Here is a 111,885-nt window from a genome sequence, read left to right as displayed (position 1 = left end):
TCCTTTGCCTGCTATGTTTGCTTCCTGGCTGTTGAGCTCTGTTTCTGCTAAGTTCCGTTCCTGTTGTGTGTTTGAGTCAGGTTCTGCCCCTACTATATGTCTGAGCTAGTTTCTGTCCCTGCTCTCTGTCAAGTCATGTCCCTTTCAGTATCCTGTTCCCTGTTAAGCCAAGTCCCTTTCAGACTCCTGTTCCAGTGAAGCCAAGTCCCGTTCCAGAATCTGGTTCCAGCCAAGCCAAGCCCGTTCCAGAATCTGGTTCCAACCAAGCCAAGCCCGTTCCAGAATCTGGTTCCAGGCAAGCCTGCTTGAGAATCCTGAATCCTGTTTGAGAATCCTGAATCCTGTTCCAGCCAAGCCTGCTTGAGAATCTTGAATCCTGTTTCAGAATCCTGAATCCTGTTCCAGCCAAGCCTGCTTGAGAATCCTGAATCCTGTTTGAGAATCCTGTTCCAGCCAAGCCTGTTCGAGAATCCTGAATCCTGTCCCTGCCTTGTTTATTGTCTTGCTTCTGTTATTCTTGTTGCCTAGCTCCTACCCTGTCTTGCCTGTCTAGCTGAGCTTTGTCTTGTCTCTTTCAGTCTAGTCCTGTCCAAATCCAGTCCTTGCCTTGTCTTTTTCTGGACCCAGTTTTAATCTACTTCCGTGTTTTGCTTTGTCTTGTATTTCTGGGTCCCAGTCCCAATTTTTATCCAGTTCCAAGTCTTGTCTTGTCCTGTTTGGGTTCCAGTTCTGGCCCTTGCATTCTTTTCCTTGCCTCGTCTGGACCCGGTTCTTGTGTTGTCCATTGTGTTTAGTTACCGCTGTCCTGCCTTGTTGAGTCTGTTAGTTTATCCTAGTCCAGTCTGTTCTGATTCCTGCCTGTGCCAGCCCAGGTGATTTGTCTGCCAAAGCTCCAGCTTTGGTCCAAGGGCTCACCATTCCTGACAGTTGTGATACTAATCCTGGCAGTTTGTGTTCTCAGTCTGTGGGTGTTTTCTGGGAACTGTGGTACCCCTAGGATTGTGGTCCCAGTGCTCCTAGAAACCCCTGGGGGAATAACGCAGGTGGGAGAGCTTGTCCAAAGGCAAGTGGGACTCAGCAGGCAGGTGGAGGGTATGCCAGGCCACAGGATTAACCCCAGGTGGGTGCTAGGGATAGCACTAAAACATTATGTGACACTTACCTTAGCTTGTGCGTTTCTAAATACAGCTTCTCCTGGAAAACAAAATGAGCACAAAGAATCATTTTCTTCATAAAAGAGTGAGGCATTATATGTTTGTAAAATTTTAGAACAAGAATACTTAAAATACTTATCTGACATGAAACTTGTTTAGCTTTGTAAACTGCATCCAGTCAGGCTAAGAGGAAAAAATATTTTAAAATGTTTTAGTTTGCTTTGACAAACTTTTTTTTTTTTTACTACTACTACTACTTAACATTTCTAGAGCGCTACTAGGGTTACGCAGCGCTGTACAATTTAATAAAGAAGGACAGCTTATATAAATATACAGTTTGTCAGTTCTACTATATATGAATGCAGAGAATTCAGTATTCCATCCAATTTCATTCTCTAATTAGTTTTAGTTAATTTTCCTCCAAGTGGATTTATTACTACTTGGACATGGTCAGTGTTTTGTTAATCCTTGCCCCTGGTAAAAATGATTTCACGTGAGTTAAAGCCCAGACTACTAGAAGAATAAAAGGTCAATAGCAGAGTGAAATTGTCTTTCCAGAGTGACATGGATTACATTAGGGACTTCAAACAACCTCTCCAGGTCATCACATGGAAGGGGATAAAGCTGGTTCATCAATTTCATCCCTTGACAACTAGGTCTGAGGCTTCTCACTCTGCCACCTTCAACCTTGCCAGAGCCTTATGGAGGGAAAAAAAGCATCCAGAAGCCTCTTCAGGCCCTCAAAGAATAGGGGAGCCCTCTAGGGCAGACTCTGCCAATGCCAACGGAATCACAATGACCACCACCATCTGTCTATGAGGGAGGACCACTCTCAACAAAAAAAAGCACAATACCAGGGTGGCAGAGTTCTCATCAGGAGAGATCTCTCCAGACCAGACTCAAAGAGGCCCTAGAGGGAAACACATTCTGAGGAGGAAAAAAAAAACCAACAACAACACAACTCTTAAGCCCCCCCCCCCCCCCCCACACACACACACATCCCCCACCAAGGAGGGAGAATCCTGGATGGGCTAGTAGCTCCTACAACCTCCGGGGACTGTGGTCACTTTGCAGAATAGAGGTTCCTGGGGAACCCTGGAAAAGCTCCCTATTAGCTCTGCCCTTGAGAGTGCCTACCTAAGACACTTGGAAGAGCCAAAAGCTGGAGCAAGTTTGGCCCATGACCCCAATTTCAGCAGACAGGAAGGCCTCCCAGCTGACACCCCCAGGTAGAGTCCTGAGCATTCACTGCAGCTTCCCACCATCCCTGTCAATCACAGGGAAAAAGGAACCAGCTACCGTGCTTTTGTGCATGTCAGGACCTATAGACCTCACAGCACATGCTGGTTGGCATGACAGAAGCTCCAGCCGGCAAAACTGCAGAAGCAGAACCAGCTGCTCCATTTGCAACTACAACAGACTTGCCACCTATCTGAGCATAGATGGGCAAGACTACTGTGCCTCAGTCTTCCACTGTGCCCTTTTCCTGCCTTTTTTTGTTTTAATTTATTATTATTATTAGCATTTGTATAGCGCTACCAGATGTACGCAGCGCTGAACACCTGATACAAAGAGACAGTCCCTGCTCAAAAGAGCTTACAATCTAAATAATACAGAAGGACAAGACAGTTACGGGTGAGGGAAGTAATGGGAGCTAAACAGCAGTGAAAAGGTGGGTTTTCAGCATAGATTTGAAAACAGATAGAGATGGAGCTAGACGTATAGGTCCAGGAAGACGATTCCAGGCATAAGGTGCTAAGGTGCCGTGAGAGAAAAGGAACGAAGCCTGGAGTTAGCAGTGGAGGAGAAGGGGGACGACAAGAGAGATTTGTCCAGTGAGCGGAGTTCACGGGGAGGAATGTAGGGAGAGATGAGAGTGGAGAGGTAATGGGGGGCTGCAGAGTGGATGCATTTAAAGGTCAGTAAGAGAAGTATGCGGAAGCGGACAGGGAGCCAGTGAAGTGACTTGAGGAGTGGGCTAGTGTGGGTATAACGATTCTGGCGGAAAATAAGTCGTGCAGCAGAATTTTGGACAGATTGGAGAGGAGAGAGACGGCTGAGCGGAAGACCAGAAACAACGCTAGCCCACAATGTTTTTATCTGAAGCCTGAGGTGGGGGGGGGGGGTGCCCTTGCTGCATGGCTCCTTGGGCCCCAGTGCAGCATGGCACACAGAGCAGCTTGTAAATCAAAGGTTCTGGGTGGGCCACCGAGGAGAGCTAAACAGCCCTCTTATATCACAACCAGGGGTCTGGTCACAGCACAAATCCAAGGAGGGAGTCACCAACAAGACTTCAACTATAAAGCCAAGAACCACAGCCCTAGGCTGACCCAAAAGGTGAGAAAAAGCAACTAAAAAGAGAACCTGCTAGACCAGTCCACCTGCACCATCTACTGGAGGCAGAGAAATACTGAAATGTTCCTAGCTACAGCACTCATTATACCGATATCATCGGAATCTTCAAGTCTCTGCCTCCATCTGCTTATAAGGGGGACTTAACCATAGGTCTGGACTGGTCTAGTAAGCAAGGACGCTAGACAGAAGGCTGGAGTGGAATCCGACACTGCTGACACTGGCAGTTGAAGCACATGAGAAGAATTTCAGAGTCCTACATTTGAAAGACACATACTTTTTCTTTGGTGCCATTTTAAGAATACAATATACTTATCTATGACACTAAGAAAACATCCTGCCCTAACATACATAAAAAAAACTTCAAACACGGTAACCAAATTTGGGTCAGAAATAAACTCAGTACAGACTGCCTGCGTGTGGAGAAAAGATTTGTGAGAGGATGTAGTAAAGACTCTTTCAAACTGTATTAAAGATGAAGTCAGAAAAGAACAGCAGCCCCCAGACCACAACTGTACAGCAAGGATACTGGTTTAAAATGAGAGACTTCAGTTTTCCCCAGAGCATCTGGAATCGCTGGGAACAGGTCACGAAGGAGGTATGAATTCTATGTCTATTAAGGAAAGCTCACATTCTCTTTTTAAATTTAGCAGTTTCAAAACAAAGACACCCTTGTACCAACAGGACTAGCCTTGGTCTCCCCATTGTGTGAAATAAAATTAGGAATTTACCATGATAGCTATGTTCACGGTTATGCTTGACTGGGGGGGAGGGGAAGGGGGAAGAGCCAGCCACACCTCAAGCATGCTTAACTCGATAGAGGTATATAAAATAATGAGTGGAGTGGAACAGGTGGACGTGAAGCGTCTGTTCAAGCTTTCCAAAAATACTAGGACTAGGGGGCATACGATGAAACTAGTGTAGTAAATTTAAAACAAATTGGAGAAAAGTTTTCTTCACCCAATGCATAATTAAACTCTGTAATTCGTTGCCGGAGAGCGTGGTGAAGGCGGTTAGCTTGGCAGAGTTTAAAAAGGGGTTAGACGGTTTCCTAAAGGACAAGTCCATAAACCACTACTAAATGGACTTATGAATCCTAGTATGCATGTATACCATTCTAGAGCTATTATTTCTTCAAGACATAGATCCAAGTCTCCATTTTAATTTTTTTTCCCAAACAACCTCTTTATTTTGATCAATCTGGAGAAATTGTTTAACAAACAGAACTTTCACTGGCTTACACTATACATATGATCATTTCTATGGCCTAGAATACATCTTGCAAAAAACAATAACTATTTTCTGCCCCCCCCCCCCCCCCCCCCCAACATAAAGTCAGCAGAAGCAATAAGATTCCTTATATCACCTCTAGGGGCAGCAGAAAACCTCTGTGGTTGGTGGTGAAAGCGCTAGGGCTTCCACACCAGGAGCAGCGCTTCGCCGTTTCTGGTGGCGTCAACATGAGGTTCTCACTGAGGGCTAACCCTGATCCCCCCCACCTCCACCTCGCGCTGTACTCATAAGTACATAAGTGTTGCTTGCCATACAGGGACAAACCGAAGGTTCATCAAGCCCAGAATTATGTTTCTCCAACAGTAGCTAATCCAGGTTAAAAGAACCTGGAAACATTCCAAAACATTTTATGCTGCTTATTTGCAGTGGATTTTCTCCAAGTCCATCTTAATAATGGCTTATGGACTTTTTCTTTTAGGAAGCTCAACCACAGCCAAGTGCTCCTCTGTTTGCTCTTAGTTTTTATTTTTAATCTTCAAATCGCTCAACAGCTACTTTTTTTTTTTTTTTTTGCAATTGAGGCAGGAGAGAAAACCAAGACAGAGCAGCCCAGAGAGATTTGGGGGGGGGGGGGGGGGTAGAGAGAGGGACATGGTGCCACCAGATGTATCCCAAGAATTCCCACGCAGGGAAGCTTCAACTCCAAAACAGGCTCTACAGTACCCAGGGGCCGGGATAGGAGCCAGATCACTTCACTGCTGCACGGGTATAACCCTCCACCTGTTAGATAGTTTCGCAAATCTTTGAAGACACAGCTCTTCAACAAGGCCTACAAAGAGAACCCATAGCCTTACAAACTACCTCACTAACCACCCAGCTATGAAAGTCCACCTTCTATACGATCCTGCCTAACACCTTCCTTCTCTCTTCCTTTACTTAATTTTTGTACACTACCAACTGTATCTGGTATCCTGGAATGACTACGTCATAACAAATCTCTGTAAGCCACATTGAGCCTGTAAATAGGTGGGAAAATGTGGGATACAAATGCAATAAATAATAATAATAATAGTGAGAATACTGAGGTTAAGCTGGTTGCACACGACCGCATACGGCAAACCTCTGAAGTTCTCTCTATCTCCACCTGCTGGCAGAGGGACATAACCCACAAGTCTCCAGATTGATATGTGGGACATTATGGAACTAATGGTTACGTGAATAGGAGGGTTATTTTCAAGGTTTGTAGTAGGAGCCTTTATGCTTGTTCATAGCTGAGTGAGTGAGTGAGAGAGAGGTATGCATGGGTAAAGAGTTTGCAGACAGGAGCTTTTTTTGTAAGGGGATAGTTGAGGTCTGACTCAAAGAGTGATGCAAGAGTGGACGGATGCAAAGTGGGAATCTGGCTGCATGCATGTGGCGTTTCTATTTGCAACCATCCTCTCTTTCCTCCTCACCTTGCCACCTGTCTCCCTTTTTGATACCCTTTAAAAAAAATCTGCTCTTGCATTGTAAGCGCATTCTCCCCCAACTCAGACCTGATGCAGTGGCAGTGCATTTCACAATATGCTAATTTAATGCACAGCTTTCTAAAGCTTATATTATTACAAAAAAAAACCTTTTATTCTTAATACAATAAGCTTAATAATGGAAAAAATTATTGCAACATTAAAAAAGCATGTGCTGGCAAAAACAGCACAGATCACTGTAGTAATATGAAGCCATTTGTTGCATTGGAGATGACTGGACTCCCCAAACCACACCCTCTACCTTAAAAAAGTTTCCTGGATCAGGGAATTTTTGTAGGGTAGGAGGCATGGGTTGGGGACTCTAGCTAGTCTTTTTTTTTTTTTTTTTTAGTGGCTGCTATGGTCCCTTGCACCTCCCACTCATTCCATTAATCCCTGAAAAACCATCTATGATAGCTCAAGTAAACCCAGCACCTCCTTCTGGCCACTCTAAAAAGTTTTCCTGGGTATCCTTAGTGAACACTACACCTTCTATTCTCTCCACCAACAATCCCCCCCCCCCCCCCCCCCCCGAAAAAAAAAAAATGTTGGCCCAAAATTCCATGGCAGCCCCTTCATTTCCCTCGAAAAGTAATTGGTGGCTCCTTGCATCTCCCACCCCCCTCATGCAGAGATGCCAAGTTACTTAGCTCCATGCTGAAGATTCTAGGCCAGTCCTGGATTTCTGCCTACCCTATCCCAAAGTTGCTAATTCGCAGTTCGCACGCGGCATTGGGCGGGTTTCGCATGACTGCCAATTTTTTTGGGGATCTTGGGCAGGGTGGGTGGTTTTCCCGCGGGGCTTCTATTGGTCCAACTGGACCAATAGAAGCCCTGTGGAGGTGGGCTGCAGGCTTCTTTTAAATTACTGCAGCGTGCTGCGTGGGCGCGCAGGGGTGGGAGTGGAGGCAGGAGGAGGTGGAAGGAGGAGAGCCACGGCGATGGGGTCAGTTGTAGCAGAGGCTCCCCTTCTCCTGATCTGCTCTTGAGAGTCATAGCAATCTGGGAACCCACCCACACCGCATCCAGAGAAAGAGACGAGCCAGGCAGCCAGTGAGTCACTGGGGAGAGCCAGAGCTGGGGGACGGATGGAGCGGAGCCGCCGTGATGAGCTGTGGCAACCACATATGTTGTGCTTGGTGTTGGTAGCATTTTTATTTCATCTCACTTATATTTTCAAACTTGGCTTGTGCAGCATACGGATGTTCACAGAGGAAATATAGTAAGAGTAGTAATTTGTTTTAAATCGTTATCAGTGTGGCATTTGGAGGGGCTGGTTATAGGGACATCAGGCTAGCACATGTATCTTGAAGAGATTTTTTTTTTTCCTGGTAAAGGGCCACTACAACAGACATGTTATGAGAATCAGGTTCTCAACATTCATAGTTTTTACCTATTTAGTTATTACAACATTTATATCCCACATTAAACATGATTTAGGTTGAATCCTGGGGGAGAAGAAGTAAAATATTTTTTTTCCCCCTGTGCCTAGACCAAAAGAGATGGTTTGTGGTGGGAACTTGCTCCTTTTGTTTTGTGGATGGATGGATGGATGGATTATGAATTTGTGTTAATTATAATGATGCTGCAGATTATGGTACTGATTGCGATTCTGATGATTTTGCTGCTGATTATTCTGTTTATGATGATTGTGATTGCGTTATTAATATTCACCTTAATAGTTATAATAAATCCTAATAAACAAATATTAATAGTGGGCTGGAAAAATTTTCAACGCTGCCTCCTGGTGGCAGAATCGGGCACTACAAGTCTCACACCCCTTTGGGGGTGTAAATTCAAAACCAGGACTGTCTCGCAATCTTGAAGGAGTGGAACGCCGGATACTACTCGAATACTATGAGTACTACCCGAATACTACTGAACAACCGAACCACCTCATGTTTTGTGCCTACTGATGGACTTATACTTATGCACTCTACCTCTGCTTTTGGCTGTTTAGCCATACTTTATTACTGCACTGGACATTTGTGCCTTATCCAGTTTTCCTGTTTACTAACGAAAGAAGTTTGCTGTTTACTAATGTAAGGACAGAATGCAGGATTATTAGACTTATAACTTGTAACAGTAGTTTGCAAGGCCTATACAAGACCAGCTTGCATGTAGCAACGCGACCTTGGAGGGTGCTGACACCCCCTGCATTCCTGAGCCGAACCTTATCTCCTGTGCTAGAAAGGAGCATTGTGTGTGTGTGAAGAATAAGCTGCTAAGTTTCGTTTTTCTTGCCAGTATCATTTCGCTGTTATGACGTGTGTACGTACTGGGACTACAATTTTGTACTGTAAGAACTACAATTGTTTACTGCGCATGCCAAATGTGATGTGTAAGGGGCCTAGTGCGCAGGCCCAGTAGGGAAGTATAATTGTAAGTGTCAGGTGATTCGCGACACACAGTGTCCCGAGACTACTCGGTACTGTTCACTTGCTAGCAATAAAGTTGCCTTGTTTGGAACCAAAATTTGCCTTTCGTCTCCTGATTTCCCACCTGTTTCATTGGCGACCCAGATGGGACAGAAGTAGAAAGGGGAATCGGATTATATTCTTCCCCTCCCCCACTGCAGTCGGATCGGGTCATCGATTCCCACCCGAGGAGGTGGTGAGTGGCCACCGCTGATTTCAGCGTCCATCTCCCGGAGGAGGGCCGATCAACTCTGCCTGACTGTAGAGGGGGCTGTGTGGTTCCGACAAGGCACCTTTTCTATTTCAGGGAGAAGCGCACGACGGCGCGGCCTGCGACCCCGGCGAGTATACTCTACGTAGTGACCGGCCCAGTAAGGACCGAAGAAGAGGCGTGATCACCCTCTTTTAGCCAGTGACTAATACGGACTATTGGTATACGACTAGGTCCCGAAACTCACTAGGCTTCGACGACGAAACCGAGCGGCGAACGGGAGGGTTTCTTGTGGCGTATGAAAGTGTGTGAATGGGCTTGCAGTTCCAGGCCGGGCGACCGCGTCCTGGTCAGGCCGAGTGTTGACCCTTTTGTGTCTGGTGGAACGAGACCCCTTACTCCTCCACCGCCCCTTTCCCTCTTTGTCCGTCACCTGTCCTTTGGCACTCAGGTTAGGATGGGCGGGGGTGGGTCTTCACCGTTAGATTTAATGACGGAACACTTTAGCGAAGTGTTCGACCTAGATAAATGTAGCAGGGCCGGGATGATACAGAGATGTCAATTTATGTGGCCAGGGCTAGGAATTGCCGAATGGCCCCCGGAAGGGTCATTCGAGTATGAGAAAGTGGCGGCGGTCATGAATATTGTTATAGTTGAGGGAAACCCAGGCTGTCCCGAGGACATTCCATACATAGAAGCGTGGTTGGATGTAGTCCGGGACCCGCCGGCTTGGGCCCAACGGAAGGTAGAAAAGGCCGCCCTCATGTTGGTAAAGCAGAGAAAGGGCCGGAAAACTAAGCTCAGAACCCTGCCAACCCATGCCTTCGCTCTCCAAAGCTCGGCAACCGCTGCCGTTCAGAAGGCCGCAGGGACCGCCCCCATACGGCCCACCGCCCCTAGCGCTGAAGCCACTGAGACCACGCCCCCTGCTACCATTGGTAAGGTAGGAGCCACGCCCAGTACGACCAACACACTTCCTAGAATGAAACCCCCAAAGAAAACCCTAGGGAAAGTTCAGGGTTTGCCCGAAAAGAAGCTCCCGAAGGCCCCGATACTTGCTACGGCGGAAGCATACGAAGACGACATCGCGCCACCGCCGTATGCCCCGATATACTCCGACATCGCGAGCCTGGAGGAGGGCCCGGATAACGCTGAGGCTTCCGGGTCAGAGTCGGATGCCGGAGAGACGTCCCGTCCGGACTCACCTGAGTCACCTGGCCCCGCAACCATACGGAAGAGTAAACGAGTTGTGAAGAACATTACTCGGTTCCCCCAATCGAGTCCACGCAGTGCCCTTCCTTCGAGCAGGAAAGAGGGAGCCACTAACTTATTCCCAGTTCGACAATCTACCACCTATACCCCTAACCCGGCGGAAGGGGGGGGCCAGCCCATTGAATCGACAGTTTATAGCCACGTTCCCTTCTCAAGTGCCGACTTGTATAACTGGAAATTGCATGGGCCGTCCTACGACCAGAAACCCGAGCAGTTGGTGGAGCTGGTGGAAGGCATTATATACAGTTATAATCCGACTTGGGGAGACCTTAGGCAGTTGAGCGCCCACATCCTGACCACCGAAGAACGCCGCCTTTTACAACAAAATATGGAGCAAGCTGTCCGGGATGCGAACCCTACCCATGCCAACTTACAGAACCTAATAGAGACGGAGGCACCCATCGCTGCCCCTGTGTGGGACTATCGAACCGCTGAAGGCCAAACCTCTATCCGCCGATACCAGCAGGCGTACCTGGCCGCCTTAAAGAAGGGGAAGCAGAAGGTCACCAATATGGGAAAAATTCACAGTGTAGTCCAACAAAAGGACGAGAGTCCAGGGGACTTTCTTGAACGACTTATGGAAGCATTCAGAAGGCACAGCCCAATAAACCCCGAAGACCCCAGGAACCTCCCAACCGTGGTTATGAGTTTTGTTAGCCAGTCAGCACCGGATATACGAAGGAAGCTACAGAGGACGGAGGGGTTCGAAGGGATGAGCCTCAGCCAACTGAAAGCTATAGCTGATCGCGTGTTCGGATATCGCGATCAGGAAGAGAAGACGGAGGCCCGAAAGGAATCAACCAGGCGGATGCGGGAGAAAGCAGATGTGTTGGCCACGGTGCTGGAGGAACGGATGAGGTCTAGACCAAAGGGGAGAGGCAGGAGAACAAGAGGGACGCGGTCCCCCATAGGACGTAACCAGTGTGCGAATTGTAGAAAAGAAGGGCACTGGTGGGCTGACTGCCCAGAGGAGATACGGGACCACCCGAGAGAAGAAGAACCATGGGACCGGCCCAGAGAGGAGGAGACGGACAACCGTGCAGGGGCCCCCAGACAAGGCCGGAGCCGGGGTCGAAGAGATAGGGGACGGGATGACCAGAGGGAATGGCAGATGGCTATGGAGGCTACCCGAGACAGTACCGCATGAAGAGACCGGGAGGGCAGAGTCCCCACTGACCCTCTGGTGGAAATTCGGGTGGGGACAGAGTCTATGAAGGCCTTACTAGACACAGGGGCCCAACGTTCTGTTATCACCACTGCTATAGCCCCAGCCACGAAAGAGACTATACCAATTGTGGGAGCCTCCGGGAAATCCCTTGCAGCCCCCCTCCTCAAGGAGCGCCAAGTCCAGATCGGAGGGACGATGGTGTCTCATCAGTTCATACACATTCCTGGATGCCCCGTCCCCTTGATTGGTCGAGACCTACTTTGTAAGCTCCAGGCCACCTTGAAGTTCAAGACCACGGGTGAAGTGGAAGCTCGTTTTGAAGATCGGCCAGTAACACTTATCTGTCCAGTGAGAGAAGAGTGGAGACTACATGCTCCCCCGACTGTAGGGCCTGGCGACTGCCGTTACGACCAGAAATCCCCTTTTGCCCAGCAGAGGCGAGCCATAATGGATGAAGTGCCCGATGTATGGGCAGAAGTAAACCCCGGAGGACTGGCCGTTAACGCTATCCCCATCTGGATTGAGCTCAAACCAAATGCTCAAGTTGTCAACCAAGGACAATACCATATCCCCTATGCAGCCCGGCATAGTATGCACACACATCTACAGAAACTCCTTCAACAGGGAGTCCTTAAACCAATCAGATCCGCATGGAACACCCCATTGTTGCCCGTTAAGAAGCCAGGAACTTCCGAGTACAGACCCGTCCAGGACCTGAGGAAAGTCAACAACCAGGTAGCCGACATAGTTGCCCTCGTACCAAACCCATACTCCATCCTAGCCCAAGTGCCATCCCAGACCAAGTGGTACAGTGTCATTGATTTGAAGGATGCCTTCTTCTCCATCCCCCTTGCTGCCGACAGCCAGAAGTTGTTTGCCTTCACGTGGGAAGACTTACAGACTGGTAATAAGCAGCAGTTTACCTGGACACGACTCCCCCAGGGATTCAAGAACTCCCCCACCCTCTTCGGCGACCAACTCGCTCAGGACCTGAAGACGTATCAGGACGAGTATGGGCCGGTCGTCCAATACGTGGATGACCTGTTGGTGGCCCGTGAAACGTACACGGACTGTGCAGAAGCTACCCTTTACCTCTTGAAAACCCTGGAAGCCCAGGGGTACCGGGCCAGTCGCAAGAAGGCCCAGATATGCGAGATCGAAGTCGAATACCTGGGTTTCCGCCTCCGAGAAGGAACCCGGAGGCTCGGTACCCCCCGAACCCAAGCTATCCGCAACCAACCCACTCCTGCAAATAAGAAGGAATTGCGAGCACTCCTCGGAGCCGCTGGATATTGCCGGATATGGATCATCAACTTCGCTGTTCTGACCCATGATCTGTACGCCAAGCTAAAAGGACCTGAACTCGAGGGCCAAAACCTCCAGTGGGAGAAACCCGAACTGAAAGCCCTTCAGGACCTCAAGGAGGCCCTTGTGGCCCCACCGGCGCTCGGACTGCCAGATGTGACTAAGCCGTTCCACTTGTTCGTCGACGAAAAGAAGGGACTGGCACTTGGAGTCCTTACCCAACTGGTCGGCACCTGGCAACGCCCTGTAGCATACCTCTCCAAGAGCATGGACAACGTAGCACGAGGATGGCCGGGCTGCCTACGAAGCATTGCGGCTGCCTGTCTGCTGATACACGAGGCCAATAAGCTCACCTTCGGCCAGACCCTCTTTGTGACCACACCCCACACCATCCGCGGCCTACTCGAGAGCCACGGACCTAGATGGATGACCAACTCCCGATTGGTTAAATACCAAGCCCTCCTGTGCGAAAATCCGGAGGTACGGATCCTGGACACAACTAACCTTAATCCCGCTACTCTCCTTCCGGCCCCTGAACCACCACTCCACGACTGTGAAGAGGTAATGGCCACTGTGCATTCGAGCAGACCTGACCTGAAGGACCAACCCTGGCAAGGGGGCATCACCCTTTTTACCGATGGAAGCAGCCAGGTGATAGAGGGAATTCGAAGAGCTGGCTATGCTGTCGTGTCTGAAGACCATGTGATCGAGGCTATGGCCCTGCCGCCCGGAACATCAGCCCAGAAGGCAGAGCTAATTGCCCTCACAAAAGCCCTCTTGTGGGCTGAAGGGAAAGTTGTTAACATCTACACCGACTCCAAATACGCCTTCCTCACCATTCAGGTGCACGGAGCCTTGTACAAGGAAAGGGAATTTCTGACTGCTGAGGGGAAAGGACTTGCAAATGCCACGGAGATCTGCCAATTACTTGAGTCAGTATGGAAACCGAAGAAGGTAGCTGTGATGCACTGTAGGGCCCACACCGGCCGGACGGATCCCATTGCCCGCGGTAACCAACGGGCGGATGATGCTGCAAAAAGGGCAAGTCAGCTCCCTCACTCTACTCATTCTTCTGACCCTGTACTCGTTGTTCACCTCCCTGCAGAGATCCCCATCTACACCCCCCAAGAAACGGAATGGGCCCGACAAGAGGGCCTAGAATCACGCAACGGTTGGTGGATACTACAGGATGGGCGCATATGGATACCCGAAGCCTTGGCCTGGACGGTGGCCAAGGAGGCTCATGACCGCACCCACCTGGGCAGGGACGCTCTGGGGCGCCTACTCGAGAAGACCTACTACATCAACAAACTGTCCCTGTGGACCAAAAATGCTTCCAGCCGATGCGCAACTTGTGCCCGGAACAACCCTCGAACGGGGCCCGGTCCTATGCCAGGACATGTCCTCCGAGGCACAAGCCCCTTCCAAGTCTGCCAGATTGACTTCACACACATGCCCCCGGCCCGGGGCTATAAAGCTATCCTCGTCGTCGTATGTACCTACACCGGATGGATTGAAGCCCAGCCTACCAGAACGGAGATGGCTAAAGAAGTCACCTCCCTACTACTTCATCAAATCTTACCCAGATACGGTCTCCCCAAGCAAATAAATTCTGACAACGGGCCCGCCTTCGCCAGCGAAGTAACACAACAGCTCAGTACCAGACTGGGCCTCGATTGGAAGTTGCATTGTGCCTGGAGACCCCAAAGCAGTGGAGTAGTGGAGAGGGCTAACCGATCCCTGAAGAACCAGCTAGCCAAGCTGTGCCAAGAAACAAAAGCTAAATGGCCCGATCTGCTTCCACTGGCCTTGCTGCATCTTAGGTGTACCCCCAAGGCTACCGGCCTTACTCCTTACGAGATGATGTATGCTAGGCCACCACCACTACCTTCTTTTCCCGACTCCTTGCAGATACAGGGTGAGAGTTCCCTAGTGAAACAGATGAAAGCATTACATGAGTAGTGCAAGACATCCAGCAATACACTGAAAGAGTAGCTCCCTTGGTTCTCACCAGTCCCACCCATCGGTTCAGGGTAGGAGATGAGGTATGGGTAAAAGAGTGGGATGACTCCGACTGTCTGAAACCCAAATGGAAAGGACCCTCCCTTGTTCTCCTAACGACCCCAACCGCTGTTAAAATTGCAGGAAACCCAGTGTGGATACATTGGACCCGACTGAAACCTGCTGCTCCCACTAGCAGCACCCCGAAGCGTTGGACTGCGCATCAACATCCTGACGCTCCATTACGGCTGACTCTCAGAAAGACGTGAACCACCAGATTCATGCCTGCCCAGCAGCAGGAACTCAGCTTCTGGACCCACTGCGTTTTTGGCTCCCTGTTTATTGCAGCCTTCATCGTGGGCCTCATTATCTTCTTGCTGCAAAAGCTCGGATACCTCCCACCAAATCTATAATGCTGAGCATCTTCCTTCTCCTGTGCGCAGTCCCGAGCTATCCTACCACCCTGAGCAAGAATTGCACTGAATGTTTGCGCCTGGTGCGCCATCGTATAGAGGGAGGATATCACCTGGTTACCACCCTCATCCACCAGACGCAACCCCCAGAAGGCGATTGCAAGCTTCTACCGACGTGTGCCCTCATTACCCCGAATGGCCTCCAACAGTTCCACAGATGCCTCCAAGGCAATCTCACTATCTGCCATAGCCCTACCAAGCCAAGATACTACAATGTCACCCTCAGCGTAGGACTCCCTGCGTATGTGGCCGGGCCTCCGGGAGTCGAGGGAGATGGCATTCTGTATTACATAAACTCCACTCGCATCCTCGTCGGTGGCATCCAAACTGTAGCAACCCTAACCTTCGACGTCTGTGTCGCCATGGACAAACACCCGTGGTCCCGCAAATGTGGCAGCCAGAGTTGGCGTAAGGCATATGTGAACGACCACAAGTATGTCTGCCCCTTCAGTCCAGATATGAGATGCTGCTCCCCGTGGGTTTGGCTCCCATGTGCCGGTGACACTCGAGCCTCGGGCTGGGACCGAGTATGTGCTTATACGGGAGGAGGATATGCCGGATGCACCGGCCTGGGCGAGTTTCGTCGAGGTTCTGGTAACTATGTGTCCCTCGACTGGCCCATTCGAGGACACGACATGCCTTGGAGAGGGACGTGGGGCCTTGGCATTGACGGTGGAGGAATGGATCCCTTGACATATATTACCATATATCAGAGCCTCGAAACAAAGCCTCCTACGCACTACCAGACTACTGTCGTCGGCTACCAAGAAGTATTCGATGAAATTGCTCGTGCTGAACAGACCGAGACTAAGTTCCCCATCTCCCCAGAAGCCCGGAATATGTTCCTTAACTTGGCCGAAAACATTGCCCTCTCCCTGGGAATTGCCAACTGTTTTGTCTGTGGAGGCACTGACATGGGTGAACAATGGCCCTGGGAAGCAAGAGAGATTCAACAGCAAACATGGGATGCACTCAACACCACTAACATTACCTTTCCCCAGCGGCCGAAGCCGTACGAATGGGCCTTGAGAACAAATATCATAGGCACCCTCTGCGCTAGTCGAGCGCCATCGAAGCGGTACTCTGTACCAGTGGGAGATTCTGCTTGCACGGGGGTTCTTCAGTATAATGGAAGCCGGACGACCTGGTGGCAAACGGATAACCTGCCCGCCCCGGAACCTATCTGGACAGAACCCACCTTGAACACAACATGGACATACGGAGGAAACGCCTCCCTCAAGTGGGTAGCCCCGGGGGGCTACTACTATATCTGCGGGCGCAGGGCCTACGAACAGCTCCCGGCCCGCTGGTATGGTACCTGTCTCTTGGGCACTGTTCGACCTAGCTTTTTCCTTCTGCCCCTGCGGATTGGCGAAACTTTGGGTATCCCCCTATACGTGGAAAAAGGGCCAGATAACCCTGCCAGACGTAAAAGGTCCTTTCTAAACACCAAGCCCAAAGTCCAAATTGGAGATTGGAAAGACAACGAGTGGCCGCCAGAACGCATCATTCATTACTATGGACCGGCCACATGGGCTGAAGATGGTACATACGGGTACCGCACCCCTATCTATATGCTGAATCGCATTATTCGCCTACAGGCCGTGCTCGAAATCCTTACTAACGATTCGGCCTTTGCCCTCAATATCCTAGCCCGACAAAACACTAAGCTCATTACCGCAGTTTACCAAAATCGCTTGGCTCTTGACTACCTCCTAGCCCAGGAGGGCGGGGTGTGTGGCAAGTTTAACCTCAGTAATTGCTGCTTACAGATTGATGACCAAAGCCATGTCATCAAAGAGATAACTGACCGGATGGTCAAATTAGCCCACGTCCCCGTCCAGACCTGGAACAGCGCGTGGGACTGGACTTCCTCCCTAACTAGCTGGTTGCCAACCTCCGGGAGCCTGCAAGGCCTCCTTGTCATGGGTGGCCTGTTTCTGTTGTCCTGTTTACTAATTCCTTTATCTCTTCCCTTAGTTTTCAGGTGTCTCCGCTCCACCATGGAAAGCATCGCTGATCGCCGTGCTGCTGCCCAACTTATGGCTCTCCAGATGTACTCTCCCATTCCCCAGTCTGATGAAGCTTACGATGAAGCACCTTGTGGCTGATGTGCACTTTGAACCCCCTGAGTCACTTAATGGGCCATTACCCTTGTGCCAGCAAAAGACCGGCTACAAAGGGGGGGGATTCCTCTAGGGACCCTCCGTCTCAACCCCGGCGAAGCAACCGACGGCTGCGCAAGGGCTTAGGGCTCGCTTGATGCCTCCTTCGCTAACTATTCTTGTCCTTTCTTTCCCTTTCAGGGTCCATGGAGGTGATACTCTCCACCAGAATGGATGTTCAAGTATCAAAAGGGGGGAATGAAGGAGTGGAACGCCGGATACTACTCGAATACTATGAGTACTACCCGAATACTACTGAACAACCGAACCACCTCATGTTTTGTGCCTACTGATGGACTTATACTTATGCACTCTACCTCTGCTTTTGGCTGTTTAGCCATACTTTATTACTGCACTGGACATTTGTGCCTTATCCAGTTTTCCTGTTTACTAACGAAAGAAGTTTGCTGTTTACTAATGTAAGGACAGAATGCAGGATTATTAGACTTATAACTTGTAACAGTAGTTTGCAAGGCCTATACAAGACCAGCTTGCATGTAGCAACGCGACCTTGGAGGGTGCTGACCCACCTGTGTAGATAGAATGTATTTGGATACAGGCAGCAGATGATGTTTTGTATATTCCTGAGAATCTAGCATGTGATGTTTTTGTTCTTTCCTGAGAAAGTAGCAGAATAGCAGGTGATGTTTGTACATTCCTGAGCAGGTTCACGAGCTGTTCATGTAGAGTTGTTCTTGTAAGCAATGCATGATCATGGTTGTGTAAGCAAAATGTAACCAATAGTAATGATAATACATGTAATATCCATGAATATTCATAGAGTATATAAGAAGGGGATTGACTCCCAAATAAAGAGTTTTTTGCCCAGACACACGAGAGGAGAGTTATTTTGCAACATCTGGTGATCCCCGACGTGATCGGTGAAAACGTGACGTACTTACTACGACTGGAACAGTCAGCGCGCCATTCCTTCTACGGAACACTGTAAGTATGGGGGGAAATTTAACATCATCACATAAACAACATGCACAGGAGCTATATACTATAACGCAAAGATATGGTTCCTCCCGAAATCCAATAACTCTTAAAGATATAGAGCGTTTAATTGAGGAAATAGTTTGTCAATGTCCCTGGTATCCAGAGAAGGGATCATTCGATCCTCAAACATGGGAAAAGATAGGGCAGCAGTTTCGTTTAGAGCCTAGAGTTTCGACTCCTATATTATTGACTTGGAGAGAGATATATTCTACTATAGTAATTCTCTCTTCTGGATTGACAGGCATTACTAACGAAAATATATCCAACAAATTGCCAGGCAAGACCTGGTCTCTTTTACCTCCCGCGACTCTTGGACCTACACCTTCTCCTCCTTCTTGTCGGCTGGCCACCGATATGGGAAGGGAACAGCAAAACAAAACTCCTGACTTTACTACTACTACCCCTAATAAACCAATTGAAAATATCCAAAACAACAACGCTAATGATAGCGTTATTATTACCAAAACACCAAAGAGCGTAGAACGACCTAGTTTAATTCAATTAGGTATACAGCAAGCACGAAAAAATGGTGAATTCATTTGGAACGATGATCTATGGGATAATTCGGAACCTAATCCTAATTTATACCCAGTTACTAGAACTACAACAATAGAGGCAGGGAACGAAACACATCATGCAGAATGGACTGCTCTACCTTATCAAGTTTTGAGAGAATTACGTAGAGCTATCGTAGAATCAGGTTTAAAAAGTTCATTTGTTCAAGGCATGATAGAAGGGATTAGTAACGGTTACTTAATGACTCCAAAAGATTGGAAAGACCTTTTCCGTATGCTGTTAACTCCTGCGCAATATGTAGTGTGGGATAATGAATATAAGCAAGCAGCACAACTTATCACTGGGACTAATTTGGTGCCTGATCAAATTTATGGATCGGGACCATTTTCAACCCTTGATATGCAAATTCAACAAAACGATACCTGTTTTCAAGCCATAGGCACTTGTATCTTGCGAGCATTTAAAAGAACACCAGAAGGGAATAAACCAACAAAATCTTTTGCATCAATTAAACAGGGTGCAACCGAATCTTACCTTCAATTTGTTAATCGATTGCAGGAAGCTGTAACTAGGCAAATTGATAATCTTGATGCGCAAACAGAGTTATTGATTAAATTAGCCCAAGAAAATGCAAATTCAGATTGCAAAAAGGCATTGCAGACTGTAGCTCATCGCCCAGGAATTACTTTAGCAGATTTATTGAGCGCATGTGCAGATGTGGGGACTCATGGTTATTCTATGAATTTGTTAGCAGGAGCTATACAAAAAGGTAATAAGCCACAGGGGACGTGTTTTAATTGTAAGAAACCAGGACATTTTCGAGCTCAGTGTAGAGCCCCAGGAGGGGGTGCCAACTTTGCAAAAGGACCTTCTCGACCTTCTCGAAAATGTCCTCGATGTCAAAAAGGATATCATTGGGCCAATCAATGTCGCTCTAATCCAATTAATTCCACACCGCCAGACAAAAAAAACTTTGCTCCGGGTTAACTCCTAACCTCGGTCCAAAGGGAGTGCAAGGGTCTTTTGCTCATAGTACTACTGCTACACAAGGTAGTGCAGGAATTGACCTTATTGCAGCGGAATGTAAAACTGCCATCTTACCTCATGAAGTTTTGGTATATAATACTACCTTTAAAGGACCCATTCCAGCGGCTACTGTAGGTTTAGTATTACCTCGCTCCTCTGCATCGAAGGCAGGTATTCATGTTATCCCTGGAGTTATTGATGCTGATTACACAGGCATTGTTAAAATTCAAGTATGGTCCTCATCACCTTTAACAATTTCTCCCGGGGACTCGTGGGCACAATTAATTATTTTACCATATTTTACAGCACCTATTCCTTCTACTGTCTCTCGTACAGGGGGCTTTGGATCTACGCGACAGGTAAGTGCAGTTTTAAAACCGGTTTCTAATGCACGACCCACTGCTCAAATTTTATTGCAACAAAAGCCCTTTGTTGGTATATTAGATACCGGGGCGGATGTTTCTGTCATAGCTTATAAACAATGGCCTGTGGAATGGCCCATTGAAGATACTTCACATGTGACAGGAATAGGGGGAACTCAGTCAGCCTCCCAAAGTTCTCAATGGTTATCTATTACATATCCTAACGATACCAAGGTTCTAGGACATATTAAGCCCTGTATTTTACAAGTACCCTTTAATTTATGGGGTCGTGACCTTTTGGAACAATTAGATGCATCATTGATCCTACCTGATTAACAGTTCATAAATATGTCTTTTTCTCTTCCTTTGGAATGGAAAACTGACAAACCTGTTTGGGTAGAGCAGTGGCCGATTACCAGAGAAAAACTGTTGATTTTACATCAATTGGTGGAAGAACAATTACAATTAAATCACATTGAGCCTACCAATTCTCCATATAATACTCCGGTATTTGTGATCAAGAAAAAATCCGGAAAATGGAGATTTTTACATGACCTACGAGCTATTAATGCGATTTTAGAACCAATGGGCCCGTTACAATGTGGTATTCCAAATCCTAATTTGATTCCTTATGATTATCAATTAGCTATTATAGATCTGAAGGATTGTTTTTTTTCAATTCCTCTCCAGGAAAAAGATTATAAATACTTTGCTTTTACTGTACCTGTTTACAATAATGCACACCCTACTACTAGGTATTGTTGGAAAGTTTTGCCCCAGGGAATGTTAAATTCACCCACTATTTGTCAATACTATGTTCATCAAGCCTTGCAACCATTTCGTGCCTATTTCCCTCAACTTTTGGTATATCATTATATGGATGATATACTAATTGCAGGGATAACTCTTCCCCCTTCTTGGAAATCTACTTTAATTTCTATCTTGGCCTCCTCAGGATTAACAATTGCCTCAGAGAAGGTTCAAGAAAAGGAACCCTATTTATATCTAGGTTTCCGTATGACTAAAGCTGCAGCCCAACCTGTCGCTCCTCATCTCAATTTACAGTCTCCCACGACATTACATCAATTACAAGAGATTTTAGGAAATCTCAATTGGTTACGTCCCTACTTGAAACTTCCTACAGAATTTTTACAACCCCTGTTTCTCGCATTAAAAGGTCATAAAACACCTGCTGAATTAATTACACTCACTGCATCGCAACAAACAATTCTGTCACAATTGGATCAAATCTTACAAACAAAATGGACAGATAGACGAGATGCATTTGCCCTTTTTTGTTTTGCGTTCTCAAAGACCCCACCCACCGACAACCGTTTGGTGTCTTATATCAAGATACAACTCCTCCGAAATTGATAGAATGGGTCTATTTACAGAATACTCTCCATTCTACTATTACACAATGGCCCCAGCAACTAGCCTTGCTGATTACTAAAGCTCGAGAGCGAGCAACATTCATGACTGGTTTCGACATTCTTAAACTCATCATTCCTCATTCTTTGTGGCAGTGGGAAAAAATGATTCAGTTCTCCGACGACTTGCAATTTATTTTAGCCACTTATGTTGGTATTATAGATTGCCACTATCCTAAAGACCCTCGCATACAGGGCACATCCATTTTGCCAATCACTCTTCATGATCCCATTTCTTTACGTCCACTCCCTACTGCTCTCACCGTCTTTACAGATGGTAGTCCCACTCGTGGGGTGGTTACTTGGTACAATCTGAACAAATGGCACGTCAAATTTACCTCTCCACAAACCTCTGCTCAACGTTCAGAGCTTGCTGCCATCATCCTGGCTCTTTCTTTATTTTCAGATCAACCACTGAATCTTATTGTTGACAGTCAATATTGTGCTAATCTTGTCCGTCGCATGCCCGACAGTTATGTATCATTCAAAATGGATGCCTCTTTTTATGCTTTACTGTTAACCCTCCAAGGTTACTTGGAGAATCGCCTTTCTTCTCTCTTTATAGGTCATATCCGCAGTCATCAACCTTTTCCTGGTGGTCTGTCTGAAGGGAATGCTCGAGCGGATCGCCATCTTCATTTTTTCTCCACAGCACACTGCAGTCATGAACTTCATCATCAAAATGCACCTAGCCTAGCTCGCCAGTTTCAAATTTCTTTAGAAGAAGCTAGAGCTATTATCAAAAATTGTCCACAATGTTCCTTTTCAGCTCCTACTACCTTTTTTCCTGGAGTTAATCCTCGTGGTCTGGAAGTTAATAGCCTCTGGCAAATGGACGTTACTCACTTTCCCCCTTTTGGTCAATGGTCTAAGCTTCATGTGGTTGTTGATACTCATTCTGGATTTTTGTGGGTCACTGCACAAAAAGGGGAAACTACATCTCATGTCCGCTCTCATCTTCTCCAAGCTTTTGCGGTCATGGGTGTTCCTAAAACTCTCAAGACAGACAATGCCCCTGCTTATACTTCCACCTCCTTACAGGAGTTCCTGACCCTCTGGCATATTGAGCACCTTTTTGGTATCCCCTATAACTCCACTGGTCAAGCTATTGTTGAACGTGCTAATCGCACACTGAAAACTGCTTTAAGTAATCTGACTACAAAAAAAGACGGTATTCTCCGTCATAGAGTAAGCATTGATGAATGCTTAGCACAAATCCTTTACACACTGAATCATCTCAATCTCATCAATAATCCTGCTACAAAAACTTTTTCTTCCAGATTTGAACAACATTTTCGTACTCCTGCCCCACCTTTATCTCGTCCTTTGGTCATATACCGACAACTACCTTCTGATCAGTGGAGTTCCCCTGTGCCTCTCCTTACCTGGGGTCGTGGTTACGCTGCTGTTCAAACAGATTCTGGCCCGGTGTGGATTCCAGCAAAGTGGGTGAAACCTCATGTCGTGGCATCAAGGTCTTCACAACCCAATTCCCAATTTCACACTCACCCTTCAAGGACCGCAGATGCAAACACGCAAACGGTCAGTGACTCGTCAACCTAATGCTCCTGTTACTTGGGGACAAATTAAAGCCTTGAGTCAACAAGCTACAGAGACTTTAGAAAAAGCTCATATTGAAAAGACTGATGATAACTTCGTAGTGGCTATTATTGCAGCGCTTAATGCTAATTCCATTACATTGCTTCTACTGTGTTGTTGTTTGTACATACCTTGTGGACAGTCACAATTACTTCCCACAAAAAATATTTGGGAAGCGTTTGCAATTTCACTGAACCAAACTGATTTCTGTCTTTCTCATCAAAAGGCAGTTGGAGAAGTTTTGGCAACTTGCCTGATTCCAGTATGTCATGATCCTAAAGATATGCAAAATGATACTTGGTTTTATTCACAGCTTCCTGTTAATTCATCCTATCGAAATGCTTCTTATGAATACCATAATTGGGGAACACAAACCCTGTTGCCGCCTACTTTGGCAATGCATGTGAGAACCAATCAAATAGCTAGTATCAATATGACATGTGCTCGTATGGTTAATTGTACCCGATCAAATTGTGTTAATTTTGGACCAACTTTGTTAAATTGTAGCTCCTACGAAAATGTTTCATATATTTATAAATTTACTCATTTACCCCCTGGTTGGTTTTGGTCATGTGGAATGTATACCTTTAATTATATTCCAGCTAATATATCTGATGGTACTACATGCTGTCTAAGTCGACTCACTATGGTACTTCCCAGTAAACATATTTTATTTTCTAACTCCTCACATATGCGATCCAAGCGTATGACCCTTGCTGCCAATTGCAATGATAATGTTAAATTTCTGAGTCAAACTGAATATCTGGCACTTGCATTTTCATTAATAGGTGTCCCTGCATTGGCAGCGGCAAATGCAAAAAATATTCGTGAATTAGCCTGTTGGGCAATTAAATCAATCAATGCAACCTCCACTGCTATTAGTTTACTTAATGCTGAGCAACAGCAATTACGTCATGGAGTTTTACAAAATCGAGCAGCCATTGATTATCTTTTATTACTTAACCATCATGGTTGCGAAGAGTTTCAGGACATGTGCTGTTTTAATTTATCTGACAATTCAAAGGCCATTGACAAACAATTAGCTTTCCTACGGAATTTAACTACTCATATTACTATTCATAATAACCTACTCTCTGATGTATGGGATCAATTGTGGCAATGGATCCCTTGGACCTGGCTCCGCCCTCTTATCCAGTATTTAGTCATTGGTATTTTTGTTTTCACTATTTTTTGCTGTTGTATACAATGCATTCCTAACCTTTTTTCTTTATGTTTTCCTCGTCCATTCGCTCCAACACGTCACTCTGCTCAATATGTTTATAAGCTATTACAAACATCTCCACCTCCATCTCCAGCTGGCACACCACGGAGATTTCATTAAAAAAAAAAAAAAAAAAGGTGGAGATGTAGATAGAATGTATTTGGATACAGGCAGCAGATGATGTTTTGTATATTCCTGAGAATCTAGCATGTGATGTTTTTGTTCTTTCCTGAGAAAGTAGCAGAATAGCAGGTGATGTTTGTACATTCCTGAGCAGGTTCACGAGCTGTTCATGTAGAGTTGTTCTTGTAAGCAATGCATGATCATGGTTGTGTAAGCAAAATGTAACCAATAGTAATGATAATACATGTAATATCCATGAATATTCATAGAGTATATAAGAAGGGGATTGACTCCCAAATAAAGAGTTTTTTGCCCAGACACACGAGAGGAGAGTTATTTTGCAACACACCTGTTTCAATCTCATTGGCCAGCCTGGAACTACTTATGCAGTCGACACCCCCCCCCCCCCCCCCCCAAAAAAAAAAAAAAAAAAAAAAAAACCACCAAAATTCCTGGTGACTCATGTGATGTGACCCACAACATCTCCTCTTCCGCCCCCCCCCCAAATCCCGATGGTCTTGGCAAGTCTCACAGGATCCTCTACACTACACTCTCGCGAACTGTCTGCCTATCTAGCCTCGGATCCCGGCAAAAACCGCCCTTCCCCCTCCCCCCAAATACTTGAACGATACCTGGAGTCGTGAAAAGCGATCTGCTACCGACGTGCTGCTCCTCTCGGCCACCATCTTTCAAGATGGCGTCGCCTGACCCCTAACGCTGCGACGCACCGCTAGGGGTCAGGGGAGCCGCCATTTTGAAAGATGGTGGCGGTGAGAGAGAGCGCCGCCAAAATCGCTTCCCGCTCCCCGGACCAGGTATAATTGAGGTCCGCAGCAGGTTTCGCCGCGACCGGAGCCCAGATAAGCCCAGGCCTCCCTCCCTGTACACCGGTGTCCGGCTCAGGAACGTCCTGGTCCGGACAGACCTTGAGGGGGGGGGGCAACGATAGGTCCGGCGGAGTTTCTAGTGAGAACGGGGATGGAGGCTACGGGAGGTATCGAGGGAGCAGGAAAGTGCGGGGGGGGGGGGGATCCTGGGCTCTAGCGGGAAACATTTTGCTCTTTGCCTGCTGGTGGGTGTGGGGGCTCGTCGGGGGAAACCAAGTATCCCTACCTTACAGACGCCCCTTGTTGCAGAGACTTTTGGTGCTACTCTTTCCCTAATCGCGCGCACTACAAGTTGTTGTTCTGCAGTCTGCTGCTGCTCAGCGCAATTCCCTCCCGTCTCCAGTCCCTCCTCTGCCAACTGGCGGGAGAAAGCTGCAGACTGATTGGCTTTGGGTGACTTGTCAGTCAGTCAGTCTGCCTGTGCGCTCGTGCCGCCTAGCCTAGGTTTCCTGATAACTTGGATCGCACTGAATCTGGTCGGTGTATTATGCTGCTGGGCACATTAGTTATGCAGGCTCATAATACTGTCATTTCCCAAAGCAGTGGAACAGCCTTTTGATTGTGGAGAGGCCAAATAGACACATCGCATTTGCCCTCCTCCTCCCTGTACCTCTCTACCCTGTAATTCTCTTGCCTGTAATGTCTCGTCTGTCTGTTTCTACCTAGATTGAGCAGGGACTGTGTCTCTCTATGTCAAGTGTACAGCGCTGCCTGCGTCTGGTAGCGCTATATAATGCTAGTAGTAGTATCTCTGGCCCCGCCCCTACCTGTCTAGTGCTGTGCTGATGATGCAGTGTTGGGCAAAATGTTGGTAGTAGGGGGCCATGGCCTCAGTGGCCCACCCTAATCCGCAGCCTGTGTGTGCTAGGGCTGTATCGAAAGGGTACATCCTCTTTGGCTTTGATCCTTCTCCGGTGAATATGCCAACTCTGTGACAGCTGGTATATCTGGTCGGTGGACCAACCTTCAGACTGGCCAGCTCAAGAGTCAATAGTGACAGCTGGGTATTATTTATTTATTTTTATGTATTTATTTGTTGCACCTGTATCCCACATTTTCCCACCTTTTTGCAGGCTCAATGTGGCTTACAAAGTCCTGTCATGGCATGACCATTTCAGGGTACAGAGATACAATTGGTGTTACAAAGATATCGGTGATAACAACGTTAATAGTCGGTCTAGTCAAGCAATTGTAGAAAGAAGATGATCATAGTAAGGAAGGAGTGGTGATGTGTTGTAGTTAGTTATGGATTCTCGTGGTAGGCTTTGGTGAAGAGATAAGTTTTCAACGATTTGCGGAAGTCTTAAAGCTCCCACCCTTGTAGGTGCAGCTGTTCCTACTGGGCTGGTGTTTCAGTAGCCGGCCTGGAAATGACATCAGTGGGTGTGTGGACCTTGTTTTCTGCTATATTTAATTTTTCTTTGTTTTACCTGTTACAGACAATGTATTTTATTTTACACTGCTTTGGGTGTTTTTGGTTTTTTTTTGAAAATCATCTTTATTAAGGTTAACATTATAATTACAAAGTCATATAGAGCTGATTTATATTCGTTATTAACATGTTATGTATGCATATAATAAGGAACAAAATGCTTCAAACATGAAGCATAAAACAAGAATGAGCAGATGAGAGGAAACATTATTACGGTACACTGGAGATTGCTGAGTGTTTAGATAAATAATGATCAAACTTAAGCTACTGGGTAGTTTTTATAGGGGAAGCAATATAGAAATGTTTAAATATATACCTTCAGCTGCCCGTAGGTACATACTCAGCGGGCTGCTCCTTTTGTCAGTTCTAGGATGGCATGCTGCCACATTTTATGTTGTAAAACAACTGGGTCCACATATTGGTATGGCTGCTCATACACATTTGACAACTCTGCCTATTGGTAATTCCATCCCTTGTTCTTTGTAGCACACTTTTTCTCCCCCACCCCATGATTCTGCTTTCTCCATCTTCCCTGTTCATAAGCTCATTCCCAAAATTCATTGCTTTCTCTGCCCACACCCTCATTCTTTGTATTATTTGAAAGGTATTAATCCGCAAACGAACCTTTTCCGGAGATGGGAAGGCGGTAGAACGAGAGGGCATGAAATGAGATTGAAGGGGGGCAGACTCAAGAAGAATGTCAGGAAGTATTTTTTCACGGAGAGGGTGGTGGATGCTTGGAATGCCCTCCCGCGGGAGGTGGTGGAGATGAAAACGGTAACGGAATTCAAACATGCGTGGGATAAACATAAAGGAATCCTGTGCAGAAGAAAGGGATCCTCAGGAGCTTAGCCTAGAATGGGTGGCAGAGCTGGTGGTTGGGAGGCGGGGCTTGTGTGGGCAGACATATACGGTCTGTGCTGGGGCTGGTGGTTGGGAGGCGGGACTAGTGCTGGGCAGACTTATACGGTCTGTGCCAGAGCCGGTGATGGGTGGCAGGGATAGTGCTGGGCAGACTTATACGGTCTGTGCCAGAGCTGGTGGTTGGGAGGCGGGGATAGGGCTGGCCAGACTTATACGGTCTGTGCACTGAAGAGTACAGTACAAATAAAAAAAGTAGCACATATGAATTTATCTTGGGCAGACTGGATGAACCGTGCAGGTCTTTTTCTGCCGTCATCTACTATGTTACTATTTGTATTTATTACCTTAAATCGGACTAACAAAGCAACCATACTACTTTATTCACATACTCATTATCATTGCTCTTTTTCCTTCTGTTCCGTAGTACTGCAGCAGCATCTTTTCATCCCCACTACATTGCTGATGATCTCCAATCTATTTTGTACTACTGCTGATACTTTTCAGTAGGATTGGATCCTCAGCAGCTTAGCCGAAATTGGGTGGTGGAGCAGGTGGGGGAAGAGGGGTTGGTGGTTGGGAGGTGAGGATAGAGGAGGGCAGACTTATACGGTCTGTGCCCTGAAAAAGGCAGGTACAAATCAAGGTAAGGATACACATATGAGTTTATCTTGTTGGGCAGACTGGATGGACTGTGCAGGTCTTTTTCTGCCGTCATCTACTATGTTACTATCCTCCTACTGCAGGGAATGCCAGAAATCATTTGTCATTTATGGCATTGTGGAAGGAAACAAAATGGACAGACTGCATAGACCTTGCAGTCTCTTGCCATCATATTTGGGGTTTCTGTGTACCCTCTCCTCCCACTCCTCAGTAAGAGTATTGTATTTTGTCACCCCTCTTTTATCCCTCCTCATCCCTACCTCCAGCTATACTTTCCACCTCCTCCTTCCCCATGCCATCACTTTCTCCATTTGCCATTCAATACTGCTGTTCATTCTTCCATCTCCTTTTGATATTATCTTCCCTTCTGCGGCTATCTTTCCTTTTCCTTTAGGAGTGCTGCTTTATCTTCCATCTTCTTGTTCTCTCTTATTTTCCATTTCTCTGATAGTACCACTCTCACTTTCCCTATACCACCATATTCTTCCATTTCACTACTGTTGCCGTTCTTTTTTTCATCTTCTCCCATGTTTCTCTTTTCTTTGCCACTCGCTCCAGTCTTCATGTTTTCTCTAATGGTGGCACAAGAGGAAGGGAAGGAAGAGAAGCAGAAGAGGACTGGGAAGAGAGAGTGAGTGCAACCAAAGGGAACAGGAGGAGAAATTATAGGAGTAGGAAGTGGTGGATTATGGTGGCAGGTTCTCTCTCCCCCCCCCCCATGTTTTTTTCCCCTGCTGTCTTATTCTCAATGTACTGTCTTTCTCCATACTTTGCCTTATGTCTCACTCTTCTACTTTGCTTTCACCCTTTTCATGCTATTCATTTCTCTCTCCCATTACTACTTATCTTCTGTAGCTTTTCCCTTGTGCTATGTGCTCTCTGTACAACTGCCTGAATATAGGGGTGTTTTACAACTCACTTATCTGAGCATGTGGAACTGGAAGACAGCAAGAGGGAAGCAAAGAAGGGGGAAGGGATGGGTGAAATGATGCAAGCTAGAAGGAAAGAAGCAGACTTGGGATAAGGGGACAGAAGGAACAAGTAAAGAGATGTCTGGGCAAGTGGAGAAGGAAGAGGGGAAAAAAAGAGAATGACTGACTGTAGTTTGGTAAAGAGAAAGACCCCTCTTTATCTCTGACCTTATTCTTTGCTGAAGAAATGTAGTAGAGGACTCCTGAACAGTGTAGTGAAAAGACTGATCTCCATTTATCTCTCTATGCATCTGCCTGTTGGTCTCAAGGCTTTGCACACAGCATCTGACTCCTCTTAGTTGAGTGATAAGCACCTGTCTGACATATACATGCATGTCATCTTGAAATTGGTAGATGATATACCTTGGACAGATATTCATAAGGAAGTGACTTTTGTCTATTTCACAGTGAGCTTTAGTCTTATATCCTAGGCCAGTAAATTCACATCCACTCAGCAGGGCCAGTCCTAGGGTCTCTGGCGCCCCCTTGCAGACTATGACTTGGCTCCCGCGTGCCCCCCCCCTCCAGCACCCACGCGCCCCGCCCCCCCCCCCCCCCCCAGCATCTCCTTTCTCTCTTCTCCCACCCTGCGTCTGTCCAGCGATTCTCCTTCGCCCCATCCCCTGCCGCCCTTGGTGCTTTAAATCTTAAATTTACCTCCGTTCCAGCAGCCGTATCATTTGAAAGCCCTGCCCCGTCTCTAGCCTTCCCTCCCTTCATGAGTTTGTTCTGCAGTGTCGCCCTCGAGGAAATGACGTCAGAAGGCGGGACTGCGGAACAAACTCACGAAGGGAGGGAAGGCTAGAGACGGGGCAGGGCTTTCAAATGATGCGGCTGCTGGAACGGAGGTAAATTAAAGATTTAAAGCTCCAAGGGCGGCGCGGTATGGTGCCGCAGTGGCGCCCTTGAAGGCAGGCGCCCCCCTGCGGCGCTTACCCCGCTTACTGGGTTTGACCGGCCCTGCCACTCAGTGTACCAGATTCAGGCGCCACAGGGGGCTTTGTCTTAATCACTATGAACTTCCAGAATTTGTGAATAGTTGGCACTCTGCTTAATTATTACAGGCAAACCCAAGTGATATGATTTCACTTTCTTTTGTGTTTTAAGTTCCACTGCAAACCTCTTATAGGTGACATGCATTTATTTTCCAAATACTTTCACTGGGGAAAAGACAGAAATGAACATACATTTTTCTCATTTATGGTTGACTTGTGTTTCCTTTAGGTCTGATGTGCAGTGATGGCCAATGAGAATCATGGCAGCCCAAGGGAAGAAACCCCCCTGATGATTCATTCCCCTGGCACTTCCAGCCAGAGCCAGCCAACCTCTCCAAAACCTGTCCGGCTGGTGCAGGACTTACCAGGTAAACAAGAGGCTAGTGGCCACGTCTAGTAGAAGTAAACTGGGAAGGAAGTGTGAGGTTACGGTGCAGTAAGCATGATACAGTTAGATCAGGGGTGGGCAACCACAGTCCTCGAGGGCCACAACCCAGTCGGATTCTCAGGATTTCCACAATGAATATGCATGAGGTCTATTTGCATATAATGGAAGCAGTACATGCAAATCGATGTCATGCATATTTATTGTGGAAATATTGAAAACCCAACTGGGTTGAGGCCCTCGAGGACCGTGATTGCCCACCCCTGAGTTAGGTGGTGAGTTGTAGTGTTGTGGCGTGTCAGTACTTGAAGAAGGGTTTTGTAAGACGGGAAAGCTTACACATTGGTGCTCGTTTTCAAAGCACTTAGACTTACAAAGTTCAGTAGGCTACTATGGAACTTTGGAAGTCTAAGTGCTTTGAAAATTTACCTCTGTGTAACTTTGTAAATCTAAGTGCTTTGAAAATACGGCTCGTATGTTTTTGGAAAGGTGAGGGAGGGTGGTATCTCAGAGCCCTCCTGCACTGTGCTGAATGAAAATCTACAGTGTGCAGCTGCATTTCATTGGAATGTGCTCTGTAATAGTTGTTGGATTCATGGCTTGCTTGCAGTGTGCTATGTGGAGTACAAGTGGTATTCCTGCTGTAGTTCTGTGCCACTGCGCAGTGCAGAACTCCCTAGCTGCACAGGATTTACCCTTTCTTGCGCAGAATCTGTTGATCTGGGTGACGAGTGCACTTTGCATCAGAGGGTCACATAATCCACTGCCATGGGACCTCCTCCTTTACATGCAGCACTCTGAGGGAAAGAGGTCAAACAGATAGTGATTGTCCGCAGCAGACCTTGAGAGGCGGTAATAAGGAATTTTATAAAAAATCACACGGTAGTACTGTAGGAATGGAGACTGCAATTAGTTTAGCCTGCGGTGGAAGGCTAGCTGGCTCCCCTGCCACCCTTCCTCATCAAGCCTCGGTTGGCCCTCCTTAACATGCCCTGGTGATCTAGTTGGCCTCTTTGAGGGCAGGAATGAACCCCACTCTTTCCTCCCTGCTGCCACCACATCTTCAAAATGGCCACCAAGACTTCAAGCAGTAATCTCGTGAGGCTGGCACAGGAAGATTGTGTCACTGGCCAAGGAGACTTAATAAGACTGGCACAGAGCAGTGGCAGTGGGCAGGATAGAGTGGGGTTCTTTCCTGTCCCAAAGAGACTGTACCAGCAAGTGCGAGGATAGAGGGATCTTGAAAAAAACAGTGTGACTGTGTGTGCGGGGGGGGGGGGGGGGGGGGGGGGGGGACTGGAAAAACTTAACTTGCAGAATTTGCAAATTTTATGTGCAGAATTCCGTCAAGAGCAAAGTGGAAGAAGAGATCTGTACTTGCAGTAGACTGTGAATATGCATGTGACTTTTGGTCCATGCAATAGCATTTGATTTGCACATCTGTATGCTTGCAGTTTTCAGATGTACTTGAATAATACTTTCGCTGCTTTCTTACAGATGAATTGATCCAGGCAGGTTGGGAGAAGTGCTGGAGTAAACGAGAAAATCGTCCTTATTATTTCAACCGGTTTACAAACCAGTCTCTTTGGGAAATGCCAGTTCTAGGACAGCATGATGTCATTGTGAGTATTGCTTTCCATACAGGACCATTTATGGTTCTCTTAGGATTGCAGTCTGTTTTGGATGTAGCTTAGTTTACAAAAGGGAAGATACAGGGAAAACCAGTAATGAGTGGAGTGCAACAGGTAAATGCAAGTCGGTTGTTTACGCTTTCAAGAAGTATAAAGACTAAGGGACACAGAGTGAAGTTAGATGTAAAATAAATCCAAAAAAATATTTTTTTGCTCAGTTCATAATTAAGCTGTAGAATTTGTTGCCACAGGATATGGTAAAAGCTGTTCAAACCTCTTTATAATCCAGCTATATTAACACATTTCCATAAACTATTATTAAGGGAGATCTTGGAAAAGCCACTGCTTATCTCTGGGATCTCTACCAGGTATTTGTGACCTGGGCTGGCCACGCTTGGAAATGGGATACTGGGCTTGATGGACCTGTGGTCTGACCCAGTCCAGCAAATGTTATGTTCTTGGTGATTCCACACAGATATCACAACATTTTCTCATGATAAACTGGGAAAGGAGAAAATCAGTGGTACTTAGAAACAAAGTTGTAATTTTGTTTTTACTTTCAGTCAGATCCTTTGGGGTTAAATGCAGCTCCAGTACCCACTGAAGGAGCAGTGGTGGAGCCCCCTATGGATAGCAAACCGAGGAAGAGGAGATTATCTGAGGAGCTACCAGCCAGCGGGAACAGTTTGAAGAAGCCTAGGGTAAGTCTTTCCACTCGGATCATTCTCTTTGTACATTTAACTTAATGGGAAGAAAGACATCCATGATGTCCCCTTTTCAGTCGGTGGGCAGGGTTAGTGCTGTCTTCAGACTTGAGACTGTCAGGTTTTTTTTTCCCCTTGTCTGTTTTTGTGCTGTTTAGTAAACTGTAGCTTTTGTGTTCTTTTATTAGATAGATAATGTTCCAGGAACCCCATCTGTCCAGGCTATTCCTAGTTCTCCAAGTATCCCAGTAACTCCTATATTCAAGAATTGGGGATTGTCACCTGAAGATAAGCAGCTGGCAGCCTTTCTGCGTCCCACTGAGTGAGTTTCTCCACTTTACAATATTTCGTGTGTAAGCTTCCTCTTAGACAAGGAAATTATTTGCTGTAGCGAATAGAACACCAATCACATAATTCAGTTTGAGGGGTGAAGGGAGGCCACAATGACACCATTCAGGAAGGTTGCCAAATTCAAACATGCGTGGGATAAATATAAAAGAATCCTGTTCAGAAGGAATGGATCCTCAGAAGCTTAGCCGAGATTGGGTGGCAGAGCCGGTGGTGGGAGGCGGGGCTAGTGCTGGGCAGACTTCTACGGTCTGTGCCCTGAAAATGGCAGATACAAATCAAGGTAAGGTATACACAAAAAGTAGCATATATGAGTTTATCTTGTTGGGCAGACTGGATGGACTATGAAGGTCTTTTTCTGTCGTCATCTACTATGTTACTATCAGGCATATTTTCAAAGCACTTAGTCTTCCAAAGTTCCATAGGTTTCTATGGAACTTTGGAAGGCTAAGAGCTTTGAAAATATGCCTCTGTTATGTAAATTGTTCATTTATTTATATGTATATACATGCACAGCAGTTTTCTCCTGTTTCTTTGGTCTTCAATTCAGTGGAAGTCGTGGTTGATATCTGGTGCCATGACCCTTCATTTGCAAATATTGGTGGATATTTCCCCAGTTACGTTAGTCCAGCCATTGGAGAAACAGTTCTAGCAAGGGGTCATGCATTAATGCTCCTTTCCATATCATCAAGCTGATCAATCCATAGACTGGTGGGTTGTGTCCATCTACCAGCAGGTGGAGATAGAGAGCAAACTTTTGCCTCCCTATATGTGGTCATGTGCTGCCGGAAACTCCTCAGTATGTTCTCTATCTCAGCAGGTGGTGGTCACACACAGCAGCAGCTCTGGCTAGGCCTCCAAGCCTAATTCTTAGGTTTTGTTGAGTGCCTGGGGTTGAGGGCTCTTTTGAGCAAGTGCAAACCTGGTGGTGCCAGGTCCCTCCTTTTCTCCCCCCTCCCGCTGGCTCCGTTAAAAAAAAAAAAAAAAAATTTTGAACGTCCTTAAAGGCGTTTATTTCGACGTTTATTGCAGCTACTCACTGGGACACCAGGTCGTTACAGCTCGGAGCGGCAAGCAGGTAATTTTTACCTTTTTATAGCGGGCAGGGGGTTCCCCGATTCTTCTCCTCGTGGCATATGGCGTCGGAGGGCGAGGGCGCAAAGAGTCGCTCCCCGGATCGCTTGAGCACTTCTAGAGGGGATGCGGGGGTCTTAAAGCCTGAATCGCCCTTGTTGGGTGACAGTTTCGTGACCGATGAATGTCCCGGTCCTTCCTCCGGCGTGGCGGTTTTTCCCGCCATAAACGCCCATCCCCCGCTCCTCGCCTCCGCCATCTTGGCCGGCCACGCGGCTCGGACGGCTTCTTCTTGGGCCGCCCTTGAGGTTGGAGACATTAATGCCATAAACGCCCTTAATTTGGGCGACGGCACAAAAGCGGCTAAAGTTAAGCGCCGTTCTTCCCGCGCGGCTCCTTCGCGGAGTGTCGCGCCGGACGCCATTTTGGATGCGCAGCATGTCTCTCCCCCGCTCTTGCGAGCGCCGGTTGAGGGTGCGTCTAGGGCTGTAGCCCAGGCTGCGGAAGTGCACAGTCTGGGGGGTTTCTCCCCCGAGTTTGTTTTGCTGCTGCATCAGGCCTTCCTTATGCAAAACGCTGCCCCTGCTCCCTCGTCTGGTAAAGAGGTTGAGGTTCCCAGAGGTAAACGCCCTCGGGTTGATTCCCAGGCCTTGGAGGACTTTGTCTCCTCCGATGTAAATGAGGGCAGCGTATCTGAGTTCTCCCAAGGGTCCTTTGCGGATTCCTTGGAGGAGACGGATCCCCGCTCGGATGGAGCGGATGACCCCTCTGCAGCGCAGCTTTTTAGCTCAGAGGATTTGCCCAACCTGTTGATACAGGCCTTGGACACTTTGAAGATTTCCTCTCCGGAGGACGTCTCTCCCTCAGCCCCTGTTGGCTCTGCCATTATGCTGGGGACGAAGCGCCCGCCTAGAACCTTCCACGTGCATGATGCCATGCACACCTTAATTTCGGCTCAATGGGATGTCCCTGAAGCGAGCCTTAAAGTGGCTAGGGCTATGTCCCGCCTCTATCCTTTGACTGAAAGTGAACGTGAGGCCTATCTGTGGCCTACCGTGGATTCTTTAATCACTGCGGTGACTAAGAAAACGGCGTTGCCGGTGGAAGGTGGCACGGCCCTAAAGGACGCCCAAGACAGAAGATTGGAGGCGGCCTTAAGGTCGTCCTTTGAGGCGGCTGCTTTAAGTTTGCAGGCCTCAGTTTGCGGCTCCTATGTGGCCAGGGCGTGCCTGACTATGGTGCAGCGGGCTTCCCCCTCGGATCATTCCTTGAGGGCTGATTGGCCGGCCCTGGAATCGGGCTTAGCCTATTTGGCAGACTTGCTGTATGATGTCTTGAGGGCCTCGGCTAAAGGCATGGCTCAGACAATCTCTGCGCGGCGGTGGCTTTGGCTGAAACATTGGTCTGCTGACCACGCCTCTAAATCCCGCCTGGCTAGATTGCCTTTTAAAGGCAAGCTGCTCTTTGGGGTCGAGCTGGACAAAATCGTGACCGATTTCGGCACGTCTAAGGGCAAGAAGTTACCAGAGGTCAGGGCTCGGGCTAGTACTCGTCCCGGTACCTCCAGAGGACGGTTTCAGGAAGCCCGTCGGTACCGCCCGGGCAGGTCGGGTTCCTCTGCCCCCTCTTCCTTTAAGAGGAATTTCTCCCCCAAGCAGCATTCCTTTCGCAGAGACCGCCGTCCCGGAGGTGCTCCCTCCGGTCCTCCCCCAGGGTCTCGTACCCAATGACGGGGCCTTGGTCCACGCCCCAGTGCAGATTGGAGGACGGCTGTCCTCGTTTCTGGGCGAGTGGACCACAATAACTTCAGACGCTTGGGTGCTGGAAGTCATCAGAGACGGCTACAAGCTAGAGTTCTGCCGACCCTTAAGAGACGGGTTTGTACTCTCTCCCTGCAAGTCTCCGGTCAAAGCTGTGGCAGTGCAGCAGACTTTGGACAATCTGATCCGCCTGGGTGCGGTCGTTCCGGTGCCAGAAAGTCAGCTTGGCAAGGGACGTTACTCCATTTACTTTGTGGTACCAAAGAAAGGAGGTTCTGTCCGGCCTATCCTCGACCTCAAAGGGGTCAATCGGGCCTTGAAAGTGCGGCACTTTCGCATGGAGACTCTCCGCTCTGTTATAGCGGCAGTGAAGGCAGGGGAGTACCTGGCATCCTTGGACATCAAGGAAGTGTACTTGCATATTCCCATCTGGCCTCCTCATCAACGCTTTCTGCGTTTTGCAGTCCTGGGCCGACACTTCCAGTTCAGAGCCCTCCCGTTCGGGTTGGCTACTGCTCCGCGGACCTTTTCAAAGTAATGGTGGTCATCGCGGCCTTCCTGCGAAAGGAAGGAGTACAAGTCCATCCTTATCTGGACGACTGGTTGATCCGAGCCCCCTCTTATGCAGAGTGCGGCAAAGCTGTGGACCGGGTAGTTGCTCTTTTGAGCTCCCTGGGATGGATCATCAACTGGGAGAAAAGCCAGCTGCGCCCGACTCAGTCCCTGGAGTATCTGGGAGTTCGATTCGACACCCAAGTGGGCAGAGTGTTCCTGCCAGACAATCGGATTGTCAAGCTTCAGGCTCAGGTGGACCAGTTCCTAGTAGCCTCTCCTCTTCGGGCTTGGGACTATGTGCAGCTGTTGGGCTCTATGACGGCCACGATGGAAGTAGTGCCCTGGGCCAGGGCTCATATGAGACCACTACAACAATCTCTGCTGCAGCGCTGGACTCCGATGTCGGAGGATTATGCTGTGCGCCTTCCCTTGGAGCCAGCAGTGCGCAAGGCGCTGAGCTGGTGGATGCAGACAGACAAGTTGTCTGCGGGAATGCCTCTGGTGACCCCGGAGTGGATTGTCGTCACGACGGACGCCTCTTTGTCGGGCTGGGGAGCCCACTGCATGGGAAGGACAGCGCAGGGGCTCTGGTCTCCTGCAGAGGCAAAGTGGTCTATCAACCTCCTGGAACTCAGAGCCATTCGGTTGGCGCTTTTGGAGTTCATCCCGGTACTGGTGTTGAAGCCGGTACGGGTCCTGTCGGACAATGCCACGGCTGTGGCCTATGTCAACCGCCAGGGAGGTACCAAGAGCGCCCCTCTAGCCAAGGAGGCTATGAATCTATGCCAGTGGGCAGAAGCGAACCTGGAGCAGCTGTCAGCGGCCCACATTGCCGGAGTCATGAATGTCAAGGCGGACTTTCTCAGTCGCCATACCTTGGAGCCCGGAGAGTGGCAGCTATCTGCTCAGGCGTTCTTGGACATCACGAAGTGCTGGGGCCAGCCCAGCCTAGATCTGATGGCATCATCGGCCAATTGCCAAGTGCCGCGCTTTTTCAGCAGAGGACGGGACCCTCGATCCCTGGGAGTAGATGCTCTTCTCCAATAGTGGCCGACTCAAGAGCTTCTCTATGTGTTCCCGCCCTGGCCCATGTTGGGCAGAGTGCTAGACCGGGTGGCAAAGCATCCCGGCAGGGTAATCCTGGTGGGTCCGGATTGGCCCAGACGTCCCTGGTATGCGGACTTGATCAGGCTCTCAGTCGACGATCCTCTGCGGCTGCCAGTGGAGCAGGGCCTGTTACATCAGGGTCCCGTGGTGATGGAGGATCCCTCCCCCTTTGGTCTTACGGCCTGGCTATTGAGCGGCAGCGTCTGAGAAAGAAGGGCTTCTCAGACAAGGTCATCGCCACTATGCTGAGAGCGAGGAAGCGCTCTACTTCTACTGCTTACGCCAGGGTTTGGCGTATCTTTGCAGCGTGGTGTGAAGCAGGCTCACTTTCTCCCTTCACTGCTCCAATTTCTTCAGTGTTGGCGTTCCTGCAAGAAGGTCTGGAGAAAGGCCTGTCGCTCAGTTCCCTTAAAGTCCAGGTAGCGGCTCTGGCTTGCTTCAGGGGCCGCCTGAAGGGTGCTTCCCTGGCTTCGCAGCCAGATGTGGTGCGCTTTCTCAAGGGAGTTAATCACTTGCGCCCTCCTCTGCACTCAGTGGTGCCTGCGTGGAATCTCAACCTGGTGCTAAGAGCATTGCAGAAGCCGCCTTTTGAACCCTTGTCGAGGGCATCTCTGAAAGACCTGACGTTGAAAGCAGTCTTTTTGGTGGCTATCACTTCAGCCAGAAGAGTTTCCGAGCTCCAGGCGCTCTCATGTCGAGAGCCCTTTCTGCAGTTCACTGAGGCAGGAGTGACTATTCGCACAGTGCCTTCCTTCCTGCCCAAGATTGTTTCTCGCTTCCATGTGAATCAGCAGCTCTGTCTCCCTTCCTTTCGTAGGGAGGACTACCCAGAGGAGTACTCTGCTCTTAAATATCTGGATGTGAGACGAGTCATCATCAGATACTTGGAAGTGACCAATGAGTTCCGGAAATCGGATCATCTGTTTGTCCTGTTTGCAGGTCCTCGTAAGGGTCTGCAGGCTGCTAAGCCTACAGTGGCAAGATGGGTCAAGGAAGCCATTGCAGCGGCTTATGTGGCCGCGGGGAAGGTGCCGCCTATCCAGCTGAAGGCTCACTCCACTAGAGCTCAGGCGGCCTCGATGGCAGAGGCCGGGTCCGTCTCCTTGGAAGAGATATGCAAGGCGGCAACTTGGGCTTCGGCTCATACATTCTCCAAGCATTACCGCTTGACTGTGGCTGCACGGGCGGAGGCCCGGTTTGGAGCTTCAGTGTTGAAGTCAGGGATTTCAATGTCCCGCCCTGGGTGAGTACTGCTTCGGTACATCCCACCAGTCTATGGATTGATCAGCTTGATGATATGGAAGGTAAAATTATGTATCATACCTGATAATTTTCTTTCCATTAATCATAGCTGATCAATCCATAGCCCCTCCCAGATATCTGTACTGTTTTTATTCTGGTTGCATTTCAGGTTCAAGTTTAGTCTTCAGTTACTTCAGAAAGACTTCGTGTTCAAGTTTTTTCACTTGGATTCTTCAAGAGTTGAGACGAGTTTGTGTTACAGTGAGCTGCTGCATTCCTCTCCCCTCCGTTTTACGGGGCTGGATTGGGATTTAAATTCTGCCGGCACTCCCTCCCGCTTCGTGCGGCTGTAGGGCAGCTTTGTACCCCTCCCGCTTCGGCGGTGTTAGGGTCAGCCAGATCCCCCCCCATCGGCGGGTGTGGTGTCCCTCCCCCGCTCCGCGGGGATGAGCTGGACGGATTCCCCTCCCCCACTTGTGTGGGGATGAGCTGGGTTAATTCCCCTCCCCCGTTTCGGCGGTGGTGAGCTTGGCAGAGTGTCCCTTCGTGGGTGTAATTCTCTGAGTCCTGCGGATGGAGCTTTGATATCGACATACTGAGGAGTTTCCGGCAGCACATGACCACATATAGGGAGGCAAAAGTTTGCTCTCTATCTCCACCTGCTGGTAGATGGACACAACCCACCAGTCTATGGATTGATCAGCTATGATTAATGGAAAGAAAATTATCAGGTATGATACATAATTTTACCTTTGGAATCCTGAAATCATGAGCCCTAAATCCAACCACTTGGTGTCACCATTGTGCAACATATAACTTCCAATCCTCAGAGACAGTGAAAATTAGAGAATGACATGGGGACAAAGTTTGTCCCCGTCCCTGCAGGCTCTGTCTCCATCCTCAACCTGTCCCCTTCCCCTTGGGCTCTGTCCTCATCTGCAGAAGCCTCGAACACTTATGGTTTTATATTTAAATCTTTTTATTAAAGTATAAAAAGGAACAATATGCTGTGCAACTGTTGTTTATAATTCACAAATAGGAAAGAATAATAACAATGAGCAACTATAAAACCCACCACTACCACCCTCTACCTTTTCAACCCCAACAATAGCTGATTTCTACTACCCCAAGGAATCCTAATCCACCCTGTTAAAATGTCCAGGGGTGCAAAATACAACCTGTTCTGTATGCCCTAGCAGCGGAGAAATGTGCCCTATAAAGCACTGTTTATTAATCTGTGGATGAATAAGTCATCAACAATCTCAGGATTCAGTCTAGCTCTCCTGTCTTCCACAGTCCTTCCTGCAATAGAAGATGTGCTGGTAGCAGGAATGTGCAGGATCCCCCATGCAAATTTTGCCAGTTGTGGCCAGCATGTTTGCTTGTTTTTCCAAAAAATCAAAATATCGTCATCTGCATCACTTAAACATAAGTAACAGTCCAGTTCATTAACAGGCTTGAAAGTAGAGAATGACACGGGGACAAAGTTCATCCCCTTCCCCGTGTGATTCTCTACTGTGAATGCCATCTCTGCAGCATCTGTAGCCCAGCTGACCTGGGGAGAACGGGTCCTAGTTGCCTGTATGGCAGTGAGAAGCACTGCAATCAAGACACTAAGCCAGCCCCAATCTGAGTGCATAAGTATATTTTCACTGCTGTCCTGTTATCTGATAAAGTGCACTTAGGAGCCTATATTTATTTATTAGTATTTATTTTTGGTACATTTATACCCCGCATTATCCCACAAGAGCGGGCTCAATGTGGCTTACAATGTTACAAAAGGGTACAGTTCAGGGAGGGTACATACAGATCAAGGGGAGAGTCAAGATCATGAGGATAAGACAAGGGTGATGTAAACGGTGGTGAGGCGGGTACAGTCGATTGGAGGAAAGTTAGGGCTTAGTCCCGTCAGTGGGATAAGCTGTCTCGAATAAAAATGTCTTTAAAAGTTTCTTGAAGAGCTGGTGGTCATCAGTCTCTTTCAGATGTCTGGGTAGAGCATTCCAAGATTTCGTGCTGATGTAGGTTGATGTGAAGAGTAATTTATATTTGACATTCCTGCAACTTGGATAGTGTAAACTAAGGTAGGATCGAGCAGACACTGAAGCATTTCTGGATGGCAATCTATCATATCTAACATATAGGCAGGGGCTTCCCCATATATTATCGTATGAGTTAATGAACAGATTTTAAAGGTAATACGGTCTTTTATGGGAAGCCAGTGTAGAATAAAACGTAGAGGACGAGCATGGTCAAAGCCCGATTTGCCCAAGATTAGCCTTGCAGCAGTGTTTTGAGCGGTCTGGAGATTTTTTTAGGATGTAATCACGGCATCCTGCATAAATTCCAAATATGCCACTTCCAAGTTTGTCAGACAGAATGCATTATAAGCCTAATTTATTTTCAGTTTTCAAAGTAGGTCCTCTAACATTGATCCTCTATAGGATCCACTGCGAGTTCAAGGAACCTTGCCAGCACGATCTAAGAGCAGGGAGGATTCAAAAATGAACACTCCTCAGTAGCACCACCTTATTTGCATACTTTCCAAAACACTTATTCATACCAGCTACATAAGAAATTATGGGGAAGGAAACCACAGACTGACCAGTTATACTGTCCATTAAAATACAGCACACAGTTTCCTTACATGGACCATTTACTAGTCAGTCTCTGTAGTGCAGTCATGGCCTCACACCTCAAAAAAGCTTTCAACGTGGGACAGCAAGGGTAGGACCAACTGGCATTGGAGCAGAGGTGTAGCTATCATTGAGTGAGCCTGGTAAAAAGGCCAGGGCGCCCAATGTAAAGCAGGATCTTAAAACATTCATATTTTCAGATGGCTATATCCAACTTCTTTTTAAACAAATTGGATGCGAGACCTGCTCACAGAGCAACTCCCCATTGTACTTCCCCACCCCATGATTAGAATGTAAGTCACTCAGACACACTATTGATAGGCGGGATAGAAAGTTCTTTAATAAACTTGGAAACACGGTAGGGGCCATCCCCACTGGCATCTCTCTCTGGCTGCCCTCCCCCCTCGCATTCCTTCAAACTTGCACCAGCAGTGGCAGCGATAAAAGCACAGGTAAGCCTTTGGCCAGCCCCACTAGAGCCTTTCCTCTACCACATCCTTCCTCTGATGTAACTTCCTGTGGGCAGGACGTGTCAGAGGAAAGGCCCTGGTGAGGCCGGCCAGAGACTTGCCTGCTTTTATCGCTGCTGCTACTGGCGTAAGTTTGGAGGAGTGGGGGGGGGGGGGGAGTGATATATGTTATGCTTGAGGGTGGGGGGAGAAAGGAGGAGAGATTCTGGACGTGAGGAGAAATGGAGGGAAGAGAGAGAGAGCAATCTGGATCGAGTGGTAAAGAAAGGGGGAGAAATTCTGGACTGAGGGGAGCGGAGGGAAGAGAGACTGGACTATGGAGGAGAGAGATACTTGACCACATGGGGGGGTGAGAGGGGAGAAACTGGACACAAAGTAGATGGCTTGCCCAAAGTGACAAGGAGCTGCAGTGGGAATTGAACCTGGTTCCCCTGGTTCTCAGGCCGCTGTATTAATTATTATGCTACTTTTCCACTTCATTTATTTTTATTCTTACCTGTTGATTTTGTTTCCTGAGTCCCACTAGATCAGTTGATGATCCCAAATCTGTAAGACAGGGAGTTGGGATTCAGCTCTGTAGCTGTTCTTGGTTTGGAAGCCCCATGCTGCAGTTTCCTAGGCTCTTAACATTATTGTTTAATTTTGAAAATTTCCTGGGTTGTTTCCATGGGGCGTTAATTGTAATTCATGGTTTTCACTATGTGATTTGTTAGGTAGATATTGACTAGCTCCAGGCTGCACCTCCTCTTATTCCGGTGATGTCACTGGAAACTGTTTCTCTACCTCCATCTGCTGGTTGGGAGGTATAACCCACTGGTTTGGACTTGTCTAGCTGTATGATAAGGAAAGGAAATTAACAGGTAAGAATACATTTCACTGTAAATAGAACATGGCATATTTTGCAACTGTACCAACATGATCCTTTTTACATAACTTGGAAATGCCACCCTAATGGTTACAGTAGATAGTATAAAAAGGCAGTCATCTTATGCTCCTGCTCAGGCTCTGACTGAGTACTGAGACAGCTTTGGGCCATAGCACTCACACTGCCTTCTTCACAATTTTTTTTTTTTTTGAGGGGATATACAGGGCTCCAGTTGGCAAGACATTCTTCCAGTTTTAGTAAGTATTCATGTGTTTCACCTTTTTATTGTGCCTGAAATCGAGGGTTCTGACACGCAGTTGATGAGTCCAGTGTATGCTGCTAGAGTAAGAGTGGTCTATATTAATGGCTTAATATTTATCTGTCCCGTCATGTAATCCATGAGCTCATTAGTGCACTCCTTTTGTGTTTACCAGCTGACCTGCAGCTCATGACTATCTTATTGCTGCTCATGGAGTCAAAGTGAGGAACACTTCCTCCTTACTGCCAGGTGGCACACGTGCCATAATGGCTATTAGAGGACTCTAAGGGTATAAAACTTCAGGAGACCAACTGTGCCTCATGACTGATAACAATTTGTAAGTATTTCTTTTTGCAGGTAGCTTTATATGCTTTTCTGTAGCAGCAAGGATGCTTGTTTATGTGTGAAAATATTTTTTTCTGTGACGTATGTGGTGTCTTGTTAGGTACTCTGTACTATTTGGAAGAAAGGAGAAACAGGGGTGATATGATACAGACGTTCAAATATTTGAAAAGTATTAATCCGCAAACGAACCTTTTCCGGAGATGCGAAGGAGGTAGAACGAGAGGACATGAAATGAGATTGAAGGGGGGCAGACTCAAGAAAAATGTCAGGAAGTATTTTTTCACGGAGAGAGTAGTGGATGCTTGGAATGCCCTCCCGCGGGAGGTGGTGGAAATGAAAACGGTAACAGAATTCAAGCACGCGTGGGATAAACATAAAGGAATCCTGTTCAGAAGGAATGGATCCTAAGGAGCTTAGCCGAGATTGGGTGGCAGAGCTGGTGGCGGGAGGCGGGGCTAGTGCTGGGCAGACTTATACGGTCTGTGCCAGAGCCGGTGGTTGGAGGCGGGGATAGTGCTGGGCAGACTTATACAGTCTGTGCCAGAACCGGTGGTGGGAAGCGGGGCTGGTGATTGGGAGGCGGGGATAGTGCTGGGCAGACTTACACGGTCTGTGCCCTGAAAAGGACAGGTACAAATCAAGGTAAGGTATACACAAAAAGTAGCACATACGAGTTTATCTTGTTGGGCAGACTGGATGGACCATGCAGGTCTTTTTCTGCCGTCATCTACTATGTTACTATTTAATTTGTGTTTGCCAGTGTTGCATTTATTTTTTCAGCCTGCTTGGTCACTGCCTTGGAAGCTGTCCTTTGTGCTTCTGTATGTGAACTGTAGATGACATAGTTCCAGTGCTGTGCTTTGGGTGTGGTCCTGCGTTGCATGCAAAGGAAAGGCATGTCCTATATGCGTGTAGATCCAGTGGCAAATCTCACTGTACCCCTTATCTGTCCCAATCCTTTATTGTTGTTGTGTTTTCTGGATACTGTGGCTTTGCATGTTTAACTGCTTCTCCCCCCTCCCCCTCCCCTGAGTACACAGACTATGCAAGTGGCTGTAGAAGGAGCATGGCTCCTCCAGTCCACAAAGTCAAATTTCACACTTAACAGATGCCTGCTTGTCTGCTGTGGAGCAGGAAATGCCCCTTTTTAGAAACAGAGCTGTACATGTTGACTTATCTATCTTTGCACTTTCTTGGTTCTGTTGCATATGTTGTATGTACTTTCTAATTGCCCCCCTCCCCCCCTTTTTTTTTGTTACAGCCCCATCAGGACATACTGTGGTTCCCAAAGCAGCCAAAGGATGGAGGTAGACCTACAACCTTCTCCCCATGCCTTCCATCCACACACAAGTGAAAGACCATTGGGGAGTAAACACAGCAGGAGGCAGTACCTTCTTCTCACATACCCAGAAAATGAAGCTTTTTAAAATCTGTTTTATTAAATATGTGCTTCTTTGTTCAACTGTAGTCAGGTTGGTGTTGTGTGAACGTGCATAATGGTATGAGTGCAGGACTATGGTGCATGTGTAAAATATCAATTTCCTCAGCGACCCTCCAGACCGGTCAAGACGCGTGGGTTATGTCCTCCTACCAGCAGAGGGAGACTGAGAAAACACTAAGCTTTTGAAGCCTGTATATATAACCTGTGCAGAACCTCCACTAGCCAGTATTTTCTCAGTCTCAGCAGAGGTAGCAGTTGACAGCCTGTGCAGTCTCCAATAATCTGGTGAGGTAGTTTGTCATTGGGTCGTAGGATTTTTTTTTCCTTCCAAACTTTATTCTGTTGCAGTACCCTGTACGTGTGTGTAAAAAAAAAAAAAAAAAAAAAAAAAAAGTGCTTTGAGACCCTGGGTCTGATGGGGCCCAGTTTTTCCCCCTGGGGTGTTACACCTATGTTTGGGTCCCTCCCCCTGTGCTGCTCTCTATTTCTGTTTGCTTGGCAGCTTTGTGCCTCGGCTGCTTTCTCAGTATTGTAGCCTTGAGTGCCTTACAATTTCCAGATGCCAGAATTAGAGTACTGTGCCTTTAAGGTCAGTTATTCTATTTCATTTTGCTTGGCAGCTTTGTGCCTCGGCTGCTTTCTCAGTATTGTAGCCTTGAGTGCCTTACAATTTCCAGCTGCCAGAGTTGGAGTACTGTGCCTTTAAGGGCATTTATTTCTTTATTTTCAGCGGACCGAACGGGGGTTTCGATTCCTTGCTGGAACGAGAGAGCAGCGCTTCAGTGCTTTTGCAGTGTGAGTGAGTTTTTGGTTTGGCGCGTTTGCGGAACAGCTTTTCCCTTCCCTCGTGGTTTATGGCGGCCCAGCTCCTCCGATGGCGCGCGTGCTCTTGGCGAGGGGTAGAGGCGCCGGGCGCTCAGTGTAGCTTTGCGGTGCACCTATAAAGGTGGCTGCGGCACCCCCCGACTTGACCGCGGAGGGATCGATGGTGTCGGGAGTCTCCGGGTCAGCGGGAGCGTAGGCAGGGCCGCTGTCAGCGGGAACAGTTTCGGCGGGAACAGCCGCCATCTTGAGACTGACGCGGCCCGTGGAGCCAGCTGTTTTTGGGCCTGCGGCCTCCGTTTTTGGCACAAAAGGGCCTAATGACGGTCCAGGAATGGTGGGCTTTCCTCCAGATTTTGTCTGGACGCGGTATCAGGCCTGGAGATCGGGACCCCCCCCCCCCCCCTAATTGGAAGAGGGGGCTATTTCCGTCTTGGCTGAGAGACCACGGTTAGAGTGGTCAGAGGACAGGCAATGTTTTTCTCCTGTAGCTGCAGAAGCTGTGCTTAGTGATGTGGGGGAGTCAGATGGAATTGACGGCTCTCAGGAGCAGGATTGGTGGATTCCTGGAGAGGATCCTTCAATAGTGCGGATTTTCCATAGAGATGAGCTGTCAGAACTCATAGATCAGGTGTCATCCACCCTTCAGTTTGGTCCTGAGGTGGCTTTGGGGGAAACTGTCCAGGATCCGTTGGTGAAGGGCATTCAGCGTCAGGCGTGATCCTTCCCTATGAACAAGGATCTCCGGGAGATGATTTGTCAGGAATGGGATTTGCCGTGTATGGTGGCAAAGGCAATGGCGAGGCTTTATCCCCTCCCTCAGGACGATAGGGATTCCTTTAAGGCTCCCACGGTAGATGCAGTAGTGACGGCAGTAATTATAGCTACGGCTATCCCGGTTGATGGAGGAACGGCCCTCCGTGATCCTCAGGATAGGAAGTTGGGATCTTTTCTCAAGCGTAGTTTTGTTTTGTCGGCTCTAGCCCTGCAGGCCTCGGTTTGTGGGGGTCTGGTAGCTCGGGCATGTTTTCGTTGGGCCAAGAAGCTCCTGGATGATTCGGTAGATGTTGGTTCTTCTGGGGGTCAGGAGTTAGCCGACTTGGACATGGGTTCATCCTTTTTGTCTGAGGCTTTTATGATTTGTTGCCTACTTCAGACAAAAAATATGGCTATGGTTGTGGGTCTCTGCCACTTAAGGGAGCTATGCTCTTTGGAGAAGATTTGGACAAGTTAGTGTGAGGTCTTAGTGATACCAAGGTTCTATGGCTTCCAGATTTTCGGTTCAAGGCAGGGGCCAGAACTAGTTCCTCTCGGGGACGGTTTAGGGAGGCTCAGCGGTATAGGCCGGGCAGATCGAGTGGGACCTACCCCTAGCTGTCTGTTTGTCCAATTTAGATTGTAAGCTCTGTTGAGCAGGGACTGTCTTTTCATGTTAATTTGGACAGCGCTGCATAAGTCTAGTAGTGCTATAGAAATGTTTAATAGTAGTAGGACCTCTAGGGGTCGGTTTTTCCAGCGCGCACAGTTCTTTCGTGAGAGTCGTCACGGAGGGCGTGGCTTTTCCGCAGGAGGTTAGTATTCAGGCCGCAATTCCCAATGAAGGTGTGCGGGCTCAGGCTCTGGTGCATGTTGGGGCTCGGCTGAGTCTGTTTTACCAGAGCTGGGCCCAAATCAGGTCAGATCAGTGGGTTCTCAAGGTGTTTCGAGGCGGATATGCGCTGGAATTCGAAAGCTGTTCTCCCGAAGTGTTTCTGGAATCCTTCTGTCGGTCTTGGAGCAAGAGGGCAGCAGTGAGGGACACTCTGCGGTGGCTGCTCGCGTTGGGAGCCGTGGTTCCTGTTCCTTCAGATCAGCAACGCTCAGGGTGCTATTTGATCTATTTTGTGGTCCACAAGAAAGAGGACACTTTTCGTCCCATTTTAGATCTCAAAAGGGTCAATGCGGCACTCAAGGTGCCCTCTTTCCTCCGGATGGAGACGTTGCGGTCGGTCACTGGTGCGGTCCGGAAAGGAGAGTTTCTCACTTCCCTGGATTTGACGGAAGCTTATCTTCGCTTTCCTTCGTGCAGCCTTTTGGTTCCAAGTTACAGGGTCTGATTCGTCGGTTCCTTGCAGAGAAGGCGCCGACGGCCCGTACTTATCGTCAGGTCCTGGGCCTGATGGCGGCGACCATAGAGGTAGTTCCGTGGGCCAGGGCGCACATGCGTCAGGTACAGTCAGCTCTGCTCAGTTGTTGGTCCCCTCTGTCGCAGGACTTGGAAATGTGTTGTCTGCTGTCGGTGGCCCCTCGTCTCAGTCTCCGCTGGTGGCTCAACCCGCGCAATTTGGGAAAAGGAATGCCGTTGGAGTCCCCACAGGGGCTGGTAATGGTCACAGATGCCAGTCTGCAAGGTTGGGGGGCACATTGTCTCGGTCAGGTAGCTCAAGGCCGGTGGTCTCGGGCAGAAACAGAGTGGTCCATCAACCGGCTGGAAACTCGGGCCATTCGGGTGGCGCTCCAGGCCTTGACGTCGGTGGTTCGCCACAAGGCAGTCCGAGTGCTCTGTGACAATGCCATGGCAGTAGCATATGTCAACCGTCAAGGGGGGACGAAGAGCCAGTGAGTTGTGTCGGTCTGGGGACTTTCGGTGATCTTAGGGCAACGGCTCGCTATGCGCAAGTTCAGAGATTTTTTTTTTTTTTTTCAGTCGCTGAAGAGACCCTTGAGCGGAGGGAATCGACGCTCTTCTGTTGCCTTGGCCTCGGGAGTGACTGTATGTGTTTCCTCCGTGGCTGTTAGTCGGTCGAGTAATATAGCGCATCGAACATCACTTCGGTCGGGTGATTCTGGTAGCTCCGGATTGGCAGCGTCGACCATGGTACGGAGACCTGGTGCGGTTGGCAGGGGCGGCGGCCCTGCCTTTGTTGGGATCAGTTCTGTGTCAAGGCCCGATAATCATGCCGGATCCGGCTCGGTTTTCGCTTATGGCTTGGCTCTTGAGCGGCACAAGTTGAAGAAGAAGGGGCTTTCATCCAGTGGCTTTGCTACGATGTTGAGTTGCCGTAGACGATCCACTTCCTTGGCGTATGTCCGGGTTTGGAGAATCTTTGAGCACTGGTGTGAAGACCATCGAGTTCGGCCGTTTCGCTCTTCGGTGGCGGAAGTTTTGGAATTTTTGCACGATGGTGTTGATAGGGGTCTGGCCTTGTCTACACTGAAGGTTCAGGTGGCAGCTTTGTCATGTTTTCGTGGGAAGCTTCAGTGAAAGTCCTTCGCGTCTGTGCCTGAGGTAGTGCGCCTCAGTGACGGATGGTGCCTCCGTGGGATTTGAAGCTAGTTTTGGATGCTTTGATCAGGCCTCCGTTTGTGCCGCTGGTATCGGCATCTTGTAAGGATTTATCTTTAAAGACGGTCTTGTTGGTGGCGATTACTTCAGCACGGAGTGTTTCAGAGCTTCAGGCTTTGTCTTGTAGGGAACCATTTTTGTCCTTTCTGAGGGAAAGGTTTCGTTGCGGACGGTGCTTTCCTTTTTGCCCAAGGTGGTTTCCGAGTTCCATGTTAATCAGGTCATCTCTCTGCCAGTGTTGGGTGATATGGCTGGAGATTCGGAGCAGCGTGGTATTGCCAAGCTGGATGTCAGGAGAGTTTTGAGTTGTTATCTCTCTGGAACTCAGGACTTCAGAGCCTCTGACCGTTTGTTCGTTCTTCATGGTGGCCCAAAGAAGGGTGCAGCGGCTCCTAAGGTGACCATAGCACGGTGGTTGAAGGAGGTGGTTGCATCTGCTTACTTGGTGAAGGGTCCTGTGGTGCCTAGGGGCTAGTCTGCTCATTCCACTAGGGGAATGGCAGCCTCGTGGGCGGAGAATAGTATGATTTCTCTGTTAGATATTTGTCGGGCTGCGGTTTGGTTTTCGTTGCATTCCTTTGTGAAGCATTATAGGATTCCTGTGCATGCAAAGGACGAGGTGCACTTTGGGGCAGCAGTTTTGACCTCTGGCCTTAGTAGGTCCCTCCCGTAAGTTAGTTACTGCTCTGGTACGTCCCACGCGTCTTGACCGGTCTGGAGGGTCGCTGAGGAAGGTGAAATTAGATCTTACCTGCTAATTTTCTTTCCTCTAGACCCTCCAGACCGGTCAAGAGCCCGCCCTGTCTGTATTGGAGGCCAGGAGGTGTGTTTGTTGGATAATTCTTGGCTGCTGTAGATTGTTGTTTCTCTAATTGCAGACTGTTTATTTCTGTTTTGTGATAGGAGTCCGGGACTGGTGGGGCTCTTCTTTGATAGTCCACCTGTAGAAGCCCAACTGTTTTATCAAAGGCAAAGGAACATGTTTCTGTAAGAGCAAGCGGAAGATGTTTCTTGTTTTTGCAGTTTACTGTGACCACGTACAGGGTTGTTAGTTGTTGTTAGTGTTTTTTGTTTCTCTGCTTTGTCAGGGTTATACTGGCTAGTGGAGGTTCTGCACAGGTTATATATACAGGCTTCAAAAGCTTAGTGTTTTCTCAGTCTCCCTCTGCTGGTAGGAGGACATAACCCACGCGTCTTGACCGGTCTGGAGGGTCTAGAGGAAAGAAAATTAGCAGGTAAGATCTAATTTCACCTTAGGTAGTGCACAGATGTAAGGATGAAGTCTAATGTGTTTAATAAGAGTCTTAGGGTGTTTGTGGAGCTAGCAGCTTCTTGCATACCATGTTTGGAAAGAAAAGTCCGGTGGTTTTGTGTCAAAACAATGGGTTTTTGAGCATGTAGACTGTTGATTGTTTCTTGACATGTATTTCTCCTGTTGGCAGCAGGTGACTGTTCTTTCTTTAGTTTAGCACCAAGAGGAAGTAACCTGCAGTATACTTTTAAAATGTGCTGTTCAGGGCTCTGATTGACCCAGGAGTTCAAATCCAGTCTGGAAATACTGGAGTTTTCTCCAGTGTCAGCCAGGGAGAGGAGAAAGATCTCTTCACTGACACTCTGTGAGCAGTTATACTCTGTAACCTGTGAGCAGCTCTATTTCCTGTACTCCCCAGGCACTAGTGACTAAATGTTTAGATAATTTTAATATTGATCCATATTCAGTTATCTGTTATTGTGTGCTGTTTTTGTTCCATCTGTTTTTATGGTTCACTGTTCAATATTTTTATGACTTGACTCAGGTGCAGGTGGACCTGAGCTGTTCTGGGCATAGACCCTTTACGTGTCTGCAGGGGTAGCCCCAGGTGGGTGCTAGGCATTTTGTGACAGACCTTGTCCTTCTTTTTTGGTGGCAGTGTGGTGGGATTGTCAGGCTCAGTGCGTGTAGTGAGGGTCACCATCCACTGAGTGGTTCAGAGGAGTTTTTTTTTGTTTTTTTTTTTTTAAATCGATCCCTTTCCTGTTCAGTTTTCTTTTTTTTTTGGTAGTATTAGGAGATAGCAGCTTGCTGATGGTGACTGGTAGCAGTCCTCAGACACTGGATATTCATGACATAACACAAGAGTGACCGGATGACCTCAGCGGGGAGGAGCTGCAGGACCGGTCTGTGCAGAGTTCTCCTGGGGGGGAAACCAGACTCCATGTGGGTAGAGGCCCATGAGCTGGCAGGGCTAGATGCCACATGAACTAAGATCTGGCAGATCTACATGGTAGAGAGCGACAGCGGCTGGAACAACAGTGGCTAGAGGAACTGCAAGAGTGACAGCAGTGAGAGGAGGAGGAGTTCCAGCTCAGAAACTGGAGCCAGTATCCAACCCAACCCCTGCGTCGAGGCCAGAGACAGGATCCATAGCCTGGATTGGGCCCAACTTGTTTGTACAGTTTGATGGTACCCGAGGTAACACTGATGGATATCTAACTGCCTTAGAAAATTTTTGCCGCCTCATTGAGATTCCTCAGAAAGACTAGGTGCGCTATCTGGGAGGAAAGCTCACTGGTAGAGCACTTGAGGCATTCCAAGGATTGTATGTGAAGACGTGCTCCCAGTTTGAGGAGGTGCACAAAGCTTTATTGAACCGTTATGCCATTACCCCTAAGACCTACAGGCTACAAATTTCCAGACTTTGCAAAAGGGTGCGGATGATACTCACAGAGAGTCTGTGATTCAGTTAAGATACTAGCATCAGAGTTGCTGAGGATGAAAACTTGGAGGACTGCCAAAATCTGATGGTCCTGGAGCAGTTTCTTCAGCGTTGTCATCCAGAGGTGAGGGAACATGTTCAAGATCACCAGCCCTGTACTCCAGAGAAGGTGGCTGAGTTGGCTGACATCTTTTTGGCTAACCATCCGTGGTTGGCAAAGAGAAGCCATCCTTATCTGCAGCAGCCAGGATCAAAGGGCAACCAGAGCCCTAAGCCAAATTCTATGCCTCAGACTGTCAGCAAACTCTTTTGTTCCCCAAAAACCTAAAGACTTTAGGCATGAATGTCCTTGTTACCAGTGTGTGCGTACAGGACATTTCAAAGTGGATTGCCCAGATAATCCAAAGCCTGCACTAAAAAGCGTTCCAGTTCCTGCACCAAAGCTGGTGGCTTTCGTGGGTGGCTCCAGTCCCACAAAGGCTACAGCACAAAAAGTTACTGGTTATTCATCAAGCAAGGGGTTGCCACAACACTACAGCATCCCAGTAACTATGAATTGGACCCAGGTAACTGGACTTGTAGACACTGGCTCTAGCGTGACTTTATTACGACCAGAGCTAGTGCCGGAAGATGCTATTCTTCCAGGGCGCACTGCGAAGGTAGTGTGGGGCATTGGATCCAGAGACACTACCCATTGCTGAATATTTCCGGATTGGGGTACCAAGCCTGGATACAGAGAACTAGGAATAATGAAAAACATGCCAGTACTGATGCTGTGTGGGACCGACATGGGTCCAATGAACATTACCCTTGATATCAGCATCAGCATTTCTGCTATGGTGACCCATAGTCTGGCCTGGGCGGCCCAACAAGCAGAAGCAGCAGAGATCACCTCTCCAGTTCCAGATCCTGAGCCAGTCCAGATGAAACCAGCTGACCAAGCGGCAGGAGGAGGCGCTCCAGTGCTTCTAGCAGCATCAGTTCCTGAGGTGACCAGGAACGTGAGTATGGAACAGCCTGATTTCACTGACACACCTACTGATCAGACTGTTGACCCTGATTTGTCAGAGTCACCAGCAGAGACCCTTCCAGATACGTATACTGATATAGGACAGAGACATGCTTTTCAGGAAGCACAACACTCGATCTTGACCTGGAAGCCTCGAGGCAGAGGGCTGGTCAACTTGTAAAGAACGTATCCTATGGAAAGGGGTCTTGCTGTACAGAGAGACTGAGCCTGTTGATCCTAACAGGCCCTAGGCAGCAGGCAAACAGCTTATAGTGCCCAAAGCATATAGGGAACAACTCCTACAGACTCCACATGACATTCCACTAGCAGGACATCAGGGGGTGACCTGCACACGCACTAGATTGACACATAACTTGTATTGGCCGGGAGTATCTTGAGCCGTAGCTATTGTCGAACCTGTGGTGCGTGCGAAAGAGTGGGTAAGACCCAAGATCACCCCTGATCTCCCCTGAAACCTTTACCCATTATTAGTGAGCCTTTTGAGAGAATAGCTGTGGAAATAGTGGGGCCTCTAGCTGTCCCAAGCCGGACTGGGAAAAGGTAGGTATTGATAGTGGTGGACTTTGCTACCATATATTCTGAAACAGTAGCTTTATCAATAGAATCAGAGAAAGTTGCCACTGTACTGCTATAAATATTTTCCCGGGTAGGATATCCATGAGAAATGCTCTCAGACCAAGGGACACAGTTTATGTCTGAGTTGATCCAAAATCTGTGGCACACTGTGGATTGAAATCTGTACGTACTATTCCATATCACCCTGAAACTAATGGGTTGGTGCAGAGATTTAATGGGACATTAAAGCATATGTTAGACTTGTGGCGTCAGGTGACTGAGACTGGGAAAAGTACTTGCCCTACCTACTACTGCATACGGAGAAGTACCCCCAGAGTCTACCGGGTTCTCCCCATTTGAGCTGCTTTATGACCAGAGGGTGAGAGGGCCCCTTGCCCTAATAAAAGAACATTGGGAAGGGACAATTGACACCTCTGACACCCCTGTAATTGAATATGTAGTCAACATGCGGCAGAGATTAGAAGAACTTGTGGGCTTTGTCAGAGATAACTTGCAGGCAGCCCAAATTTAAGCAGAAGACCTGGTAAGATCATAAAGCCCAGGGCCAGCAGGTACTTGTTTTAATCCCAGTACATCAGAATAAACTTCAGGCTAACAGGGCAGGACCTCACAAGGTCATAAGGCGCCTGAATGATACAAACTATGTTATATCTATACTTTCTCAAAACAGAAAGCAGCAATACCTGTCATGTAAATATCTTAAAGGCCTATGCAAATCACACAGCCATGGTACTAGCTGTGTGTGGTCCACCAGAAGACTGTCAACATAGTGAACCCATGCCTGACTCCTAGCAGACATCAGTGGGATCTGACACTGAAGAGAGACTATCTAAATGTACAGACTGTGGAAAAACCTTCAGTCAAAAGGGAGAACTACAAGGACAACAGGCAACATGTATAGAAGAGTCACATCTTACATGCACTAAATATAGAAAAAGGTTTACTCTTAAATCATAGCTAACAAAGCACCAGAGAATCCACACAGGAGTAAAGCCATTCATATGTGCTGTGTGTGGTAAGCGTTTCTGTCAGAAAATACTCCTCACTATTCACAAAACGAAGCATACAGGATTAAAACCATTAGCATGTATTGAGTGTGGTAAAAGCTTCTGTTATAAGCACTGGAAGGGCGGTGAACTTGATAATGCTGATGGACTCTCCAGAAAGGAAGAGCCAGAACCGCCCTGATACTGGACTCTTGAGACCCAACCAGCGGTCTGTAGAGGCCACAGTCTGGGGTCTCTCTGTTAAGGAGGGAGGTGTGATGAAACAGTGGGTTTCTGAGCCTGTAGACTGATTCTTGAAGTGTATTTCTCCTACTGACCAGCAGGTGGTGGTTTCTTGTTGTAAAGCTGTGGCAGAAAGTGACAGTTCTCTCTTTAGTGTAGCACCAAGAAGAAGTAACCTGCAGTATACTTTTAAAATGTGCTGTGCTGGGCTCTGATTGGCCCAGGAGTTCAAATCCAATCTGGAAATACTGGAGTTTTTTCCAGTCTCAGCCAGGGAGAGGAGAGAGAAAGATCTCTTCACTGAGACCTGTGAGCAGGTATATTTCCTGTACTCCTAAGGCACTATCCAGGTAGTAACTAAATGTTTAGTTTTAATATTGATCCATATATTCAGTTACCTGTTATTGTGGGCTGTTTATGATCCACTGTTTAATATTTTTGTGACAATAAACCTTTTTTTTTTTTTTTTTTTTAGTTTATCTACTCTGCTTGTCTGGACTGACTAAAAATCCTGGTGGTTTATGTGTTGGGTTTGTGAGTGCTTTCTAGGAACTGTGGGACCATTGGGATTGTGGGCCCAGTAACCTAGAAATCACTGGGGATAATTTGAGAGCTGGAGACTTGTACCAGACACAGCGAAGGTGATAAACACATACCATACTGTGCAGAAAATTGACATAAATCTTTGTTTACTTAGACCAATAAAAACTCAATACGAATCACGTTTCGGCCACTAGGCCTTCATCAGGACTTGTCTGTAACCAACTAAAATATCTCTAAGAATGGCAGATTACATGACAGCCAATAACTGTTCAAAATTAAGTCGCCAAAAGTCAATGTAGCAATATCGCTCCTAACTAAATAAAGATTTATGTATCATCTTTATGCACTGTATGGCATGTGTTCATCGACTTTCCCGTGTGTGCAGCAGAGTGTTTTTCTTTGTTTTCCTGTATTTTATAACATACACGTGTACCTTGCAACATACTGTGTGGTGATAGCAACAAATACATGTAGACCTCTGGGCATAAGCATTAAACACTTATAAAAGAATCCCCATATGCATATCAAGTTATGTCCATATAACTTTAACACTGCCATGTGCCAAGAAATTCAAACATTGGAGTTTTGTGATTACCTTAAAGTTAAGTAGACAAATCATTAGATGTTATTTTCTGCATGTCATAGATCCATGTTGACCTCTGCCTTCTTCAGCATCGGGATTCCTCAGTGCTTTTTGCATGGTTTCTTGAATTTTGTTTTTGTTTTTCCACCTCCCTTTGCAAGTCCATTCCGTGCATCCTTTCCATGAAAGAAATATTTTCTGATGTTGCTCTTTAATTTTACACTTTCGGAGCATCAGATTATTACGTCTAGAAACTTCTTTCTGATGAAAAAGTTTGTTCCTTGTGTCTTTGAGGTAAGTCTCTATTGTAATCCCTCCTCTAGTAGAAAGAAATTTCTAGACGTAATGATCTGAAGCGAGAGTAATATCGGAAAATAATTCTTCATGGAAAAGATGAATAGAATTGCCTTGCAGAGGGGGTGAAAGAGGCAAAAGCAGTGCTGCTACTTTGCTGTTATTTGTCCAGCTTCTAGCGCAGTCCACCATCTTTGAAATAAGCATGTTATCAGTGGAAAATTCATTGATAAATATAAGGATTAGGGAATGTTCTGTTTTGATACAATTTTGGAAAACTATCTGGTCTGTTTTCAAACACCCATTCGGCTTCTTGTCCATCTAAATTTGACAGCCATATATGGGGTCAAACTTGGTTGGTTAGTTTCTAAGTCAAAAACCCAACCTGGCCCTTTTTAGGTACATATTTAGTGCATTGGGAGGTAGGTACTTTTACCAGGTTATATTTTTCCAGCTAACCTCTGAAGTTAGTTGGATACATTTTTTTTGGAAAATACACCCCTGCGTGATAAATTCGTACTTGACGGCTGATCAATTTTTGTTAGGAGGAACAGTTGAAATATCAGATCATAATCATCATCTTGATCACCGCTATTAGAAGCATGGAATTTTCATGAGAAATGGGATTTCCACTTTACCACCAAATGTCCATAAAAGTGGCTTGACTTAGAACCTTTTCTTCTGTGTAATGGCACCTTGGTAACGTATTGATTGTGCCCATGTAAAGCTGGAGTGTTCCCCCCCCCCCCCCCATATGAATGCAAGAAGAATTACTGAAACCAACAGAATGGGAGGGAAGCAAGGAAGGAGTTTCTCTTGTTTTTTGTTAACCTTAGGAAACTGTTTCTATATCATACTATCCTATTTGGCTCACGTAAGACATAAGGGGAAACAGATACATCAAATTAATGGTTTAAAAAATATATACAGCTAAGAATATGTTAAAGATTCAGCTCACATAACAGTGCATTTAGCTGGAGTTTGATAGTCTTCCTCAGTTTGTTCTCTGCAGTCTGGATGAGCTCAGCAGGGAGCATTGGGAAGGGGATAGAGAGCCAAGCCACCTCTGCTGTATAGGAGTTGAAGCAGTTTCATAGCCAAGCATTTTTTTTCTTATAAATTAAACTTGACAGACATTGAAGAAAGGAGCATGACAAACGAGAGAGTAAAAGGGCAAAGACCTCACGTAGACAGATTTTTATTTCCTTTTGGGCTTTAATTTTTCAGTGCAATTTATCTGATAACTCTGCACTGACTTTTCATAATCACCATTCCTGACTTCTCTTGCTGCAGGGTGTACTGGGACCTGGATATCCAGACAAATGCAGTGATAAAGCAGAGGGGTCCCTTGGATGTACTGCCCCCACACCCTGACGTAGAACTGCTTCGTTCACAGCTCATCCTGAAGCTCAGACAGCATTATCGGGAGCTCTGCCAGCAGCGAGAGGGTAAACTCAAGGCTTGTCACTTCTCATGCTTGCCTTCTGCTCTCTCGGGTTTTAGTGCTTTTATCTCTCGCTCCTTCCCCATTTTGTGTAATGATTCTGCTAGTGACTTTTTGTACTCCAGTTTCTCCTTTCAGTCTTGCACCACATCTTTCATTCTCTGCCATGCCCATTATCACTTTGTCTCCTCCAGCTCTGCTCTTTGATAACTTTTAACAGCCCCCCTTCCTTGTCCTTCCAGGAATTGAACCCCCACGGGAATCCTTTAACCGGTGGATGTTGGAGCGGAAGGTCATGGATAAAGGAACAGATCCATTGCTGCCCAGTAATTGTCAGCCCATCGTGTCTCCTTCCATGTTCAGAGAAATCATGAATGACATTCCAATAAGGTAACCATCACGCAGGGCCGCCCAGCCTGCCTCCTTTTAATTCTAGAGCAGAAAAACAGCCAGACATGTCAAAACTTGACTGGAATGTGTTACTAAAAAATGATGTTAGAACAGGAAGTTCACCCTGAACAAAATAAAATGTGGGAAACCCAATTCCTGTCATCAGAGCTTCAATACATACTGGGTATGTCTGGCATGATGCTGGAGTAGGTGGTAAGTACTGTATAAGGTCATTTTGCATTCCACAGTTTCAAAGCATCACCCCTGTAGGATCTTACGATGAGATTTACCTCACACCTTTTCAATTGTAGCTCAAGATGAGTTACATTTGGGTACAGTTGGTATTTCCCTTTCCCTGGACAGCTTATAACCTAAGTTTGTACCTGAGGCAGTGGAGGGTTATGTAACTTGCCCATGGCCACAAGGAATAGCAGTGGGATTTGAACCTTGGTTTTCCTGATTTGTAGGTTGCTGCTCTGACCATTAGGCTACCCCTCCACACCACTGTCACAAGGATACTTTCCCCTGATATTCATCCTGCAGCATTCAGCATTTATTTGGCTTAACACAAGCAAAAATATCTGTATATTCTGCGGCAGTACCTGGATTGTGGCTGCTGCTAAAAATCCGGGATACAGTGGTGAAAGCCCAGTGCTCTCTGAGAAGCGGCATTTATATAGCAATAAAAAAAGCTGGAAAGATCACTGTTGCCCGGCTAATTTTGAATTTGCCCATGGACTGTACTAGCACTATCCAAATAGCACTGTAGCAGACTAAAAATTCCAGGCCTTTCTATCTAGATAGTAGCGCTGTGGTGGTCTGTATAACTTCTTGGGCTGTTCTAAGCAGATAGTAGCACTGACATTTTTTTCTCAGTGCCATTTGTCCAGGTAGCAGGTTCAGCTATCCAGATAAATGCTTTTGAATATTCCAACCCCTTTTGCTACTTTAGAGGAAATCCTGTATGTTGGGTGGAAATTTAGTTTATTCATTCTTAATATACTGCCTTTCACATAATCAAAGCGGTTCACCTTAAAAATTGTAGCACTCCCAACTAAAAAGGTAAAGAGAAATTTGCAAAGCTAGAGAGTGAAAAGTCCAAATATGGCGCACACGGCTGCCAGTCACCTGGCCCATCACAACTCAGGCCAGTGGGAAAAGCTCCTAACCCTTATTCACTTTGTTCAGAACCCTTATTTTGTCATCCTCACTTTAATATTCCCTTATCTCTTGTTTGTTCTGTCTGTCTGTCTTAATTAGATTGTAAGCTCTGTCGAGCAGGGACTGTCTCTTCATGTTCAAGTGTACAGCGCTGCGTACGTCTAGTAGTGCTTTAGAAATAAGTAGTAGTAGTACAGAGGAGTTTTTGAAGGAACTTTAAAACGCTGGTAGGACTGCCGAGTATGAAAAGCAAAAGGAAATGCGTTTCACAAGGATTGGCTTTCAGAGAAAAAGGCAGAGTGGCAAATAATCTGAAAAGTTACGTGTGCGCTATTGTAGGAATAGATAACCGATTCTGGGATGAGGATTGTAAAGTACATCGTTTGGGGCAGAAGACAGGAGATTCTGTTTCTCAGAATGGAGTCACTGTGTTTGGAGGGTTTGTGCAAGCAGATTCTATAGAATGTTCTCTCATTTGGATCATGTTTTCAGATTATCACGCATCAAGTACAGGGAGGAAGCTAAGCGACTGCTCTTCAAATACGCAGAGGCTGCCAAAAGGCTAATTGAATCCAGGTTGGTATGTTTGTTCCTATTGCTAACTTCAAGTTAAATAACAGTAATTTTTAAGGTGTTTACATGTGTTCTTTGGTGTTTACCTCTCCTCAGCAGTTACTGTCATCCAGTTTCCTACTGCCCTGGCATTATGTGACATAAGTTAATTTAGTCACTGCTCTCTAACGCAGAACAAAAAGTTTTCCTCATGTCTTCTGTCCCAGTGGGCCTAGCAGGACACAGCTGTTGAGAAATCTGTATTGTTAAGAACACAGCTAGCACTGAGGTCACTGTTTTTGCTGAATGTTGACCTGCTTAAGCCCAACTGGTGTTAAGACATCATTGGTGAGAAAAATCAGGTCCAAAGAGGAAACCGGGAAATAGCATATGTTGTGATAGGTTAGATATAAAACATTAATGAGGCAGGTTCACACATAATATGAGAAGTTGCCATACAGACAAAAAGTAGTATTGAAATTAGTTTCAAGTACATCAAAAGCAAGAAGCTGAGAACTTATCCATTCATAGTTTGGAGATAAATGCAGAAGTTTATTTGTTCAGTGACTGAATTTCACTGCTAAATGGATAACTTTGAACGCCGCCTCCAGCCTACTGCACTACACCCTATTTTAAAACGGATGGGTTTGGCTGTTTAACAGTAGCTAAATGTAAGTTCCATAAACTTAAAAAAAAAAAACTTATGTGGTTGGTGCCATTGTGACCACCTACATTGCTTTTAAATATCAATATGAATAATTATAACATTGGTTAATAGTACTATTATCAGATTGAAAATAATCTTAGAAAATATGTTTTCAGTGAAAAGTACAACTGAACTGTGGAGTTTGATGCTAAAGAATATGGTCAATGCTAACAGGCTACTAGGTTTAAAAAAAAACAACAACACATTTGGACATGTTTCTGGAGGACCAATTCATAAACCATTAGCCAGATAGATTTGGGCCTCGGTCTCTTTTTTGGGGGGGAGTAATGGGGAATGGATTTATTAGGATCTTCCAAGTACACCTGAACTGGTCCCTGTGGGCACAGGTTGCTGAGCTCGAAGGGCCTAGCACTTCTTGGAGGTAATTTTATAAAGTCATTTTCACACATATCTGGCCTGTTATAAAATCCTGACTGCTGTAAAAAAAAATACGCACATGGACATGATGGCACGTACTTTGCCGGTAGGGATGTATAGGAGCAGAGTTTATCTAGAGCACGAGTGGAATTAACACATTTTAACATCTTTGTATGTACTTGCAAATCTATACACATACTTGTTAAATAATCTGGACGCAGACATTTATACCTACTAGAGTGCAAGTGTGAATGTCTGTGTCTGAAGTGTAGGCATGATATCTGACACTAGTATTTTATAAAGAGACATGTACACCTATGTGCCTTTACAAAATAGAATAGTAGGCGCTTCCTTATATTTCCCTCCTTATGTTTAAAAATAATCATTGGGGAGGGTTGAGGGGTCCTTTGTGCTGTTTATGTTTCAATGGTTTTTATTGATGGCAAATCAAAAAATACAAATCCGCCTTAACATAGCGGCATCAATGCAATTTTACAGAGCTCAGTGGAGCAACATTTCAAAAATACAGCATTACGTACAGCCATCAAATTTTTTTTCTATAACTTTTATCCCCCCCCCTTTTTTTTTTATATTTAACAATTTTTATTGATGACAAGTCAGTGCATGCAAGCTGTCAACCAGTAAGCAAAACTTTTCCATATCACACTATACATTAGACGGGAGTATACCCATGCAGACAGTCACCATTTTGTAGCCTTTACATCCCCCACCCCAACCTACTTATCTTTATACATTTCTTATTAAGTAAACACATTTAGTCGCATTGTAAACTGACACAGCCAACTTCCAAATCAACACACCGGATCGTAACATTTCCAATTTGTAACTGTGCATTGTCCATTATATCATTTTGATCATTTTACCCCCCTCCCCTTCCCTTAGATCCCCACCCGTTCCCCCCTCCCCCCTTCCCTCCCAGTATAGTTATTGAAGATCACACCTGCTATACAGCTATAACATTCCTATCAGACTTCGCCTGATATCAAGTCCGTCACTAACAAAACTCTCTAAACATTTTAATAACCTTCCCCCTCCCCCCCCCCTCTTCATGCACTCAACCACCTAGCAGTGATGCCTGACTTTGACAATTCTACTTCATTTTTCTTTTCCACACACATTCCATGCCTTTGTTGCTGTTTAAATAAACTACATGTTAAATTGAATTCCTAGTTGTACGGTCTTAGGTTTCTGCAGTTTAGAGAAGCTCCTGTGAAGTGTCCTGTTTACCAGAAGCATTCCTAGTTCTGAAACATGGGGAAATCAGTGCAAAACTATAGATCTAAAGTCAATGAATAGGACTAGTACATGGGAGAGAGTCCATTGAGTTACTAAATATAGAGATGTCCTACAGTAGTTCTAATTTTCTTTATTCTTGCAGGAGTGCATCACCTGATAGTAGGAAGGTGGTAAAATGGAATGTGGAGGACACTTTCAGCTGGCTTCGACGGGACCATCTTGCCACCAAGGAAGATTATATGGTTAATATTCCTTTCTGTCTGTATGCACCACATAGCCTTTGGGTCCTCCCTGTAGTCAGTCATTCTTCCAGATAAGCCCTTTTGATTATGCTTACAAATAATGCAGGCTTTGGGTTTCTTGATTATGAGATTACTCTATTAAATGCTGTCAGGAGAACATTATCTTGGAGGAGTCTGGAAAGCCGATAAGAGATTCTGCAGCATAACAATTTTTTCTTTGTGTCATCATTCCCTCTGTTTTTAACTCCTCTACTTTTTCCCTTTTTTTGCTTCAGGTTTCTTGCTCATTTTTTCCTTATTCTTTTTTCATTTACTACTACTACTTGGCCACCTTTAAATCTAGACTGAAAGCCCACCTCTTTAACATTGCTTTTGACTCGTAACCACTCGCCTCCACCTACCCTCCTCTCTTCCTTCCCGATCACATTAATTGATTTGATTTGCTTACTTTATTTATTTTTTGTCTATTAGATTGTAAGCTCTTTGAGCAGGGACTGTCTTTCTTCTATGTTTGTGCAGCGCTGCGTATGCCTTGTAGCGCTATAGAAATGCTAAATAGTAGTACTATAGCGCTACTAGACTTACGCAGCGCTGTTCAAATGAACATGAAAAGTCAGTCCCTGCTCAACAGAGCTTACAATCTAAATTGGACAGACGAACAGACAGCTAGGGGTGGGGAAATTGCAGTGGTAGGGGTGATAAGTGAGGGTGTTGAGTTTACTTGGTCTCTCCTTAGCTCTCACTCTTTCCTTTTCTCCCAGTTTTGCTCACCTCTGTGCATGTGGATCTGATCTGTATACATTTTTCCTTTGCTGCTTACTCCTTGTTCACTTATCTCTGTGCCCTTCCAGGACAGACTGGAACACCTGCGGAAGCAGTGCGGGCCACACATGACGGCAGTAGCAAAAGACTCTGTTGAAGGAATCTGCAGTAAAATTTACCACATATCGTGTGAATATGTGAAACGGATTCGTGAAAAGCATCTTGCAATTCTCAAGGAGAACAACATACCTGGTATGGAACAGGCCACCTTGAGTAGCTCTTCCATAGACCTGTTAGTAGTAAGGGAGCTGAGGCAAGTATTGTGGAGAGTTAAGAGTTCAGTGTTTGCTGGGTTGAAAAGGAAACTGGAACAGTACCAAATCTAATACCACCCGATCTTATTTGAACCTACACTATCCGGACTGTTTTGACCTCAAATACAAATCCACATATGCCTCCAACTTCCCTTTCCTGGGTACTCTCGACTGTGGAATGCTTCAACCCAAAATGATCTAAAGTTTAGAAAATTATTACAGTCCATACTATTCAAAAAGGTTTACCCTCCAAATTCAACATAATCAGCTTAATCTCTTTGGTTTCAAATAATCCAGAAACACTTGAATCTATTTTCTTTACTTATCTACTGTTGAATATTATACCAAACTTTAATTTACTGTTTGTACTGTTTAATATGCCATTAATACTGTATTCCTGATTTAGCTTATGTAAGCCACATTGAACCTGCATCCAGTGGGAAAATGTGGGATATAAATGTTTTTAAATAAAATAAATAAATACTGGGGGTGGGGGGGTTCGTGAGAATAAGTGTGTGTCACTCTGGTACTATAAGTTGCAAAAGGATGGAAGAGATGTACCATATTTTTCGGACTATAAGACGCACCTAGGTTTTACAGGAGGGAAATAGGAAAAAATTTTTTTTCCTTTTTCCCCTCCTCTAAAACCTAGGTGCTCCGATGCGTCTTGTCCGAGTTCGGGATCGCCCTCCCCCCGGCCCTGTCACCATTTCTCCCCACTCACGTCACGCAATCTTCCCTGGTGGTCTAGTGACGTCGGGGCAGGAAAGAGCCCCCTCTTTCCTGCCCAGCGCGCTGCTCTCCGTCCTCCTGTATGCTGCCTGACGGTCTCGGTGAGATTGAAGTCTCGGCGGCCATTTTGAATCTCGCCGAGACCGTCAGGCTGCATACAGGAGGACGGAGAGCAGCGCGCTGGGCAGGAAAGAGGGGGCTCTTTCCTGCCCCGACGTCACTAGACCACCAGGGAAGATCGCGTGACGTGAGTAGGGAGAAGTGGTGACAGGGCCGGGGGGAGGGCGATCCCGAACTCGGGGGGAGGGAGGGAAATCGCTACCTTCGGACTATAAGACGCACCCCCCATTTTCCTCCCAAATTTGGGGGGAAAAAAGTGCGTCTTATAGTCCGAAAAATATGGTAGTTATAATAGTTGAGATCTGAAGAATAGAATTCCAATAGCTGTGTTTTGTCTTGGGGAAAGTAGATTATTTAGAGGCTATGAAATTTCTTATTGGACCCCAACCTATGATGCACGTAAGCCCTTTTTCCAGTAGCATGGAAAACGGGGAGTTGTTTCACTCTCTGATGATCCAGATAAGAATATCTTCTTAGGATGTGAAACACTCCATTTTCCCCTGCTGTTAATTTACAGAGGAAGTAGAAACTCCTGAGATTCAAGATCGGCTGGTCTACTGCTATCCGGTGAGACTGTCCATCCCCTCTCCACCCACGCCTACTGTGGAAATACACTTGGAAAATAACATCGCCTGCCTGCGTTACAAGGGTGAGATGGTGAAAATGAGCCGCAACTACTTCAGTAAGCTGGTAAGTCCTGTACTTAAAGAGTTGGGGGAGTTCTGGAATGAGGAAGCATAAGATGAACATAAAAGGGGATAGACTCAGAAGTAGCTTGAGAAAATACTTCACGCAAGGGGCGGTGAATTAGTGGAACAGCCTCCCAGTAGACGTGGTGAAGACAAAAACAGTATCTGAATGCAAGAGAGTTTGGGACAAATACATAGGATCTCTAAGAGAGTGATAGGGAGCGTAGAGGGTGTGGATAGGCAGACTGGATTGGCCATATGGTCTTTATCTACCTACATTTTTCTGTGTTTCTAAAACCTTGAGCAAAAGGTCAAGTGTAATACCTTTTTAGGGATGGAGAGAGGGTGAGAGACTTACACTAGGAGAACAGACCTTAAAGCACTGGGGTAAGGAATATCCCGAGCTTGAGGGGTGAAACAGGAACGAACAGATGTTTCTCTAGCACAAGGGTTCTCAATCCAGTCTTTGGGACATACCTAACTAGTCAGGCTTTCAGAATACTCACAATGAATATGCAGGAGATAGATTTGCACAGAATGGTGGGTAAGATTGAGAAAACATTTATGATTTTCATCAAAATATGCACAGATGATACCCTGGGTGACTATTGCAAGTAGGTTATTCAAATGGTTTTGAGAGGACAATTGTATTGTTAATGGTATATATTTGTTTAATAAAGTGTATTTTTAAAGCTTTTCATGTATAGATATGAGTGTAAAATATTGGAATTAACAATTGATATAGGTAATACATATTCAGTATGGATATCCTGAAGACCTGATTGGCTAGTTGTTAGAAGCCGAGCGAGTTTCGGTTACAGTGCCGAAACTGGCCCAAACTCCTTGACCTAGTTTTGGCTGAAAGGTTATTTTTAATTTTCAGCCATATTTTCGGTTTCAGCCAAAAATGACCATGTGTTTGGTGGAAGCTGAAAATTTGTGCTTCATTCCATTTTGTCTCCCTCCACCCCTCCCCCCAGGGCCTATCTTACAATCCCTTGTGGTCTAGGGGTATAGTTGAGGCAGGAATGATCCCAAGTTACTCCTGCCTGTGCTGTCGAAATGGTTGCCATTATGGGGCATCACTCCTGCCCCGAATACACCACTAGACCACCAGGTATTGTAAGGTAGTCCTGGCAGGGAGGGGTGTAACTCTTTGCTTTCTTTTTTTGTTTGTACTGCGATTACAAGTAACGGAGTTATGATCTTGCACAATAATTTATATGGTAAATACAGTGCTCCAAATAAATGCCTTTGATACCAAATTTGAGATAACGCTAGAGCAAGGCTGACATCAGCTGTCATTCTGAATGTGATGCAAAATCAGCCACTGTAAAAGCACTATGGCTTTCAGTTTAAGTTCTTATTAGCTATTGTGTAGAGGCTATTTTGCTTGAAGGGTAAAATACGGTCTTTCATTATTTAAATTATATCTGGCTTGGATACTGTGGGTTTAGCAGAGAGATGCAGACTGCAAGCTCCGACAATCCCTAGTGGCTCTTACAGGTTCACATTCACACAGCCAAACAGTTTTTAGTTTTGGTCAAAAGCTTTTAGACCGTTTCATTCGGCCTCTGCTAGGTGCGTCTCGAGGACTGGTTTGAGAATCACAGCTCTAGCACAAAGGCAAGTCAGGATACGTGCAGTGTTTTTTTTTTTTTTTTTTTTTTTGGGGGGGGGGAGACAAAGCTGAGGTGATTCTAGGGATATGGTTCTTCCATACTAAGCAACAGAGGTCGAAGTGAGCATCGTCTTATGTGTGTTCACTTCAGTACACCTGGGCTTATTTCTGTGAATGCTCTGCTCCTGCTTCACTCCTGGATAGATGGCATAGTCTTTTATGTCAGTCAATCCCTGTCTGCCGCCACACCCTGTGCAGTGCTTCACATTTCTCTTGCAGTGGTATCTCTATCGGTACAGCTGCATCGACGACTCTGGCTTTGAAAAGTTTCTGCCCCGGGTTTGGTGTCTCCTTCGTCGATATCAGGTACTGACTCTGGCTGCTTTGGTTTCTTGTCAATCTGGGGCTGTGGTTGAGGCTTTGGGTTCTCAGTGATGAATGAAGGAACTGTGGTTAAACATTACTTCGATGAGTATGGGGGGGGGGGGGGGGCTGAATTTAACTTGGAAGAGGGTCTAGGTGTTAGCTTAAGTAATGGTTTTTCAGGAAGAAAATTTTAAGATGGCAAGGGGTGGAGGCCATTGCTGTAACAGATTTTGTTCACGTTCTGGAGATATGGAGTCATAAAAGAAGGGTTGACAGGTCAGGGGAAATATGTGAGAGGAGCTGGTATTGGGTTGCATGTGGGAACATAAATCTCAATTGGGCAGACCAGATGAGTCATTTTGGTCTTTATCCACCCTTGTTCCCTATGTTTTTTGAACCAGGAATAGGGAAAGGAGTGATTTTTGTACAAGTTCTGCCCCCCAAAAGATGCCACACTAAAGATGGGCTTAAATGAGTTGTTTTGAAGTATTGATTGAACATGGGCAGATGTGTTTTTCATTCCATAGCTGATAAGAGGGGTATTCCTTGCCCAGTTTGAGGGGAATGATTTTCAAAGTGTTGTGTGCTGGGTACGTAGGAAGGGAAGAAAAGATTCTTTCTTTACTGTGTAAAGTTAAACTGATAACTTATCTGTTTAACTTTATGCATATGTTCAGCTATCCTAATAAATGTTTAAGTTGGATTGCTGAAATGCATGGAAAAAGTTTAATGGATACGTTATTTGCTTAACTTTATCCTTGTTATTTCTGTATTTAGAGTTGAACACAAATTATCTGGAGAATGGCTGAATAGTGCCACTCATGAGATAACTAGCTGGTTTGTTTCAATTTAAAATCATATAGTTTAGTATTTCTGGCCAAAAAATTGAAAGCAAAGCAGACCTGATTGGAACATTGCCTCCGTTGGTCTTTCCCAGTATTTTAGGTTCTGTTGGTAAGTGTTGGGTATAGAGCACCCTCCGACTGCATGTTTGTCTTCCAAAGTATGTTGCATGTGGGTCATTAATGTGCTTTCTGTGACAGGTTATGTTTGGTGTGGGACTCTATGAAGGCACTGGCTTGCAGGGTGCACTCCCAGTTCACGTGTTTGAAACTCTCCATAAGCTGTTTGGTGTGAGTTTTGAATGCTTTGCCTCACCCCTGAACTGTTACTTTAAACAATACTGTTCAGCATTCTCGGACACAGATGGATACTTTGGATCCAGGGGGTGAGTTCTGACTTTCTATATTAGTGTAAACATGCTCTGGAGTGAAATATTTTATAATTTCTACAAAATGTCCAACCTCACAAGATTTCTAGCACCACTTTTTCCCCAAAAAAGGCCCAGGGACAAAAAGATGTTTACCTACTGAACTGCTTTTGAAAACTGCCCCAGGAAGGTCTCTACCTGGGCTTCCTTATATAGCTTCAAAGTGACTTTTGAAGATAAGAATTTGAGACATAGCCATAGCCGTAGTGTAGAGTCAAAAGTACATTCCTCCTTTTAGTTTTGCTTTATGCTTGCTTTTATGTTTCAACGGTTTTTATTGATGATTCAACATTATAAACAGAAGCTTATGCTTGCTTTTATATAAGTCACATAGTTGACTTGTCCTGCCTCTGCAACTAGGAACATAAGCATTGATCCATTAAGCCCGGTAGCCTGTTTCCAACAACAGCCAATCCAGCTCATGAGTACCTTGGCAAGATCTGCTTTGGCAGCCCAGCCAAGCACATTCATTGAGCTAGCAGTCTTCCTTGTCCGAGGCTTTGGCTTGTTGCCATGGTATTCACCAGTCCTGTCAAAGTAGAGAACTAAAGTCATATTGCTTTCTCCCCTCCTTCTCCAAACTACAGCATATATTGTTGCTGCTCAGTCACAGGCTTGGTCTGGTGTGCAAGGTCGTGAATGTATATGCATTTGGCTGGGTTTGCATTCTTGGCTCAGTAAATATCACTGCCTTGGGTAGACCCTTGGAATGTGAGTAGAGTCCCTAAGGGTGCTGTCCATCCTGATTAAACTGGAGCACTAACAAAGTAGAGGCAGGGGTGGGTTCAGGCATGCCCTTTGTAGTGAAGTGCTGGAAAAATATATAATTTCACCTTCAGTCAAATGGAAGTAACTCTCAGATGACTCTACTTAGGACCTAAACAGTCAAGATATCTGCAAGGCCTCTGTCTTATACCCATAAAAATGAATACAAAGCTCCTACTTTACTGTGTCTTATTGCTTTCAGGCCATGTCTGGATTTCTACCCCGTCAGTGGCTCATTTGAGGCAAATCCTCCATTCTGCGAGGAGCTGATGGATGCGATGGTCACACACTTTGAGGTAAGTGTCTTTACAAAGCAACCAAATTCTCCTCCAGTAATGCATGGCATGATGCTTTACCACTAAAAGTCTTATCAGCTTACTGTTTGAAGACTAAGGTCTGGGTTTTCCTGAAGACGGTGCTTTTGTTGCTGTTGCTAATGTTCTCACCATTCCTTTCATTAGACACTTCTTGAAAACTCCAAGGAACCCTTGTCCTTCATCGTTTTCATCCCGGAGTGGAGGGATCCTCCAACACCCGCACTTATTCAAATGGAGCAGAGCAAGTTTAAGCGCCAGCAGCTGGTCCTACCAGCCTTTGACCATGAGTACCGCAGTGGATCCCAACATGTCTGCAAAAAGTATGTGACCCTTCTCTGAGGAGCGCTTTTTTCTGACTTAAACTTTAGTGTTTTTCAGAAAACTGCCCCAGCAGATGTTCTTCTTGGCAGGAGGAAGTCCTGGTTGTCATGCTGTAGCAACGATTTTGGGACAGTTTAGAGCACACTTGTACCAGATCCGGAAGGGAGCCGTGATGTTTGACTCTAGGCCTAGAATCATCACTACAATTTGTTGGCAGGAATGGGAGGCATAAACAGAAAGAGACCACCATAAATATGAACGATAGCTGAATGCAGAGCTTTTGATAAAATACGTTTATCGTCTCTTAACAGACCAGTCCAGAACTAATAGGTTGTATCCACAAACCAGCAGCTGGGATACAGAGCCAACCAAATTTGAGCTATGACTTAAGTGGGCACTGCACAGGGGTTCTGGAAGGAAGACATAGAGGAGTCTGTTTCTTTTCTCTCTTCCCTGTGAGCCTTGGGGACTGGCGTCTTGTTGAGTCCGTTCGTCCGTCCTAGAACTTTAATGGCGAATTAAAAAAACAAATTTAAACATTTTTTACCTGAAGAAGTTCCACCTGGGAACAGAAGCAACATATCAGGGTTTTCAGCTGGGAGTTGCATTCACTGGAGAGGTGATAAGTTGTGCTCGTTCAGTTATCGGCCGAGACCAGGAGCAGTTACTGAGGCAGTGGGTGACTTTACTGGCTAGAGCTGCTGGCTTGTGCAATGCCGAGCTGACATGTAGGCCTTTAGTTGTGGATGCATGGCTCACATGAGGCCAGTGCAGCAGCCATGGCTGTGATTGAGGAACCATGGAGTCTGATTTGGAGTAGGAGAAGAGGTATTTCTGCCATTGTGTGTTGGTGGCTCGATCCAGTGGGGGAAAGTACATTGGCGGGGACCTGTCTTTCAGGCCCAGATGCCTTAAATTTTTTTTTTTAAAGTTCAGATCTCTTTATTGAATTTATAAATAACGTAACCTGAAGGTTAAAAATGTTGAGTTTATTCTTTTACCTTGCCAGGGCCAAAACCGGAACAGTGTGGGCCAGTGGAAAGGGATTTCTCCTAGGAATCCTGATTTATTTGGGACAGGGGTCCTTGTGAGAGTGCACTGTTGTGGGAAACCAGTTGGTTGGCAGAAACGGGCTGAACACGGAAGGGAGACTGCTGCTGAAGATGGGTGCTTGCGGACTAATATTGGACAGGCTGGTCTTAAAACACAAATGGGTCCGGTGTACATGGGGAGCCCCAATGTGCGTTTACCAGAACACAGAGCTGGGAGTGAGCATGCACACAGATGCACAATTTATAAAAATAAAAAGCAAAAAACAGGGATACAGGGTCAGGGCTGGTGCCTGAAGTTGTGCAGTTGGTGGAACCAAAACAGAATTGGTGGATACCCATGTGTGGAAACCTGCCCATTCCGAGGAAGCTGGGCATGTGGGAAGCCAAGAACGGTGTACAAATCCAAGCTACTACTCTTAATGCGGTCACGCAGGTTAGACCTGGATGCACAGAACTGCCCGTGGGGTTGGGCCTGGGTTTTGTACAAGCATGTGCTCGCAAATGCACAAGAATGGCGTGTAGGTTCTGTGAGCTAGGAGCTGAGCTGCACGAGGTTGGAGGGTGTTGATGCTGCCGGGGTGGTATGATGCTTAAAGAAGTTTCCCAGATGGATTTCAAAGCTGGTAGGAAATAGGACTAGAGGGGTGAGTTTTTGATGAGCAACTGTTTGGCAGTTTATTTATTTATAGGAATGTTGTGTGTTACATGTAGTAATGGTTGGAGAGAGGGTGTAAACCTGCAGAGTTTGTGGGCTTATGGTGTCTCAAGCTTCTGCCTCGTGCCAGCACTGAGATAGGGTTCTAAACAGCAGAGGATGACAGTTGGGTGGGTAAAGTGAAAGAGTACAGATGTACATCTGTGTTAATGTGTTGAAATTTAAGAAGTATTCTTAAACCAGGTTAATGAGTTTGTGTGAATGTAAAGGGTACTTGAAGATAATTAATTCTCAGAACTCAGTGGGATGTTTTGCCTCTTAAATGATGTGGTGGCTGCATGGAAATTAAATACATTTACAGTGAAAACTAAAATGCTTATCTAGCTGAGAAATAAAATTAATTTTAACTGAAGGTATTTTCTGTGCTTCAGTCTGGCAACACAGATAATAAACACAAGAGGAAAAAGATCTTTAACTGACAGATCTTATTCTATTATTCTAAGTCAGTTTAAAAAACTGAAATTTATGTCTAAAGTTTGGAAGAAAATGATTGGATTTAAATATTGTGAATTACTATGTCAATTTTTCTCTTAAGTAGCTCATGGGTTAATGTTGAATTGTGAGCTATTTTTTAAGAAATTGTGGTGAATGTCTAATTAGGAAGAAACCTGACAGTGTCGCTGAGAGAACTGTTTTATTTGCTCAAAGTCTTTTCTATATATATATTCATATATATTTTTAGTAAAAAAAAAATTATATATATATATATATTTTTTTTACTAAAAATAGAACTAAAAGTGCAAGACTTGTTGAATCTATTTTCAAAAATAGAAGCACTACCAGAATTCGACGCTAAAGTAGATGCAGGAATTGTTCATTTAAGCAACTAAAAGGGATTTTGTGTGGCATGACTGAAGTCTGGCACAAACATGAGGTTTTACGCTGGTTGTGTGATATAACAAAAAGAATATTTGGGTGGGTTATACAGGGATTCTAAACTACCTTTTCTTTTCTGGAAAAGCTAGATAAAAACAAAATAGAAAGGAAAAACACATACTGAGAAAATATAGGGAAATGGGTTCTTTTGTTTAGTTTGTAAAGGCAGGGAGAAGACGACCATGGAGGAGCAGAAGGTGTCCAACAGAAAGGAAGAAGAAAATAAAGATAAGTGGCATTAAACAGACCAAGATGATGACACAGAAATAAAGGAAAGAAACAGATAGTAGGAGAACTGGAGAAGTAAAAAGATGTACTGACCTGATCCTGAAAACTACTCCCGAGAAATATTTTTTCTGAAAGATTAAAAAAATACACAGAAAGGATCAGTACTTAGGAGAAAATAGTTATTTTGTTTAATTTTTGGCAAACAGAAGTGACAGATATAATACATATCTGACATTGTTTTGTCTCGAATTGGTGGTGAGGCATATTTGAGAATCATCTTATGTTCTTCCTGTCTGTAAATGAAGAGTATAAGTTGGTTAAATTTTCAGTTGAATATCTAATGACTTTTAAAATAGAAATTTAGAATATTTTACAGCTTGTACAATAAATCACAATTTATTGAAACCTTATTTAGTCATCTTGATTTCTTATTTCTTTGCATCTCGGGAAAAGTGTAACATCTTTTCTCTGAGTCTAAAATCTATTTTTACATTACTTTCCTCCTGTTATTTTAGGAATTACAGGACGTGGTTGGTTTAAAATTTATGTACCTCTACCCTCATTTAAGAGAGATTCCCTGCCTGAGGAATAGCTACTGTGACATCTATAGGTAAAGTAGGGCAGATGGTCAGCTCTTGGGGGTGGGGTTACAATAACAAAAATGAGCAACATCACAAACAAGAAATGAAGGAATCAGAAATATGTCAGACTATTATTTGATCATCTATTCAGAATATATGCATCAAGGTTTGCCTAATAATTTGAAGCCGGTCACATGCATCCCTGGTTTTCCATCAAAACTCCTTCATATATAATACAGACAGGAATACTATGGTTAGATGTATCTTTCTAATGAGTAAGAATAAGTTTTATAACTACAATTAGCAGTCTCCTATCAGATTTAGGGCCCTGTTTACATGCTGTAGGTGTGCTAGCGTTTTTAGCGTGCACTAATGCTAGAGACACCCATAGGAATATATTATGAGTGTCGTGCTAAAAATGCTAGCGCACTTTAGTAAACAGGGCCCTTAGACACACAAGTGATTAAGCACAGCAAATTCCAAATTACATTTTTATAATTAAGGGGTTCTTGGAGTTCAGATACCTCAGACATGCGAGACCAAATGCGCACCCAATATTCTGTAAGAAACATCTGTATAAGACATATATGCCCCCTTGCTTCTTGTATGTCCAACATCTGTTCTGCCCCAGTCAGGCACTTGGCCTGTTTGGAGTCCAATAACTCTTATGCAACAGAAAATAATAAGTCTGCCTAAGAGATGCAGATCTTGATATTTTAAAGATTGATTTCCAAATTTACTTTGGCAAGACCTGAGAGAGGCACCCCTTTGTGTACCTGTAAGCATAATTATACAAAAGTGAACCACTGTGGGGGGAAGTAAGGTTAACCTGTACAAAGCAGCTTGAACTGGCCAATCCATTTCATGATTTGGGAGAGTTAGACTACTGTGCCAAAATGAATGACACAACTGCATCCAGCAGAAATACTGGGCAGTAGGGAGATCATAGCTCTTCTCTGTAAGGTTGGAAACAAATAATCTCACCCCCTTGGCACAAATTGATGATAAAAAAAAAACAACAACAAATACCACTTCGTTGCCAGACCTCCTAGTTATGCACCTCTTATTGATTTGAATGTGTGGACTATACCATATGGTCATACTCAAAGATACTCTGTCTTCAGTATCAAAGGATTGCATCCATTCCTGAAATGCCATAAAAGTGGCCAGTATTGTCAATGATTCCAACTGTAAAGTAGGGTAAACAGAGCCCAGTGTATGGCGTAAATCGGAAAGGATGCCATTAGTCGCTCTTCAGTACACCGCCATTTGGGTTTTGTACGCATCTTTGAATCGAAAAGGTGCCTCATTTTTGGCAGAAGCAGCTGCAGGCACCATTTCCTCTCACAGCTAAATTTCATTGCCCAAAAGCATGGAATCATTAGCCATTTTGGATGCGGTTGCTTCTCCTCTAACTTGGGTGGAGGCTTAGCCTGACCAGAGTACTTGAGGGTCCATCGGGAGTTGAGTCCCTGGAGGAAGACTCATTTTCCCCTGAATTCGTTTTATTGCTGCATAGGGCCTTCTTACTAGAAAAGGCTCAGGGAGACTAAGCCTTCGCAGCAAGCTGGAGGGGGTACAAGTTTGGAAGAGCTTAGCCCCCCCCCCCAAAAAAAAAAAGACCACAACTTGATCCACTAGTCAGCTGAGATGCACAGGTAGTGAAATAGGACCCTCAGTCTGGGGGAATGTCCCCAGTGCGGTGTCTAGGGGGGGCTTCAGGAATTGATCCTCTGATTCTTCTGTGGTCATTTCAGAGGGAGGAGCTTGCTAATATTATTGCGTAATCCTTAGAAGCCTTAACCATCTCAGATGCCTCCATGCCACAGTCTGGGTCCATATCCATTAGGAGGTTTGGGTCATAATATCTGTGGAGTGGGAAGCTCCACAAGCTAGGATTGGAAGAGCTTTGAGAAGCTCTATGCCCTTGTTCCAGATGAAAAAGACAAGTTGAAGCAGCCCAAGCTGGATGCTTTGGTGTCAGCAATTTCAAAAATGACTACTCTTCCTTTTGAGGAAACAGGCCTTTGAGATGGCAGCCTTGGGTCTTCAGGCAAGCAGCAGTCTGTAGTGCTTATGTTTCCAGAGCTTGCATTTGGTAGGTTTAGCAGTCCCACTTGAAGCCACTAGAAAGGTTTGTGTGATCCTCAGGAGACAGCTCCTAAAAAGACTGTGCTCTCTTATGTGGTTGATCTTATTAGAGTTTTGGCCAGGTCAATGGCAGTCTCGGTCTCTGACGTCAAAACTGATCTGCAAATATGGCATCTCAGTAAGCTTCCCTTTCGGAGAAAACTTTGCTGTGGCTTAAACCTGAAAAAGCTCCTAAAAAATCTAGGAGAGCTTAGAATTTAGCACTCTTCAGAAGGCTTCCTCACTCTTTCCAAATGGATGAAGTTTCGAGCCATTAAGTAGTACAGGCCAGGCAGATCTGGTTCCTTTCAGTGTTCCAGTCAAATCACTGTCCTTTGTACCACTGCTCCTTGATAGACTAAAATCTTACAGAAAGAGTCCAAATTATGACTGGTCGGTCTTGGACAAAATATGATTAGGATATAGGTTGGAGTTTTCCCACCAACTTGCAGATTTATTTTTTGATATTTCCTTGTTGGGCTGCCGCCAAAATTCTGGTGGTCCAAAGTACCCTTACCTAATTAATGGAGCTCAGGGCAGTGGTTTCTGTTCCCCGAGACCCACTGGGTACAGGCCAATATTTGATTTACATCATTTTTTATATCATTTTGGCAAAGAAAGACAGGTATTTTCAACGAATTCTAGATTTGAAAAGTGTGAATCAAGTTCTAAAGGTTCTGCATTTTCAGATGGAAATGCTGAAGTGAGTTATAGCATCAGTTTGTCATGGTGAGTTTCTCACCTCTTTAGTGTCTTAAATTTTACAGTAGGGGGCAAAACCCAGGCTTGGCAGGTCTAGATGCCTTGATTGAACCCTGGCCTTGAGCAGGCTAGCTCTACGTGTTTCTTTCTTGGCCCTTGCTGGGTTGGGTGTTGCAGCAGATTGCCCAACATCCCAGCTTGGTGGTGTTGGACTGGCCCATAAAGCTGTAGTATCCCAATCCAGTTCATCATTCTCTCAAGCTTCTGAAGGGGAGAGGTGTATTATTCTAGGGCCCAATCCTAATGAAGGATCAATCTGATTTTTGTCTTATGTCTTGGCCCTTGAAAGGTCACATTTGAGACAAGTGTTATGATGAAGACACTAATCTTTAAGCAAGGAATAGATCTACCTCACAAGTATATATAAGAGTTGGGAAAGTCTGATTCTTGGCTGTTCTCAGAGCAGTGCTGCTCTACTTTGAGCATCTGTGGCCAGTTTTTAGCCTTTCTACAAGAGGATCATACAAGGGGTTTCACAGTCAGTTCATTAAAGGTGCAAATAGCAGCCCTAGCGTGTTTCAGTTGTCAAGTTAAGAGACTCTTTAGCTGTCCTCCTGATGTGGTTCAGTTCATAAAGCAAGTCACTCACTTGAGACCTCCAGTTCAAGCCAGTGGAACTAGAACTTATTCTTCCATACCTCGGGGGGGGGGGGGGGGGGCACCATTTGAACCTCTCAAGGCGGAACCCTGAAGATCTGACATTGAAGATGGCTTTTCTGGTGGCTTTTATGTCAGCAAAGAGGCTCTCAGAGCTGTAGAACTCATTTTGCGTTTTATGAAAGCTGGGGTTTCAGTCTGTAGCGCACCTTATTTTTTGCCGGAGGTGGTCTCAATTTTTCATGTGACGCAGTTGCTGGACTTGCCCTTATTCAAGAGAGAAGGATGTGGTGATGAATTTTGAGTCTTGAGGCTCTTGGATGTGCACAGGGTCCTTGTGCATTGCTTGGGAGGTTACTAATAGTTTAGAAGGTCAGACAGGCTTTGTTTTGCTTGGAGGATTTAAAAAAAATAAAAGGTTTGGCAGCTTCCAAGGCCCCCATTGCTTGGTGGATTAAAGAGTACATTTCATCAATTTATGTACGGCAGCAGCACTTGCCTCCAGAGTTAAGGATGCATTCAACCAGTGGGATGGTGACCTCTTGGGTTAAATATCACATAGTCACTCCAGATTTTGTCTACTCCCCACACTTTTGCTATATGCTATCAGTTGAATGTGAGGGCTAGACAGGAAACAGCCTTTGGGGCAGCTGTTATTAGAGCAGAAGGTTTCTGAGTCTCACCCACACTTAAGGGAGCTTTGTTACATGCCATTGGTCATGGTCTCTGATCTGATTGAGATAAGGAAGGTAAAAATTGGTCTTGCCTGGTAATTTCTTTTCCTTGAGTCCTACAAGAGCAGTCCAGGTCCCCTTCCTGATCTGTGCTGCAGTTATTGGTTCCTATTCTTAAGAAACAGAAGTTGGAGCTGTATTTTTTGGACCCTGAGGTTTTTTTTTTTTTTTTAGAATAGCTTTTTTTTTTTTTTTTTAAATGCAACACTAATTTGATATCTTAATACTGCTATGCCGCACCTGCAGTTTGCCAGATGTAGGGCAGAGCTTGAATTTCATTGGTTTCTCGTTGGTGGACATAACCCATTGGTTCTGGACTGGTCTGTCAAGACTCAAGGAAAGGAAATTAGCAGGTAAGACCAAATTTCACCATGTTTTCCAGTATGTACAGTGGGAGGTATTGATTTCACACAGACACACGCGTGTTCAAAAAAAGGAGCCATATCATCCGGGGCTTTACACGTGTAATGAAGAGGCCAACATTTCTTGGAAGCCTTGTCATCTACCCGTGAAACCACATTGTTCTTTTTTTCCTCTTGAACATCTGTCACTAACTGTCACATTACTAAACCCCTCTACGGTACAATGCAAGCCACATTGAGCCTGCAAATAGGTGGGAAAATGTGGGATACAAATGTAACAAATAAATAAATGCCAATCTAGCAACACACACAAATGTATTTTCCAACACTTACACTTGTAAGTGCTTGATTTCACAAGACTGCACATACACAAGTAGCCAATTAAGAAGTTGAGTGAAATAACTGTTTTTGAAGTGGTGTTGAATACCACTGAGTTATGCACAATTGCCCCTTCAAGCACTGGTGAAGAACCAAGATACAAATGAGCAGGCAGCTGACACAAACATTACATATAATAGAAACAGAGAAAATGACAGCAAATATGGCCCATTCATACTATCTGCTATCTATCCCTTCCTGTCCCATAGAGATCATATGTACTTGTTCCATGCTTTCTTGAATTCAGATACAGTCTTCATTTTCACCACCCTTTCCATAAAGAAACATTTTCTTAAAATTACTCCAGAATCTATTCCCTTTCACCATCATTCTATGCCCTCTCATTCAAGAGCTTCCTGTGCATTTATATCGGAGATATTTAAATGTGTATTGTATCTCCCCTCTCCCATCTTTCTTCCTTTTAATAGAGACACAAAACATTAGACATCTTGTAACAGGCAAGTCCTTCTCGGTCAGCTCTCTAAATCAGGAGCTAAGCAATATATTTCCCTTTTCCATAGATGAGTCAGGGCATTTGTGTTCTATTTACGTATTTTGTTTAAAACTTCAGATGTATGCATAGGACATATGAATAACCGTAGTGAGTCAGACCAATTGTCTGTCTAGCCCACTATTCTGTTTCCAACAGTGGCCAATCCAGGTCACAAGTACCTGCCAGAAACCCAAATATTAGCAAGGTTCCATGATGCCAATCCCAGGGCAAGCCGTAGTTTCCCCATGTCTATCTCAATTGCAGATCATGGACTTGTCCAAACCTTTTTAAAATCCAGATATGCTAACTGCTGTTACCACATCCTCTGGCAACGCGTTCCAGAGCTTAACTATTCGTTGAGTGAAAAAATATTTTTTCCTGTTTGTTTTAAAAGTGGTTCCATGTAATTTTATTGAGTGTCCCCTAGTCTTTGTACTTACAAACAAAAAAATTCACTTCTACTCATTCTGCAGCACTCAGGATTTTGTAGGCCTCAATCATATCTCCCCTCAGCCGTCTCTTTTCCAAGCTGAAGAGCCGTGACCTCTTTAGCCGTTCCTCATAAGAGAGTAGTTCCATCCCCTTTATCATTTTGGTCGCTTTTCTTTGAACCCTTTCTAATTCCGCAATATCTTTGAGATACGGCAACTAGAATTGATACTCAAGGTGAGGTCACACCATGGAATGACAGAGGCATTATAGTATTCTTGGTCTCATTTACCATCCCTTTCCTAAAAATTCCTAGCATCCTGTTTGCTTTTTGGGCTGCTGCCACTGCACACTGGGCAGAAGATTTCAGCGTATCGTCTACAATGACACCTGGGTCTTTTTCTTGGGTGCTGACTCCCAAGGTGAACTCTAGCATCAGGTAACTATGATTTGGATTATTTTTCCCAATGTGTATCAGTTTGCATTTATCCACATTAAACTTAATCTGCCATTTAGATGCCCAGTCTTCCAATTTCCTAAGGTCTCCCTGCAATATTTCACTGGCCGCATCTGTTTTAAACAGCTTTGAATCGTTTTGTGTCATCTGCAAATTTAATCACCTCACTCGTCATTCTGATTTCCAGATCATTTATAAATATGTTAAATAGCACCAGTTCCAGTACAAATCCCTGTGGGACTCCACTATTCACCCTCCTCCACTGCGAAAAATGGCCATTTAATCTGACCCTTAATTTTCTGTCCAATAACCAATTCCTAATCCACATGGTTAAAAGGAACATTGCCTCCTCCCCCGTGACTCTACTTTTCTCAGGAGTGTCTCATGAGGGATTTTGTCAAAAGCTTTCTGAAAATCTAAGTATGCTACATCAACCTGCTTACCTTTGACATGTTTATTCATGTCTTCAAAGCAATGAAGCAAAATGGTGAGACAAGACTTCCCTTGGCTGAATCCATGCTGACTCTGTCCCATTAAACATAAACATGTTTATGTATGTTTTCTGTAATTTTATTCTTTATAATAGTCATGCTTACTAGTCTGTAATTTCCTGGATCACCCCTAGAACCCTTTCTAAAAATCAGTGTTATATTGGCCACCTTCCAATCTTCAGGTACTATGGACAATTTTAATAACAGGTTACAGACCACTAAGAGCAGACCAGCAATTTCGTGTTTGAGTTCTTTTAGTACCCTTGGATGCAGGCCATCCAGTCCCAGTGATTTACTATTCTTTGATTTGTCGATTTAGCTTAGTACATCCTCTAGATTCACAGAGATTTCTTTCAGTTCCTCCACATCACCCCCCTTGAAAACCCTTTCTGGTACTGTTAGATCTCCTACATCAGTGATGGGCAACCTTTTGAGCTTGGTGTGTCAAAATTTGCCAAAAAACTGAGCATAACTCGGGTGGTGTGTCACTTCGAGAAAAAAACCATAATTTCGCGATATTTATAGTTTAAATAACAAAAATGTATAATTGTAATATATAACTGTATTTAATAAACCAAAAACTAATTATTTAACTTACCTACTTAGTGACTTCTTTGTTCATCTGTCAGTCGGTTTCTTTTGTTGGTCTTGATATTATTTAACTTGTGTGGGGTGCCGTGAACTAAGATAAGTGAGAGGGAGGGGGAATTCTTTAACTAATCTGCCTATTAGTGACTTTTTTGTTGCTGAATTTCATTGGCTAAATCTTCAATTGAAGGTTGGTATTTTGTACACTTCAAGCCCAAGCAAGCGCTACTAACTTCATCTTTCAATCTGTTTCTTTTGTTGGTTTTGATATTATTTAACGCTGAGAATAAGGTTTCACAAAAGTACATAGAGGGAAAAATTGTGAGTAAAGCCATTGCTATATTTTTCAGGGTGCTAAAAGTGTCTGGTAATCGGATCCAGGCACTCCAAATTTCCTGGTAACTCAGATATTCTCTTAATAATTGCATCTTTATTCTGCATATCGTGAAATAGAACTGGTGCACATCTTAGGAGAGTTTCTTTAATAAATCCTCCCTCACTGAGTGCTTTTCCATGCTGAGCTATGGAGTGAGCAATGCTCAAACTTGCAGATGTTAAATTTGTAGAACCTTTTACAAATGTAAGGATGGAATTAGTTTGGCTCTTATAAAAGTGTAGCTGCCTGGAAATGTATTCCTTCCTTTCATCCTCACTTTTTTTCAAGAGCTGGGAATGATTAGTTTCAAAATGTCTATTTATATTCCACGTTCTGCTTACTACCGTTTCAGTACATAGAACGCAAAATGATCTGCCATTTTTTTCTATAATGCCATACATCTCGGTCCATGTCTCTTGAAAGGGTCGGCTACTGCTACTACCACTTCCTTTACTTAACCTTGGTTTTTTATTTTTTGGGTTCTCCATCAGGGGGGCAGTGACAGAAGATAGAATTATAGATAGCCTGTTAGCCCTGCAGGCAATTAGGGGTTAACTAGCCTAACTGACCACCTTATGTAAATTAAGATGGCTGCCGCTATTTCTAATGGCGGGAAATGGCACCCATAGCACATGCCCTCGCCTCTCCCAGCCTCCCCCTCACCTATCTCAGTAATGATGGTCAATTACAAATCCACGACACCCCAGAACAGTAGATTGGATGATGGTTGCTGGTAATGGTGATCACAGGGCCCTCAGAGATGCGTCCCCCACGGCATTCCGCTGTTCTCTGCTCCGCCGGCCGGAAGTGAGGTCAAAGATCCCCTAACGGCCGGGGCAGAGGGAGCAGCAGGGAGGGAACAAGCGGAGGGCTCGGAGGGAGCCAATAGGAGCGCACACGGCACCCCCCCAGCGGGTAAACATGCACCGGGGGGGGGGGGGGGGGAGGAGGTCGCGCTGCACCTGGGGGGGGCGCATCGGCGATCCGCCCCGGGTGTCAGCAAGGAACTCCGCTGCTTCTCTGTATGCGGCCACGTGTCACCGAAAATGGCTACGCGTGTCAGTACTGACACGCGTGTCATAGGTTCGCCAGCAGGGTCCTACATCTTCTTGCATGAAGACGGAAGCAAAGAATTCAGTCTCTGAACTATGGCCTTGAGTGCCCTTTTTGCTCTTTCATGATCTAATGCTCCCATGGATTGCCTCACAGGCATTCTGCTTCTGATGTACCTGAAAAAATTGTTACTGTTTTTGCCCCTGCGGCAAGTTTATTTTCATATTTTCTTTTAGCCTTCCTTATCAATGCTTTGCTTATGTTGCTTCTTATTCTCTTCATTCGGATTCTTTTTCTATTCTTTGAAGAATGTTTTTTTTTTTTTTTTTTTTGCTCTAATAGCCTCTTTCACTTCACCTTTTAACCATGCTGGCTGTCATTTGCTCTTATTTCCACCTTTGTAAATATGTGGAATACATCTGGTCTGTGCTTCCAAGATGATATTTTTAAACGTCGTCCATGCCCAATTTAAAGTTCTAACCTTTGCAGCCAATCCTTTCAGCTTCTTTAATCATTTTCCTCATTTTATTGTAGTTGCCTTTCGAAAATTAAATGCTGCTACAGTAGATTTCCTTTGTGACTTCACTCTAGATACTAGCTCAAATCTGAGCATGTTATCACTGTTTCCCAGTGGACCCTGCACAGTTACCTCTCATACTATGCCCTGCATACCACTAAGGACTAGATCTAAAATAGCTCCCTCTCATCAGTTCCTGGACCAGCTGCTCCAAGAAGCAGTCATTTATTATGTCTAGGAATTTTACCCCTTAGCGCTTCCTGATGTAAACATTTACCCAGTCAATACCCATCCCTTTAACAAGGTATACCACAAAGATCAACCAATGTGAGCATACACTACTCCTCCACATATATTCAGAACTGTCTTATATCTGCTTGTTATACTACTATCTTGTTTTATCATTATGTTCCCAAGATCCTTCTGTATCACTAATTGTCTATCTTCTGATACATGTCCACTATTCATGATGTATTGTAAGCCACATTGAGCCTGCAAAGAGGTGGGAAAATGTGGGATACAAATGCAATAAATAATACTGGGGTAATTGAAATAAGCATTATTATACTATTGCCCAATTTGCCAGCTTTCCTATTTCTGTAATCATGCTTCACAATGGGCTTCTAACGGGTAAACTTTCACAACTCCTATACTGCCCCTTGCACTAATTCCCCTAACAACAACTGTTCCTGATCCTTTGTAGTACAGGCTAAAGGCTGTGGGCATCACTGTGGCACGTAACTTCCTCCGTCAGCTTCTCAATCACAGACTGCAGCTCTGGGCTTGTCTGCCTCTGCAGACCTTAGCATCCTGGCATTAGGCTGTAAGGAGATTATTCTTTTGTTCCCAGATCAGTAATTTTACCAGCCAAAATACAGTTCTCTGGCATAACCTTAAACAATGGTGTATTGCTAATGGCAACAGAGTTATTTCACCAACACAGACAGCCTGCACAAGTATTAAACTACTAGGTGAATCCTGTCAATTTAAAAATAAACTTGTACGTTGACAGATACAGAGATAGGGTCAAAATTGGGTTTTTATATATTTCAGACAAAGGCACACTGTACTCTCCACAATTGTGTTCCCATGTTATCCTTTCAGTCTGTGAGAAAGCATAGTTACTCACCTATAACAGGGGTTCCCAGACAGCAGGGGAGTGCAGCCACACTTGCCAGTGATATTACAGTATCATAAAAAAATAGGGCTGGAAGGGACCTGAAGAGGTCATCTGCCCATTCTCCTACATCCTTGCAGGATCCACCTTCCCTAAATTCTGAGCTGTTCTAGAAAATAAACCCTCCACCTAGGCCAGTTCTGCCTTTAGCCTATGTAAATTTATTCTAGTGTTTCAAAAGCTCATTAATTGGAAAGTTCTTTCTGATAACAAATCTGTTCTGCAATTTCAGCCTATCTCCAGTGGCAATAGAGAACAAAGAGCATCTTTATCCTTGTAGATATGTACGAACTTCTTGGGTGCTATTGCATTTGACTTTTGGCTCATGTTTTATAAACGCAGACTTCAGGTGTGCTATAACTGCCTGTTTTCTTCGTTGTGTGTTATATCTTATATAGGAAGGAAAAAGAGAAAAGCTGTAAAGCCAACAAGAACGAGAAACAGATCGATTCAACTACACATCCCCACCCATCTCAAGTGTAACTAATAGAAAAGGAAACGTTAATCAGAGGACCTGTTTTTAACTCTTCTTGGCTTTATATTTTTTTTCTTGTTTTTTTCATTGAATTGTAGATCTGCTTTGACCATGTTTTGACTACTGTAACCTACATGATTCGTATTCTATGACTGAGCAGAATCTCTTGTCCTACTTTTCAGAGAGGAGATGTACTACAAAGCGGTACACAACACAGCCATCCTCTTCCTACAGAACGACCCTGGCTTCACCAAGTGGCAGCCTACTCCTGAGCGACTTCAAGAGCTTACCACAGCTTACAAACACTCGGGGCGCACACACGGAGCCTCTGGCTCCACTACTCCCTCATCCTCTGGGACAACAGACAAAGAGAAAGACAAGGAACAGGAGACCACACAAGAGGAAGGCAGTAGCCGGGACGTGGCACCGGTTTAGTCCGCATCGCTGAAGGGTTTAGGAAATCATGTAGGCAACATTCAGGAAGGAACTAAAGTGGAAGCATGTATAGAGGGCATGGAATAGAGGCACCTGGTGCTTTTCAGGCAGCTCTTACCTATGACTCTGCAACTCTTCTCTTTCTCATCCCCCACTTTGTACAGCATTGAGGGGAGGGACGCCTCACAGGCCAGACTTGAATAGAGGAGAAAATGATTAGACACCATGAGTGAGGGTTTGCAGCCCCCCTTCACTGTTAACACACAGAGACCTGAACTGTGTGCTTGGCATTGGGTAGACTTGCACCTTGAGAGGCAAGTGGAGGCATCCCAGTGGACAGAGAGAGTGGATGGAAGATCAGCGACTGTAGTGATGGGCCCAGCTCTTGCCATCCCGCAGTTTGTGTATCTGTATATAGTTCTGTGTGTAGCACCTGTGCCAGGCTGCAGAATTTCTGTATCTGTGACATTGCTGTTTTTGTTATTTTTTTTTTCTGGATGTACTAAGTCCTATTCTCCAACATTCTGCCTTAGGCAGGAAACGCAAAGCAGGAGCTTTCTTTGTGCGTGTGCGTGCGTGCGTGAGAGTGTCATTGGAAATGTTTGGCAGTTGTGGTTTTTACCTCTGTTTTTAACCCTCCTTTTTTGTTATCATTATTATTTTGTAATTAATTTAACACAGCTAACCATTTTATTACTTTTATCAAACAAAAAAAAAGTATATTTTTGATTTCAGTTTCCTAATTATTGGGAAAGTAAAAACGAAGGATTAAAATGTTTTTTTTTTTTTGTTTAGTAATGTTTTGATTGAATGTGAACTGTTGGGTTTGGCAGGTGAGTAAGGGGATGAACGACTCATATGTGGCATGGCTCAACAGGATAGGGCTCTTCAGCCTGGAGAGGAGGGCTTAGTGGGAGATAATAGAGCTCTATAAAACCTTGGCATGGAATGGGCAAATGTGAATCAATTGTTTACTCTTTCAAAAAGTACAAAGAGCAGGGGACAATGTTTCATATTTGCACAATTTAAACAAATAGGAAAAATATTTTTCACTCAAGTGTACAGTTCAGCTTGAACGTACTACTGGAGCAAGTGGTAAAAGCAGTTAAAATAGCTGGGTAAAAAAAAATATTTGGACAAAATCCTGAAAGGAAAGTTCATAAACCATTATGAAGGTAGACCTGGGGCAAAGCAGTATGGAATCTTACTACTTTTGGGGATTCTGCCAGGTACTTGTGAGCTGGACTGGCCACTCTGCTGCAAGCAGGATACTGGGCTAGACAGACCCTTGATCTGGCCCAGTAAGGCAACTCTTAATGTTCTTAAAATTACATGTTCTGAATAGGGAAAAGGCTAGCACTGGGCATTCGTTTGCAATTATATGGGAAACATCAACAACATATCCCATGTCATTATCAACTCAAAACCCCATAAAAATATGTTTTATCGTTTGCTGATAATAGTGCATGCTGTTAGCAAATAGGTAATGGCACCTAATTCTATTGCACATGCAAGCACAGTGCACACTCTTTCAGAAAGTGCATTGCCTTCTTTCAAAACTGTGCTGACTCAGCAACTTCACTCCTGTGACAAAAAAAATGGCCAAGTGAAAACAAAAACATTTCTGGAAGCATAAAATGAAAAATTTCAGGCTGCCTATCCCTAGAAATGCACAGGCATGCATGGCAAATGTGTGGGAAGGGGAAACATTGCTAGCAGCAAAATCGTTATTCCTTAGCGTCCCTCCGGACCGGACCAGGATTGGACTGATGGGTTGTGCTCGCCTACCAGCAGGTGGAGACTGAGAAAAAACTCTGACTCTAGAGAGCCAATAGGAGCCCTGGCCATGTGACCTTAGCCTCAGTATTTTCTCAGTCTCCCAGCAGGTAGGAAGTGAGCCCATTAGTCTCTCTCCTTTTCTCTTTAGATATGACAGATATTTGTGATAATTCTTCTGTGCCTGGAATCTTATTTAGAGGCTTGACAGGGTTTCCTTTCTCTTCTTTCTTTGACAGCCTCGGGGGTGTTAAACTCGGGTGTCTCGAGTCCACCCCCCTTCCTCCCCATCTCCCTGGCTTAGCAGGGAAGGGCCGTCCCTTTCTCTGGAAAGGTGTACCGTCTTTGGGAGAGGCAGCCATTTTTAACAGGCAGCTGCTTTAAAAGAATTAAATCAAATAAAAGGAAATTCAAAGAAGCAGCCTTTCTTTCCCCAGACTTCTAACGAGCAGGCAGCTCCAGTGTTTTATTATGATTGAGGGGTTATAAAAAAAAAAAAAAAAAAAAAAAACAGAAGAAAATAATTCAGTGTCTGTGACTTTAAACAGCGATTTTTCTAGTCAGATTTAATTTCCTCCATTTTCTTGCGATTTGGCGGCGGCAGTTTAAACAAATGAAAAAAAAAAAAAAAAAAAAAAAAAAAAAAAAAAAAGAAAGGTGCGAACCGCGTAAGCGCGGCCACCTGTTTTTTCCGATATGGCTTAAAAGTTCAAACAGCTGCTGTCGGTCAGCGTCGCGCAGTTCACGCAGCCGGAACGTGTAAATTTTGCTCTCCCTTCAAGGTTTCTTCGGGTCCGGTGCTGCCTCCGGTTTTTTCGGGGCCTTTTTCGCCGGCTGTTGTTTCTTCGCCGTTCCACTGGGCTCCGCTTGTTCGGAGGTGTCGGGCGCGCAGTCGACGATCGCCACGGGGCCAGTGGCGCGAACGGCGGCCATTTTGTTTCTCCCTCCATCTTATCAGTCAGGGATCTCTCTGCTGAAGGTAAGGCTGCAGTTCATAGAGCAGTTCGGCTCCAAGATGTGTACACTTTTGTATGTGCTGAACGGCGTATTCTAAAATGCTCTTCACATCAGCAGGCAATATTTGGTTGAAAGGGGGCTCCTTTCATATATGGATATATAACAAGCTTTTCTTCTTTTAAATTTCTATGTATCACGGGGCTGTTAACACTAGTTTTTTCTGGTGCTCAGTCATTTTTCATTGCCTGGTGAAAAAATCTACATCTTATCATAATATCATAATTCATTTCAAGCATTTTCCTCAATAGCTGTAGTATTATACAGTGTTTTAAGAACTTTAGAAACTTTCTCTATAGGCATAAGTAAATTTCTGTCTTTCTCATTCCCTGGTGAATAGGACTACATTGTCTAAGAGTCAATTGATTGATACTTTGCAATTCTGACCATAATATCTTAGTTCCTTTCAAGCATTTTACTCCATGCCTATGATGTTATATAGTGTTTTAAGAACTAGACAATCACTCTCAATGACTGTAGTGTTATACAGTGTTTTCTTTTTCCGACTTTAAGAAGCCTTCTCTAGAGGCATACAGTATATTGTTCAGATGCCATGGGGATATATCAGCTCTTTCATATTCTCTGAGGGACAGTCCTGTCTACCAAGCTCCCAATCACTCAGCTGCCTTAGCAGGCATGCTTTATTCATGTCTTCCCTTCTTTTCCAACTGCCTTGAAGCCTCTCATATTTCATTTTAGCTTTCTTCTGGTTTTTACAGGACATATGGTCACTTAGAGAATAAAGTCATCCTTTCACTTAAAGATAGTGGACGGTCCTCAAACCATCTACTCGTGTTTGTCTCTACTCTATCAGTTCAGCATTGGCAGATTATAAACATCCTGGTTTGGTCCAGTATGCCTATACATACCATCTGCTATCTCTTCCTCTTCCTTAGAGACCTGATGTTATATCAAGCTTTCTTGAATTCAGATACAGTCTTGTCTACACTGCCTTCACCAAGTGGCTGTGGCACAACTTCACTTTTTTCGTTACAGGTAATTTCCAAGTTTGTCCTTTTTCATTTTCATTCTATGTGCCTTCACTCCAGAGTGTTCTTTCAATTGGAAGGGGATTCACTCACTTCCTGTGTATTTATGCCATAGGTACATAAGTATGGTTATGCTGGGTAAGGCCTAAAGTCCATCAAGTCCAGCATTCATATCTAATGGGCATAGGTACATAAGTTTTGCCATTCTGGGGAAGCTCAAATGTCCACCTTTCTACAGCCAGAACAGCATTAAAGGAAAAAAAAAAAAAAAAAAAAAAAAAAAAAAACAACCTCTCACGAGAGTATCGAACAGAAATCTCTGCTCCAAAAGCAAGGCTTTGCAGTAATTCTGCAAACTAACGCATACAATATTTGCCATGGCTGTTCACCACTAGGAACACTGGGGACCCTGGGCCTAGGTTCGGTGTTTTAACCTGAAACAAGCTCAACATTCATATCTATTGGGTGTGAGTCTGGTACTACTACTACTACTACTTAACATTTCTAGAGCGCTACTAGGGTTACGCAGCGCTGTACAAATTAACAAAGAAGGCCGTTCCCTGCTCAAAGGAGCTTACAATCTACATCTCAGTGAGGGAGGACGCATGACCGTGGTACATGGATTAGTGGTATGTGGATTAGGGAGATCCAAGAAATTACAGGCCAGTGAATCAGACGTTCATACTGGGACAATTTTTTTCTGTCCGGAGCGTACTACCATAGCTGGTGGACTCCTATATTCAGAACTTTCTATATTCAGAACTTACCCAACTATGGAACGCCATAGAGATAGGGTTGGAGTTTGTAGCCCTATTTAACTGGTGTCCTTGGTCACCCTTCCTCTTCTCCTCAGGATCCAGAGAATGGCTAGTTTTTTGCTTATGCATTAACCGGTCATTTTCAGCAGTACTCTCTCTTCCGTTCTTTTATAGATCTAAGAGGATGTTCATTGCGCTCTTAGGGTCATTTCATTCTTACCTAGACGACTGCCTAATTGAAGAAAGTCTTATCAGCAGAGTTCTCAGGTCAAGCACCGGGTGTTGCATTTCTTACAGTCTCTAGGTTGGGTGGTGATTGTAGCCAGGCCTCTCATTTGATCTCTCATTTGATCTCTCATCAGATATCTCTGATTTTCTCTTCGTTTAGTCAGGTTGGCGCACAGTCTTTTGTCTCCTCTGCAAACATCCCAGTTTATAGTTTTCTTGGTGACCTTGGGCCTTCGGCCATTTCCTCGCTCTATTCTGCAGAATGCAATTTTACTTTCTAATGCCCAAGAAGGAATTTTCCTTCATCCTATTGCGAATCTCAGGGTCATCAATTGCGCTATTTAAGTGTCATCTAGTTATCTCAAGAACCTTAGTTCTGTCATTGGGATTAGCAGCAAAATCGTTATTGTGCTCATATAGACTATTTCAGGAAAGCTAGCATCTAAAGGGTAGTTAAAAGCCAAATTCAATGAGCAGGGAGGGTGAATTTTTGGAAAATAATTTTACCACTGTAGGTAAGAGGACCTGAGTGTTAGATTTAGTGTTAGCCTTGTAAGAGCAGGAGGGCAGAGAAAAATGTAGGCAGATAAAGACTATACTGGCAGTGGCGATCCTAGGTTGGCTGCCACCCGGGGTGGATCACCGCTGCGCACCCCCCCCCCCCCCCCCAAGGTGCATTCTTGGCTGCTGGAGGGTGCAGAGAGCAGCCGCGTTCCTGTCAGCGCCGCTGGTTCCCTGCTCTCTCTGCTCTGGGAGTAATCTGTTCCGGGGTAGAGGGAGCAGGGAACCAGCGGAGTCGACAGGCGCGCGACTGCTCTCTGCACCCTCCAGCAGCGTGCACCCGGGGCGGACCGCCCCGCCCTTGCTATGCCACTGCATACAGCCTATCCAGTCTGCCCATCTATTCTCCCTTTGAGATCCTATGTACTTGTCCCAAGCTTTCTCAAATTCAGATACTGTTTTTTTGTCTCCACTACTTCCACTGGGAGGCCATTCCACGAATTCACCACCCTTTCTGTGAAGAAGCATGTTTTCAGGGTACTTTTGAGTCAATTCCCTTTCATCTTCATCCTATGCCCCCTCATTCCAGAACATCCTTTCAACTGAAAGAAACTCGCCTCCAGTGCATTTATGCCGCATAGGTATTTAAATGTCTACCCTCTCCTGCCTTTCTTCCAAAGTACACATATTGAGATCTTCTGTCCCCATACACTTTATGATGAAGACCAATGACCATTTTTAGTAGCTGCCATCTGGACTGACTCCATCCTGTTTATATCTTTTTGAAGGTGCTATCTCCAGAACTATACACAATATTCTAAATGAGATTTCATCAGTCTCATACAGGGGCATCATCACCTCCTTTTTCCTACTGGCCATTCCTCTCCCTATACACCCAATCATCCTTCTAGCTGTCATATATAACAAGAACTTTGATGAACAAAGCATACAAACCAAGGTTGTGCATCCACCCTGACTCAAGGTTAGAGCTTCTGTCTGCTGGAAACAAAATTAATTATTGAATTAATACAATTTGAAGGTACTATAACCTGAAATCAAAGCAAGCTAATGTGGAAGCTAAGAAGTGGGGCATAATCAGCGTAGTGACTGATGGGAGCACAACCAAGGAAATAAGAGAAAAAAAAAAAAAAGGATGGAATTAGGCAGCTTTAAGTTTTGAGAACACCTACATTTAATCTAAATTTATAGCATAACTTTGAGTGCCAGTGGCTCAGATCAGTGACTCAGTGCTCATATCCAGCAGATATCCAAGACCTGTCGCTTCTCTCTCTAACATCAGCAAAATTTGCCCTGTCCTCTCTGAGCACACCACCCGAACTCTCGTCCACTCTCTCATTACCTCTCGCCTTGACTACTGCAACCTACTCCTCACTGGCCTCCCACTTAACCATCTATCCCCCTTCAATCCGTGCAGAACTCTGCTGCACGTCTTATATTCCGCCTGGACCGATATGCTCATATCACCCCTCTCCTCAAGTCACTGCACTGGCTTCCGATCAGGTACCGCATACAGTTCAAGCTTCTCCTAACCTACAAATGCACTCAGTCCACAGCCCCTCATTACCTCTCTACCCTCATCTCCCTTTACGTTCCCACCTTAAACCTCCGCTCACAGGACAAATCCCTCCTCTCAGTACCCTTCTCCACCACCGCCAACTCCAGGCTCCGCCCTTTCTGCCTCGCCTCACCCTATGCTTGGAATAAACTTCCTGAGCCCATTCGCCAAGCCCCATCCCTGCCCATCTTCAAATCTTTGCTCAAAGCCCATCTCTTCAATGTCGCCTTCGGCACCTAACCTTTATGCCTCTATGCAGGAAATCTAGACTGCCCCAATTTGACTGACTGTACGCTTGTCTTTTAGATTGTAAGCTCCTTGAGCAGGGACTGTCCTTCTCTGTTAAACTGTACAGCGTTGCGTAACCTTAGTAGCGCTTTAGAAATGTTAAGTAGTAGTAGTAGCTAGAGAATAGACAAGAGAGAAGGATACAAAATGCTGACCAGATAAGTAGGAAGACTCTGAATATGGGTTTTAATAAGGGGGGGGGGGGGAGGCTATTAAATGCAAATCAGATAAAGAAAAACTTGGCTATTCATCTAGACATTCCATCTCTAGAACTACAGAGTTTTTACATTTAATTTTCTGCTTTGTTTATGTAAAGTGGTTAAATCCACAGTGAGTTGGTTGTAGGCAGTATTCTATCCAGGACATTATATTAAGATAATTAATTTAAAATTTAATCTGATCAATATTTGTTATACGATTATTGGAATGGATTTGCCTTCTCCCCACAGCTAATGCTTCTATATCATTTCTATTTGGAAAGAAAAGGCTTGAAAGAGTCCTAACCTCCCCCAGGGCCAGCACTCTTACACCACTAACCACAGAAACAGCTACTAGGAGATACTGAGCTTGCAAAAGTGCAATTGCCTCCACAGCGAGTACTTGGCTATGAGGAACTAAGGCTGGTGCTGGGCAGACGTTTACCGTCTGTGTCCTGTATATAGCAATCCAGTTTAAGATAGGGTGGAAAGGGCTTCAACAGTGACTTTAGTAGCTGGAATGTGAGGACAGGGCTGGGCAGACTTACTGTCTGTGTCCTGCAAATGACAAGACAGATACGGAGAAGCTGAAGTGGGCTTTGACAGTAACTCCAGTAGTGGGAACACAAGGTCAGGGCCGGGCAGACATCTATGATTTATGTCCCAGAAATGCCAAAGAAAACCCATGATCAAGTATCACATTCATTATTGGTTTAATCATGAATTGATAATGAGCGTGACTTTTAGACAAACTGGATGGACCATTCAGGATCTGCCATCATGTACTATGTGGAATAGCTCAAACTCATCTAAGGCTGCAAGTAGAGATGTTGCCTACTGGTTTGAGCACCAGGCTGGAACCAACAAATCCAGGTTCAAATCCCACTACTCCTTTTGATCTTGAGCAAGTCCCTTAACCTTTCATTGCCTCATAAAATTTGATTGTACATCTTCTGGAGATAGGGAAATACATACACAGGTACACTAGGTAACTTACCTTGAGCTAAAAGATATGAGCTAAATCCAAATATATAAAAGGTACATACACTAAACAAAAGCAACTGTTATGGAGATATGGAGGAAAAGGTGAAGGAAGATGGTGTACTGGGGAAAGCATCAGGGAGTCACACTTAAGAGGTAATTCTGTAACTGGGCACCTCAATTTAGGTGTGCTAATGCCACATTCTGAGCACCATTATAGAATACTAGCATAAACCCAAATTGGCATTCCTAAATTTGGATATAACCCTGTACACGTGTCCCAATGGCAGGTATACGGGCATCCTCTAACAAATGTACTCCACTCTTCGTTTGAAAAATATCTTCTTGGCAATTTAATCTATGTATTTATCAAAACATCTCTATGCTATATACTTAAACCCACTTCAGGTTTTGTAAACATCCCATATTCCCGTATCACTTAACATTTCAGCAGCTTAACGTTCATACATTCTTCGCCAGGCTCTTGTCTTAAGATCATATCAATTGTCTTTCATGTCCTTGGGTAGTTCATAATTAAAACAGGTTTAAAAAAAAAACAAACCTTACTTTCTTTTGGCTGTAAGACAACCTTGACTTGCACTGGGAAATGAAAATAGTTCAAACATCAAAAGTCTCTTACCGTTACCAGATGTAATAGGCCAACTGCTACTGTTATTTATTGTCCATGTTTTAGTCACATGTGCGACTGGTGATCTTTACGGGGACAGGATCTCGACAAAACCGTCAAACCAAACTGGTCAGTTGAAATAATACCGTTCCTCAATGCGTGACCACATTTCGGGATTTCCTTCCTCAGGAGGAACTATTTCTCAAATCCTTTGGGAATAGCAAGGACACCCCACTTGGAGGTTATTCCCAAAGGATTTGAGAAATAGTTCCTCCTGAGGAAGGAAATCCCGAAATGTGGTCACGCATTGAGGAACGGTATTATTTCAACTGACCAGTTTGGTTTGACGGTTTTGTCGAGATCCTGTCCCCGTAAAGATCACCAGTCGCACATGTGACTAAAACATGGACAATAAATAACAGTAGCAGTTGGCCTATTACATCTGGTAATGGTAAGAGACTTTTGATGTTTGAACTATTGTCATTTCCCAGTGCAAGTCAAGGTTGTCTTACACCCGAAGGAAAGTAAGGTTTAAAAAAAAAAAAAAAGTTTTGATTATTACCCAAGGACATGAAAAACAATTGATATGATCTTAAGACAAGAGCCTGGCGAAGAATGTATGAATGTTAAGCTGCTGAAATGTAAACATCCCATATTCCCGTATCACTTAACAAAACCTGAAGTGTTTTTTTTTTGTTCAATCATTTTTATTAATTTGGATATAACAATAAAAAAGGAAATTAAGTACCACTGACTTAATAACAGTTTAACAAGTTAGAACATGTACACTGACTTATAGAAAAATTATGGACAGTGTTTACATCATCTCTAGAATCCCTGATGCTGTTACATTACAGGTAATTATAACTATAGGAGTAAACATATTATTAAATGTTAGAGGTAAAGAAAAGAAATTATTCTTATATTTGTAATTAGTACCCATTTATAGATGCTTGAATTATAATAATTAATGTTGATTGGATGAGTAATTGAGTATGGGAGACCAGGTTTTATTAAATGCTACAAGGGAACCGCATTTCTCAGCAGCAGCTTTTTCAAATTTAGCGTATAGACATACTGTATTCCACCACATATCATAAGATAACTTCGTAAAGTCCTTCCAGTTTTGACATATCAGTTTTAAAGCATCTTGAATCAATATACGAACTAATTTGGCTATGTGTGGTTGTAGTATCGTGTCTAAACCAAATTCTCCCGTGATTAAGATTTTGTATGTTAATGAGATCTTAAGTATATAGCATGGAGATGTTTTGATAATTACATAGATTAAATTGAGAAGAAGATATTTTTCAAACAAAGAGTGGAGTACATTTGTTAGAGGATTGTGTTTAGTTTAGTACTCTGCTACGAACGATTATTTCCCCTGTATAAGTATAAGGTATATGGGCATGCCAAAATACGTCAAGCAAAGCATGTAACATATAGTCCATAAGCCATTATTAAGATAGACTTGGGAAAATCAACTACTAAATTTCTTGGATAAGCAAAATCTGTTTTACTGTTTTCGGATCTTGCCATGGATTTGGACCTGGAAACAGAATACTGAGCTCAATAGGCCTTCAGTCTGAACTTGTAGGGCAATGCTTATGTTTTTAAGTTCTTAAAAAAAAGCATATTTTCAAACCACTTTGACTTACAAAGCTACATAGGAACCTATGGAATTTTGTAAGTGCTTTGAAAATGAGCCCCATAGTATTCTATATAAAGTGTAAGTTGGGGACAAGGCCATGCCCCTCCCATTTTACCCATGTGTATGCCCCTGCGGTTACTGAACAGCACTTACATGCTATCACGTGCCCTGTTCTAAGTGCATTCATGGGGGTCGCCACTAACCCCGAGCCTTGCAATGAAGAACACTGATTTAAAGTACACTTCCAAGATTCTTTTTCCTTCTCCTTTCCTCTACTATTGACTTTTGCGTTTCTGGTTTCCACCACCCCCACCTCAGAAGAACCTTTCTGGTCTGTTCACTTCCAGCCCCCCTCACCTTCCATATACTCACAGCAAGGCAATAGCATGCTATCTCCTAAGCACAGCTACAGAGTCAGCAGAAGGAGACGGAACAACAAATCTTCATCCCCGAACATCCACATTGCTTCGGAACCTCTACACTCACTTGTCAGCATAACGAGTCTGGGACCTTTTTTTCCTTCGTAATCACCAAGGAACCGAAAACAGCAGTTTGCATATTACAAGTCAAGTTGATGGACATGCGCAATTGCAGTAACTGGAGAACCGGTCACCGGAAGAAGAAGCAGCAGCACCAGCAGTAGTAGTCAATAAAGTTCTAATGCGCAAGCGTAGAAACGCACAACACTCCGTGCGTTCCAAGCCTCACTCTGGTGCTCCAATAGTCTCTCTCAAGGGATTCCGAGTGTCATTCTGGTGGTCCAATAATCTCTTAGTGAATTCCAAGCCTCATCCTGGTGCTCCAATACTTTCTCCCAGTGAGCATCAAGCCTCATTCTGGTGCTCCAATACTTTCTTAGTGAATTCCAAGCCTCATTCTGGTGCTCCAGTAGACTCTGTCTGTCAGTGAGTTCTAAGCCTCACAGCCTTCTGTCTTCTTCCCCCACTATATAACCTTTTTCCAGGGATGGTCGTGGGAGCTGACTGTAGGAGGAAACCGTGAATTATTATCCAACAGCACGAGGTAAAAATACGGAGGCTCATGTGGAGGTGACTGCTGTACCTTAAGAGTGCAGGTATTCGTTTCTGCTTATCAAGTTTCAAATTAGACGAGCCCCGGCCCTGGTGATTCACCCTCTTCCAACGCCTGTGTGGGGGAGATCTTTTATTTTAGGCCGTATGTATCAGTGCATCCTCCGCACCCTCCTCTCAGTCAGTGTGTTTTGTGGGCGATGCTTGCTTTACCGGGGGGGGGGGGGGGGGGGGGGGGAAGAAGTGGACTTCTGTCTCTCTCTTCCCCCCACCCCTCCTCTCCTGCAGCCCTTCTCCTCTGTTCTGTGCAAGAGGTGGGTTAACACAGGAGCGGTTGTTTTGGTGTTTTCTGGATTTTCTCATTCTTCAACAAATGGTCCACGCTCTCATTACCTCTCGCCTGGACTACTGCAACTTACTCCTCACCGGCCTCCCACTTAGCCATCTATCTCCCCCTTCAATCTGTTCAGAACTCTGCTGCACGTCTCATATTCCGCCAGAACCGGTATACTCATATCACCCCTCTCTTCAGGTCACTTCACTGGCTTCCGATCAGATACCGCATTCAATTCAAGCTTCTCCTTCTTACCTACAAATGCACTCAGTCTGCTGCCCCTCACTATCTCCCCTTATGTTCCCGCCCGTAACCTCCGTTCACAGGATAAATCCCTCCTCTCAGTACCCTTCTCCACCACCGCCAACTCCAGGCTCATTCTGCCTCGCCTCACCCTATGCTTGGAACAACCTTCCTGAGCCCTTACGCCAAGCCCCCTCCCTGCCCGTCTTCAAGTCTTTGCTTAAAGCCCACCTCTTCAATGCTGCGTTCGGCACCTAACCTTTACTGTTCAGTGAATCCAGACTGCCCCAATTTGACTGCCCCTATCGGACTGACCGTTCACTTGTCTATTAGATTGTAAGCTCTTTGAGCAGGGACTGTCTCTCTTTGTTAAATTGTACAGCGCTGTGTAACCCTAGTAGCGCTCTAGAAATGTTAAGTAGTAGTAGTAATTTGGGAAACTCCAGTCTCATCTTTCCTTTGGCAACCCTCCTTGCCACCGTTTGCTTCTACGTTCTCTCCGGCAGGAGGTCGTTGTTACACTTTGAAATTTTATTTATTTATTTATTGCATTTGTATCCCACATTTTCCCACCTATTTGCAGGCTCAATGTGGCTTACAGAGTTCTGTTATGGCATTGTCATTCCAGGATGTCAGATACAATTAGTGAAGTACAAAGATTAAGTATAAGGGAAAAGAAAGAAGGATAGTGTGAGGCGGGTGAGTATAGAAGGTAGACTTTCATAACTGGGTAGGTTGGTGAGGTAATTTAGTAAGGCTGTGGGTTTTCTTTGTAGGCCTTGTTGAAGAGATATGTCTTCAGAGATTTGCGAAAGTTGGTTATTTTGTCAATAGTTTTCAAGGTAGTAGGTAATGCGTACCACAACTGCGTGCTCGTGTAAGTGAAGGTAGTGGCATGTATCAGCTTATATTTTAGTCCTTTACAGCTGGGGAAGTGCAGATTGAGAAATTTGCGGGATGATCTTTTGGCGTTTCTGGGAGGCAGGTCCACGAGGTTTAGCATGTAGGTTGGGACGTCTGCGTGAATAATTTTGTGTACAATCGTGCAGATCTTGAACGCGATGCGTTCCGTAAGTGGTAGCCAGTGAAGTTGCTCTCTTAGGGGTTTTGCACATTCATATTTAGTTTTTCATGAGCGATGTAAATTTGTTATTTTCTGGACAGAAACGAGTAGAAATTTTGTTGGTCCAGGTTTTTAGAAGGCAAGAATTGTATTCATATTTTAGGTTTGATTCTTGTTTTAAAAGAACAAAACCAAACAAATGGGCAACAAATTGATCAGCCTCACTTGTTACTCATAAGCCTATGATGGATAAAACAAAGCATAAGCAGGCTAAAAGGAGTATAGGGAAGGGGTACAGGGCCTTAAACAAAATAAAAGTGTCTGTGGAAGACAGGAGAGCTTGCTGTGGGCCAAACCAAAGTGGGTGTTCTGGAGTAATGCCAAGGACATTTGGAAAATCTGTAGACATTCGAGTGATAAAAAGATAGGTGATGGAAAAACAAAGAGTAAACATAGAAGAAATGCATGGATAAGGGAAGGGGGCAAGGAGATAGTCTAAGATTCTATATACATCAGTACCACGGTATTGTTCTTTCAGTCTTTTGGTTGAATAGGTAGATTTATTTAGTATTTGATAAACTTCCATCTGTAAGGACTTCATAATAATAAATGGTAATCAACATAAAACAGTAACGGGTCAATGAGGCATCTTAAACTAAAGACAGTTATGGAAATGGGGAAGGATGGTGCATAAGATAATGATATCCAGAAGACAATATGCTTATATTGGATACATAAAGAAGGATGACAAAAAGCTGAGGAAGAAGGGATTTTTCTTTTTCAGAGACCCCTATATAAATTCATTTGTTAAAAGTCAAGCTTTAAAAGTGGTCCCTATTTTTTTAATGAAAATTCCAATCCAAGATCCACTGGTTTCATGTCCCACAAAACAGGAGTGATACAGCAGAAGGCCAATGAATGGGAAGTGTCAAGGCAAATCCTAGCTGGTAAAAGGCACCAATAAGAGATTGGTGTTTGAGAAATGTAGGGAGCTAGATGGGGCATAGTGGATAAGTTGATTGATGGATAACGTTTTTTGTTTTTTTTAAATAGAGGATTGCCTTATGTGCCAAAAGCAAAACTTTAAACTGTATTCTACTAGAAATGGTAACCATTGTTGTGTGTACTCTTAACACACTTTTTTTTACCTGGTTGGGGCAGCATACTGATATACCCTGACCAGGTCAGAAATCTGCACACATTTTGATTTCCCAGTTGATCAGGTTCTTACAGCCTGCACTATGCTTGGACCCCCAGCCTCCAGTATACTTAGAATGTGAACAGTAAGCTAGAGGCCGACCAAAACTGAAACTACTACCGAAACTGTCTAAACCAGAATACAAAGAGCCCCCCAGACTATCTTATTATCCCTGGTGGTCTAGTGATGTAGTCAGGGCAGAAGTGATCCCCAGTCTCTGTTGCCCAAGTCAGCTCTACTGTCATCATGGCTGTTGTGATTTCTCGCAGCAGTCTCTTGAGATCGCTGTTAGAGGTTACATCAACCATTTTGAGAGCAGAGCCAGCATGGGCAAGAGCGACTGGGGATCACTCCGGTGTCGGAAATGGTATTTCAAGCGGACGAGTCGGAGAAACTTACTGACTTCACGGTAAACCTGGAGGACGTAATGGGGCAGTTCGGCAAACTGAAGAGTAGCAAATCTCCTGGACCGGATGGTATTCATCCTAGAGTACTGATAGAACTGAAAAATGAGCTTGCGGAGCTACTGCTAGTGATATGCAACTTATCCTTAAAATCGAGCGTGGTACCGGAAGATTGGAGGGTGGCCAATGTAACGCCCATTTTTAAAAAAGGCTCCAGGGGAGATCCGGGAAATTATAGACCGGTGAGTCTGACGTCGGTGCCGGGGAAAATAGTAGAGGCTATTATTAAAAACAAAATTACAGAGCACATCCGAGGACATGGATTACTGAGACCGAGTCAGCACGGCTTTTGTGTGGGGAAATCTTGCCTGACCAATTCTTTGAAGGAGTAAACAAACATGTGGACAAAGGGGAGCCGGTTGATATTGTGTATCTGGATTTTCAAAAGGCGTTTGACAAGGTACCTCATGAAAGGCTACAGAGAAAATTGGAGGGTCATGGGATAGGAGGAAATGTCCTATTGTGGATTAAAAACTGGTTGAAGGATAGGAAACAGAGAGTGGGGTTAAATGGGCAGTATTCACAATGGAGAAGGGTAGTTAGTGGGGTTCCTCAGGGGTCTGTGCTAGGACCGCTGCTTTTTAATATATTTATAAATGATTTAGGGATGGGAGTAACTAGCGAGGTAATTAAATTTGCTGATGACACAAAGTTATTCAAAGTCGTTAACTCGCGACAGGATTGTGAAAAATTACAAGAGGACCTTACGAGACTGGGAGACTGGGCGGCTAAATGGCAGATGACGTTTAATATGAGCAAGTGCAAGGTGATGCATGTGGGAAAAAAGAACCCGAATTATAGCTACGTCATGCAAGGTTCCACGTTAGGAGTTACGGACCAAGAAAGGGATCTGGGTGTCGTCGTCGATAATACACTGAAACCTTCTGCTCAGTGTGCTGCTGTGGCTAGGAAAGTGAATAGAATGTTGGGTATTATTAGGAAAGGTATGGAAAACAGGTGTGAGGATGTTATAATGTCGTTGTATCGCTCCATGGTGCAACAGCACCTTGAGTATTGTGTTCAATTCTGGTCGCCGCATCTCAAGAAAGATATAGTAGAATTGGAAAAGGTGCAGCGAAGGGCGACTAAAATGATAGTGGGGATGGGACGACTTCCCTATGAAGAAAGACTAAGGAGGCTAGGGCTATTCAGCTTGGAGAAGAGACGGCTGAGGGGAGACATGATAGAGGTATATAAAATAATGAGTGGAGTGGACCAGGTGGATGTGAAGCGTCCACGCTTTCCAAAAATACTAGGACTAGGGGGCATGCGATTAAACTACAGTGTAGTAAATTTAAAACAAATCGGAGAAAAGTTTTCTTCACCCAACGTGTAATTAAACTCTGGAATTCATTGCCGGAAAATGTGGAGAAGGCGGTTAGCTTAGCAGAGTTTAAAAAGGGGTTAGACGGTTTCCTAAAGGACAAGTCCATAAACTGCTACTAAACGGACTTGGAAAAATCCAAAATTCCAGGAATAACATGTATAGAATGTTTGTACGTTTGGGAAGCTTGCCAGGTGCCCTTGGCCTGGATTGGCCGCTGTCGTGGACAAGATGCTGGGTTCGATGGACCCTTGGTCTTTTCCCAGTATGGCATTACTTATGTACTTATGACTACACCCCTAGACCGTCAGGGATTGTAAGATAGGTGGGGGGGGGGGAAGAGATGCAGCTGCTTTTCGGAGGGGAAGGGGAGGAGAAGGAAGAGAGGGAGACAAACAGGACAAAGCACAAATTTTCAGCTTCCACCGAAAACACATGGTCCGTTTCGGCTGAAACCATGGTTGTAGCCTTTCAATAAAAACTGAAACGAGGCAGAAAAAGGATTTCAGGCCAGTTTCAGTACCATAACCAAATGCCGTTATTCAACCACACTATCACCTTGTATTTGTTTCTCTACTGGACTAGGCGAAAGCCTTTACGGTACTATGTAAGCCACATTGAGCCTGCAAATAGGTGGGGAAATGTGGGATACAAATGCAACAAATAAAATAAATAAATAAAAAATTCAAAATTCAGTCAGCCTCTACAGTCAGCTTTGTAGACTTACCAATATGTAAAGATCTTTGTGTAGCTTGGGATTTGAATTTAGCTCACATTTTTTCACTAATGGTTCAAGGCTAGTTACCTTCAGGTATAGTATGTATTTCCCTGTCCCCAGAGAGCTTACAATCTAACCCTCCCTGTTTACCAAGCCGCTCACTAATGCCGACACAGCCCATTCACTTTGAACGGGCTGTGTAGTCATTGCTGCGCGGCTTAGTAAACAGGGGGATGAGTTTGTACCTGGGCAAGTCACTTAACTTTCCATTGCCACAAGATCACAAGTAGGGTCTGTGGAATTTGCACGTGGCTTCCATGGTTCTTAGACTGCTGATTTGCAAATTAACAAAGTGCTTGCACACTGGTGAAATCATCTACAAATAGAGCAATAGCCGGGATGGATGCCTATAAGAAAGCAAATTTGGGACCCATTAAGTGGTTTTATTTTATTTATTCTTAACTCATCTTTTACTCTGTTCTCGTTTTAACTTATTCTCTTTTTGTTTTTTGTGCTCTGTTTTATCTGTCCCTTCTTCTTTTCTCTCTGTTTTTCTCTGCAGTAGACTGGGATCTGACTGAGCGTGAATCCAGGGGTAGTATCCTCAATGGTCTTTTCTATATATGTGCGTGCAACTCTTCTGAGTTACATATAAAATACTCAAAATATCACAAATGCACCAGTAAAATATATGGCATACATTAAAAACAGTGACAGGCAGTACCTTTATAGACTAACTAATTTTTTGAAGCATGAGTTTTTGAGGGCCAGAGTCCATTTTATCAGATTCATAAAATGATGTTCCGGACATGGGTGTGTATAAGGAAGATGCATAGGGGGAGGGAAAGGGATACAAAGATAAAGTATTGGAAAATGCAGGGCAGAGTGTGGAAAGGGAGAGGTAATGGCTGCATAGTTCAGTTAACTGACAGATAAATTGAGGAAGCTTTGATGTAGGTCAACCAAAAAAAATGTTGGCATATTGTGGAGCCATCGGGATGCCTATGGCAGTACCTTTGATTTGCAGGTACAAGTCCTTTTTAAATCTGAAATAGTTGTGTGTGAAGACAAAAGGCGCCCACCTTCATGGGGGGGGGGGGGGGGGGTGTTGGTGTAAAGGGATTCAACATCTGTGGTTACCAGGATGGTATTATCTGGGAGTTGGCCAATGGAATAGAGTTTCCTTAGGAAGTCGGTGGTTTCACAAAGATGGCTAGGAGTACTGGTAGCCTAGAGTCTGAGAACGGAGAAACAATAGGGCATCCAGGGTTTCTCAGTTTATGTATTTTGGACAAGGCTCCTGGGGTGTGTCCAGGCAAATCTGTTCAGTGGTGCATCCTTCAGGAGCTTGCATAGTTCCCTTTGGTATTCTCTAGTAGGGTCTGAAGGCAGGGGCTTGTAAACATTGTGTTGGAGAGTTGTCTCTTTACTTCTCATGTGTAGTTCAATCAGTTTGATGACCACATTTCCTCCTTTGTCAGCTTCTTAGGTAATGTCAATCAGTTCAAAAGCAAATCTAGCTATGTCTCTAGTCCATTGCATCTAAGCTACAGGACTGAAAGTCATCTGTTTGACAGCCTTTCACGTTCTGTCTTGGTTTGGTCAGTACTTGCCCTTTCCTGGCACTCTGCTGCTCTATCTCTTCTGTTCTTTTCTTTCTTTTATTTAAATCTTAATTTCTACTTTGTTTTCTTTTTCTGTTGTTATGTTTTTACTTTCCTATCAATTTTGTAGTTCCTTTCTTGGTTTATGGCTTGTTGTTGTAAACCACTGAGAAGGATTTCGATTGTGAGGTGTATCAAATTGTAATAAACTTAAGAACTCCCTCCTCCCTCACCCCAAGGGGGCTTTTAGCTGTTTTTTTTTTTTAATCTGATCAGATTTGACTCCCTCCACATCTCCAGTGGCAATTCATTCCACATCAAAGACCTGGTAATTGAAAGAATTCTGGCCCAAGTTGACATTAACCAAATAACTTTAGTTGGACATGATTATAAATCTTGCCACTGTGATAGCAGACTTCAGCTAGGAACATTCTCCTGTGAAAGAGCCAAGTTGACTAGAGACCATGTGTTGTGGATGTTCTTCTAAATCAAAGATAATGTCATGCTGGCCCTTATATTAGCTTGACTAATCAGTCTTAGAGCCATATTCTGCTCACTGTAAGGGATTTAAATGTGACCCTCTGAGCAAAAAGGTACCAAAAGCGGGATATGTCTTATTTATACCACAAGATAAAGGGATATCAACTCTATAATCCTGCCAAATGTCAGCCTCAGGTATGGACACATTATGTCTTTAAAAAATGAGAAATGTTTATCAATAAAAAAAAGTAATTAACCCCAGAAATCAGGCCAAATTAAGTTTCCAAGCTGGTGATAGGATTAAGTCTTTTAAAGTTGCCACTTCATTTCTATATTGGGCTGCACTGGTATGGAAAGCACTCCGTCTGTCTTTGACAGATGCAGGATTATTTAAGCTTTTAGAAAGTTTTTTGCAGCCATCTTGTTTAGGGAGTTTTTGCTAAATGTATCCTGAATTTTTAAAATTATCAGTTTTATATGGCTAACTGTTCTTGGAGTATTCCAGCTTCTTGATTTGAAATGCACGTTAAGCTGAGTAGGTACTATGCACACTGTAAGAATTGAAATGTTTTGTATTGTGTTGTAAATCACATACCCCACTCTAGGAACCTGTAGTTTTTAGGCTGTAGACTACTACTACTACTTATCATTTCTATAGCGCTACAAGGCATACGCAGCGCTGTACACCATACACAAAAAAGACAGTCCCTGCTCAAAGAGCTTACAATCTAGATAAGACAGGCAGACAAACAGAACAATTAAGGAGGAATAAAGAGGTAAGGATAAAAGGATAAAAGAACATGAAAAACATCAAAGTTGTGAAAAAATTGCATATTCCCATTCTGTTGACTTTATTGTAGACAAAACTTTCGCCACTTCCAACTTTTATAGCCTTTATTTTTAACCCCACTTTTTGTTCAATGGGTCACAAATGTTGCTAGAAAACCCAAAAATATGTCAGCTACACTTTCTTGCCTATTAAGACGTTTCATTATACTGACATGAGCACCATATCTGTTAATTTGATTGATCTAATTTGCGCCTATTAAGGTATCTCATTTGTATTGTGCTCACATCATGCTTATCATGTGTAATTTGAATGTTCTTTCCATGCTGCCTATTATGGTATCATTTGTACTCTGCTGACATCACATTTCTATTTCTGTGTTTATTCTACTATGCTTTTTTTGATACTGTATCTTATTACTTACTAGTAAAAAAGGCCCGTTTCTGGAGCAAATGAAACGGGCGCTAGAAAGGTTTTCCTCCCCAACCCCCCCCCACCCCTTCGTCGTTGTGAAGCCACTGACGCCATTGCTCTGCACCTCGTCAACGCACCTTCATCACCTTCTTCGTTCTGAAGCCACTGACGCCATTGCTCTGTCCTAGATGTGTGACGCCATTGCTCCCCCCTCGACGTCATCATGTTTGACGCGAGGGCGGGGCCCAGAGACTTGGTGATTTCGGTGGCTTCACCACCACGAACCCTTCATGAAGGAAGTGACGTCAGTGGCTTGGCTTCAGTGACGTCAGTGTCTTCAGAACGTTGAGGGTGAATTTTATTATATAATTACTAGCCGTTGAGCCCGTAAAAACAGGCTAGTAAAGGAAGGGGGGGTTGAAAGCCCCCCCCCCCGGATAGGTCTCCGCCACCCCTCCACCCGGGCCGGGTACCTGGCTTCACTATTCAATCCTTTGGAACGCAGCACACAGATCATCTGAGCTGCCGTCGGCCTTCCTTCTTCTCTGCATGTGTTCCGCCCTCGAGTGACGTAACGTCGGCGAGGGCGGGACACAGGCAGGTAAGGAAGGCCAACGGCAGCTCAGATGAGCTGTGTGCTGCGTTCCGGCGGTTTGAATAGTGAAGCCAGGTACCCGGGCCGGGTGGAGGGTGGGTGGAGGAGCGGTAGCGGCAACCCTGGGGGGGGAGCGGTGGCGACGGCTGTTCCCTCACTCGCAGGTGCGCAGGTTCCCTCTCTGTCACGCTCCCGTGATCACGTATTGACGCGGGGGCGGGACAGAGAGGGTCTCTACTGCGCATTTGCGAGTGAGTACGCCTCTTGCCATTTATATGTTTGACTAGGATTGAAATTTTTATCTCCAGGTTCACTTCATCATATTTATGCTTATCATTGTTGATCATTTCTATTATGTTATTAACAAAATTGTAAGTGCTGTGTCAAGCTGTACCTTCTGTATACGGCTTTGGGTGAGTCTCTTCGTAAAGGCGGTTAATAAAGCCTAACAAATAAATAATAAGCTATTATAGTCAAATATTCAAGAAGAGGAGAAAAGATTTGCCTGCACCACTAACCAGAACATGTTAGTTGCAAAAAAAAAAAAAAAAAAACAGCTTTCAATTTTCTAAGGAAATATAGGCAAAAGAACAAATTCTTCAGTGAAGCCGAATCAAGAGTAATGCCAAGGTATTTCAATTGTGACCAAAGAGGAATTTTATGATCTTCACCTAAAATTTCATCCAAGATCAGAGACCTGGGTTGCATGCGAGACCAGAACTGTTGTATTTTCAATCTGGTTCAAAGCCAGTGGGAAATCGCTGCTGAGTTTTCAGTAATAAGGGAGCCAAGGTTAAAGTCAAAATTGGAAGACGGGGCATAATTTCATCTGCATATGTTTTTTAAAGTAATCCTTGTCTTTCTCAACACACAAAGCGGGAGTAAATATATGATTAAAAAAAAAAAAGAATCGGAGAGAGGGTGGAATGCTGTGATACACCGCATTTTCTGTTCAATTTGAAGTCTCCGCCCTCAACCTCACTTGTGTTCTATGTCTAAATAAAAAAAGAAAAAGATCAGAATCACTCGTATACTCTACCACCTCTTCCTATCCCAGATGATGTACTGTATATCTATGTAAATTCCTCTTACTACTGTCGTTTTCTGTTATGAATAGTCTGGGTGACTCCGTTCTAAGATACAGCTACAGTAAGTCCCTTATTTGTTTGCTCTCTTATGAGTGGTGTGGCTAAATCCATAAGCCTCAGGATTAAGATCTGCTGTAGCAGTTTTACTGTAGGAGTGACCGCTCAGCTGTTCCAAACAGAAATGTGGAAGAAGTGGCCCAATACAGACTGCTGAGTGGCAAAAATCATTTCCTAGTCATATGCAGCTAGGGTTGTAATGAAGTGTTTGTGCTTTGTCTGTCTTAGGGTATATAGCCAGCACACAGAGCAATCTTTTTCAGTAAGATTGGTGATGTTTTTGAGGGGCGCTGGGTGGAGATCTTCTGAACCCAGTCCCCTGAGCACACCCAGTCAGTTGGTTTTTTCAGGATATCCACAATGAATATGCATGCACTGCTTCTTTGGTATGGAAATCCTGTCTCATGGATAACCTGAAAAACCCAACTAGATGGGTGTGCCCCGAGGACTGGGCTGAGAAGTACTGCTGTCTGGTAATGCATATGAATGGAGGGAGAGGGGTGCAGGGTTGCCAGGCTGTCAGTAAATTTACTGAAGCAAATAAGATTATGTAAAAATAATTTCATGTCCGTAAAATGTAGCTATGGGGCCTCTTTAAGGTGTCTCGGGCTTCGGTTCTGTGAGTCATAAGAACATAAGAGTAGCCATACTGGGTCAGACCAATGGTCCATCTAGCCCAGTATCCTGTTTTCCAAGCAGTGGCCAAGCCAGGTAATAAGTACCTGGCAGAACCCCAAAGAGTAGCAACATTCCACGTAGAACCTCAAAGAGTAGCAACATTCCACGTAGAACCTCAAAGAGTAGCAACATTCCATGCAGAACCCCAGAACCCCAAATCGTGGCAACATTCCATACTACAAATCACAAGCAGTTGCTTCCCATGTCTGTCTCAATTGCAATCTCTATGGACTTTTCCTCCAGGAAAACTGTTCAGCGGTTAGAGATTATGTATTAGTCCAGAAGTCCAAACTGGCAGAGGTAAAATGCGTGTACCCACAAAAACAGGTTGTTGGTAGAAATCTGGCAGACTATCGGTAAAAAAGACATTGTCATGAACTGATGATCCTGTTGAGGGGCTGTGGGTGGGTGGAGGGGGCAGCGGTGAGGAGGGCTTTGCACGCATTTGTTGACTAATAGAATAGCACAGATGTACTCCCCTGTTTACTGAGCTGCGGTAGTGCCGTCACAGCCCATTCACTTTGAATGGGCTGTGTCGGCATTGTTGCTTAGCTTTGTAAACAGGGGGGGTTAGTTTGGTCTAGCTTGGTGCAAAAACAGCTCAGGGCCCTACATAAAGAGCAGAGTTAGAGTAACCTTTCCACTTTCATTACATCTCACTGCAACAAATACTCATTCTTCTGTTAACTGGCCCCAGGCAATGCATGCTTTCTAAATGTCAGCTTTTTGGTTGTATAGGGGAGCAATTTTCCTCTCTAGGGAAGGTTGCAATTAGTCAAAGATGTTGTGCTTGATGAGGATGATATCACAGCTGTTCATAAGAGATCACTTTTCAGTCGAGCACAAATCCATGAGCAACAGAAGACAGAAATCAAAGCTTTGAAGATTTTGGCTTTCTAGTGCACCTAGAACTCACCCTTCACTCTTCCGCACTTTCCTAAGCATGCTCTGGGTCTTGGGTAACATTTTTCGCATTGTAGACACTATTCCTTATGGATTATTTTGGTGAGTGTGCATAGTTTTACAGGTGTTTTGTGCACATGGTGTATTTATGAAGCCTGTGCATCATTATTCTGGTCTTTGCATGGCATTATTGAAGGCTGTTTCTTTTCCTATGCATTTCTATGTGCATTGCTGCTTTCTGTACATTATTTTGTGGCCATAGTGGGAACATCGGTCATTATCTGTTTTGTTGCATTTCACTCATGAGTCCCAATACATTCTCAGGTCAATATTGACTTCAACAGTAAGGACTAGATTCTGTAACCCGCTTACAGTTAGGCGTGGTTTATAGAATAATGCTTAGCGCCGGGAACCACAACCGTTTATGCCAATGAAAACCTCAGTTGTAAGTTAGGGAGTGGATCCTGCTAATTCTATAATGATGCACATAAGTTGTAGGAACGCCCTGACCCGCCCATGGCCATGCACCCTTTTTGGATTTGAGCATCTCTGTATAGAATACTCTTAAAAAGGTGTGTGCGTAAATTCTATTTGCCAGTTAATGCTGGTAATTGCTGTTGCCCAATTATCGGTGCTGATTGACTTGTTAATTTACATTCAAATTGGACACATGTCCAGATTTGCATGCACAACAAAATGCCCCATATATAGAATTCGGGGGGGGGGGGGGGGGGGGAGGTAAATGTATCATTTAAATTCTCTAACCTAGCGTTGCAGAATGTATCTAAAATTTGAAACCGTCTATCGGTGCCACTGGATATATTTGTATGAGCTAAGTTTTATATGCTTCAATTGTTTGCTATTTGTGGCTTGCTTGGCTGTCTAACTTATATGTTTTAATGACCTAATGTACAAAGTTAGACATCCAAATGCCCCCAAATCCCACCCCTTTTCAGACAGATTAAATTGTTATATGATCAAAATTTACAGCCAGAATTTACAATACAAGTGGCCTGGATTTTTAGGGTTAAAAAGGCACTTGTGGTTGATTCTACCACCAGCTGCATAAGGGCTTTGGATATTTTCTGACAAAAAAAAAAAGAGTTTTTGTGGTACATCCCACATTTGCCTGGAGAAAGCAAAATGCTCCTGGTTCATAAGCCATCTGAACCTCTCAGAAGCAAGACTAGCCCTTTTTATGCAATTTCCTGGACATTATGCAGAAGTTTCTGATAAGCTGTTTATGGATTCCTCCCACCCCACCCCAATCCCCTGACCAAATATCTTAATTTTAGACACTGCAGGTCTTACAAAGGACAGAACACTGATGAGAAATGCTTCAGGTGTTTGAAAGGAATGTGATGATATAGGAGGATGACGGAGAAAGAGTGAGTGGCAGACAGAGAAATTAATGAAAGGAGATTGACAGAAATAGGTGGAGGGAGAGGAACGTAGGGAAAGGAACGTGGAATGAGAGGGCTGGCGATAGGAGGAGGAGGAGGAATAAGAGGGTAAGCTACACAGTAAGTGGGTGAACTCTGAGGAGCGACCGGATAAACGGTATATACTGTCCTGCATAAAATTCATATAACCAACTCCTGCTTATTAACACTGTTCTCTTGCTTTTGTTCCTTTTCCTCTCCTCTGTTCTTTTATTGTTTATTTTCTGTTCTCTCATGTTTAAATGATGCTCTGCTTCATCCTCCTTTTTCTATTTCTTGATTTTCACTTCTCCCTTGCCTTTTCTGTATTTTCTCTCTCCAGCTCTCTCCTTTCTCCTTTTTTCACCCCTTACCTTTCTCCTTCACCCTCCTTTTTTCACTTCTTCTTTTCTCTTTATCCACCCTCCTTTAGTTCTTGTTTATTTCTGTTTACCTCCTTTATTTATCGCATCTTTCGCCTTCCTATGTTTTTCCTTCCCTCCATTTTTTGTTTATACCTTTTTGTTCCTTACCCCACCCCTTCGCTCTTTTAGGAAGGCTCTTCTTATCAGAGTCTCCCCACAGCACTGCTTTAGGAAGGAAACCTCTCCTGGAGCTTCTCTCAAGGGAATTCACTCAGATCAGAAGAAGAAAATGATTGATAAAGATGGTGAGCTGGAAAGTTCTCAGCCACTAGTGTATGCTACTCATGAGCTGGAGTGCAAGATCTGTTACAACCGTTACGACACCTGGCACAGAAAGCCCAAACTGTTGAACTGCCACCACAGAGTCTGTGCAAAATGCCTAAAGAAGATTGTGGATATGGGGGACTTGTCACCCAACATGGTTAGCTGCCCCTTCTGCCGCCAGGAAACCTGTGTCCCAGACGAGGATATTCAGATGCTGCAGGATGACAGCAAAGTCATCACAGTGCTCACCCACCAGGAGCGAACCAGGAAACGAGGTGTCTCTGTTTCCCCAGAGGTCATTCTCAGCCCCAGTGGCCTGCAGCCCTTCAATGAACAGTCCCACAGCTCCTCAGATTGCCTGGTCATCACTGTCATGGAGATGCCAGAGGATTCCTCTACTGCTGAGGGCATAGGCGTGCTGGACATCATGCGTTTGTACAGGCCTCCCAGCCTAGACTCTCTGCCCTGCCACTGCCCTGCCCAGAAGTGTCGTTCCTGCACCTGGAGAACATTTCCTCGTTTCATCATTGGCCTCCTTTGCCTCATCTACTTCAGTTCACTTCCATTGGGCATCTATCTGCTCATGATCAAACACTTGACTCTGGGTATTGTGCTAGTCAGTCTCGTGCCCTCCACCCTTATCCTGTGCGTCTTGTACGGCTTTTGTCAGTGCCTGTGCCATGAGCTCATTGAGACCTTCTCCACCTGACTCCCAACCAAGCTGGTCTTAGGGGGAGGGAAAACTGGCAATCAGAGTGAGCCTCACCAGCAGATCTCAGAACCACACTGACTGCCTTTCAAAGAACTCTCTAGGTACTGTAAACAAAGTTTACACACAAACACGGTATACACATGTTCTCATACATGTATGTGTACATACACACACAAGCATGCAAAAAATATACCCACAAACATACATAATGTACAAATGAATGAGTGCAGTTACACAGTGAATGACAGCAAGCAAAGACCAAAATGGTCCATTCTGTCTGTCCAGTTGTGATTTGTCCACTTATATATTTTTATTTATTAAAATGTGACTTGTGCAAGCGAGTTCCTGCATGCGGCCTAATCCATCTTTTACCCAATTTCACTTTCTTTCCCACCATGCCATTTCCTCCCCAGTATCCCCCAAATCTGCTTTCATAATGGCTTCCATCACCTCTGCTGGTAGGCCACCCAGGTTTTGCTGTCTTCAACTTTGCTTCTTACAAGCACTTCGGCTGCCACCCAGGCCTGTCTCCATATTAAAATTCTGTCTTGCTCATTCATTTCGGTTCAATCACCTTCTATTTTTCTTGGTGGTCCAATGCAATTATACCACCACTGTTTCGGATTGACTCTCTATATTTGCCCCAGTGCCTTCCAGGAAGCCCAGCACAGTGTCGCTACTGGTTTTGGGTTGCTACCCTAATTCCTTCTTGGAAGCCCGGTTCTAAGGGCTGGACCTGCCACTGTGCAGGTTCCTCAGCACAACTTGTGAAGGTCCTCTGTGTTACATGTGCAAGCTGAAACTATGCTCAGTGTACTTGGCCATTCTTAAACTTGGTCCCTCTCTAGTTCTCAGGATCTGTGCAATGGGTCCTTCAGTATAGCATCTTTCAAACTGCCTATACGGCAACTAAATTTCTC

At 44.9% G+C, this 111,885-nt stretch overlaps 2 protein-coding genes across 4 annotated transcripts; both read left to right on the top strand.

Moving 5' to 3' along the window:
- The first annotated feature begins 25,274 nt into the window (after nucleotides 1–25,274).
- PCIF1 (PDX1 C-terminal inhibiting factor 1) lies at nucleotides 25,275–85,360 on the top strand. 3 transcript variants are annotated; one of them, XM_030211549.1, is made up of 16 exons: nucleotides 25,275–25,348; nucleotides 30,572–30,710; nucleotides 32,225–32,349; nucleotides 32,922–33,059; nucleotides 33,251–33,384; nucleotides 57,556–57,710; nucleotides 57,949–58,096; nucleotides 59,750–59,833; nucleotides 62,293–62,392; nucleotides 63,244–63,406; nucleotides 64,838–65,010; nucleotides 66,910–66,996; nucleotides 68,040–68,224; nucleotides 69,234–69,327; nucleotides 69,493–69,668; nucleotides 84,323–85,360. In XM_030211549.1, the coding sequence occupies exons 2-16, from the start codon at nucleotides 30,587–30,589 to the stop codon at nucleotides 84,573–84,575; spliced, it is 2,139 nt and encodes a 712-aa protein (XP_030067409.1). In that variant the 5' UTR covers nucleotides 25,275–25,348; nucleotides 30,572–30,586; the 3' UTR covers nucleotides 84,576–85,360. The 3 variants fall into 3 exon arrangements, with proteins under 3 accessions (XP_030067409.1, XP_030067410.1, XP_030067411.1); XM_030211550.1 differs by lacking the exon at nucleotides 66,910–66,996; XM_030211551.1 differs by lacking the exons at nucleotides 25,275–25,348; nucleotides 30,572–30,710 and having other exon boundaries at nucleotides 32,263–32,349; nucleotides 32,926–33,059.
- Nucleotides 85,361–110,218: 24,858 nt separating this feature from the next.
- On the top strand, nucleotides 110,219–111,170 carry LOC115476461 (E3 ubiquitin-protein ligase RNF182-like). The gene has a single exon (XM_030212848.1). It carries the CDS (start codon nucleotides 110,219–110,221, stop codon nucleotides 110,960–110,962), a length of 744 nt encoding a protein of 247 aa, XP_030068708.1. The 3' UTR covers nucleotides 110,963–111,170.
- The last annotated feature ends 715 nt before the right edge of the window (nucleotides 111,171–111,885 follow it).

This window comes from Microcaecilia unicolor, chromosome 8, assembly GCF_901765095.1.
Source record: "Microcaecilia unicolor chromosome 8, aMicUni1.1, whole genome shotgun sequence".
Taxonomy (NCBI): Eukaryota; Metazoa; Chordata; class Amphibia; order Gymnophiona; family Siphonopidae; genus Microcaecilia; species Microcaecilia unicolor.
The sequence above is the reverse complement of the archived record's forward strand: the minus strand, read 5'-3'. Positions and strand labels throughout refer to the sequence as shown.

Coding starts and splice junctions, on each gene's coding strand:
- PCIF1 (XM_030211549.1), top strand. CDS start 30,587: ATGGCCAATGAGAATCATGGCAGCCCAAGGGAAGAAACCCCCCTGATG. Junction 33,385..57,555: donor GCCTTTCTGCGTCCCACTGA/GTGAGTTTCTCC, acceptor CTCTTGCTGCAG/GGTGTACTGGGACCTGGATA. Junction 63,407..64,837: donor CAAGGAGAACAACATACCTG/GTATGGAACAGG, acceptor GTTAATTTACAG/AGGAAGTAGAAACTCCTGAG.
- LOC115476461 (XM_030212848.1), top strand. CDS start 110,219: ATGATTGATAAAGATGGTGAGCTGGAAAGTTCTCAGCCACTAGTGTAT.